General features: G+C 47.3%; 1 protein-coding gene across 1 annotated transcript; it reads left to right on the forward strand.

Moving 5' to 3' along the window:
* Nucleotides 1-16,461: 16,461 nt before the first annotated feature.
* On the forward strand, nt 16,462-91,908 carry LOC144129637 (uncharacterized). Its single transcript, XM_077663754.1, has 9 exons — nt 16,462-16,590; nt 36,085-36,459; nt 46,163-46,459; nt 48,824-49,192; nt 57,381-57,628; nt 66,555-66,883; nt 76,361-76,575; nt 88,449-88,643; nt 91,483-91,908. The coding sequence occupies exons 2-9, from the start codon at nt 36,091-36,093 to the stop codon at nt 91,732-91,734; spliced, it is 2,274 nt and encodes a 757-aa protein (XP_077519880.1). The 5' UTR covers nt 16,462-16,590; nt 36,085-36,090; the 3' UTR covers nt 91,735-91,908.
* The last annotated feature ends 52,271 nt before the right edge of the window (nt 91,909-144,179 follow it).

A 144,179-nucleotide genomic window follows, 5' to 3' on the forward strand; every position in this document is an offset into this window, starting at 1 on the left:
AGGTGTGTCGTGCTCCTGCCCGATGCACGCGCTGCGGCGGGCCGCACGAGCCTGGTACCTGCGCGAGCAAGCCCCGCTGCATTAACTGCGGGGGGCGGCACGCAGCCATTGACCCAGCGTGCCCGCACTGGCAGCGAGAGCGACACGTGGCCACTTTCATGGCCACATCCATGGCCCCGATGTCCAGGCTGGTTGTCCGAGCCGTCGTCCAGGCTGAGACAGCGGCCCCAGCCCAGCAACATCAGCAGACGCCGCGCGCTCTTTCTTATGCGCAGGTCGTCAGGGGAACACCCCAGCAGCAGCAGCAGCAGACACAGAAGCAACGGCAGCGCCGGCAGCGGCAGCGGCGATCCGGTTGCCCGGCGTCCCGTACAGCGCGGCCCGAGCCTGCGGCCGCTTCTCACGGCCAGCCCCCTGACGCACGGGACGCGGAGATCGCGCGCCTAAAGCTGGCGTTGCGCGCCCTCAGCGCACTTTTCCCGGAGGGCACCGATGGACACCGGGCTTGCTTAGAAGCTGCGGGTGCTCCCGCACAGATAAGCCAGCATGATGGCTAGCCGCCGGACTCCCTCCCGCATACCAACCATCCTGCAGTGGAACGTGCGCTCGCTTGCGGCGCGGTACGCCGAAATGCGAGTTCGCATCGCACAGGATTCGCCGGAAGTTATCGCGCTGCAGGAGACGTACGTACGTTCACATGACGGGGAGCCCCAGATGCGGCTACCTGGCTACATTGGCTACCATTCAGCCACCACGTGCGAGGAACCCACCTGTGCTGCAGTGCCCTGTTGTGTCACATCTCATCGCCCCGGGAAATCAAGGTGCGCGATATACGTGCGGCAGGACGTCCAGCACACCCTCGTCGGCTCGGCGGCGGCAACATCTGACGCCCAGGAGTGCGTGGTGGTGACAGTGCGCGTCGGTGGTGTTGACACGTCGGTGGCCAGTGTTTATGTGCGTCCAGCTGTCGCGTGGAACGCGCTGTGTTTTCGTGCTGTGTCTTCGTGCTGTGCCCCGCGCCAAATCATCTGTGGTGATTTTAACGCCCACCATAGTGCGTGGGGCAGTGCGCGCCACTCCGAGCGTGGAGACGACCTGCACGACGCAACAACGCAGCTGGGACTCACCCCCTTGAACACCGGCGAGCCCACCTTTCGACGACGCGGAACAACCGGCTCCTGCATCGACGTTGCCTTCGCATCCAGAGGCATCGAGGCGACATGGCGCCGATCACCATCTCTCTGGGGCTCGGATCATTACTCCATCCTAATTGAACCCACTGCGATGGAGGCGCGCCCCAAACGTGCCTACTCCATTACCGATTGGAGTGCGTTCAGGCGGGCGGTCGACGAGGCGGCGGCCACTAGCGCAGATTTCTTTTCAAGTCTTGTCCGAAGCGCTCTCGCAGCCACCCAACGAGCAGAGGTAAGGGCAGGGCAGCCCACACCTGATATGAAGCTGCTCAATCTGCGCGAGAAGAGAGATCGCGCAGAGCGACGGGCGCGACGGACAGACAGAGCCGCCGACTGGACTGTCTACAACCGCTTGGACGCAGCAGCGCGCCGCCACGCCAACAAGCTATACCGCCGGCAGTGGGCTTCACTATGCCAACGGATGGAGGAAGATGTCAGCTCGCGGAGGCTGTTTGACACCCTGCGGCGCATCACCGAACCACAGGAAAACCGTCAACCGCTGGCCGCCCTCGCAATCTCCAGCGGGCTCAGCTTTGTAGAATTGGCAGAGCGGTTTGCCGATCGGTTCGCGCCGCCCAGCCCCGCAAACGCCGCTATCATACCTGCTCCTGAGAGCCCCAGAAGCGACGCCAGTCCCTCGCCTGTCGCCTCGGAAGGTCCATGTGATGCGCCGTTCACCGCGGCGGAATTGAACAATGCGCTGCAGCGCTGCCGCCGCCGCTCGGCGCCCGGACCGGACGGGGTGACATACCAAATGCTGCGAAACCTGGATGCGCAGCAGCGACAGATCCTCCTGCAGCAGATCAACCTGGTGTGGGAACGCGGGGAGCTACCGGAGGATTGGCGAACCGCGGTCGTTTGTCCCATCCGAAAGGCAGGGCGCCCACCTACGGAGCTGAGCGGATACCGGCCACTGGCATAAACATCGGCGGCAGGTAAGCTCATGGAGCATATGGCGTTGCAGCGTCTGAACGAGCGGGCTGCGGAGGCTGATTTGTTGAGACGAGCGGCAGACGGGTTTCCGTGGGATGCGGTGCACGGCTGATTCAATATCGGACGTTGTTACAGCGCTGGAGCATGCCAGGGCAGCAGGCCAGGTCGCGCTGCTGCTGCTACTGGACGTCTCGGGCGCTTTTGACAACGTTCACCGCGCACCAATTCTCGCGGTGCTTGAGGGGGCCGGTGTGAGCGGGCGCCTTTTGCGATACGTTCATGGCTTCCTGAGTGGCCGCACCATGCGCGTACGAGTAGGGGGTAAGCTCTCCAAGCCTCGCCCGGTCGACATGGGCGTGCCGCAGGGCTCTGTCCTATCACCATTTCTGTTTAATGTGGCCATGTCGGTGGTGCCGGCCTCCCTCCCCACGAGCGGGCGACACCATGTGTACATGTCCATATATGCAGACGACATAGCTCTGTGGTGCCGGGGACCACCGGGCGAGGCGTTCCGCGTGCGGGGGTGCCTTCAGGGAGCTCTGACCGCAATCGATGCCAGATTGCGCGGCCTTGGTCTGTCGCTGAGCGCGGACAAATCGGTGCCCATGGCCTGCGTTTCGCGCTCGCGCGCGCACCTTGCGCCACTGTCACTGGACGGGACTACGATTCCTTGGCGTAAATCGGTGCGGTACCTTGGCCTGGACATCGACTGGCGCCTTTCCTTCCGCCCCGCGGCGACCAAGGCCTGTCTGCAGATGAAGAGGATCACCGCCGTCGTGCACAAGCTCACCGCTCGAGGCCAGGGAATCTCCCAGCAAGCCGCGCTGCGTCTATACAATGCCGCAGCTTTGGGGGCGGTGCTCTATGCGCTGCTCTCGTCACGGTGCGCAAGCCGTGCTGGAAGAAGCTCGAGCTTCAGCACCGCAAGTCCCTGCGCGTGTGCCTAGGCCTGCCAAAAACTCGCAGTGCGCCGCAACGTTGGCCGAGGCAGGAGCGTGGCCCCTTGAGCTCCAAGCAGCGCGCAGGGCACTGAATCACATCGACCGGCTTCACCGCGCACCGGACGGCGGCTCGCTGCTGCAGCGTATGCGCTCGCACCCGCGCTCACGAATGGGCGCGGCGCTGCTCGAGTATGAGCAATTGACCCAAGGCCCACCCCCCTACGGCTCCTGCGCGCCCTGGCCTGCTGCCTCGGAGGTACAGCGAGAGATCGTCGGCATCGCTGGAAAGCGGAGCACACCCCTCTGCGCTGTGCAGCAGCTGGCCAGAGCCGTCATACACGAGGAGCTCCAGGACCATCTCCTCGTGTACACCGACGGCTCAGTGGCCCGCGACAGCTGCTCCCTTGCTGCGGCGGCCACCATCCCCGCCCTGCGACTGCACAGCCAGCAACACGAAAACTTCCTGGGCTCCTCCACCACGGCGGAGTTGATGGGGATCAGGCTCGGGCTGGACCTGCTGCTCACCCTCGGCCCTCCGCCGCCCAGGAGTGCTCTGCTGTGCGACTCCCGCGCCGCCCTCAGCCGCCTGCAATCTAACGGCCGCGGTACCCCACTAGTGCGGGAAATTCGCTCGCGCTTCGAGCGCCTCGCGCAGAGAGGTTGTGCCGTGCGTGCAAAGTGGGTGCCCGGTCACTGCGGCATCGCCGGCAACGAAGAAGCTGACGACCTCGCGACCGCTGCACACCAACTACCTGCCAGTGATCTGCCCCTTGCGCTGGAGGACGTGCGTGCGGCCATTCACGACCATCTCCGAAAGCAGCACCCCGACCCACGCATCGCGGGAGGTGAGCGCATCGACAGTGTCACCGGCTGTCGCGCACTTACAGGGTCACAACGTGCAATAATCCTCCGCGCGCGCATTGGCTGCGTGTGGCCCGGGGAACGACGGGTGCGTCACGGAATCGCGACGAGTGATGTGTGTGACGGATGCGGTGCAGTGGAAACACTAGAACATCTGCTCCTTCGCTGCTCCGCGTTCGCCGATGCTCGTCGCGATATGCTCGCGGCCTATAGGGCGCAGGGCATACTACCAGACTGCATCAAGACGCTATTGTGGCCGCAGGGCAGTGCGCGCACTCGTGAGCGAACATTGGTGAGCCTCTGTGCATTCCTCGAACACACGGGCTTGACGTCCCGTCTGTTCTCCGTCAGGTAGCTACACGCAGTGACCGAACGCTCCGCGAGTTCTACCTTGAACGATTAATAACTGGCCGCCCCACTCCAGTTGTAACCTACACAGTGCTGTGCGCGTGTGGTTTAATTCCTCTAAAATGAACTAATCACGCGCACAACCTGGACACATTTCTTATTGTGTAAATAGTTTGTACATATTACTTCTCCCCCTGTCCTCTATTCCTCTCCCCTCACCTCTTTCATTTCATTTCTCCATTCTGCCTGCTGTCCTTTATTTCCGCTGCCCCAGCTCAGGTGCTTCAGTATCGATGGCAGATGCCGGGGCTAGCAAAAAATCTTTTCCTTCCTTTTTACTATTATTTTTAATAAAACCACTACCACCACCACCATAGCACAGCACACGGGCGGCTTTGTGTTTCGCCTGCTACGAAACGCGGCTGTCGCGGTAGGTTCCGTAGCTGGGGTAATCCGGATAAGTATCCCAGCGCCCTAAGCACTCAGCCACCGCGGTAGGGTCCCGTTAAAGATCCGCAGGTGGTCGAAATTATTCCGGAGCCCTTCACAATGCCCCTATTTCTTCTTTTCTTTTCTCAGTCCCTCCTTTAGTGCTTTTCTTACGGTGCGGTTCAGGTGTCAGCACAGATGTGACAGATACTGCGGCATTTCCTTTGTCCCAACCCAATACAGGCCCGAGCAATTTCTTTTCCATTCTTCTTTCAGTCGAAACTCAGAACTATTTCTATTACGAGAATAGAGGGATCAGCACTGACGACGCCCTCAGTAGCCACTACTGCATACTCAGCAGTATCATTTATACTCAACCCTACATCGCCCCCTTGCACAAGCCAAACTTCCCGACTGGAATGTTTTCTGGCAGACCCTCCAAGTAACTTCTCTCTTGCGGCAAGTCTGCTCCACTTGGGCGCACCGACTCATGGATACACTCCGTCCGCACGAAAAGCATATGCAGCTTACAAAGCGTGCATCGGACGTGGATGCAACTCTCTGATGCACCTCATGGAAGCTCGCCGTAGCCTCAAAACACAATGGCGGAGGGAGAAACACAATCGTATATTACGCGCGCGCATCTGTGACGTACCCAGCAAGCTGCAGAGTATTCTGCCCAGCTCGCTGAGAAATAACAGGGCAGATAGATGCAACAGCGCAGCAAGACAGATGTCGAGCCGCAACACTTCAGGCCTCCTTAGGAGTCTCATAGACCCCACTCAAACACGCTCGGAAACCTGGAAACACCTTACTCTCAGCATACACAATGTTCAAGTAACACAGAGCAGCTAGTGAACATCTACCGCTCAGAATACCTCAATCAGGATCAAAACACGCGCGGGCAGTAGTATTATTAGTATTGTTAGAGATGGAGGGGCCCTTGGGTAGGCTGACTAATTCAGCACCGCAGGTCCTGGCTCCGAAGGACGTTGTCGGACTCCGATATGAAGGAAAATGTACAGTGGGTTTATTTCAAATTTTACAAGAGTAAGGAACAGAATGAAGGATGATTGTCACTGCACTCACTGTCGAGATGTATACCATTCTTCGTCACTAAATTCCCTAGGTTGAGGACGCCCTCGCCAGGGTGGGAGTGGCTGAAACTTTCATTCACGCGCACAAACTGACACCACCGCACATAGGCACACCCCCCCTCACATGCCGAGCCTGGGACAGAGGAGGAGGCCGTCGGGTTAAAGTAGACTGCGGCAGGCGATGTTATCTGTCCAGCCGAATGTTTCCACGCGCTGCTGGCATCTGTTCTTCCTTAGATGTCAGCCGACGCGCCAGGCTAGATCGCAAAGTCGAGTCCAGAAGCCGGAAGAGGTCGTTTTGTCTTTTGAGATGCCTGCGAAGATTTCGGACGATGACCGCTAGCCCGCCGGTGCTTTCGACACGCTGTCTTCCACCGGAAACGAGGCTTCTTTGTTACCCCAACATAGTCACGACCATTGGGGAAGATAACTGCCGCTCGTTCGCTGTGGCGGAGTCTTTCAGGCCTCCGCTCTCTCGGTTCCCATAATCCAACCGGTCGACGCTTCCAAATTTTAACCAGCTGACACCCGACTCCACTCTCAGTAGTCCTTGGTGGGAAACGTGCGAGCGATTACCATTGCTTTGCTCGGAGCCATCCCGAAGAAGCATAGGTGCTGGCTACCAGCATGCTAGTCTTGCTTTCCACGTTGCTAATCCAGATAGCCTGTCGCCGTACGTATCAGTATACAGCCAGCGATAATTATTAACTGGATCAGCTTTTCCTGCTTCACGACCTGTGCGCGGATTGTGCCAAAATGCGGAGGGGGACGGCACCCGGGAGGAAAGGATGTGAGTGCGCTAGTCACTTGGGGGCTGGTGGTGGTGGTAGTCGTTTTATTAAAATAATAGTAAAAAGGAAGGAAAAGATTTTTGCTAGCCCCGGCATCTGCCATCGGTACTGAAGCACCTGAGCAGCGGCAGCGGAAATAAAGGACAGCGGGCAGAATGAAGAAATGAAATGGAAGAGGTGAGGGGACAGGAAGCGAGGATAGGGGTAGAAGTAATATGTACAAACTATATACACCATAAGAAATGTGTCCAGGTTGGGGCTGAACACGTATAAGAGGCTGACCACCCTCATCCGTCGACTCACAAACACTGCACACCGGACCATCCGCCTATTACGGCGCATTGGCAGTCGCCACCACGGCATGCGAGAACACTTGTTCTAAGGCGCTTCATCTATTAAGGCGATAGGGATTCGAAGTGATCGCATATGCACATTCAAATGCATGCTTTCTCTGAATTTTGTATGAAAGTAATGCAACCATTCGTCTTGCAGCATACCTAGTGGTGTCGGTTTAAGTAATTGGGCCGTGAGAGAGATTATTAGGGGATTTAATGGGGCAGGGGGCACCCAGGTGCGTGCCCAGGTCTTGGTCTTAATAATAAAGGGGTTTTTTTCTGTCTCATGCATATTCACTCGGAGAAAATAACTTTAATGAACGCAAAAATATGGCGCGTACAATCAATCCAGAAATAATAATGGTTTCACATTCCCACACGTAAAGAGTGTTAAATGCGTCTCAAAATCAGTTTGCTTTCTCCTTGCATATAACTCGAAAGTCGCAAAGAATTTGATGGCTTTACTGTTAACGGAGGAATGGCACTAAAAAAAAACTATGGTCTAAACGGTGTGTTTGCTGAACACTAATGTATACCTAGTCACGAAAGTGCAAGAAAACGTTTTTTGAACGAAGTGTTGAAGAATCCTTTGAAATTTCGCTTGGGGCCAATATTGCTGGCCGATGCACACATTTCTGTTATTCACAAATCCCGGAATGTTTGTCCGCGAAGACGCATCATTGCACATACTGGCACCAAAGTAGTCGATCGGCGCCACACTCGGCTGTCATGGTGCTAGATAGCGCCTCTCACCCTTCTGCTCCCACCTCCAGCAAAACATATGCTCATTTGTTACGACCGCGGCAGCCTTGTTTCGATTGAGGCGAAACGTAATAGGCGCCTGCTTGCTGTGTGATGTGAGGGCCCGTTAAAAAATTGGCGGTGGTTTAGCTCTAGTTAACCCTGGTTGAAAGCGAAAAGCTGGAGCTCCCTGGCTACGTTTGTGCTTGAGCGACCGGCTGTCTCCACGGCGGGCGTCGCATCGAACACACCTAGTGTTAAGCGAGGTAGCGATTGTGGCTCAGCTTGAGCCAGTGGGCAGGCCCGTGCTTTTTCCTTTTCACTCTTCATATCAGCAACAGCAGCCCATCGGCAACGCAGCCGCCGCGATCGGGTTCGAACACGACCGCGGCGGCTGCGTTTTTATGGAGGAAAAACGCGAAGGCGCCCGTGTGCTGTGCGATGTCAGTGCACGTTAAAGATCCCCAGGTGGTCGAAATTATTCCGGAGCCTTCCTCTACGGCACCTATTCTTCCTTTCTTCTTTCACTCCCTCCTTTATCTCTTCCCTTACGGCACGGTTCAGGTGTCCAACGATATTTGAGACAGATACTGCGCCATTTCCTTTCCCCCCCAAAAAAACCAATTATATATAACGCACCAAAGTGCGCCTGCGTTTTATGCGGAACCCACTTAGATCACCTGCGGATGCGATTGAAAAATGAAAACCCGTTTTTGAGGAAAGTAAATGGCGCAGTATCTCTCTCTCACATATCGACGCACACCGGAACCGCAGCACCGTAAGAGAAAGGATAAAGGAGGGACTGAGAGAAGAAAGCAAGAGGCGCCGTATTGAAGGGCTCGTGGAAGAGCCAGGGAGCCGAGCGAAGCGGACGCGCTTCACATTGGCTTTGTGAATTTCGTGCTTTATTCTACCAATTACCCTTCATAGGTCCCGAAATTACTACTTCAGTCTTTCGTGAACACCTAAAAGACCTTTTGCGAGGACTTTTTCGCCCGTGAGTAGGCTGTATTTTGCACAAGCAGCTTATGAAGTCTTGGGAGGCGGAGTCGCCGCACTAAGCCTAATTACCCTTGGCGGCGCACGGAGGAGCGGCGTTCTACGTCAACGCATCATATGGCCGACGCCGCTGCCTTGCCATCCAGCCACGGCGGGTCGTGCTCACTGCCTACGGTACCGGAGGGAGTCCACGAACTTGCCGACATGAAAACTCAGGACTCCACTCCCGGAATTTCTAACACTCATGCACCGGAGGAGGGCCTACCGCACGGGACGCCGCAGGAGGACCCGTACTCCAACTCAATTTCCAACTGGACGACACTAGACAAGACTGATACCTACCCGAAGGCCACGCCATGGTTCAGGATGATCGACGCACGAAAAAAATGATTCGAAGCTATAACGGATGCAGAAGCAAACAAACATGCCGAAAGATCACGACCCGCTCGCTCCGTCATATTGCCGAGGCTGCCGCATGATGATTGCAAGATCGTGATACATCTACGCGGAGGGGTGACGCTGCATAACAACTCCGGTAGGTCACTACTTGCGGCTTTGCAATTCAAGCTCAGCCGTCAATTAACACACGATGCCCGGGTCACAGTCAAGCCGGATCAAAATATCGCTATTCTGAGCACCCCGGATCCGGACCTCACTGAAAAGATATGCAGCATCCAGGCAATCAATCTAGGAGGAAAGGAATATTCAATGAATGTTTATGCATCATCACCAGACCACTCATGTAAAGGCATCATTACCGGCGCCTTACCGATATCAACGGAAGAGGAATTGATGAACTGCACGGAAACATATCCCAAACAAATAAGCATCATTAAAGCAAGGCCTTTCGGCACAAAGGAGGCATGTCTATATACCTTTGAAGGCAAAACAGTACCACGGTTTGTCTACCTCAGCGGCATAGAAGTATTCACCGCTATACGGCGCCGGGGCCCGATGGCATAACATAGAAGGCACTGCTCAATCTGGACGATGTCTCGCTTCAGGAACTCACGGAGCTCTTTAATGACCACTGGCACGCTGGGACGCTCCCGTCCGCCTGGACCCATGCCAGCATGCGATTTATACACAAACCGGGAAAACGCCTCACCCTTAAAAATTTGCGCCCCATCTCCTGAACGAGCTGTGTCCGCAAGGTCTTCGAGCATGTTATTCTCAACCGCCTGCAACCGTTCCTAGAAAAAACAGGCTTCCTCTCCCACGTTCAATTTGGCTTCTGTCCAAACATCTCGGCGCAAGACATACTTCTCGCCCTGAAAGAGTCTCTCTTTTACACCAAGCGCCGTAAAGCCGTTACGCAAGCCATACTGGCCTTGGATATTCATAATGCTTTCGACACTATAAGCCACGACCATACCCAGACGACATTAGCCACCACCGGCTGTGGCACCCGCATATGGCAATATGTTCGGGCCTTCTTTCAGGGACGCACGGCAAAACTCTCTCTTGGGGATGTCGCCTCCCAAACTTTCCCCCTGCCTAACCGGGGAACCCCACAAGGGGCGGTCCTATCACCTTTACTTTTTAACATTGCCTTAGCGCCACTGGCAAAGGCCCGCTGCTATCCCAGGGCTCCAGACGGCCATACACGCAGATGATATAACCCTCTGGACAACGGGAGGATCCATTGGAACAACCCAGGATATCCTGCAATCTGCCATAGGCATCACCACCACCCAATTAGCAAACACAGGCCTCCGTTGCTCTCCAAATAAATCGGAGCTCTTGCAGCGGACACCCCTACCCAGTGACCCCCATTGAACTGCACATGTATGAGAATCCAGTGCTCATTGTGTCTCAGGTGAAGATTCTCGGCCTTCTCATTAACAACACACTCGATGCTACCCCCACCCTTCAGCTCTTTCAAAGACAGACCAAACAGGTGGCTGCACTAATCAAGCGGGTGGTAGCACGAAATCATGGGCTGTCTGAACGCGACCCTCAATATGACAAATGCATTAATCATCAGCCGCATTACATACCACCTCCCATACCACATACTCACTCAGCGCCACACACAACAGGCAGACATCTTAATACGCACGGCTGTCACCTCCGCCCTACGTCTTCCGCGGACGGTTAGCACGAAACGCCTCCAGGCCACTGGTACCCATAATACCGTGATGGAATTAATAGAGGCTCAACGCACCAACCAATTAGCCGGCCTGAGTCGCACGGAAACAGGACAATGCCTACTGCGACAGCTCCGTCTCAATACATCCATTCCAACCACAGCAAGTCCAACGCCTTAAAGGATATCTGCTCATGCAGGATCACATATATCAGAAGCCCCTGCCACGCAATATGAGCGCTAGCCTCCATCATTGTAGGAGGCAGGCTCGAGCGAGCTATTACACTAAACCATACAGCAACCGCTCCGATATCCTTTATGTCGACGTGGCAGAAAATTCTAAAGTAGGATTCTTCACGGCAGTCGCAGCCTATGAAGACGGCACTATGGGGGCCGCCGCCACTATCCGAACTAATTCGCCTGCAGAGGCAGAAGGAGCCTCCATTGCACTTGCGCTGGCCCACTCCACCATTGACAAAAAAATAACCGAAATTTGCAGATTCCCAGGCCGCATACCGCCCCTACCTAAAGGGCGTGGTGACGCCGGCCACGCACCGTATTCTTGCCACATCCACCTCTCTCGACCGAACGGTCACTTTGTCGTGGATTCCTGGGCATGCCTCGATCCCCTGTAATGAGGGCGTTCATGCGCTGGCCCGAGAACTCTCCTCCCGGACCCCGGACGATTAGGCACCCAACCCTACTCAAAGGCCCCATCGGTGCTTTATACATATCATCAAATCACCGCATTCTACAAACTCAGCCGCATGACATTAACACCACCCCAAAGTATCTTGTCGCCCTTATCCAGCACCACATGGCGACAAATATACGGGCTGCTTTATTTCTCCCTACCGTCTCTCATGCTTTCACCCCACCTTTCCTCCTCATTGTAACACCTGTGGCGTGCCCAGATCCACACTTTTTCATTACCTTTGGGAATGTCCTTTCCCATAGGCAGTAACCCGCATCCCTAATCCCACTTATTCTCCCTGGGAGGCTGCTTTACGGACCACTCCGCCCGCCGGCCAGAAATGGCTTGTGGATTGGGTCTTATGTGAGGCCCAAACCCGTGGACTCCTGGACCTGTAGGGAACCACCCTGGAAGATTTTTTTCTTTCCTTTTTTTTCTAATAAAAGTTGTTTCCATCCATCCAAGGGCTCCTGAATAATTTCGACCACCTGGGAAACTTTAACCTTCAGTGACATCGCACAGGACGCGGGTGCTTTACGATTTCTCCTCCAGGGAAATGCGGCCACCGCGGTCGTGTTCCGAACTGGGAATAATAATAATAATTGGATTTTGGGGGAAAGGAAACAGTGCAGTATCTGAACCGCGCCGTAAGGGAAGGGATAAAGGAGGCATTGAAAGAAGAAAGTAAGAAAGAGATGGCGTAGTGGAGGGCTCCGGAGGAATTTTGACCACCTAGAGATCTTCAACACGCACTGACATCGCACAGCGCTCGGCCGCATTAGCCTTTTGCCTCCACAAAATCGCAGCCTCCTCGGCGCGGTTCGAGCCCGGGAACTCCGGATCAGTAGTAGACCGCCCTAACCACTCAGCCACCGCGGCGGGTAACCCGGGAACCACAGAAGGCGCCTTCCCGCTCTGCTCACTCAAGGTGTGTTAGGTCACGGGGGGAGTAGGGGGCACACCTGGGATGCCTCCTTTCCTCCTCTCCGCAATGTTGTGACGGAGAGCACATCTGTAGCTCTCCACGGCAGGCCTCACATCGATCACACCTTTCCGCTGAACTCATCACAGTGCACCGGTGTTTTACGAACTGAAAATCGTATTTTAGGGGATGGGAGGAAGATTGTGACGCAGTATCTGTCTCGCATATCGGCAGACACCTAAACCGACCCTTAAAAGAAGAAATAAAGGAGAGGGTGAAAGAAGAAAGGATAAACGAAGTGCCATAGTGGAGGGCTCCGGTATGATTTCGACCACATGGGAATCTTTAACCTGTACTGACATAGCACAGCACACGGGCGCCTTTGCGTTTCGCCTCCTACGAAACGCGGCCGCCGCGGTAGGGTTCGTAGCGGGGGTAACCGGATCAGTATCCCAGCGCCCTAACCACTCAGCCACCGCAGTGGGGTCACGTTAAATATCCGCACGTGGTCAAAATTGTATTGTGCTTATGCAATCTTCCAACATGAAAATGGATTGTATTTATTTTTTATGTTAGCTTCATTTCATGCAGTGGCTTTGCACATCTATTTTCTGTATAATGTTTGTCCTGAAAACTTAGCACTTTATTGATAATTATGTTTAAAGAACTGTATGCCTTGTACACCGGGGCTTGAACATCGTAAAGTGAACTATTTTTCTCTTTTATTCGAGCTCCTGCCGGTTTGATGAAAATAAACCAAATCAAATCAAAAACAGAGGAAAAAAAGGTAGAAAAAAAGACAACAGGATGCCAACTACCAGTGTGGCGATCTATAGCGAAATGAACTAACCACTACGGTATGCTTGCTTTCTTTATGACAAGATATATGTTACAGTGATGGAATGTTCTATTTAGATGAACTATATACAAACCATGAAGAAAGCAGTGGCATATCACCACGATGCTACATGCAACACAGGAAAGCGATCCATCACTGTGAGTGAGTGCCACTCCGGTTGGAACCAAGTCTAGGCATGCGCTTCCTTTAGATGTAGAAGTATTTTACTGAAATGGTCTTTAGCTGAAACATCAGATTTTCTGTCGATCCAATTTGCGTGTTTCCCTGAGGCTTTGTAGTGAAATTAAAGAGAACATATCTAAGGGTTCAACAAAAAAGAAAATGCAGTGGATGTTGCAATACCTTTCTTGCACGATATCCTAATAAGAGTATGTACATTTGCAACGCATGAAACAATGGTCAATCGTTTCAAGAGTATCGCAAAGCAGCGGTTTAGCATAGATACAAAAATGACTTTTTTCGAAGACCATGTTTCAAGCGGCACTGTTTTTGTCTGTAGCTTATAGAAAAATGTCTGTACTCGCCGAGAGGGGTATTTCACGCTTTATTTTCTGTATGTCATGCCCTATGAAACCAAAATACCCGAAGCAATACGTGGACAAAGGGAAGAGCATACAAATTATATCTCTATACAGCCGTCGCATCGACACAGAAAACAAACTCCGACGAGATATGAAGAAGTATGAAACTATCAGCCAAATACACCTCATGCATCAAACCCACAAACACGGGTGTTGAGAAACATCAGTAGACGCAGTGACGTGCGGCAAAACACGAACTAATTTGGCTTGCAAGAATGCAAGCTCTATTGTGTGTGTAGTGCCATGCAGTAACATGGAATGCGAAACTATTTTCCGGACGTACAGGTGAACTACACGAAGGCCATCGGTGCTTACCGGCTGCAAAATGTTCTCACGCCTGATACCAGGTGTTACAGGAAAGATTTTAAGTACTTTTCAAAATTGGCTTTTTGGGGTAAAATACTGCTTTTTAAGCTTATTATTGTCAGTGTTGGCGGACACCAGAAAACCGGTGAGTCGTTTTAATTAGTAAGCCGGTTAACTATTGTTTAATAATTAACTTACTAACTTTATACCTATTACAGTTCAGTACCAAGTTTTGACAAGAGATCTGTAGCCGGCCGTTAGCAATAGCCATTACAGTAATCAGAATTTAGAAAACGCGATTACACATGGAGCTGTGGCTAGACAAAATCTGACTTTCCTGACTAGTTACGTGCTTTGAAAGGGTTGCTTTGCCTGCGTGTTTTCGAAAGCGTATCTATTCTGGCACGATGTAGCCAAATTTTGTCGAGCGACAGCATCGTGGATAATCGCGCTTTCGGAATTTTAGAAACTGATATGGGTATTACTAATCACGGCTGCAAATCACTGATGTCAACAAGGTTCCTAGCTTTAATAGTTAAAAGTTAATTATGAGAATTTAGTTGACCAGCTTACTACCTAATAATAATCACAAACTTTCCGATCTTCGCCAACACTGATACTACTGTGCCGGAAACGCCATATTTTTAGCCGAAAAAGCACATTTTTGAAAATTACGTAACGTCTTCTTTCTAACATCTGCTATACAAAACACGAATCCCACAGAAAAGTTGCAAAAACTCTGCCAAAACACTGGATATAAGGTCTTGTGCAATTAACATTATTTCCTACATAACAGATTTTAGTTGCGTGAAACAGATGACATGCGGTTGACTTGCCGAAAACCGAGACACCATGAGGAACAAAAGGCTAAGCGTAGCTCCACAGATTTGGCCCGCGGTCTGTGCAGTAATGTGCATTATGCTTATAGGTACTCAAAGCTACTGCAAGGTATTTGGTGGCCTACGTCTCCATAGCATCTCAGTAAGAGGAATCTCAAATCCTTGCACATCCAAACTACCCCGAAGAACATCACCCGCACCAAAGAAAACCTGCCCTCAGTATATGCCCTTGGACTGCGTTCTGCAACTCAAAGAAAAAAAAAAAGTCGCCTGCGACCACCTCCCCAGAGCGCGAGAACGTGACTCACAGCCTTAACCCTCCTCCCCTCCCCACACTTTTCGCGTCATAGCTTTCGTTCTTTTCACTCCCTCCTCCCCTCCATACTTAACGCTAGCCACTGCCCTCAGTCACCCCTGATGAAGCAGCCGAGCCGGCTTCGAAAGGTTGGGATTCAAATTAAAAAATTTTTTTTTTGGAGATGTGCAGTTTATTATGAGTCCTAGTGCTGTGGCAGTCATATATTGTACCCATATCTTTTATTATACCCGTGATTCTTCTTGCTCCTAATCTATATATTGCATAAGTTGGCCGGCGGTTCTCTGCTGATCTTATTACCCACAGACAAGGACGTAGTGCTTATTCGCAATGAAATAAAAAGGGCAATGCCGTAGTATATAATTGCCTCTAGTAGAAAAATCACCAGGAACGGATGCAAGCAAGCAAGGGTCGAAGCGGAGCAACGGCAATGCATTAATTTTTGCTGCACAAACATGTCGTAACGAAGATGAACAAAAGTAAACCCGCCGCCGAGATGCAAGCCCAAAAAAGCCTCACGCTGCATGCTTGGAATATCTGCATATGACGTGAAAAGTGGGATCTAAAAATAACAGATGGTAAAAATATAAGCTTCATCGCGGGGTTCATAAGTTTGCGCTCACAACTGTAGGTCAAAATATTTTAATGCCACCATGACCGAATCCTTTACTCTGTCAAATGAAGAAAAATGGTTTTCAGACGCTGTACGCGCAAAGCATCGTCGTTGTCGAGCGGAGCAATGTTGCTATTTATTTGCACGTACTTTTGCGCACTGTTTGCATGTACTTTAGCACACTATTTTCACACTCTTTGCAAAATAATCATGGAGACAGAATTGTACCAGTACGGTCGTCACTCAGAGGTTGTCCATATATCAGCTATGTGCAAAAGCGCCACCGATGTCGGTTATCGATTATTACATCCCAGTAAATGTTTTTTGTGCGATGTTCAGTACTGATATAAGTTTCGATTGCACAGATCTGCGCGGACGCTATCACCACGTAACTGTAACCGTGTCCGTACGTATCAGCAGAAATATGCAATTCTTGAGTGGCTGCTACAGCAGAATAAAAGTACATACATATCATTCTGGGTTCTAGCGTTACCCTACCTACTAGATAGCAGTATCCATTTCAATCGCCACACGGATTAAATTTCATTTTATGCTCGCTGGGGACGTGCTTCATTTTCCGCAAGGCTGCGGGGCCGACGCTTCTATTCTCGCACTAAAGAACAATGTGCCACCGCAACTAGCCGACAAGTGCAGCTGATGCTGTGATTTTGACGCTTCGCCTGGATGTTTTCCGCCCTAAACGGTAAGCCAAAACGCTGCTGTACTTAGAGAGCCATTATGCTGGTTCTTCTCTGGTTCTTGTGTGCCTTATTTTGAAACACAACAGCCGTGCGGTGCGTTGGTTTAAGGTTACGGTTTTGGTGGTTTTACGTTTCAAAGCGACTTGAAATATTAGGGATGCCTTAATGAAGGGCTATGGTTAATCTCGACTACCGGTTGTTCTTTAATGTGGGCTTGCATAGCACGGTACACGGGTCTCTAGCATTGCAGTTCAAAAGAAATGCGACCGGCGCGGCCGAGACCGAGCCCGCTTCTTTCGGATCACCAGCCGAGCACCACAACCACTGAGCTACCCGGCGGCTAGAACCGCGGTGCCTGTTCGCACCCCGACTGCCATTGTGGTTTGCGCAGTCTGTTCTAAACGTTCTGGTCCATGCAAATTCTACGCTTGAAGGCAGTCTTTTCAAGGCTCGTTCTATGATATTGTGCACAAGATAAATCTAAATACATTTTTATTCATGGCGTACTGAAAAAAAAAGTTTGCGGCTAAAAAAATATTATTTTCGTCAACTCTGGTGGTCGAAAGAAATGTGCAGGTGCTGTCAGAAGTAAATAAAAGGCACGACAACGTGGCAAGCCGTGTCGCAGGACTTTGTAACGCCGGCTTGTACCATCGCGATCAAAAGAAACGCGAATAGCGGTAAGTGGGGCTTTCCGCGCAACCAGCGCCGTCTACGATCAGCCCGCTTAGTCCGATTATCCGTGTCAAACTCCGATATGCCTTGGTGTCGCTAGGCAAATTGGCGCTTTCAGTCGGCGCCGCCGTAGCGCTAGAATCTTCTTCCGGCCGGCTCTCTCCCCGCGTGCGTGTTCTGTCAGGCACAACCACAGGATGATAAGCTTTACTTGTCATTAACCCCGGCAAGCTTTCATGCTGTGACGATGATTTGTGCTTAAGAGAACTGAAGTGTCAATGTCTTGCAGAGCATCGCAGATTTATTGGTTTAAGAAAGATATGAAGAGCAATTCAAGCGAGCGCTGAAGCCCGCACAAACTTTGAACTTATGAGAAGTGAGAACTATTCGACAAAAACACATTTTGCATTAATTAATATTTGGTAAAGATTCCTTCGGCAAAATGACCGATTCCATGCGCCTTAACATAGAGGCGAACACTTCTGAGGCTAGCTCAGTGCAGCGAAACCTGTCCCACTCACCGTGAAGAGCAGCCGAAAGGGAGTCCTTGTTCATTTTATGGAGCTGCAGTCGTGAAAAGCGTTATTTCGTAAATCCCCAGACATTTTCAATTGGATTTATGTCTGCGCCTTTTGCTGGCCACGAAAGTTTACAGACGCCAATTATCCCTAGCAAGTCTTCCACGGAACGTGAAGTAGGGATAGGAGAAAGGTTGTACTTATAATAAAATAGCCTATCATTGAATGGTCATCCAAAGGATAGAGCTGGGCGACCTTCTCGATTTCATTAAAGTATTATGCTGCTGTGAATCGTTCATACAGCCGTTTAAAGGGATCCAAGCCACCGGCTGTGATGGCTCCCCACACATTCACGGAGCAGCGCCCGCTGAGGCTTGGTCGCTTGAAGCAGGTGGGGTCAAGGCTGCATAAAGCAAAGGAAAAAGTTAAGAGCCAGTTTACGAACTTCGAATTCGTTTATTGCGCTTAGTCCAATTGCCGATGCACCTAAACACTTTTCTTGAATATTTTAGCTAACTTGTAACCTGGCACTAAAACAGGTAACGCGCTGTTACTGCAGCATGGCTTTTATTGGTTCGCTTAGAATGCACCTCGAGCCGCTAATTCATGGCATGCAGCAGCCGAAAAATTGTCAAGCTAACAAGAGAACACGTTTCTGACTTTAAAACGCTGAAGTGATATATTATATCCCGCAAACACATGGTAGTCGCACTCTCATGTAACAGTCGTCGCCTAGCTATTTTAGTTAAAATTTGATACTACTCTCACCACTACTGTGCGTTGTCAGTGCACGCTAAAGAATCCCAGGTGGTCGAAATTTCCGGAGCCCTTCACTACGGCGTCTCTCATAGCCTGAGTCGCTTTGGGACGTTACACCCCCATAAACCCACTACTATGACCACAGAAGAACTAACCAGACGGATTCAGGATCACATCTTTATAAAGACCATCGCAAGTAAAGAACATTCTGGTTCAAAGTCTTATCGATGGTTTTATTGACGCCACACTTTTAGTATGGCGTGTCTCTTCGTGGTAAAAGTACTCTCATCTGTGAACACCACCTGGTCTCATCCTCCACAGTCCAGCCCTTATGCGATTGTGCGAATTCTAGATGGTGGCTTGATGGTGATCCAGAATCAAAGGCTTCCTTGCGGCTTTCCTGCTTTGAATGCCCATTTCGTGCAGGGGCTGTCAAACCACTTGAACATCGACGTTTATCCCGAGGTTGTTATTGATGTGCTCGGCTGATAAAAAAGGGTTGTCTAAGGCGGCTACAGTTATCAGCAGGTCTTCCACGATCATGGAATGTGGCCACGAACCGCGAGGAAGGCCCGAGAGTCTATAGCTTCAGTTGTCTGAGCATTCAAAACTCAGTTGGCTGTCGATAGTGGTCTTCCGGTAATCTCCGCAATTATTCTATGGTGAATTGCTCTGGGAAATTAAGGGAATTTGTTGGACACTCGTGGCATAACTTTCTTTTCAAACTGAAGAGGCTCAGGCCAGTGGCTTAGCTACAGCGCCATAGAATAGAATGAGCTTGTGCAGCATAACTTCCAATGATGTTTTTTTATTTTTTGAAGTTATTAGTTTTTTGATGCGAACCTAGAAACCAGCAACGATCGGGTGCGTGCTTCCCCCTTCAGTTCTCTTACGTGTTAATCGTCGTGCCGCTGACAAGCATGGCGCATTTTACTTGCCGGCCATAAGGGCAAAGAAAAGTTATCGCCTGCTATTCAAGTCCGATACTCGGAACACACCCGCGGTGCGACAGCGCCGGCCGGCACAAGATTCTATCGCTACGGCGGGGCCGACTAAAAGCGCCATTTACCTAGCTACAGCAAAGCATATCGGAGTTGGACACGGATCCTCGGACTAGCGGGCCGACGCTAGGCTGCGCTGGTTGTGCGGCAGTCTACGCTTTCCGCTGTTGGCGTTTCTTTTTATCGCGATAGTACGAGTGATTAGCTCGCTTTGCCAGGAAGGGGCACAGGCTTGAACAGATCGTTATTTTGCGCGTCCGGTGATCACTCACGGCGCCTCGGACGGGTGCTTGGTGATTTCTAAACTGAAATTCGCGGGATTTATTTCGCTCTGGCTGGGATGAGTTTGAAGTGCGGTTCACGCTGTTTGAAGCGCGTTAGTAGCTGGCGTGTGTAGCATCCAGCAATGAGCACAGGCTCGATTGTTTAGTTTAACATTGATACTGTCATTAGCGGCGTATCGTGACGCGTTGTTTTATTATTAATGTGGAATCTTTATCTGCTCCGCGAGGAGCGAAACTCTCACCGGAAGTTTTCCGCAGTTCGTGACACCAAAAGTTTCCCACACAACTATTCGCCAAAGGTTGCCCACACATCAAGTCACGAAAGATTGCCCACACAACAAGTCACTCAAGGTTGCCCACACAAGTCACTCAAGGTTGCTCACACAACAACTCACCAAATGTTGCTCACACAAGTCACCAGAATTTGCCCACCCAACAAGTCTCCAGAGGTTGCCCACACAACAAGTCACCAGAGGTTGCCCACACAGCAAGTCACCAGAGGTTGCCCACACAACAAGTCACCAGAGGTTGCCCACACAACAAGTCACCAGAGGCTGCCCACACAACAAGTCACCAGAGGCTGCCCACACAACAAGTCACCAGAGGCTGCCCACACAACAAGTCACCAAAGGTTGCCCACACAACAAGTCACCAAAGGTTGCCCACACAACAAGTCACCAAAGGTTGCCCACACAACAAGTCACCAAAGGTTGCCCACACAACAAGTCACCAAAGGTTGCCCACACAACCAGTCACCAAAGGTTGGCCACACAACCAGTCACCAAAGGTTGGCCACACAACCAGTCACCAAAGGTTGGCCACACAACCAGTCACCAAAGGTTGGCCACACAACCAGTCACCAAAGGTTGGCCACACAACCAGTCACCAAAGGTTGGCCACACAACCAGTCACCAAAGGTTGGCCACACAACCAGTCACCAAAGGTTGGCCACACAACCAGTCACCAAAGGTTGGCCACACAACCAGTCACCAAAGGTTGGCTACAACACCAGTACGGAAAAGTTGGATACACAACTAGCCAGGAAAGGTTGGCCACACAATTAGTAAGTAAATGTTGGCCACACAACTAGCCAGGAAAGGTTGGCCACACAACTAGTAAGTAAATGTTGGCCACACAACTAGTAAGTAAATGTTGGCCACACAACTAGCCAGGAAAGGTTGGCCACACAACTAGTAAGTAAATGTTGGCCACACGATTAGTCAGCAAAGGTTGGCCACACGACTAGTCAGCAAAGGTTGGCCACACAACTAGTCAGCAAAGGTTGGCCACACAACTAGTCAGCAAAGGTTACCCACACAATTAGTCAGCAAAGGTTACCCACACAATTAGCAAATGTTGGCCACACAATTAGTCAGCAACGGTTACCCACACAATTAGTCAGCAAAGGTTACCCACGCAATTAGCAAATGTTGGCCACACAATTAGTCAGCAACGGTTACCCACACAATTAGTCAGCAAAGGTTACCCACGCAATTAGTCAGCAAAGGTTACCCACGCAATTACTCAGCAATGTTTACCCACACAACTAGTCAGCAAACGTTGTTCACACATACTGTCACCACCACCGCTGTGGCTCTGTGGTTATGGCGCTCGGCTGCTGACAAGAAAGACGCGAGTTCGATCCCGGCCGCGGCAGCCGAATTTTAATGGGGCTGAAATTCTGGAAGCCCGTGTACTGTGCGATGTCAGTGCACATTAAAGAACTTCAGGTGGTTGAAATTTCCGGAACCGTTCTCTACGGCGTCCCTCATAGCCTGGTCGTTTTCGGACGTTGCACCCACATAATCCATAATCCGTCTTGTCACCGGAATTTGTCCTCTGTTATGCCCCCTCAACATGTCCACCCAAAGTGATATCATGTCACGAGACCTCATAACCAGTTAAACTGTGTCAATATCCGCGCGGAACAGGATAACGTTCGTGTAGTATGCCATAACGTGACTGAAACATTTTGGCACGCGCAACGCCCAAAAGGTTACCTTAGACAATTCGGACCAAACTTTATTTCTAGCACTTATTCAGCGTGCACGACACGATGGTGGCTTCCAAGTTTAGCCCCAGTCGTTTCCGAAACTTTTGTCCGGGTGAGCCCCGAATTTTTATCTCGGGCGACTTTTACCAAAATCGATATCTAACCTTAATTGGGTGTGCTCTCCCGATGGCGACCTCCAAATTTGTCCCCGGTCATTGCTAAAATCTAGCCCGTGTCCCAAACCCCCATCATTTGAACTTGACCGATTTAGACCAAAGTCGATGTCCAAAACATGTGACATCATATTAGTCACGTGGCAAGGGGTACAGTTACTTCATGTACGGATGACATGCAAAAAAGCGAGATGTCATTAGAGTCACAAAACTGTAGTTAACAGGGAGTCAGGATTAAAAGAAAAAATAACTAACATGTATTCGTATTCCTCCACGTGAGCAGACATAAGCGCTAAGGAACGGAATCGTTAATTCGGTGGTGACAAAAATGGCGTGAGAACCTGCTTTGAGCGTGTTAACGCTTGCATATTGCGCAGACCGTTTTGTTCGTGATATTATTTGTTTCTTGAGATTGCTCGCCATTGTCAAATTTTTCCCAGAACACCTACCAAGAAGAAATTATTTTTGAGAAACTATAAGGCCCTGTTGGTATTGGCGTTGCCATTTTGCAATCAAAATGGCACTACGCCCCATAAGTCTTGAATTCCAGAGCACGGAAATGACAGTCCGGCTTTATTTTATCTAGTGTCGCTTCTTTTTACTGTAATTGTCCATAAATGCGATATTTTACTTCAATGTACCCTCTACCCTCCATTTCATACAAATGTCTTTTGTCTCTCTGCAACAACACTGTTGCTTCTGTGAGGCTCTGAAAACAGCCAGCTAGCCTGAAAGGAGTAACAACCGAACGTTGTCAAGTCGTAAAACGGCCTGGGCATTACATAACATTTAGAGCACTGAATGCGCGTCCTCATGTTCTTTTTGTCCCAATCGAATGAAGGATGCCATTCTTGATCGCGGAGTCTGCCCGAGAAGCCAAAATGAAGAATTTTCACTTCAGCATAAGAACTAAAACAGCACCCCGAGACAGGCTGCTTATATCAGCATCAAGAGTAAAGTATGCAAAGAAGACAGGCCGTCCTGGCGTGTGCTCACTGCCGAAGGCCGCACGCGCCGGCTGCCGACCCCTTTTAAACGCATCGCTTCTACGGCCAAAAAACTCTCTGGTGTTGCAATTTAAAAGCCACAAGCACGCTTTCGAATGGCCGAGAGTGAACGCTGGACAGAGGAGATAAGGGTCTGCTGATAGCACGTGGGCCCTACTGGCGACCGAGCTAATCGACTACGCGAGCCAGCTTTAGAAAACGCTGACGCTGTTGCCCGTTGTCGCAACTTCCATTTACTCCTCTCAGCAACTGTACGAATAAATTTAGTCTTCCATTTCTTTAGTAATATCTGGTTAGCGTCGACTGTTTGCTAGATGAGCGCTCTGTGCCGATGCGAATCGGTCAACTTGCCGATGGTTGCCGAATGGGCACAATGCGCAGGCCAGGCCGCCCAACGTTTGCTAGCCTTTTCCTAAAGGTACGCTCTGCCAACAGATTTTCTTACTGTTATCGCACTTTTGGGCATACCTGCCGCCAAAATCGCGATATTATTGGTACCATTTATAAGTAATTAGAAGTATTTGATATTAATTTTTATTTTTGCTTTTATCTCCTCGTCATCTAAAACTAGAGCCAGGCCATGTACCGTAAACATCTCAAAACAAAGTCGAAGGGTATTAACGTAGTTAAATTCTGTAGACGTGCGAAAGCAGGTGTTTAGCCTGGTTGAATCATGGTTGTGCTTTGCCTTGCTGGGTCTTCGGTAGGTCTGGCGACGATATTAGTTCGATAGTAGTGTTGTTGACGAGGACGACGTCGTGCAATGCGCAGCGCGAATGTGTTCAGTTCAACATGAAGTGTTACCGGCTGCGGTAATAGCATAGTGCTCTCGTGCACTGGCCATGGAGGCTGACCTCTTAGCGCCGGCGCAGTTTTGAAGCCCACTCGCGGCAATATTTATTTTATTTACTTTATTTAGGCGCGCAAGATCAATTCAAGTTCAGGCTTCACCGGTGAAACAGCGTTTGCGCCTTTGGTCGTTAAGTAGAGCTTACGCTCTCAAGAATATCTAGCACAGCGAGATTCGCTACCACGTTACGCTGGTACGAAAATTGAGCTCCTCCTACTGAGTGGTAGCATTGCGCAAGAGTGCGCCTCTCACGGCCATATACGCATGCTTAGCTGGCGCTCCAAGGAACCACTTTTTCGTAGTGGATCGCAGAGTGAGCTATGCCTTTTAAGTCTCTTTAAAATAAAAAAACCAAACTTCTGATAACAAGATCCTCGGAAGACAGTGAACAATCGCCTCGCAGTCAACGTCACGCGTCTTGCACTTAACACGCCAAGCAGCGTAATAAGCGAAGCAAAGAAACGGAGCTAAGCGCCAACTTAAATACCTTATTATTAGCTGACGGTTGCCCCGCCTTATGCTTCGTGTGCGTGCGCCATCTAACAGTTTTGCTATTCGCTCCATCGTAGGCCGCTGATCCAGCGAACGGTCGATACTCGTGTGACACCATCAAATTCGAAATGTAATTCTATAATACTTCTTAGATTACTATTGAAACTGCCATGTTGACACGGTGTACAAACCTCATCGCTGCAAAAAATGACTGCTAACTCTAATGCTTGCATTTTTCTCTGAGACCTTGTGGGCAGTTAAGCGGTGGCCGAGCATAATAATAATATCAGAACATATTAAATATGCGCAATGGTGGTCGAAATTTTGTCCAGAAAAGGCTGTGTACTTTCTCTATTCGTTACGTATAAGCAGGACCGTTGCCTAGACATTCTCCTGAATGCTATTAATTTGCTTACACGCCGAGCTGGCTCAGACTTTTGCGTTGTGCAGCTGAACATAAGGTGACGCTACTTAGGTGGAGGCGAAATACATGAACACCCGTGTGCTGTGTGATTGCACCTCGCGTTAAAGAACGGAGGCGGTTTATTTTGTTCACAACCGCCCCTAGGGGTCTCTTATAGTTCAATTACGTTTCTGGGCGTTAAAGCCACAATTATTATTTTGCTAATATTTGTTTAAAGGATCCATTTGATCTGTGCCCATTCAGATAATAAATAGTAAGCAACCTAAAGTTTAGAAAAATGTTCATGAATGATTGTTATTTATTTTGGAATAGACCATCCGAAAAGTATTACTGAAATTTATATAACTCCGTCCAAGGGAGTGTTTTCATCAAAAGCCTTTTAACTGTTCCTATGAACGACTATACTTATTTCTATTGCTTTACTTTTAAAGCGCTTTTTGCAGCATAAACAAGAGGGCTTACAGAGCAGCTTGCTTGCGCAGTGCCTCTATTAAAGCTGTTGTGTGTAGTAAATCCTCGACATTGTCTCATCTGTTGAAGCACCCATATTGGTCGCCTGTACATTCGATGCATTTCGTTACCTCAACTAATGGCAGAAATACAATTCATTAAAAACTCTATCTTGAAAAGTCAGCCCCATCATTAGGCTGACTGCAAGCAAAATTAGCGTTCATTCGGTTCGGTTTGCTTGGTACTCGGGTCATGCAAAACATCCATTCAAATGGTATCGTATCAGATCGCAGACGCTGGCAGTGACGTAAGCGAAGAGGGTTCCGATGCGGCTGGTTTTTACCTTGGAACAAGGGCGAATTATAGCGATGAAAAATAGCCTTATTAGCGATGCTGCAGACGGCAGTGTTCCCGTACTGATTAGTGTAGTCGATGTCGTCCGCTATATATATGCATATTAAAGTTCTGAATAACAACTCCTTTATATATAGGAACTAGGAACTTTACTACCCGTGCCTTCTATGTCGTCCTTGTGCGCTGTCGCGGAGTACGCTGTTTTGTGTACATTTAAGGTCCTTATTTGTCATGAGTAGACACTTGAAGAGTAAACTAGTTATACCACGTCACAAATTTTGTACACCGGTCAAGACAGCCCTTTACAAGACACACGAACAGGTACAGGGAACAGCAAATGACGCCTGCGCGTTGTGCTAAAAGAAAATATTCATTCAAAAATAAACAAGGCCTGGTGTCTGTATTTATTTTGTCCCGCTCCAAATTAGTTGTTCGGCAGATACCTCAATTCTAGATCTTGCTTTTTTCCATTATTGGTGCGTACTTCTACAGGATTATTTTCCCAAATGAATGTTATGTTATCAATCCGTCTGGAGTCCATGTAGACCTAAGGTTATAGCGCATTACAGCTTTAATCCGTTTGACCCTATTATTTCTCCCTTTTTTAGCAGCCCAATATCCACATTCAGTGCTTCTCCGGCTGCAGCTTTTTTCCTCCTCAGTCAGAGAGTCATTATGCAAACTCTACCCAAAATCAACCAAAAGTGTTTTCGCTATTCACTAATACATGTCTTATTCTGCTGTCTAGTATTCGCAAGTATAAGAATGAGTGCTTCTGGCCTTATCCGTGGCTCCTAGCTAGGGTTTACGAAGACTTTCTGAGAAAAGGAAGAAACTGTTGCACCTTTTACAACACTGATCCGCTTATTGATAGAGGCGAAGTATAAAGACTTGGTTGCTCTGAAATTGACGACTAAATTAATAAATGATGGTGGACACAAATTATCTCAAACAGCTAACAGCTTTGATGCTCAATGTCGACGCGCAGCTTGAATGCTTAACGGTGGGTGATCTTTGACCTCTGCATTATTTCTGTTGAGGAGCAGGTGTTATTTTACAGCTGGAGTCGATTCACTACTAAATATAGCCGCTCGGCGGCTGTTCGGTACGCAACTTGTGCGCGACGCTGTTCGCTTCTGAAGAAACTGACGTTCCGCACTGGCCGTCTCGGGGTGCTGTCGCATCTTCTCAGAGCATCTGTTTTTGCGTTTCTCTGCCATCTACACGTGAGCCACCGGCACGAACTGCTTCGTGAAACTGATGGAGGTTGCGGGCTCGACGACCCATCTCCAGGACCCCTCGAGACAGCTGTTCATTGAGTCCCGGCCAGCTTCGGCTTGTCTGCGCGCCCGTTTACTGCACCAGCCGCCGCCTCCTGGGACTCCTCCAAGAGTTTGGTCTCCTCCACAAAGAGTCACCCACTCATCCGCCTGGTGAAAATACCATCATGGCGCAGGCTAGCGCGTCAACCTTGACGCTCCAGCAACCCCGTCTGCCGGCCAGCTTCCACGGCGCTATTTTTGAAGGCGCTGAAGACTGGCTTGACCAGTTTGATTTGGTCGCCGATTTCAACCAATGGAGCGCTGCGCAGAAGTTTCGGAACGTTTATTTCACACTCGAAGATGGAGCCAAGACTTGCTTCGAGAACAGGGAGGACGATATCCAAAGCTGGGATACCTTTCGCCAGTAGGTCCCGAACACGTTTACTAGCACGGTTCGCCGGGATCGTGCACAGCACTTCCTGCACAGTCGCGTACAGAAACCTATTGAGAGCGTTGCTATGTTCGCTGAGGACGTGATCCGCTTTTGTTGGTGCGCTAACCCAGATATGTCGGAAGCCACGAAGCTCCGCCACCTGATGCAAGGTGTGAAAGACCAACTGTTCAATGGTTTGGTTCAAAATCTCCAGCAGACTGTAGCCTACTTCAGAAAAGAAGCGACCGCCTTTGAGCAGGCTTTGCAGCAGCGCTGCCATCGAAATGACTCCTTGTGAGGTGAGACTTGCCGCAGTGCGGCCGCATTGAGCGTGTCCAGCGACAATTCGTCGTTGCGTGAGCTCATACGCGCTGTTGTCTGTGGCTGAAACTGATCATCGCATCGCTTGATGCTACAGCTGCGGCTCTTACCGAAGTTTTGCGCGACGAGATCCGCCAAGCATTATCAGCGCCTCCTCCAGTCATGCCGGAGCCACGCCCCATTAGCTACGCCGCGGCTCACCGTTCCGAGTTGCCGCCTGTGCAACGTTTGTCATACCACTCGCCGCCGCCGACCGCTCCGTCGCCGTCATTCTAGCAGCGGCCCCAGCGAGGGCCTGCATTGTGTCCGCCGGCTCGGAAGGCGGCTTTCTAGCGCACCTCTTGGCCAGCAGCCGCGCTGGTGCTATTGCGGGGAAGCCGGCCACCTCTATCGCCATTGCCCTTACCGCGAAATCGGCCTCCGAGGTTTTCCACGTGACGCTCACTGGCCCCGTTTCGGTGAGCGACCCCACGAAATGAAGGAATACCTTGCTGCCTGTGACACTAACTCTACCCGCTGACCACGATCTCCATCTCCCGCACGCATCACATCGGCCAGCCGCCAGGCTTTCGCAGATGGGCTGCGGGTCCAGTCTCCAATCCCACGCCGGGGAAACCAAAAGCGGCGCACTCGAAGGGGGGTGGGGGGGGGGGCAAGGTTGCTGAGAGCAGATATTCCAAAGACCCCGAATCCCACCGGAAGGCGATGCGGAGATCCCGATGCCGAGATCCCGATGCCGCCGTAGCCTGATTCTGTGATACCGAATTTCCCTGACATTGATGCAGTTGTTAGCGCCGACCTGCGCATTCACGTTGACGGTAACTCAGTGACGGCTTTAGTTCATCGAGGCGCGGACTTTTCAATAATAACCAAAAACTTCGCGGATAGCCTCAGCAAGGTGAAAACAGAATGGGATGGACCGCAAATTCTTACTGCCGGCGGTCACCTCATGACACCAGTCGGAGGGTGCACTGCTCGAGTTACCATTTCCAACTCTACTTTTGTTGTCCTGCCGCACTGCTGCAAAGACCTTATCTTTGGAATGCACCTCTTGCCTGAGCATGGTGCCATCATAAATCTTCCTGGCCGTCTGGTAACATTTTCGACACCTGGAACAGCTTCACCCGACACCAAACCACGCAGAGCAGCCCTGCGCATCATCGACACGGATGTGACCATGCTTCCACTATCCCTTGTTACCGTCATTTGTGGTGACCAATGCAGTGCTGACGGCGTAGCAGAACAGAACACTGCGCTTGTGCTTTCTCGCGGGATCTGCGTCGCAAGAGGTATTGTAACGCCACGCAACGGCCTGGCAGATGTCTTTCCAACAAATTTCGGAACCGAACGGCAACACATCGCCAAGGGCACCGCGGTCAGATACTTCGAGAAATCGCCGAAACTCACGACTGTCTTGCCCTCCAGAGTGAAATATCCACCTGTCGCACAACACAGTTGTTCCTTGACGTGAACCCAGGCTTACCATCAATCGAGAAGGAAAGACTAGTTGGCCTTCTGCATCAGTTCCAAGACCATTTCTCGTCTACGTCAGCAGTTAAACAGACGCCTCTCGCTAAGCACCACATTATAACGGACGACAGTACCCGACCGGTTCGAGAAAACCCATACCGTGTCTCAATGCGGAAGCGTGAAGCAATAGCCCAGCAAGTCCAAGAAATGCTGCAGGATGGTGTTATCCAGCTATCGGGTAGCCCCTGGGCTTCGCCTGTGGTTTTGGCTAAGAAGAAAGATGGCAGTCTGCGATTTTGCGTTCCATACCGGAACCTTAACCAGGTTACAAAGAAAGATGACTACCCGTTACCACGCTTTCACAACTATCTTGACCGGCTGCGGCTCGTGCTCAACTTTTCTTCGCTGGACTTAAAAAGTGGTTGCTGGCAAATCAATGTTGAGGATCGGGATCGCGAGAAGACACCGTTCGTGACGACGGATGGCCTTTATGAGTGGAAGGACCTTCCTTTCACTTTGTCTTCAGCTCCTGCAACATTTGAGAGAATGATGGATGCTGTTTTGTCTGGTCTGAAATGACAAACGTGCTTTGTGTACCTTGACGACGTTGTATTTTCGCCGACGTTCGAAAAACACCTCCAACACCTCTTGACCATGCTGTAGGCTATACGAACTGCCGGCCTGACGTTGAAGCTCGAGAAATGCCACTTTGGTTATGAGGAGCTCCTTTTCCTGGGCCATGTCGGCAGCCATCGTGGAGTCCGGCCGCATCCTACTAAACAGTTACCGTTGCCAACTTCCCACTCCTTCGCACAAGAAAACAGTCCGTCGTTGTTTGGGCTTTTGCGCGTATTTCTGGCAGTTCATTGCCAACTTGGGATTCCCGACTTGCTGCACCATTGACGCATCTTACAAGAGAGGATGTCCTGTTCGCGTGGACCGAACAGCAGCAGCAGCAGCAGGCATTTGATGAATTATGGCGCGGCTTGCAAACCACGCCTGTCCTTGTTCATTTCGATTCTCGTGCCGAGACTCTTGTCCACAGAGATGACAGCAACGTGGGCCTCGGCGCTGTACTCGTCCAGGCGCAGGAGGGCGCCGAGCGTATGATAGCATACGCCAGCCAAACTCGGTCTCGTGCTGAATCTGATTATTCTACGACATTACCTATACGGCCGACATTTTCAAGTCGTAAGCGACTGCTCCCTTTACTTGGTTACGAACTTATGGGATCCCTCTGGCCGCCTTATGCTTTAGACCTTACGTCTTCATGAGTTCCTCACGACCGTCGTGAACAAATCAGGGCGCCAGCATAACGATGCCGTCTGCTTGTCCTGATCTCCAGTCGAGGTTGCGTGCGACGGCAACGAACCGAACTTTCCTCTCATCGCAGCCGTGGACGCAGCGACAATTTCCAGTCAGCAACTTGAGGATCCGCCGCTGAAACGTATCGACATCCTGAAAACTCGAGCCAAGGAGGTTCCCCACCCTTTCGCGAGAACGCAGTCCTTTTGTATGCGCAAGAACGTGCTGTACCAAGCCAACTTTTCTCCAACCGGAGCGACTACCTCCTCGTAGTTCCAGCGAATCTCTGGGAAGAAGTCTGGCAGGCGTGTCATGACAAGCCTACCGCCGGTCACCTCGGCTACGCTCGCACTCTGGCTCGGACACAAAAGAGCTATTACTGGCCTAAGCTTGTGGCGACAGTGCGACATTATGTGGGCACGTGCCGCAATTGTCAACGACGAAAGAGACCCCCTGTCAAGCCAGCTGGACTTTTACATCCTGTACAAGTGCCCAGAGTCCCGTTTGAGCAAGTTGGCAGGCACCATCTCGACCCTTTTCCAACTTATTTTTGGGGAACCGGTGGATATTCGTCGCCCCTGATTACCTCACACGCTACGCTGAAACCAAAACCCTCCAGCGCAGCACAGCAGCCGAGGCTGCGAATTTTTTTGTGAACACATCGTGTTAAGGCGTGGTGCCCCCGCACTTATTATCACGGATAGAGGCACCGCTTTCACTATCAAACTCTTGGAATCCCTCATGTGGCTGAGTGGCACTACTCAGGAAAACAACCGCCTACCATCCCAATACAAATGGCCTGACCGAGCGCCTTAACAAAACTCTCATCGACATGCTGTCCATGTATATTGACGTTGAGCATCCCCTGCCATATATTACTATCCCGAATAACTCGTCTCAACAAGAAATCACGCGGAGGACGCCCTTCTGTCTGTTGTACGGCCGCGAAGTGTCGAAAATGTTGGAAGCAATGCTGCCCCATAATGGCCGCTTCTCCGACGTTGGCGCCGAGGAATTTACACTTCGCGCGGAAGAAGCTCGACAACTTGCTAGAGTGCGTATCCTGAACAAACAAGGCCGTGACGCCCGAAGTTACAATCGCCGCCACAGACCGATGACGTCCGTCCCGGACGACGAAGTGTGGGTCCGCACCCCCATTCGACGCCGCGGTCTCCCCGAGAAACTGGTGAAGCAGTATTCTGGTCTCTACAGAGTTCTCCGTCAGCTAAACGACGTGACATATGAAGTTCTTCCGGATATGGTTTCCCGGACTACTCGCTGTCTGCAGAGACCAGAGATTGTTCATGTCATGCGGATGAAGCCCTATTTTTTGCGAGACATTTAGTGGCTCAGTGACCCGCGTTACTAAGTTTTGGTTTTTCTTTCTCCCTATTTTCTTGTTAAAGCATCAACCGATGCTCTTTCCGAGAGGGAGGGCAATGCCGCGTCTACACCAATATCCGCTCGTCGACAGTTCGGCACTCAGCTCGTGCGCCACGCTGTTCGCTTCTGAAGAAGAAACTGACGTTCCGCTCTGGCCGTCTCGGTGTGCTGTCGCATCTGCTCAGCGCTTCTTGATGTTGGCGTTTCTCTGCGGTCTAGACGCGAACTACCAGCACCAACTGCTACGTGGAAATATGTTAAACTCCACGGCAATACCGTTAGGGCGAGCTTTACACCGAAAACTTTTTTCTCTCCAGACGGCATGCGGGAAAACCAAGCACAAGCGATTGCATTTGTGCGCTGAAGACTGCAGTGTTAACTTAGGTTCGGATTTTTCGTTGTCTGCTACTCCGAAACCAGAACAGGCGCTTGTATACACTGTTGCGTGAGTCACACCATCGTTGTTTATAAACCTTTTTGTAGCGTTTGCTGGTAGTGGCCCTACTCAAAAAAAGACAGGCGGATTACATTAGGAACAGAAATCTCCGCTTGATCGCTACGCTTCTGCTTCCGTTTCGTTCCAGTCACCATAACACTCCTAACCGTTGTTTCTGCACACACAAACCCGTTATCGATGGCAATACTCTAAGAGCCTCTTCATAACACTTAAAACTTTACCGGCTCCGTAAGCTCAATTCTGCGGTGAACGGAAACTAAAACTTGGATACGTTCATTAACATGCCAGTTTAACCATCGGAATCAGCGTTTACCACAGCCAGTGCCTTGCATGCCTTGAACGCTTAGTTCTATCCTTAATACTCGGGTCATTGTCGGATGTTATTTAGCTCTCGGAAAACATGTTCTATTCAATATGCCAAGGTCAACAAAATACGCAACCTATAGGATGACGTTGAAAACGATTCTAGGCTGCTCGAAATGTAGCCACCTTTGAAATCCAGGTGCCCCGCTTAGACAACTCTAACTGGCCCTGATTTTTATATCTTTTTGGTGGGATTATATGGGGGCCAATGTTGACTCCCTGCCGCGGCCGCCACGGCATCCGGAGTGCACGCCAGTCATTTCATTTTTTGCACAACCTTATTTCTTTAAGGCGTAAGCCGCTCTTGGCTCATGAGTGGCGTGGACGTAAGTTGTGGAGACGGACATAACTTGTGGGGACGAACTGGCAATCATAAGTTGCATCGTAAATAAAATAAAAGGTAAACATTGATTAGGCAACTGCTTAATAGCAAGATATGTATAATGAAATAAAAAGCAAAAAAAAATTTAAAATGCATGTAAACCAAATGATAAAAGAACAACAATAAAAGCAAACGAAAAATAGGATTAAAAAGATAAGAGTCAAAACTAAATTAATAAAAACTAAAGTAACAAAACTAAATAATTTTAAAAAATAATGAAAAAATTATAAAAAACAATTTGAACAAATAAAAAATGAAAGGAGAAGGAGAGGACAGGGAAAGGCTTTCGCATTTCCGGTCTTAAGCACACTTAAATGCAATCCTGTAATTATTTTTATCCTCCTGTGCAGCTTCAGGCAAATTCTAATTATCCTCTGTACTCGCATATCCAAACCGCTTGCACATGCCTCCAATCCATCCAGACGCTATGAAGGAAATGTCAATCGATGTCTGAGTACCTGCATTTTCCAGGGCTAAAACTTGTAGGCGCGTGCGAAGAGCAGTTTTTTCAAAAGTGAACTGATTACAAATACTGTTGATGGTAACCGAATCAATCAGCATAGCGAATATTGATAGAACTGAATCGAATGCGAATACGATATATTTAGCTGTTTCACCTACCTTTGTGATACCCTTGTAAAACGAGGAGTCTTGCGAACCAGCTAGTTTAAGCGGCACTGGTGCGCAACGGCGCTCTAGCATATAAATTTATGAGTTATAGCTTTGATCGAATTACAGCGATCCACTCCTGAATGCGCCGCACTGGACTGCACTCGGAGGTACGAAACACGCAGTCGGTATATTAACTATGTGGCTGTGTTGCTATACGCACATGAAAATTGCCCTTCGCCTCTAAAGACGACAGCCAATAATAAGCGCCACATCTCAGTAAGTGAGGGGCGTCAAAGCTGATCCAACCCAGGGCCTCCGTGCCTTTCAGTCCTGGAAGCCACGTACGAGAACTGACCGCAATGACACTAATGTGGCGTGGTGCGGCGCTCAATACTCGTGACGACGATGGTATGTTCCTCGATGACCGACCGCGGCAGCATGATGTAGAGCGCCGCAGTGGGTTCTGTGCTGGAAACAGTTGTCAAAGAAAATTGACCACGGACTTTTTCAATTTTTATACCTAGGATTTGATGTATTAGAAAACATGAATACGCAATTGATTCCTTTCTATTATTTTTGAACATGCACGCTCTGGTTACTCAAACGAACCGAATAGCAAAATATTCAATACCCGTCTCGAAAATTTCGATTATTCTCATACGCTTCATATTCTTCACACGTATTCACATGCTTCACAGGTATTCATATTACGTTAAAGGAGAAATTGTAATATAAGCTCCAAAGGACGGGCACGCCCTAAAATACGCCCCTGGACACAGCGCTCTCTCTGTGGTCCGGTATCACACAAAACCTAACGGATCGTCCTCCGTTCGAGGAGGGTGATGGGCGAGAGCACTGAAACTTAGTCTTGGCGGGAAGCAATGCCTCTAGAACAGGGGAGTCTGGGTTAAGCTCCACTTCTCGCGTTTCGGCTCTGAGCCTTACGCTCTATGACGCAAATCGAAACCAACTGGTTGTCATGGTAACCGTAGTGGTTGCATAATGGAACAAAATAAAAGGCGGCAGCGTGATGCCCGAGCACCACAACCCGAAACTAAACAATGTCAATCCGGTATATATATCCCTGCCTGGCAGTTGTCAAAGTAGGGCCAATTAGTTCCGACATTCGTGTAAAAGTTGTGGGCGAACCTTTTGTCGCACAATGTTCCGGATGGTATCATGCGACTGAGCATTTTGCGAAAGACGGAAATTTGCCCGAGTCGGTATCGATGATCCATGACAAATGGAGCGCGAAAGCAAGACGACGGACGAAGACAGAACACACGTGGTGTTCTCGTGGTGTGTGTTCTGTCTTCGTCCGTCGTCTTGTTTCCGCTCTGCTTTAGTCATGGATCACCGTTTCGTGCATCACAAAGTTGCTAGTTAAGTTTGAGCCCTGCTCGTGGCAGATATTCGAAACGGCGACCTATGTGCCCCCAATTCCACGCCTTTACGAATCTTCATGTGAATGTTACGGCTAAACCGCTTGTCGCGGAGTGTTCGGGGTTGTGGCATTCGATTTCGAGTTTCCTGCTGCATAAACCTACTAGTTAATATAGTTCACAAGGGTAGAAACTTGGGCGAATCGGTGACGGTGAACATGATATGTGTGTGCAGCGCTAAACGGGACAAGGGAGAAAGAAAGACGCACACAACTCAGGCGCGCTGTTGTATGCCTCTTGCTTTGTACCTTGTCCCGTGTTTTGCTACACTCGCGTAATAGTTAAGTTAGTCTAGTTCGCGGCAGAAATTTGAACCAGCAAACTATGTCAGGTGCGTTATCACTCGATATTCGATCGCTGCCTTAGCGTCGGCTCATTTTTTTTATCCCTCCAGACTCAAAAGGCTCCGCCCTATGTTCAAGTTGACAAAGACTGGGGAGTTGTTGCGCCTGCGCCTGTAGAGCAGTAATGCGTGGGGACAAAATGGCGAGGCTATCGAAGAACACACTTTGAAGCGGACCTCCGGAACAATTCCGCCTATCTGATTTTGCGTACGTCATGTCGAATAGACAAGTGCCCAGCCATGCCTACGTTGTTTGCTGATAATAGCATTACGGAGTAGGAACCTTAAAGCCGAAACACAGTCACGTGGCGAATAACACTCATTGGTAGTTGCTAAGTCAGAGCTTTGTGTACGCTTTCCTTCACATATACGTTTAACAACTAGAGCCGCAGAAAGTCTTCCTGCAGCAGGATTTCAGTCCCGCCGTAAAGAAACTGAGACAAAAAGCTTTTTTCTCTCTATGAAGGCATCAGCTGCAGAGCTCAATCATATTGGAATCAGCCAATTTTTCAGTTTCAAGCCGGTAATTATTCTTATTACTTACTAAAAATTGTTTTTTGAAGGGGTCCAGAATATTCTTCCTCTAAAACTACGCCCTGACTCCGCCGACCCGCAGCATGTTTACGCAAGCTGCTTCCGCTGCTAAGTATTTAAAATGAATTTAATGAGCACCACGGGGTACCCATACGCATTCCTTTTATAGTGCATGGCGACGGTTGCAAGGAACGTCTAATTCCTTGCAGGGCAACATGGAGGTCGATGGTGTTCGCAGCGCTCTGCGCAAGTTTGTGCGCCAGCGTCTGAATGCGAAGCGGCCAAAAGGTTCTGGTTTGCTGGAAATTCGAACACCCTACACACGAGCCAGTCTAAAATTACCTTTGCCATGCACCGACGGTCCGGGAAAGACATGTGAGCTGCTAAGCAACCTCCAGGCGGTCAATGAACTGCTGTATCTCACGGCGGCTGAAGTCGTAGAGATTGCCCCCAGAAAAGTGGCCATTCGATTCTTCGAGGGTTTTCCGCACGAAGGATACACCAGAGATGAAATGCTACTCCAATATGTGTCCCATTTCGTCCACGACATGGTTGGTGCCCATCGCTGCGTCGTATGCGTTGAGGTGAGAGAACAACCAAGTCTGCCACATTTGTTTTAGCCCTTATTATTTTGAGTGCTCGAACAAAGCAATTAGCGATAAAGCTATATCATCATAGGGTGCAGATGTCATAGCTTAAACAGTTTAGTATGGTCTCATTTGTAACTACAATGGCTTCAGAATGTAATAACAGTTTAACTTAAATATTATTCTTTGCGCTCGTTTCCAGTTTAAGGCCCCGAAAAGAGGTGATGTCAGGTGCAAGAAGTCGACATTTATTAGGTTTTTTTAACGAAGTACACTTCCAAATTCACTGAGCAGAAGCGCATTGAAGACGAAATTTGAATCAAAGCAACCACTCTTCAGCAAGGCATAAAATCAAGATAATCCAAGTATCTTTCACCAAATAGTATGGTTGGAAGAGCCAGGGTAGTCATAAGCTGGCTGTCTTATATTGATATAAATCCAGCTTGTCATGCATTTTTAGGCACTCTGTTCGATTTAAGTCGAGTTGGAATAGACGAAAGAAATTATTCGGTTTCTCGAAGATGGGCGGACAATTACTAAGAGACCATTTTGGTGCAAATTTCGGACAGAGGTGACTGTTGGGGGGTCAAGTGGATAGCAAAGAAGAGCCTCCGTGATATCACTCTATTCTATGTGCACTTTGTTTTAGGGGGCGAAGGCTGTGAGGGGAATAATGATTGGCCCGCTATTAAAGTGGTGACCCCGTATTTCAAGTTAAGGAACGAACATTAAACGACTGCACTTCGTGAAGCACACCGTGGTCATCCTGGCAAGCAGCAGGATACGCAACTACATCTTTGGTCTGGACCCCCGAATAAGCACTTGTTCCCTCCAGTTCAGAAACTTAGTCATATTCATGACCGCGACTTTCAAGTTCCGGACAAGGACTCGGAGTATGAGTATGAAATGTCAGCTCGTAGTACGTAGTGATGAGAAAAGGTAAGAAAGTGAAAAAAAAATGGCTAGTAATGCAGCAATAAAGCAACCCTGAAATTATTTCGAGGGGCATATTCTATTGCAATATATGTGTAGAGGTGGTCTTTGTGGGTATTTGAGTCAAAGTTCTTCTTGGAACCTCTAATTTAAAAATCATTTTTAAAAACCAAAAGTTGCCGTAGCTGGCAACCGGTTAGGGCGACGCGCTTCGCCGTGCGTGCTCTAACACAAGGATGTCAGGGGGCAAGCGGGGCGAGTTTAAAGTCTGGACCTTGTGCCCTGTGACGTCATCGGGCTGGGGGACGCGCGGTGAGTTGTGTCGCTCTAACTGGTTGCCAGCTACTGCAAATAGCCATTTTTAAAAACTGATTCTAATTTGTAGGGTCCACGCATAGCTTTCAAATTACACTAGAATACCCACAAAGCGCACCTTTGCAGATATATTGCACTAGAAAATGTATATCAATATCATATCGAAGGCCCTTTAGAGCTGTATTGCTGACAATTTTTCAACTTTCCTAGCTTTCCTCATCAGTGGGGAATAAGAACCAACAGTTTCGACGGTCGACACCACCGTTGTGTTCTCACTTTATAAAGTTATCCTAGAAGCAATTTTTCTCTATAGCTTCAACTTGGCGCATGATAGCCACAGATGCTTATGCGCCACTAAACTCGATACAACACAACACGAGCATGGAGAACAGCCACTACGCATGTCGCCAGAGCCAAGATCGCACGACTGGGGCAAACGGACTCCTGATAAATCACGTGCAAAGCTATGGAAAATGGAACACCGTATTTCGTGAAGAAACATGTTTTGTGCAGTCTTTCTGAGATCATCAGCATAGTTGATGTCGACTGCTTTCCTGCCCATGACTTGACGCGATAAAATACCGCCATATGTTGTTCAAACAAACTTCCCCTGACACTGGCACGTCCTAGCGATGGCCATAGATTAAAGTCATAGATTAAAAAGTGATTGCAGCATTTAGCCCATTGCGGTAGTTCTGGTCACAAGGTAATTACCCGAATTGCGTGCTATGGATGCGCAGACTTTTGTCAAGATTAGTGTACCATTCTCATGTATTAACGCGCATTGATGGGCTTAGTGAATATGGCATTGTGCATTTTTATCGTGAAGACTCAAAGATTTTTCCGCTTCAACCGCAAGATCGTTTGCGGTGAAACTGCACACACAGCTTCCATATTATGGTAACTTTTGTATCGAAGCAAGTTTTGCAACGGTACTTAGTGGACCTGTGCATGATGCGAAAAAATAATCGTCTGCACTGATATCGGCGAACCGAAACCATAAAACGCCGCTTTTTCGCTGAAGGGCGACAGTGGCGCCACCTGTTTTCTGCTGTCACCCTCCAAGCATTCGGACATTCACGAAAGTAGAGGATATGAGCTGAATTGGATAGTCACTCGGCACGAAAAGAGATCAATATTGCCACACTGCTCACATTCTGCGAGCGCCGCCATGCGGCCGAGCTGCATGACTGGGCTCGTGTGGGAGCGAAGAAGAGGACGTTCCCGTTCGAACGCGCGCTGCTGGGTTTCTGGCCTTCGGATTAACCAAAGCCCTTTTTTCGTGCCACCCTACGTTTGTCGGCGACATTTTGGTGGAGGTGCTGGGTGTCGTTCCATGAACACTCACCCCGAGGGCAACTCTGACGCTGATCAGCGACGCTTGGACACAACACCCGTCCACAAAGCGAGCCGCCGCCTGCGAGGCCTACAACCCGAGTTCGGCCAACTGACAGCGCCGGTAAGGGCCATGACATCCACCGCGGCTAGCCTGACAAGTCAGCACTCCGGGAGTGCCCCGTCATTTGTCCTTCACGCACCTCGATCGCCGCCACCGTTCCACGGGGACAGGTTCGAGGACTTCGAAGACTGGTTGGCCAGCTTTGACCGAGTGGCGAGTTTCAATGTGTGGGACGGCGACCGCAAGCTGCGCAACGTCTACTTTGCGCTGCAGGACTCGGCCAAAACGTGGTTTGAGAACCACGAAGCTTCCTTTACCACCTGGGAGGCTTTTCGTCGAGAGCTGCTAGCGACATTTACCAGCAGCGAAAGAAAAGAGAAAGCGGACATGACGCAACTGTTCAACCGGGCCGACCCTGCAATGCCCGAAGCCCAGAAGGTACGACACTTAATGCGTGGCGTAAAAGAGCAGCTGTTTGCCGGACTGGTCCGTGACCCGCCACGAACAGTGTCCGACTTCACCAAGGAGGCAATGGGTATCGAGCGCTCTTTACAGGAACGGGGCGCCCACTACGCACGTCACGCTACTGTAGCAGCCTCTTCCCAGTCCCAGTACACGCCTACGTCGCTGCCCGCCGAGGACCTTCGGGAACTTGTAAGAAGCCTGGTGCGCGAGTAACTGGCGAAACTTCGCTTTGAAGCTCCACAGGTCAGCGTCGCTGCCATTACGGACGTGGTCTGCGAAGAAATCCGACGAGTTGTGCAGCCACCCCCAGCTCCACACCCGGCGCCCTTCGTTATGACGTACAGCGAGGCGCTACGAAGTCCCGGGACAGCGATGCGAGCCTTTTCCCCCATCGCTCCTGTGCAATACCTGCAGGAGCCAATCGCAACAGCACCCTCCGTGCGGCAGGAGTTCAGGCCCCCCGTGAGCAAAGCGCACGTTTGGCGTACGCCAAACAATCGGCCGCTCTGTTACCACTGCGGAGAGCCTGGCCATATCCTACGCCACTGCCCCTACCGCAGGATGGGTTTAAGGGGGTTTTCACCTGACTCACCTCGACCACGCTACGGTGAAAGGCCACGGGATATCGAACAGTACTTGGCTGAAAACGTGCAATCTTCGACCTCGCAGCGACGCCAGTACCGATCGCCATCCCCAAGGCGGTTCTCTTCGCCCGGCCGCCCGTCATCCTCTGGCCAGTTCAGAGGTACGTCCCCACGTCGGGAAAACTGAAGACGGCGTTCTCTGGGGGTAGGACCGCCGCTGCCGCAGACAGTGAACAGCCTCCATCCGACGATTTTATGCGAGGACCCCACCCGCTGACCTTAAAGACGATCCCACCGCCGACCTCACCGACGACCTCAGCGACAACCCCGTCGACGACGGCACCAAAAACCTCGCCGACAAATTGTCAAACAATTGTTTCCGCCGCCGAAATTCTTGTTGCCGCCGATGGCTATGACGTATCTGCACTCGTCGATACCGGAGCCGACTTTTCTGTCATGAGTAGTAACCTAGCCGCAACCCTCAGAAACGTTCTAACACCTTGGCATGGGCCGCAGATACGAACAGCTGGTTGCCATGTGGCAACGCCGGTTGGCGTCTGCACGAGCCGTATAAATATCCGCGGTGCAACTGTCACTGGCTCCTTCGCCGTGCTACGAGAGTGCTCTAAAGAACTGATTCTCGGCATGGACTTCCTTAAAGAGTATGGGGTGGTCATCAACCTGCATGAGCAATTGGTATCGTTTTCGACACAGCGAGCCGTTGATACCGACCCCGAGCCGCACAGAGCACCATTACGCATCTCTGATGACCACACAACGATACCGCCGAGAGCAAGCATGTTTGTCACAGTCCAGTGTGATACCAGCTCCGGTACTCGGGGCATTGCCGAAGCGAATATGTCGCTGCTACTGTCTCGGCAAGTTGGCGTTGCTCGCGCCCTTGTCGACCTTGTTCACGCGCGTACCACGCTCTTAGTGACAAACTTTAGTTGTGAACCCCAACATTTGACGAAAAACACGGTGATTGCTCATTTTGAAGAACTTGGCGAACATGCCGGCCAATGTGCCTTATCAACAACGGCTCCCGAAATAGCCTAACAGGACACTGCAACAGCCATTAGGACCGACGTGAACCTTGACCTTCTGACCAATCAGAAACGCCGCGTGGAAAGCCCTATTGACTTTTTCCGCGACTGTTTTGCATCAACATCCAAGGTTCGCCAGACGCCAATAACTAAGCACAGTATTATCGTCGACAGTGACCAGAGACCGCTATGTCAGCGTCCTTATCGTGTTTCGTCGAAGGAGCGCGATGCTATCCGCCGCCAAGTTGCCGAAATGCTCCACGACGACGTCATACAACCATCGACGAGCCCCTGGGCGTCACCTGTTGTCCTCGTCGCAAAGAAGGACGGCAGCCTACGGTTCTGTGTAGATTATAGCCGCCTCAATAACGTTACCAAAAAAGATGTCTATCCACTGCCGCGCATTGATGACTCATTAGACCGCCTACGCCATGCTACCTACTTTTCGTCACTCGACCTTCGTAGCGGTTATTGGCAAATCGAGGTCGACGAACGTGACCGAGAAAAGACCGCCTTCGTTACTCCTGACGGACTGTACGAATTTAAGGTGCTTCCTTTCGGCTTGTGTTCAGCCCCTGCGACGTTCCAACGTATGATGGACACCGTACTAACTGACCTGAAGTGGTAGTCCTGCCTTGTCTATCTCGACGACGTCGTGATTTTCTCCGACACGTTCGAGGAGCACCTGAAACGTTTGCGTGCCGTCTTCGAAGCAATTCGTTCTGCGGGTCTGTCTCTCAAGCCTGAAAAGTGCCACTTCGCATTTCGGGAGCTCAAGTTTCTTGGCGACATTGTGAGCGCTCAGGGCGTTAGCCCCGACCCAGAAAAGACCGCCGCCGTTGCTGCATTTCCCCAGCCAACAGATAAACGAAGCTTGCGGCGTTTCCTGGGGCTTTGCGCCTATTATCGGAGGTTCGTTCAAAACTTCTCCAAGCTCTCAGAGCCGCTGACTCGCCTGACAAAAGACGCCGAACCCTTTTTCTGGGGCCAAGCTCAGGAAAAAGCTTTCATAGAGCTTAAGGCCCGCCTCCAATCTACGCCTATCCTTGCCCACTTCGACGAGCAGGCCGACACGGAACTGCACACAGATGCCAGCAATGTGGACCTCGGTGCGGTGATTGTGCAGTGGCAAGACGGCGCGGAACTCGTGATCGCATACGCAAGTCGCACTTTGTCCCGTTCCGAAGTGAATTATTCCACAACGGAAAAGGAGTGTCTCGCTGTTGTGTGGGCAATCACAAAATTTCGTCCATACCTGTACGGCCACCCGTTTCGAGTCGTCAGCGATCATCACTCCTTGTGCTGGCTTGCGAACCTCAAAGATCCATCGGGGCGACTTGCACGGTGGAGCCTTCGGTTGCAAGAGTTCGACGTCACCATCGTGTATAAGTCGGGTCGGCAACATAGCGATGCAGACTGTCTCTCCCGAGCTCCTCTTCCGTGCCCACCAGATGAGTCCGACGACGATTCTGCTTTCCTCGGCGCTGTCACCACATCCGACCTTGCCCACCACCAGAGGGCCGACTGTGAACTGCTGCCTCTAATCGAGTACCTCGAAGGAGCCGCTCCGTCTCCGCCCAGACTCTTCTCGCGCGGACTTTTGTCGTTTTGCTTAATAGATGGAGTCCTCTACAAGGAAAACTACGGTCCGACTGACACTGCGTATCTCCTCGTTGTCCCAACCGTGCTTCGTAAGGAAGTTCTCGCTGCATGCCACGACGACCTTTCTTCTGGCCACCTCGGTTTTTCCAGAACATTGGGACGCCTCCGCCACAAGTACTACTGGCCACGGCTTGCTGCGGTCGTCCAACGCTACGTTCGAACCTGCCGTGAGTGTCAACGACGGAAGGTACCACCGACAAAACCGGCCGGCCTTCTGAAGCCAATTGATCCACCGCAAATCCCATTCCAACAAGTCGGCATGGACTTACTGGGCCCATTCCTGGTGTCCTCCATGGGAAACCGGTATATTGTTGTTGCCACGGACTACCTAAGCCGCTATTGTGAAACCAAGGCTCTTCCCCGTGGCACCGCGGCTGAACTTGCACAGTTCTTTGTTCACCACATCGTGCTTCGCCACGGCGTCCCCGTGGTTGTATTAACTGACCGGGGAACCGCGTTTACGTCGGCTCTTACACACGAGGTCCACCGCCTTAGTGGCACCAGTCATAGAAAAACGACTGCTTACCATCCTCAAACGAATGGACTTACTGAGAGACTGAACAAGACCATCACAGATATGATGTCTATGTATGCCGACGCTGACCATCGCAACTGGGACGAAATACTTCCCTACATTACGTTTGCGTACAACACCGCCCTCCAAGAAACGACGCGCTTCACCCCCTTCCGTTTGGTGTATGGCCGAGATGCCCTGACCATGCTTGACGCCATGCTGCTCCCGGATGGAACCCCCTCGTCTGTCCCAGGCGCTGACCAATTCGTTCGCGATGCAGAAGCCGCTCGCCACCTTGATCGACAACGCATTCGCCACCAGCAGACAACTGACGCCCGGCGTTACAACCTCCGCCACAGGGAGGTGATTTACCAACCCGGCGAGCACGTCTGGGTATGGAGCCCTATACGTGTGCGCGGTCGTTCTGAAAAGCTTCTGCGGCGCTACTTCGGTCTCTACGAGGTGCTACGTCAACTCAGCGATGTGAACTATGAAGTGTACCCGCAAGGAGTTGTCCGGTATTCTCGCCCGCCCAAGTCTGAAGTCGTCCCCGTGTCCCGCATGAAACCGTATTACGCCCGTTAGCCCCTCCCGGAGTTCACATTCAGTGCTGCCACCACACGCCATCGCACTTTCGGTGTCTCCACACTCTTTATCCCCCTTGCCGGAGGCATCGAGGCGATGCCTCTTGAAAGGAGGGGGGCAATGCCACACTGCTCACATTCTGCGAGCGCCGCCATGCGGCCGAGCGGCATGACTGGGCTCGTGTGGGAGCGAAGAAGAGGACGTTCCCGTTCGAACGCGCGCTGCTGGGTTTCTGGCCTTCGGATTAACAAAAGCCATTTTTTCGTGCCGCCCTACGTTTGTCGGCGACAATATAATCTTTGAAAGGTAAAGCCCAGTTAAATAAGTTGTTCTGACATTTTTTTCCGCTTGGTTAGCCGAAAATGTTGGAAGCGCTTCAGTTGCAGTAGAGGAAACGGCTGGAACGGCATACTCAGAGGGCCCGCGCTTCTTGCAACGCTCGGGCGCCTTGTCGGGAAGCTTTCCACTGCAGAAAAGAGATGGCGTCACTGCCGCTCTTCAGCGCAAAAACGGCGTTTGCGGGTTTTATTATTTCGGTTCACTGATCGCTATGCAGACGATTACGTTTTCGCTTCATGCATGACTCAATTATATAAATACCATGTAAAACTTGCTACCATACAAAAGTCATCATAATACGCAAACTCCGTGTTCAGTTCCACTGCAAATGAGCCTGCGGTTGAGGCGGGGATATTTTTGAGTCTTCAAAATAAAATTGCACAATACTGTATAATTCGTTCACATCAATATAACCGGGTGCCCAGCTAACATGAGCCAAGGGGTAAGAAAATTTGTAACAGGCAGGCGAGTGAAACCAGTTGCATATCGGTGACAGCCACCTCTCGCACCACAGGCAATTTTTTGTTTTGCAATTTATTAATAGTTTAATAAGGCTAATTATTCAAATTAATAAATATATGACTATACGCAGAAAATTGCATTTGAAGTGCTGTCGTGCACCTTCGAAAACCCCTACTCCATCATTTACGGTAAGGAAATCCTCACGTGCGTCTTTTTTTTCCAGCTCCAAAGAAAACCCGCGAAATACGAAATAAACCACGTGACTACCGCACTTGCGCGCCATGATCGCGCTGCCGTCAAGCATGGTTTGAGCAAACGAAACTGCTGCAGCCTTGATTCGACAGCCACGCATAAGCGGCAGGCCGATAAGTTGGCGGCGGCAACTCGCACCTTCATGTGGGCCACTGGCTGACGCAGAGGAGAAACCATCGCCAACATATTGGCCTATCGCCGCTGCGGCGCCGTCGAGTCAAGGCTGCAGGCGATTTTGTTTACTCAAACCACGCTTGAGAGCAGCACGATCGTTGCGCGCAAGTGCGCTAGTCACGAGATTTATTTTGTGTTTCACGGGCTTTCTTTGGAGCTGAGAAAAAAAGACGCATGTGAGCACTTCCTCCACAGTAAATGGGGAATGGGGGTTCTTGAAGGTGCTCGACAACTCTTCAAATTCAATTTGTTGTATAAAGTCAATATTTATTAATTTAAATAATTAATAATGTCACCAATTTGCAACTGGTTTCCCTCGCCTGCCTTTAATAATCAATTTTTTAACCGTTGGCTCAAGTTAGCTGGGACGCCCGGTATATAATTTTGGAGAGGTCTTAGTGGTTTGTGCATCAGTCACGCATGCCGGTGGTGCGGGGTTCGAGTGCCAGTTCCATCGTGTACCTGTCGATGATGATACAATAGCTGCAACCTTTCCATTGGTCTTGTGCTCGGCTACTTTGGGTTAAATACAAAAAAAATGGGCCACTTACTCTGCCTCGCAGAAAGAAAAATCCTTCTGCCGCTTCCCTCGCTGGCCACAGATGCCCTTGCGATAATAAAATTCATCTTTTGTTGCATTGAAATTTTTAAATGTAGTTAGGTTTCAGTCCTCTAGTAACGGCGGTATTCCAACAGAGCTCGTAAAAAAACGATCAGAAGCTTTTTAGAAGAGATGGTATGGACGCAGCTGTGACCACCGCACTGAATTAATCGAAAAGTTGATTTCAGCGTTTGCGAAGATGTGTGCTATAAGTCAGTGAGGTCTCTGCATGACCTCATTCAAAGTTTTAACATTTTGCATATTTTAACCAACTTTTATTCGTACTTGTCCTATTGCCTGCAACAAACGTTTGCGATACCTTTTTAATATCAGCGAGCTTCCGTTGTATAAGCGTTCAAAATGTTTCAGATTACCTTTTCGCCACGGGGATCCCGAGCCTGCAACGCGGTCCTCTTCAGCAGCCTAGAATGGAATACGTGGTTGACTTGCCTCTGCATTACTAACTGTCGGTTGGGCGTCGATGCCACATCACAAGCCTTCAACGTCATCCAACGCCTCTTGAAGTTGCATCTCCTCGAACTATCACTCTGCCAAGTCGAGTTTGTCTTAGACGAACCAACTTCGCTGCTCGGTTTGACAGTCGGCCTGATGGAAACGACAAAGCTGAACACGCTCAAAATTTTCGGTATCCTTATAAACCCCCAGGTAATATGATTAACACTCACTGCTGTTAATTTTCTGTGCGCTACTTTCTTCTCATTCCCGTCTCATATACACGTGTCATTTATTTAGACGCCATGCAGGTCGAGTGGTCTTGATTGCCGTGATCACGGTTGCCTCCACCGATCTCCTTTAAGTGCAGCGCAAAGGACTTAATTAAATTTCGGACTAGATGACTAGGCGTACTGCGCACGTGATGAAGGTCATAGAAGATTAACTTCATGCGCCGTCGTTTCAGACGCTCATTAGGACACTAAAGCAGTGCCTGAAAGATTCAATTTATCCAGTGCTGATTTTTCGAACATTCTTTGGCATCTCGGGAGCACTTCTTTTGCGTTATGGGCGAACAAAAACCATTTTCTTCCCACTGGCACTACAGATGAATGTGAACTATTAAGTGTTAGTGGTAGTCTAAGTTGATGTGGTTTGTACTTCGTATGAGATGTTGTACAGGGTCGCTTTGCTCACCAGAATTCTGCTCATGAGGATCAGCTTTCATCCTTGAACCCTGAAGTAAAACTGACACTTGTGCATGCACTGGCGACGTATTCAATGAAATCAAGAAATAACTGACAGTAGTCCAGAAGCAAAGAATCTGTCCGGGTTTCTTGAGTACAAAGAGCAGGACAGGAGAGGATTAATATGCGAAGAATATGAAGCAATGACCAGGCACGATGCTTGGCGTAGGCATTTGCTCTTGTTTAATGTTGCTTGCATCGTGTGTATGGCTAGGGGTTTGAGCGGAAGGTGCGTCGTCAGGATCATCTCTTTCGTTAAGATAGTGGTGTCTGCCCAGTTAATCTGCTGTCCCGTGGGGTGTCCGTGCCCCTTGATTGCATTAGAGTCGCGCCTGTTGTTTTCACATCTGTTGTTCATCATTTTTGCGTCTCGAAAATTTTCTTTTCTCTCCGATGAAAGCATAAATACAGTTCATTTAAAGTATCTTATAGAAAACGGCAAGGCGTTCATCAGGTATTTAGTCTGGTATTCTTTACCCAGTTTTGCATCTCAAAGGCTTCGTTACAAGAGCGGACAACACGGCTTAGCATTTGATTTGCGGCATTTCGCACCCCTTCGGACGCTTAGGTAATCTAGTCGATGAAGATTCAGTGCGTCTATATTTCTGTGTCCCAGCGGAGCCCAAGTCTGGCGCAGTGGGGCAAAAAATTCTTCCTCCTTCTCACGCTGCGCACAAGCCTGCCCGGCCGGCGCACTTTACATATTCGAGTAGTATTTGCCACCATCGCTGGTGCTTGGATATCATAATTTTTGTGCAAGATGTTGCTCGCTTTAATCCTTAAATATACACAACTGCTAAAAAGCATTCTCAAAAATTTCTGTTAAAGAGAAAATATTAGTACCAAAATCTCGATGCAGCTTTCGGGAGACTTCGTAATTCCCTCTATTCGACGTATGCTTCCTCTAATTTTAAAAGTTTTTGTAAAAAGCCTTAAAGATGCTAAAGAAAAATATTCAGTGTTTTTCAGCTGCTTTTGTACATTTTTATAGCGAACCATAGCTCGTAGACAGTGGCCCAATACTATAACCGACCTCAGGCCAGTGCAGAAGCTGAATGGTTACGGTGTTCGTCTGCTGACCCGAAAGACGCTGGTTCGATCCCGGCCGAGGTAGTCGAATTTCGATTGAGGCGAAATGCTGGAGGCCCGTGTTCTGTGCGCAGTGCATACTAATGAACCCCAGGTGGCTGAAATTTCGAGAGCGCTTCACTATGACCTCCCTCATAGCCTGAATCACTTCAGGAACACCTCTATGGACCTATAACTTTTCCATGCAGACGATAAACTAAAACATCGGTGCGGTGTAGAATGTCAACGCGCATTAAAGAATCGCAAGTTGTCTTAATAAATATTCAGTCATGCACTGCTGCGTCCAACATAGCCCATTTGTCGCTTCGGGACGTTAAATCCCACAATCAAGAAATCGAATATCAATTTGGTACGGAAAATATCTCAAGCTCACAATATCGAAAACGGTGGGGCTACCTCGCAGCTCAGATTTAATTAATCTTAAATATATTGAATGAGATCGGGAGGCATATTTCGTTCCACGCCAAGTCATTTGCGTGCTTTGAAGCCCTATGCGTATTGTTGCGGGTAGCTTTCTTTCGATGCTCAAGCACATAACCCTTTGACAGGTAGAGCAGTGTTGCCATAACAGAGGGTATAACCTGAAATATGTCGCCAAAAAGTACAAGGGCTTCTGGAATTCACTGCGTAGAACTCGTTTCGCAGGAAGGTTAGCAATGTTGATAGCTTCAGTGCCAAGATGGCACACGATTATCAATAGCGTCAGATAGATCTCGCCTTCACTGCTCTCGCTCTTCTGCAGCAACCTTCAGCGCAGATCTTCTTGGAAAAGGCTTTGGATGCCCTAACACGCATGACCACTCTGAAATCTCTGGTGTTGGACTCCACCTTCTCGTCTTACACACATGGCACAAAATTTCTGCGGATGCTCGCCAACCCTTCGGCTCCAGCCATCGTGACTGTGGTTTGTATACTCTATCCCGAGAACTCTCAAACAGCAGGACTCGTTTTCAACGCGCTGCTGGAAAACCGAACCGTGACGATGCTCCGCCTGGAAGAGTTCACTTTACGCTGGCTGGACGCGATATCGCTGTCAACGCTTCTACAGAACAACAGGACAATCCTGGATATCAACTGCGGCCAGTGCCAATGGGACAAACGCGAACTAGAGGTACGTGATGCTGCTACGTGCACGAGTCTGTGTTTTGCTTGTTCTACGTGCTGTTGTCTGATGCTTTTGTATTGTCAATAGAAATTATTGTCAAGGCCCTAGCTTCTCTGCTATTAATATTAGCAGTTCTAAAGTGCTGCAGCGGTTAAGCTATGCGCCACTGCGCTGTGATAGTGGGTGTTCCCAGCGGTGAGCCTTGTGCAGCACAAGTTGATTTTCCCAAGTAACCAATCAATAATTTATCTGCCATCTGCCACAGTGGGTCGTTTGCTCACTATTTGGTAGGCAGGTTGAGATGGCTGCGCTTGGCAACATAACCTAGGTGGCCCACTTGCATCCTAGGTTGCTCTCTGGGAATCGCATGCCAGAGACATACCCGTTGTATTTCGCTCACAACTCCGACACCGACAACGTCGACACGTGGGTTTTCTGCACAATGGAGCCTTAAAAGCTGTCGCTTTAAAACAAGGTGGGGAATGGTAGACACGAGCATGGAAGGAGACTGGAATTACCGTTGGTTGGCATGTCGTATATCATTGCTTGATTTTTAAATTTTTTTCCGTAATCTTTTCGCGCCGAAACACAAGAGACAAGTAAAAAGTACAAAGTACATAGCTCAACACACTTCACCTTAGTGTACTTGAATTTCTCATGAATTGGGCGTAGGAAAAGAACCAGGCAAAGAGAGAAAGAAGAAAGGCAAGGTCAATCAGAACATCTTCCGATTGGCTATCCTGTACTGGGGGCAAACGATAAGGGAATGTAAAATATGAAAAGGGGAGCGTTAGAGAAAAATAATAGTCGTTCACTCAAGCATATCGCTCTCAGAAAACTGAACAGTGCTTTTCAGGTTACGAGGGCCGCCAAGTTTTGCCGCCGCGGTCGGAAGGACTGTTGCTTTGAAAAATTAATACCATGCCACAGAGGGCAGAAGAGTGTTGCTTTAGTTGCAGTATCATAGGAGAAAGAAGAAAGGAAAGCGTTGACTTGGCTTGAGCCCCCGAAGCGGTGGCCTGTTGGTTAGCGCACCCGCCACGCATGCGGCAGATTTGTTTTTCGATCCGCAGTGCCGCCAGGTACCCACCTGTTATTCAATGGGTACAAGCCTTCCCCTGGCCTTGCGCTCGGCTTTTTCAGGGTTAAATACTTAAAAATTGGGTCTCTGACTCTACATTGAGAAGAAAAATACCTTTTGCCATGGTGCTGTTTGGCCCTAGATGCCCTTGCTCTATAAAAATTTCAATCATATCTTGTGTCCAATCTATTTCACTTGTAAAACTCGCCCGTGTTCCACGCAGCAAGTATGAGCTTCCTCGAAAGCGTGTGAAGTAAGCCCGCTGGGTCAAAGCTTAATATGGAAATAGACACACGAAGTACCTCGTAGTCGTCAGATTGGGCGGCTTCGTCCGCACAGTGGTTTCTGGCGTGGTTTCCGCTGCCGTCGAAAATTACATCGTGAACTCTGGCTTTTTCGGTGCCGTAATTTGCACTGATTTCGATAACCAGCTGCCCATACTAGCTAAGGAAGAGTGCAGATTGCAGGACTTGTAGGGTTTATTTAGAACTTAAGAAAAACGTGCCATTTGTGTCGATCGTCTTATGTTAACTCCAGTTTGGGCATAATGTGGTGCAGAGCCTAACTTTATTATATTGGCACAATACTTTACGCAAAATAGCAGGCATGCTATTTCCGTGTTGACGTTCACAAATATAAAGAAAACAACGTTGTGAAGACAAGCTTGGGTAAAATAAATTGACCGACAATCGGTGGGCCAACAAGACGGAAATGCATAGCATTACACTTTCATTTCTCTTTGCATCACCCCAGAGATTACACAAACTTCTTTACATTCACCTTTATTGCACGCTTTCTTTGCGCCTGACTGCAACACTCGTTTGGACACTTGGTCTTCTTTTCAAAACCTGATCTCTCTATACAACGTGACCTGTATGTGCAGATGGCCTGCACACAACCACGTAAGCATTAGAGCGGCATTTGAAAAGCGATTGTAATTTTGCTATTTACTCTCCTCCTCTTCTATGGTAGCCACCCACCTGGTTTTTCCCTTAGCAAACATCATCAGGTTTCGCAGCCCTCTGGCCGCGTCATGAATTCTTTCGTCTTCGGCAACCACCCCCTGGGTTCTCGAATTTCTGGTCTCTCCCTCTTCTCTATATATTGAGAGGCGACTTTCTGTTTCTCCACTTTGCCGAACGCTAACCCCTGCCAGATGGTTCATGGAGGCTTCAGAGAACAATATACGCCGGACAGTTTTAAAGCGATAGCCTTAAATGCCCCGCTACCCAAAAATAAAACGACTGCTTTGTGAGCGAAAAATGACGAGCATAGCTGACAGGTGATGCCTAGATAGCAACCTACGAGGCAGGTGTAGCATCTAGGTCACTTGAACTTGCGGCGTGATTTAAAGCGCTGCCTACTGGTTATTGAGCAAGTTGCGCACCGCGCTAGGTGGAAATAAAATGAATGATTGGTCACTCAAGAAGACCAACCTGGGTCGCTCAAGACCCACCGCCGGTAGCACCTGCGCCGCAGGGAGTTGACGCTTCGATCAACAGCTGCACCACTGCGCCAGAAGGTGTATGGCGACTCTCGGGGTTGTATGAATGTAAATCAGGTAACGACCTTATGATTCTACGGCCATTAACTCATTGCGTTCTCTCTATTTAGCCTTGAGGCAAAGCTTGTCTTCTCCAATTTTTCTCGACATCGGGGTCTTAATGCTATCGAAAAAAAAGAGCACCCAATTTAATAAGGACTGACGGATGAGTGCCGGATGATGGACGGAACACTGATAGGTGAGCGACGACAAACTGATAGAAAACCACAAAAGACCGCCAAATGTGCGCCAGGAGATGTAATAACTGACGGCCATATGGCAGTTAAGGTGACATGTTGAATAATTATTCAACGATCCTAGAGATTTACATATCTCATATGGTCAGGAGACCTTAATCGTCAAGCAACGAAATGATGGAGGAGGCCTTCGCGAAGCCTTGTCGACAATAGACTATAATCACACTGTTCATGTGATAGATAAATACGCACAACATACCCAACCCCTTTACAGCGTTCATAGTTTACCAGGAAAACTTTGACTAAGTTGGACCGTCAGCAGTCATGTAGGCGTTACAGAATCAGGTGGTATAGGAGATTTGTGCCGAAAGACTGCGACATCTAAAACGACTGCAGAGCCATCGAAGGCCTTTGTAAAGCAGTAGTGAGTTTTCCATAAAGAAGGAGTATAGATATGTTTTTTCTTCGAACCTCGCTTTCTTCAAGCCACTCGTTTATTAGGCGTTAAACTCGTAGCAGACAGCCAGACGATGGACGGCGGAAGACAAACGGACGAATAGAGGAGGTGCACTTTTGTAACACTTAAAAAAAACTGCACAGAAACAAATACACCCAAGCAGGAGGAGGAGCTACGCACTCAGGTACCAAAGCTGTCGCAACAGTAACACTCTAGCTCCAAGCTCACTCTAGACGGCTTGCAGAAAGACATCGCTGTGTGAAGCCTGACCTACAGCTACATAACATGCAACGCGTTCTTAAACAACCTAGTCCAAAATTTTTGGAAAGGCTTTATTACGGTTTATGAGGTTTAACGTCCCTTAGCGACTCAGGCTTTCTGAGACGCCGTAGTGAATTGCTCCGGAAATTTAGACCACCTGGGGTTCTTTAACGTGCACTGACGTCGCCCAGTACACCTTCGCCTTCTTCGAAATACGACCGCAGCGGCAGGGATAGAAGCCGCGTCTTCCGGGCCAGCAACCGAGAGCCATAACCACTCAGCCACTGCGGCGCGCTGAGGGATAGGTGTCGCAGCACACGTTAAGCTACGTCTTAATCCACGTTGTATTCTCGAGAACGCTGGGATTCTCTTGAAAATATCTCGGAGTGCTCCCCGCTTCGCCAGGGTGGCGGGGGGATGTGCTTACAGCTGCGGGTGCCTTAGGGAATGTTGGTGAGAGTTCAATTTCTTTTTTTTTTCCAGCGCGCGCGTTGGAAACTCCTTGTGTTCAATATAGCAGCATTAAAGAAAGATGCTTGGTAGGAAGACACAAACTCGCCAATCGTATTTATCACCTCTTTGCAAGAGGTATCGAAAGGAATGGATTGAGAACAGTCGGGGATAAGAGTTGATAGAGAGTTCCTTAGTTATCTTCTACTCGCTGATGAGACTACCTTGCTAGGGCACTCAGGGGTTAAATTGCAAATCATGATGAATGCCGTAGACCGGCAAATATGAACAGTCGACCTAACAATAATATACAACAGCCAAAAATAATGTTCAACACCTAAAAAATGAACAGCATTTTGCAATTGTTATTGAGCAGCTGGAAGTGGTAAGGGAATATGCCTACATAGGGCAGGCAGTGAACGCAGATCCGGATCACGAGACTGACGTTACTAGAAGAACTAGAATGTGCTCTCAGCACGAAAGTAGTTCACTAAAATTCCTCAAGTGAAAAATTTATAATAGCTGTATCGTATCCGTACTCGGCGATCGGTAGCAACCTTGGAGGAAACGAAAGTGTTGAATTCAAATCGAGTACAACGCAGCTAGCTTTGCCAAGGAAACTGATTTGTGTAACCGTAGCATGCAAGGCGAGGGCAAAGTGGTTGAGATAACAAACATGGATTAATAATATCATTGTCGAAATCAGGATAAAGAAATGGTCCTGGACATGGCGTGTAATGTCAAGGCACGGGAACTGATGGTCATTAAGCGTGAGGATCTATTCTGCAAGAGAGGGCTATCGTAGCAAGGAGCGGCGGAGACTAAACTCGGCGTGTAAAACTGTTTGGGATAGGGTGGCCACAGCTGGAACAGGACATGATTAATTTTAGAGGTATGGGAGAGACCTTATTCCTGAAGTGGTCGTAGTAGTGCTGGTGAGGATGAATTCAACGACCAGTAACGGCGCCTCCTTGTTTGTAGCCCTGTTGTAAGCAGTCATGTTCGGCTTCCTGCGAAAACGATCGTGCAAGCACCGAACGCAAAGCGTGAAAAGGGAAATCGGGCCGCCTCCCAGGGATTTTTCCAATGTAAATTCTTTTTTAGCGGGACACATAAATGGGGCAAAACAGGGGCTAAACAGGCGCATAAACGGGCCTCTCTTGTCCCGCTTATGTGTCGCGCTAAGAGAGAATTTCTCTTGGATGAAACATGAACCAAGTATCCCCCAAGCAAACGCTGCTGACATACCTCTGTGATTCATCCTCTTTGCCTCGAAGGCTTTTCGCTCAATTTTGGCGAATGGCTTGACATTCCAGCAATTTGCTTGCGGCAGACCGTGAATGCAGCTGGCGATCTGCATATTTCATAGAAAACTTGAGTTACTGTTTGAACAAGCAACAGGCCAGGGTCTATGAGCATTCCCGTCAGGTGGTAGTGGAATGGCTGTTTAAAAGCACTGCTATTTCTGCGGTCCCATGCGCTGCCGGTTCAGAAGGGGCACTGATGTTAAGAGGTCAGCGGCCGTGGCGCCAACTTTAGTCGGCAGTAGCATTCGTATAGCGCTTGGCAGCGGTCTATCTTGCCCGAACCACCTGCGTAAAGCGAATGAAACACCGACTGCAATCTGAACTGCGCCCGAAGCTTACAAACAATTTCAGTGAAGTTCCTTAGGAATTCAGATAAAGTGCCGTGCTAGCCCCGGTGGCTTAGTGCCTAGGGCGCTCAGATACTGAGCCGGCCGACCCGAGTTCATTTCCAGCCATGACGGCAGTGTTTCGTTGGATAGGAGACTCAAAAGGCTCTCGTGAGGTTTTAGACGTTAGCGTTCGTCAGAAACGCCTACTGGCCTAAATAAAGCCGCGGTCCTACTCTTCGGCATTTTTAAATGGTCAATTGTTGCTTCGGAACGTAAAACTTAGATTTTGCAATTTTTAGATCGAAATAATAACCCGCCTGTTCACTGACTGAGTGCGCGCCGTGTCGGTGTAACAGACCGCGGAGAGCAGCTGAGCGACAGAACTGAGCGAGAGAAGAAAAGTGAAGAAGGGTACAATAGTGGCGTGAGTGCAGGTAACCGTTGCGTTGACTACCGAGTCCAGACAGCAGAAAAGCACGCGCTGTCATCTGTGCGCCGATGATGTCGTCAGTAAGGTAATCGGCGAGCGCTTAAATTTCGGTCCGGTGGGGCAAAGACGTTCTTTGAATTCTGTAGTGCTCGACGACTGCAGTATAGGTTTGCATGCGCTCGACCATTCGCCGACAGCCGGGTGGCTCTAGGGCTACTCGGATGAAGAGAGCTCGGGCTAACTCCTGTGTCGCCTCATTGCCTGGTGCTGATTCGTGTGCGGGGTCCAGATTATCGTAATTTTACGGTTCAATTCAGAGCTTGCTAAAATTTAGTTTGCCTCTTTCGAGACCCTTCCTTTCCCAAAATCTCAGACTGCTTAGAGAGGCTGTCGCTTGGCGATGCTTCCAAGCTGGGAATTTTCCAAATCCAGTCTGGCTGTTCCTCATGCGAAAAAATGATAGACCTGATGGTAAATGTAGAATCTGCGGAGAAAGGGGTACTTTTGATCATATAATCTCGCAATGTCTTGACTCCCTAGACGTCAAGAAGAAGATAAAATGTAGAGATGCCTAGGAGGTCTAGCTGGAAGCGATTCCCCCGCCCAAGCAACAAGTCATCCGCCTGGCGACGGAAGCCGCGAAGAATCGGTCTAACTTTGCACTTTCTTTAGTCGCGGAGGCCCTGGCCCCCGCCCCTTGAGCCTGCGTGCCAGGGACGTGGAGTGAGGGACCTCCTACATAGGTTTAAAGTAGTGTTCGGTGAGTGCTGTGGCGATGCATGCCAGTTGTGGCCGCCGCTCGCTCACAGGTGGCGCCACCGACCGTTCGGAGGAGGCGACGCTCAGCGGCGTCGGATCGGATCGCTGTGCGCTCTACGCCAGCCGCAACCTAGGTCCGCTTTCGTTCGGCACTGCATGCTCGATATGCGGCCGCCTACGGGCTATATGCCGCATCAGATGCACTTCAAAATCTCGTTACCGAGAAGCGTACCATGGGCTAAAACTTTTTTTTTTGTCTGAGCTCCTGTAGCCATGTATAAAGTCTATTGGCCACGTCAATAAGGCCATTAAATATAGTGCTGCAGTACAGTAAGTGATAAGTTAGAGAGCGAGGCTGCTGTACACGATGTATCCGGAGCAAGTGGTTACAAACCATGCACGATCGTTCTTGTGGACAGGAGAGCGTGGTGCAAGCTCCATGCAAACCGCGGAGCTCTATATATTTGTCTCCGTGGGCACTGCACATACATTCGCCGAGTACAAGTGGTAATAGCTTTGGCGCGCGTTCATGCGTGCTACGATAAGTACAATAAAATACGTGGGAAATGCGCGTCAAGTATGAACGAAGGAGTGAACATTGGCTGTGCCTCTGTCACAACCACAGTGCATCCCTCAAAGGCTCTTTAAAGCGCAATTTCCGATGTTTTCAAATTCGGTGCGCTTATATGGCTGGAAGGAGTAAACCCTCCAGGTAAAACATGTTAAGTCCTACTGGGCTAGCATTTGGAATGGGATCGTTATGTGCGCTAGTTATCGCGACGGCATTTAAGATTCTGCATAGCGCTGAGCGCGAAGTGGGGGGCGCATTGCAGCATTGAACATAGCACGGCAGGGTGTGGTTGACGGCAACGGATATTTTAATTCTTCCTATTCATGACGTCGGACCAACCTTCTCCGCCCGGCGCCAACGCTGTGAAAGGGAGCCCGAAATTTTATCGTCTATTACGACTCAACTTCAAATCCCAGCGCTACAAATCCTCGGCATACTTTGCCCAATGGTTATATAAATTTGAATACTTTAACACCGCAGAATTCACAATGGCATAATTCATATATTTCGAGTTACGCGTGGATGAATCATACGTTTAGTTCAATGCAGGACATAATTCTAGTAGCGGACAAATTAGGCTCAACTACATGGTATATTCTTTGTTTAGCAGACGAACTAACAATTGATCCGGAGCACATGCTACGTTCAACCAGAGAGCTCAAACTGAGCAAATATTTTTTGGCATATATTGGCGAAAGCGTCATCCGAAAATATGCAGGGGCAAAATACGACCTGCCGTGAATAGTTTTTCGTGAATCGACAAGTTTCACGCATAAATCTACTAGTTAAGCAATTTTGAATATTTGCAGCTTGATTTCAGGCAAGTGAGGTGGCATGCCAACCACCTGATCCACGGCCTCGCGGCGACGAAGTCATTGCAACAAATTGCTGTCGACTTGGACTTCAATGAATGGGAGCTGCCACGTCTCTTGTTTGCTGCCAACAGCTGCGCCACACTCTTAGGCCTGCACTTCCCGTTCCTTAGAATCGAAAGCATCCTACTCTGGACCATTAGAAGATATCCTCTGGAAATGATAAGAAAAGTGACCTTCGGCAAGTGAGTCATTTTTCATAGCTCTGGTTTGGTAGTAAATGCTTTCTTTGCTCACAATGAACAGATGCTTTTTTCTTTTCTCGAAGCCTTCTTTTGTAATCGATGTTTCTGTTCTAATGAACGTTTTACAATTTGGTGACCTGAGATTTCCTGCCACAATCATGAAATCTCGGACACACAATGAACCTTCGAATGCGAGTAGAAAGAGCTAAGGCGCTTTAAGAATTAAATTTCACTATACATATCCACCAGCATTCACTGTAAACAACCATTACTCGAAGTTTCAAGCAGCGAGACATTTCACATTGTTAACATGGCGACAGCGGCACCGCTCTCCCGAGCCTCCTCTCCTACGTCACGCTGTTTTGTGCTGCTTTTGGACATACATTTAAGTAGTTCCATTTCGTGTGCAGATATAGAAGTGAAAAATGGGCAGACTGCAGCGTTGTCCACGAGAAGTCGCCAATAGTTGTGGGGCACGGCACGTTGCGCACTCCATACACTGCATGCGTGGAGCATCTCGGGGAGTGAAAGCAGCGGAGTGAAAAGCAGCGGAGTGAAAACTGCTTCTTGAAACGTGCCTCGAGTTTCAATTTTGATGGGCCCAAATTATCCAGAGTTTTGCTATATTAACATTATCAATTACTCCTTCATATAAAGGGCCTTCCTTACGTGGACACTAAATCACGACCAGGTTCAAATTCTGCGGTCAGTATGCTAACCTATACCACATGTGTGGACCTGCCAGTACAATGGACATAATAGCCGTTATAAGGCAGCCAACTAGGGAAGGCTGCGGAGATGGCCCAGTCCAGCTCAGACCTGGAGGCTTAGCGGGCACTGCTCCAAGAGAGCACAGGCAGCGGCGGCGGCCAATGGCGTCCCGGAATGGAGACTGCCACCCAGCACAACGACCATCCCCACTTCCCTTACCCAATTAAGTACCGTGCTGTAATAAATATTTCTGCAACTCCTCCTCGCATGATTCGGAGAAACTTCATGTTAAATCAGTTCAAGTTAATGGGTATTCGGCGTTGCGAATTCGTTACTTCCTGGTCGTGCGCTGCGGCACCTTCTTTAAATGAAGTTCTCAAAAACACACATTTCGAAGGGGGTGCCGTTCGGAACTGAGAAACTTTTATAGCGACGATTTCTCTATATGGAGGTTTGTTGCATCCTGATTTAAATGTATTTTTGTCTACCTAACGCGCATGGGGCCACCGGTGACGGAATTAGTTTTCACTATCATGAACCGATTGTTAAGGTACAGTAGCTTAGGCGTATTTTTTAAACCTTTCTGCTGGCGTTCCACGTTCGGCTTAAGGCCTTGTGTAGGTGTGCCTCCACCGATACCAAGAACAACAACTCCTCGTGCATTTTGCACGGCTGCTACTTGAGTGAGTGGATAAAACATGCTCGGGTGTGTGCATGCTTGAAGTAACGTTTTGTATAACCGCGACGGGGTACTTGTTTGAAGAGGAGTGCTAAGAAAGCCTTTCGATAGAATATACGATTCTCCCATACGTCGCCATTCTTCAGGATCGCCTCACTTCAGCTAAGCCTGAGTGCAGCGCACTCGCCTTCCATAAGTGGACATATTCCTTCTATTGCGAGTCCTTGAAATACAAAATGGAGGACGCTTAAAATTTGCCTGAAAGAGTGGAACTCAACAGCGTGTAGTAGCCCTGCCGGGAAGCCAGTGGAACACCACCACCTGTTCGGCGCAACGCCTTGCCCGTTGGGAAAATCGCTCGAAGTGCCTACGATGCCGCTCAAAACATCGCATCCCCCGCCCGAAAAGATCACAAGCGGACTGCAGAGTCGCTGCTCCCTGAATTTGCCGTTGTGAGCGTTCGTTGTGATTTTAAAGGAATAAAAAGACGTAGTGATTGTTTCACATATCGGTGGACACTTCCACCATGAAGTTTGAAGCAAAAAAGAAAAGACAGACAGGCCGTAATGGCGTCTGCGTCACCGCTGGCATCGCATTCGTTGACCATAACAGCTCACAGGCGCGTACATTACTGGCGCTCTGTCGTTGTGTGTTCCGTGGCAACTTATTGGTTAACACCCGCGCAAAATGTGACACACACAGGTTCGGTCGCCGCTGCCTGGCCGTCCTAAGCCCGAAAAGGTCGCGAAGGATTGCACCCACGCTGCCGTCCGCGGGTCAGAAGCGTCGTTTTTTTACCTGGTTAGGCGTTCGGACTAGTTGACGTCTCTCCCCCAGGTTTCGTCTCTCGGTTCTCCTTATTCAAATCCAGAACCCCGTGCGATGCTAGTGAAATTTAAAGAGCCACAAGTCGCCAAAATAGCCCTATACTACGGCGCCCCTCATAGCCTAAGTCGCTTTAGAACATAGAACTTTATAAGCCTAAATTCAAACGAAACTTGGTCATAATACCACTATCGTAATTCAGCGGAAGCTATTCGCATTTACTTTTATCTATACAACATATATGGCGCGGCTTTGGCACAGCTCATGCAGTCAACTGAAATGCTTTATATAGTAGAACTCAATTGTTATCGAGTCCCCTTTCGAAAGTAGCATACTAATTTCACTTCTACTCATCAGTACAGAAAGTCAATGCACGAAGAAAAAGAACACAACGCATTCACTAGGCCCACTTCATTGCTAGAACAAGCAAGACTCGTGCTGACTGACCACAACAGTGCCACATGTACATAGCGGTTTGTCTAGTTTTTGTTTGACTTTGTTTGGTGAAATGTTTTGGGGCAGAGCCGGGCAATAAGGAAAATACTTTGTAGCGTGTTCTTCGCGTGCTCGCTTCGCAACCTGAAAGACCTGGTTTCGATTCCCCGTATAGTCGTAAGATATTCTACTTGGAGATTCTTGTGTTACAACGCCGACAACGTTGACACAGGATTATATGCGACACGAGCTCCTTAACGCTATTGCAATGAAACAAAAAGATGAATAAAAACTGGGGATTATACCAGTCAGCTTTCAGTCATAAGGCAGGTGGTATAAAAAAAAATGTTGTCCATGGCTGCAACTATCGTCAGCTGACGCAGGAAGTGTTTCAAGGAAGAATTTCACTATTTTTTAAAATTGAGGTCTTTTAAATATAAGCATGGCTTCTCTGGAATAGTGATATCGGTGGTGGCAAACACGAGAAAAAGGTAAATACTAAGAAAAAAAATAGTTAAGTAATTTTTGACATTTGAGGTTCATTTCAGCCCGTAGTAAGTTATAAATTTGTAGCGCACTGTTAGTATCACATATAATCATTTCTGGAATTTCCAAAACCTGATTACCCTCGGTGCTTTGGCTCATCAAAATACGGTTGTCTCCCGTCAAAGAGACGCGCTTATCTATCGCGCGGATGTCATGTTACCTCTTTTTGCAGCAGCGTGGAGTATAACAGCGTCTTTTGGGACAAGATGTCAAAACATTGTTGAGCCACAGTGCAGAGGGCAATCTTAGTTACTAAATTAGAAAAAAATATTGATTCGCGATTGCGAAATCAAGTGAAGAGCGTTACCGGAGTTCTTTTCGCCTACGCTTCGGATTCCAACGTGTACATTGCGAACCGACAATTTTTTTGGTACCACTTGCATCCCTCTGCGAGCACTGGTTCACCTACCACCGCCTTCCCAATGTCGCCCTCGGTTACGGTTTCTAGGAGCAAAGGTCGTCCGTACGAATCCTTCCATACACCAGGCTTTAACTCGACTAACAACTTTGTGCGCTGAACAGTGCTGATTTGTTTACTACCATCTGAACCCTCTGCGTCAAACGGGTGGGCCACAATTTTCTCACCACTGGCGACGCTATGAGGCAGACATCACGGCACTCGCTTAGACAGTAAGCATATAGTGGAACGCCAGCATACGGTGAACCGGCCGCTATGCCGGCTTGATGACTGCGCGCTCGCGGTCACGTGATGGGGTGTCTCATTTCGCTGACCTAAGATTTCCGGCCGCCATCTTGAAATCTCGGACGGACTAAAACCATTCGAATGCGGGTAGTAAGAGTTAACACTCTTAAAATTGATTTCCTCATTAGTAATGGATCTCTAGAATTAACCAGCAGGAGCCAGGCGCCGGACAGTAACTGTAAAAGGTAACTGTCAGAAATTAAATCAGCAGTTTACTAGCTAACCTTATTGCCCCGTTTTGATATGACCCCTAATATTGCTATTGCTATGCCGCCACAGGCATCTTTACATCTGAAAAGGTTTCGTTTTTCCGATTTTAACGTCTGTAAGCTACTCAGGCTATGGGGGACTCCGTAGTGAAGGGCTCCTGAAATTCCACCAAATGGTGTTCTGTAACCTGCACTGGTGTCGCAGAACACACTGGCCTCCAGCATTTCATCTTCATTGAAATGCGACCGCGGCGGCTAGGATCTAAAGCATATTGTAGCGAGAGCTACATGAGACTAACAGTCGAGCATTTTCCGGTGGCCGGGAGAGGCAAGTTCTGCGCATGCATCGTTACCATGGCAACCGGAGAGGAGCCGCAGGTGCGTCGTAGGCATTGCCGTCGCCGCGGCCGCACGCCCGCTCTACCGTCGCAGCCGCACGTGACGTCACGTGGATGAGCAGTTGTGCGCATGCGCCGATAACATACTAATTAGCAACCAGAGACACCCCACAGGTGCGCCGCGCGCTTCGTCGCCGCCTCGCCGCACACCGCTCTATCACTGGAAACGCGCGCTGTATGCGCAGTATTGCGTACAAAAGGCGGAGATGTAATGGTCGGCTGTATCACAATGTTTGACATGGATGCAGAAAGAAGAGTCCAGCTGCTGCTAAAGGCGGTATAGACAAGCGAATAACTCTTCTGATTCTGAGGTTGTCGCCTGCCACTTGGGTACTCAACAAAGAGAATGGGCGTGGGAAGGCGAAGAGAGCAGCGAAGACGCCCGAACAGACAGAGGAACAGCTTGCCAAACGGAGATGCCAGACTGCCTAGCGTAATAGACGGCGCATAGCCGCCGAGAGATGTCAAAGAAGGAAGATGTCAAAGCAAACCAACAGAAGAGTATGTGAAGGCCCGTCGTGTGACTGATCACACCGTTCGAGTTTCAACAATCTCAGGCAGGGAAATGTACGTCTCGCTGCGTATATTCTGGCATAGCCGAGCTAAGCCACTGCCAATTTTTTTGCAGGTTAGTGGCCGGCTGCCGTACTACGCCTGGTATAGCCGCCGCGGTGGCTGAGTGGTTACGGCGCTCGGCTGCTGGCCCAAAAGATGCGGGTTCGATCCCGGCCACGGTGGTCGAATTTCGATGGAGGCGAAATTCTAGAGGCCCGTGTACAGTGCGATGTCAGTGCAGGTTAAAAACCTTAGGTGGTCGAAATTTCCAGAGGCCTTTACTACGCCGTCTCTCATAGCCTGAGTCGCTTTGGCACGTTAAACCCTATAAACCTATAAACCAAACCACTACACCTGGTATATGGCTCTCTGAATAAAACGGCGTCTTCCTGATCACACTTTACTAATTATACTGGCCCAACTTGCCAGTAGGTGACAGAACGCTGTCACGATGTGTGAATTAGAGGCAGGTTGCAGTTAGTTCAGCTCAGTCAGCCGTGAAATCGTTGAGAACAGCTGTGCAGCACAAAGAATCTTTGCTCGGCAACCATTTTATACCTCACGGTATCTTGAGGGTCCTTCCTTTGTGAACGAAGATTTCTCTCACCCTGATACGTATCTTTTTCAATAAACTCTTTATAGGGTAAGCGCCGCTCATGTGGACCATTCGCGTCTCACTGACGCGAGATTATAAAGTATTTTAGCCAATGTTTCGCGGCGAAACGCGAAGGGTTAGACAGGGTAAATTGGGGAGTGTTTTCCCTGAAAAAAGCGAATCGTGTTCACTTGCAAGATCGCTCTTTTTAAACATATATACGAGAGGTATCCCAAGAGATACAAAGTATTGCTACATAACGATACAGATGTATTTGTTTTCTGGAAATTGTGACAGTGACAACGCACTGTTCTCATAATCTGACGCAAGTGTATGCCTCCGCTGAACGGCACTCATTCCGTCTTTGGAAATGTTTATCAGGACTTTGCGGACAGGGGTGTATTTCGCGAGAGATGTAGGTCACATGTGACTATATAGTCCTCCTGCAATAACATGCTTAGAAAATAAACGTCCTCCAACTCACGTCTACCGTAGTCGGTGTGCTAAGACAATTATGTTGTATGGCGAAGGAGTCGCATCATCATGTGGGGAGCTTAGGCGGAGTAAACAGCTGCAAGAAAGAGTACAACAACCGGCCTATTCATTACGGCAGGATACCGTTTGTGAGAGTGTTGTCACGAATAAAATACCATGCACGTCGTGAATTCTATCGATGCTCTAAAAAGCTAGCAAACTTAGTCATTCTCTAAGTGACGGTTAAGAAACCGGAAACGGGCAGAGTGAGTGAGGGAACGAACGATGGTTAATGCCGTCCTGGTCGAAATCAAAAGTAAGAAATGTGCTTTGGCGGGCATGTAATGCGAAGGTGAAGGCAAGTTAACCGCTTGTTCTTAAGGGTTAAGTAGTTGATTCCAAGAGAAGTCTTGCGTAGTAGGGGGGGGGGGGGGGGGCAGAAGGTTAGGTGGGCGGAAGAATTTAGGAAGTTTGCAAGGCATAGAGTGGGCGTCGCTGGCAAAGGACCGTGTTAATTGTAGAGACATAGGCGATGCCTTTGCCCTGCAGTGGGCGAGCTTATTTTCATTTCTTACTGAAATGAAAATAATCTTCAAACTTCAAACCCATGCGACACACGTCCACAACGCTCGGAAGCCAGGGTCGAAGTCCTATTAATAAGGGAGATGAGCGGTTTTATACAGCAGGATCCCCTGTGGGGTCATTAAATAAGCTGCTGAATCCCTGGTTCGGAAAACCAAACGAGACATGCTTGGGAAGCAATGTGAGCAGAAAAAGCTTATGGTTCAACCCGAATTGGTACCGTAACTACACAAGATGGAGAACCTGTCATGCATGTATTCTGCTCCGCAAAAGCTGGCTCAACTTCGCTAGCGCATCACACCGAAGGCATAAAGAACGCATTAAAATGTGTCATACCTTCCAGAGAACTTTGCACTGAGGTCGTTTATTAAATTCTTTTGACTTGCGGAAAACCTGGATAGGGCGGTCGGGGTGTTGCAGTCAGGTCCTTGCAGGAGAACTTCTGCACTCGGTAAAAAATGGAGGAGAAGCGCATTTATCTGAGCATTGTGTAGGCTGGAAAACATGCGAACCGCGTATGCTCGAGAGATTCTGGGTAAAAGTTGTGGTGCGTTGGCGCGAGAAGTGTTGAAAAATTCTCATATTAAATTAGAGTGCTATAAAAACCAGGAACGTTGAGCCAGTTGCCTCTTTGTGAAAAAGCGAGCAGTAGCGTTCCCAAAACTTCATTTGTTTCTAAGGCAATAGCCTTTAACGGCTCATACTCGTGGTGACCGCCCGTCCGTTACATCGCCACCTTGGCCACGTGGCGCCACGCTCGTGCCAGGTGCTCTTCTGCTCTGTCGTGAAATGAGTTCAAGCACGGCAAATTCATATCAATGCAATGAGTCGCAAACGGCTTTCTCCTTCCCACAGTTAAGAGATACGTGTCTCCTACGAATTTTTTTACCATGGTGAGGGACCAGTGAAATGAACGCGAGGAATATGCCTTTGGCACTCTTTAAGCAAGAAATCATGTATCTTCGACAGTTTATTTCAATGCCTGTGGTTTAGGGGGATTTATACCGTACACTTTTTATTTTTGGTGATGTTGCTGATGCAAAAATTAAGCACATATAAGATGGCGCTTGTCCTTCGTCCCTTCTGTGTCGGTCTTGAGCATTAATATTTGTAATAATAATTGGTTTTTTGAGAAAGGAAATGGCGCAGTATTTGTCTCATATATCGTTGGACACCTGAACCGCGCCGTAAGGGAAGGGATAAAGGAGTGGAAGAAGAAAGGAAGAAATAGGTGCGGTAGTGCAGGGCTCCGGCATAATTACAACCGAGCATTCGCTGAGCTCGTTTTTTGGGTAATACAATGAAGTGGAAATTTGATAGAAGCTTCGGTTTATGTCAGCCCCATAAAAGAGTTTGAAAAATCAGGTTTACAAGTGTGCTGTGTCCACGCACTGGCTGCCGCGTTTGCTACTCTTGAAGCGAACTGCTTAGCTTTAGCGAAAACAGCACCACACTTTTGCTCCAAAAAGAAATGAGTTGTAAAACACGCTTTTCAGAACAAAACAGCAGTGAACGCTGCAATGTATTCAGTGCCCTAAACTGTTTGCTGTACAAAGCGGTACTGTTTTCCTCCCATCAATTTCTAAATGTGTCTCCCTCAGCGGGGCAAGCGACGAGTTTTCACCAATGCGCGGCAAAAATTATTTCTAGTATTTCCGGCTTCTCATGAGCATGGTAGCACAGCTGTCTAAATAACTGGATTAATAATTGGTTCTGAATACAAACGCATGGGAGGTAGAGTCACGTAAATTACATGAGAAAATTGCGCACTTATATGCACGTCTCTATTCCTCTTCTCTGCGTGGCTCTCAGAATCCAATCGCTTTTATAACAGCTTCCGTTTGTGATCGGGAAGCAACGACGTTGTAGCGAGCCAGTCAGTGGAGACTGTAGCCATTGTAGCAGTTATTATTACACGTGTTGCGCTAAACAAAAAGAACTGCTATTTTAACCTCTTTATTATTCACTCCGGGCTCTAGGAAGCTGCGAATTTTCATGGTTTCTGGGCACAGCGTTTTAAGCAGGCGGTACAAAACCCACTGATTACTTTGAGTGGTTGCATGGCGCCGTTCCAAAGAAAATTGACCGTCTGGGCCCTCATTACAGAATTTCGAAAGTATTTACTCTCCACTGAGTAATGCTTCAAATGGCGCACTTGAAAAACTGACAGGTGCGAAATTAATTTTTTTTGTGCATGCTCAATTTTTTATTTAGGGCTGGCCCCAAGATGTCCTTCCAAATGGCATGGATCATTCAAAACTGGATTGAGACCAACGGAGAGCACGCTGAACTGCAAAACATTTTCGCCCAGCTGAGCCAGAGGAACCCACTCCACAATATCCGCGAGGACTGGCTGACATCGCTCACTTTGCTTGATATGCCAGGAGACGACCAGAGAAAAGTGGCTAATGCTTTGGCAGCCTATCTGCCTGTGACCCCCCACCTGAGACGCCTGAAAATATCTTCGGAATCGGCCTCACCGGCGGATGAAATCATCAATGGTCTGGCTAAGAACAAGACTATCTTGGAACTCGAAATAATAAGTATGTCGGACACAAGCCTGTCTGAATGGTTTGTAGCTGTGCTCATGAGTTCCGTAATTCGCAGAATGAGACTGCAACCTAAAATAATGTTTAGATGTGGGATGCACTGAACGCATGTAATGCTTTGTCGGACACAAGCCTGCCTGAATGGTTTGTAGCTGTGCTCATGAGTTCCGTAATTCGCAGAATGAGTCTGCAACCTAAAATAATGTTTAGATGTGGGATGCACTGAACGCATGTAATGCTTTGATCATTCTAATGAACTTGAGCTTGCTACCTAGAGCCTCATACATGTATTGTTAGTGCTGGCTAAGTTACCATTTGCACTCTGAGCGCTCGCGGTTGTCGAAGTAATTTGCAGATGTTGACTCCGGGCCTTGTCTAATCTTTAATCTGATGTGAGGTAGAAGTTAAGTGATTGAAGGCACGCATGAAAATGACATTTCATTTCTCAAAAATGATGGAATTGTTTCTTTTGCATGCAGGAGTGCTCGTATTTGACGCTACAGCCCACGCATAGTTTCAAAGCGGAGCATTTAAGGTGTAAACTTGCAAAAACAACCCGCTTTTTTCGTAACTAAATTTACTATGTGGTCCCTTGGAAGATGCCGCCATCACGAGCAAGTGAAGCCACAGGAACTGATCAGACCGCCGCCTAATTTGAGCTTCCAAAGGTCTCCCAAAATATGGCACTTTCACAATTTCGCTGTTGGCTCGCCCCACATCTTGGCCGATGGCTCCCTCCGAAACTTAGCGGCTGGCTCACCCCATAAACTTGGCATTTGGCACACCCCCGGAACTCGGCAGTTGGCTCCCCACCGAAGTGTTGCATGTTGGCTCCCCACCGAAGTGTTGCATGTTGGCACACACACGAAGTGTTGCATGTTGGCACACACACGAAGTGTTGCATGTTGGCCCACCTCCGAAGTGTCGCATGTTGGCTCACCTCCGAAGTGCCGCAAGTTGGCCCACCCCCGATTTGTCGCATGTCGGCCCACTCCCGAAGTGTCGCATGTCGGCCCACTCCCGAAGTGTTGCATGTCGGCACATCCCCGAAGTGTTGCATGTTGGCCTACACCCGAAGTGTCGTTGACACTTCAGGCGTGTCAAAACGCCTGAAGTGTCGACTAGCAGAACTCTGCCTGATCTCATTCACGCCGCATACCTCCATTGTAAAGTCCGCCCATACATACCGAATCCCAGATGATGTTTTAAATGCCAGTGATTTGGAGACGGGATGTTGGCTTCCCGTGGTAAACCCGCTTTTTTCACATGTGGAGAAAAGACACATACCGGGGAGAGATGCGAACGCTCAACGAAATGCATCAACTGCAATGGCGCTCATGGCGCGTACTCAAGGTCATTCTCGGTTTGGAAAACATAAATACAAATTATAGCTTTGTAGACCACAGACAAGTCCTACCTAGAGGTAAAGAAACTTCTCTTTCCACAGAAAGGGATATAATCCGAATTGGTGACGTGGGCACCGCCACCGCCTTCGGTTTCGGTTGGCACACAGGTCGATCCGACGGACCTTGTGTCGATACCCAAGCCCCAACACAGAATCCAGCGGCAGTCCACAGGCTGAAAATTTGGCGAGAAGACCACGTGATTCTCGCCAGAGGCCCTGATGCCCCACCTGCGGCATCCTCGGCGACAGACGCCCAGAAGAGCTCTGCTGATCCTTACCTGTCGCCCCGCCCTACTAAGAAGACAACTGCTGGTTGAACAGACTGCCACTGCAGCAGAGTCTGGTTCAGCGGTGCCAACAGAAAAGAAGAATGCGAAGGCCACGGGCCATTGCGACCGAGAAGCATCCTCCATGTCCACTGCGGAGGATATGGATGTCAGCGATAGCCTGCCGACATCGAAAACTCGCACATCCGCGGCGTCCCCGCGGAAATCCTGCGCCACGAGAGTGGCGATGGATTTAACTCCTGAATTGCCTCCTGAACTGCCTCCAAAGAGCGAATTGCCTGCGCTGTGACATGATGCCCAAGGAACTCGACGGCGTCGACGCCAAAACGCACTTGGCCGGATTGATGAAAAGGCGGTGCTCTTCGAGGCATGAAAAGAGCAGGCGCAGGTTTTCAGCGTGTTCTTCTGACGAGTAACTGGCAACCAGCAGTTCATTGAGATACGCCAACACAAACCGCAGGTCACAAGTGACCTCGTTGATGCAGCGTTTGAATGTGTGAGCAGCGTTTCGCAGACTAAAGGGATTACGGACGTGCTTGAAGAAGACAAACGGTGCTACAATGGCAGTCTTAGCGATGACTGTAGGATCAACCGGCATCTGATGGTAGGCCCGCAGCCGGTCAGTCTTGGAATATATGGTCATGCGATGCCGGTTGGCAGCAAAGTCATGAATTTGAGGGAGAGGATATCGATCCTGGACAGTGCTGGCGTTAAGGGTACGATAGTCGCCGCAAGAGCGCGCCAATCGCCGGTGTAACGTTTCGCACCATATTCAGCGCAGAAGACCAACTGCTGGACGACGGCCGAATGATGCCCAATAGCAGCATATGGACGAATTTGCGGCGAGCAGTGACGACGCGGTCGCCAGCAAGGCGGCGCGGTTGGCTAAACGCTGGTTGGCCTGTAGTGACTATGTGGTGCGTGACTCTTTGACGGACGCTGTGCTCAAGGTTCCTAGCTCGCGTGATGGGAGGAAAAACGGCCAGAATCGCAGCAAAGGCAAACAACGGGAGCTGCAGAGCGGCTTGGAGGATGGGGGCTACCACCGCGATGAGGACGCCGTTCAGACAGTTGAGTCGTGTGGTGCACCAGTCGACGAGGTTGAATGTCGACAGCCAGGCTATAAGTGGCGAGGATGCCGGCTCTGAGGATGGCAAACCGCATGTCGGCGGTAATAAAAATCCATCTGAATTTGCGGCGTAAGCCAACATCGAGAGTGACTGAGCGCTTTGCGAAGGTAGCGATTTGGGAGGTGTGGACCGCCTGCAAAAGTGCTCATTGCACAGCGCGTTGCCAATCAAAGTGGGAGGCAGGCACGACGCTAATCTGTGTGCCGGTGTCCACAAGGAAACGGCATCCCGAGATCTTGTAGGTGACATATAGGAGGCGGCTGGATGTAGAGCCAGTCACCGGCCGCCATCAGCGACTCGCTGGTGGGCTTCCCAACCATAGGCAAGGCTGCCGGCACTGGCGGGCAGCGGCGCCGAACTTGCGGTTGCACCATCAGAACCCGTCACGGGCAGGGCTTGATCGATGTTTGGAACTGGAACGATGGCGCAACCGTTGATTAGAGGAACGCTGGTAGCGACGAGGAATCGACGCTCGCAGTGCGGCATGCTGCTCGCGAGGTGGTGGATTTTAGCCTCGAGGCTTGACTGCCGGTCGACAGAAGTGGACGGCGCGGCGGAAGAAATTGCAACCACAGAACGCGGGCCAGAATATCCGAGACACGGTCAGCCAACTCCGCTAGCTTTTATAAGCTAACATCACCTGCTGCAGCCAGGATGACCTCGAGGTTCTGAGACAGGCGCTGAAGGAACTGCTCTTGGAGTAGAGGGCAGTTGATGTCCTGTGGGCAGTTGCCGAGCAGCTGTCACATGCGATGGAGGAGCTGAGATGATCCACGGTTGGCGAGGTCCTTAATGCTGAGCAACTGCTGCAGGTGGCTGTGCTCCGAGATGGTCTTCCGAGCTAGGACCATATCTTCGAAGTAATCACACGGAGAGGAAGGGTCGGACGTCATTATAAAGTCGTTAAACTCGTCCATCACCTCGGAGGAGAGAGTCGACACGACGTGGATATACTTCGCGCGTTGTGAAGCGATGCACTGAAGATCGAACACAGCCTCCACTTGCGCGAACCATACGGCAGGGTTCCGAGGCCTAAATGACGGCAGCTGAACGCAGATGCTGGTGATGTTCTCCGCAGCCAGTGTATGAGCCGGGACCCCGAGACTGGGCACCGCAACCGTGGTGGCGTTATCCGCGTCCACCACGTTGGGGTTCACCAAACTGTAGAAGGACAGACTTAGTCCCCTTAAAATTAACGGAGCGCGACGCGAATGAAGCAAACAGCCAAGGAACCAGGAATCAACGATCTTTACTCTACTTCGCACGTGGCCCCACGTAGCAAGAGCGAGCGCATGTCACAAGCTGAGGCGGCGCAGCACTGCTGATGGTGATAGTTCCGCTACACTTTGTGTTCATACCACCACTCAATACAATTACCATGCACGAATTAGAACTTCTTAAAAAACTGCCTGAGCCATATGTGATATTTGGAAACTTTAACGAACACTCGCCCTTCCGGGGAAGTGAGCGTACTTATTCCAGGTGACCGCTCATCGAGGATTTTATTGTTTCATATAGCATAAGAAAAGCCACGTAGTGCCCCAGCTCTGCTAAAATGACCTGCCTCGATTTAGTATTTGCATCTCCATCGATTTTTAATGATATTATTTGGAATGTTTTAGACAACCACCGGGGAAGTAACTACATACCTACGATTTTAATGCTAAAATCACCTACATCCATCATCTCTACGAGGGCACGGTGATGAAAAATTCATCTCTCCGATTGGTGCCTTTTCAGAACAAAGGCCACACTAGAAATTGAATACGCCGAAACCCTTAATATAGAAGAAATAAATGAAAAATTTGTGACTTTTCCTACTATTTGCAGCAATACAGGCTATTACACAAATGTCAAATTTATACAAAACACACAGGAAGTTTGATGGTCAAATGAATGCATATTGGCTAAAAAGCAGCAAAGCAAGACTTGGGACAACCTTCCCAAATATCTCACTGCAGAAAACTTGCTCACCTTCAAAAGGGCGAGAGCCTAAGGGCCGTTGTACGATCGTTTCGGAGCGCCTTCCACCTCGTCCGCTTCGCGAGCGGTCCGCCAGTTTTTGGCCGCCAGGCGGACGTGAGGCGGAAAGGTGTTGTACGATGACTTTGGCGCTTGCGAGCGAGGCGGATGGTCCCAGCATGCCGATTGGCGCGCCTGGCATATCCGTCTGTCCAATAGCCTCCTCCGGCTGATGGCAACCTAGCCGGCGCGAGCGCACCGCCAGCATCGCTCCGCGCGCCGAAACGGGCTCCCGCATCCCAAGGGACAGATCGGTATGCGCCCGACTACCTTCTCCCTTCCCTCCTTTCCTGCCCCCCTCTCCAAACCTCGATATCCCTGCACACTGCGCTTCCCCCTCCCCCCTTTTTTACCTACTTCCCGTACGAGCGCCCCCCCCCCCCCATATAATCGCTTTTCGTGGTCACGTGGTACTTTTTTCCGTTCCTCGGCAACCTGCACCTAGGCCTAGTAGGCTGCGCTTCGGCTTCGCCATGGTGTGCGTGTTAAAGTTCCTGCTGTTGTCGGCGGCTCTCGTCAGCAACCAGATGAGTAGCTCTTGTGTAGAGATTTTGCGTGGGTACATGGCCAACACAAACAGGGCGAACTGGCAATTAGTTGCACAATTCGTCGCTGCCGACGCAATCGTCCAGCTGCAGCGTAGGCGTAGACTACGCGGACACTTGTCGCTATGCTGTGAAACTTGCGCACGCACAGGAAAATAACGCGCAGCAGAAATTCAAAACGCTTGCCACAACCACAAACAGCTCGAAATAAACACTTCGTGACACCGCCATTGCACAGGTCTTGGGTCGGTCTGCAGAGCCGCAGCAGGAATTACAAACGCATGCAAAAACCACAAACAGCTCGAAATAAACACTTCGTGACACCGCCACTGCACAGGTCTTGCATCGGTTTGAAGAGGCGTTCTGTCAACTCCGTCAACGTAGATGATTACAGAATTCAACTAGTGGAACTATCGCTCGCCACTGCTGAACGCGGCGAAGTTTGCAGTCGCTCTGAACACTGGTAATATCAAGATGTGGCCAATATAACACGCTTCGCGACATCGCTGCCACTGCCCAGGCCGCGCTCCCCAGTTCAGTCGACGGATGGCCATCTTGCCCCGGCAGAGCAGAACCGAGGCGGAGGGAGGAGGGGCTCGGACGTCACTGACGTCACGGGAAAAGCAGCCAATAGCTGCAATCCGGTCCCCGGCCGGATGCGCTCGTCCGCCAGAAAGTTGAAGTTGACCAACTTTCCATCCGTTCGCCGAACGAGGCGGATCCGCCAGGCCCGCTCGCGAAGCGGACGAGGCGGAAGGCGCTCCGAAACGATCGTACAACGGCCCTAAGCACGATGCATTAGACAAACGCAGAAAGGGCGTCAAGCAACAGTACGTCCTCGATAAACAGCTCAATATCATCAAATAAAATGTGAGAACCGGTGCGGAAATTCACAGGGAATTTTAATCCTTTCACATTTCGAAGTTAACAACACCCGGTGCTCAAACATTAGAAGAGCAGGCCAACGTATTGGGTGAGCATTTTTTCACAGTTTCAAGCTCATCCAACTACACGCACACATTCCAAAAGCATAAAACCATAGTAGAAAAACAAGACTCCCTTCGGAACATGCATACATGAAGACTACAATAAGCTTATTACACTGCAGTAACTAAACTTATTAACATCCGGTAAAAAAGCACCAGGCTTAGACAATATACATATGTCATGCTTTCCCACCTCTCTGAGGCTGCGACAGAGGCTCTCCTAAAATATTTCAATAAAGTATGGATGACTGGCGAAATCCTTCAAGCATGGAAAGAAGCAATCATAGTATCCTTCCTAAAACCTTGCAAACTATCAACTAGTCCCATCAGTTACAGACCAATAACACTCACTTGCTGTATAGCAGTATCATTTGAAAGCATTCTAAGCATCCGGCTAATCCTCATACTTCGATTCCAGCAACTTTCAGACATACACCAATGCGGGTTTAAAATGACAATTTTCACAACCGATTACCTTGCACGCTTTGAGAACAATCCGTGAAGTGCTCATCCGCAACAACGCAGTATCAGGGTCTTCTTCGACCTGCAAAATGCCTACGATACCACTTGCAGGTTCGGTATTCTCCTTGACTTAGCGAATCTATGTATTCTAGGCAGGATGCTGAGCTCTTTGAGCGACTTACTGACCAACCGCACGTTCAGACTCCGCTTATAGGCGCAACCTTCTCCGCCACTTTTACTCAAGAAACTGGTGTTCCCCACAGGTGCATCCTCAGCACGACCTTATTCATCATCAAAATGGACTCCATAGGAAAAGTAGTCCCTAAATCCAGAATATACTCAGCGTACGTAGATGAAGCGCAAATAACATTCACGTCTTCCAGCATACCTACTTGTGAACGACAGATACGAATTACAATAAACAAACTGGCTACTTGCGCAGAAGGAAGCGGATTTAGATTTTCTCCGCAGAAAACAGTAGCGGTTCGGTTCTGTTTGAGAAGAAGCCTACAGGCTGACCCGACACTATTCCTAAACCAATCACCTCTGCCAGTCAAACAAGAGCATAAAGTTTTAGGCGTTACTTTCGATAAGACTCACTTTCTTACCACGTAAACAACTGGAGAAAAAGGCTTCCTATGCCCTCATTGTGCTGAAACTATTGTCAAGAAAACGCTGAGGGTCAGTTAGGGCATGCCTGTTACATATATATTGCTCTCTGGTTCGCTTTAAGTTAGACCACAGGCCCATAGTATATGGCTCAGCAAGGCCATCCTACCTAAAACGACTTGATCCTATTCACAACATTGGGTTTACGGTTATCTTCCGCTGCATACAGAACATCCACAATAGCAAGTCTCTATGTGGAAACTAATGAGCCTGCCTTAGAAGATCGAAGAACTTCACTATCTTGTACATACAACCTCAAAATCCTTTCGCAGCCTAAACATCTCTGATACCCTATTATCACAAAATTTTCATCCCGACTTCTCTTCAAGAGCGAATCTCAGGCGATTAAGTCGTTGCTCTTGTGCTTCGAAGAAAAACGGCAAATTCTGGACATATTGAACTAAATTAAAATTATTGGCCCAATACACGAAGCGCTACCACCGTAGTACTTTCTCCCTGCAGTGTGTGACGTCACACATGCTTTAGAAAAACCTGTACGCCACGCGAGCTTATAATACAAGAATATCTCGCACTGCAAAAAAAATGCTGAATTACATACTGCATTTTATACTGAAGGGTCAAAAACTCGTGCTCATGTTGGAAGCGCAGTAATACAAAGAAAAAATGAAATTGCAGTACGAATGCCCCCAAGCGCTGCAGTTTTCACCGCTGAGTGTTATGCCATTTGTGTTTCGGTACAGAAAATAACTAATCAAAACATCAAAAAGCATCATTTACACCGATTCACTGAGCGTCTTTACTGCATTAAACTGTAAAAATACCATAGAGTAACTGATAGGAAGCATCATACACAATATATTGGTGGTCACGACAACTAAACATTCCATAAAATTGTGATGGGTTCTCAGTCACGTTGTCATTAGAGACAATGAGAGCAGACGTGTGTTGCACGTGCCTGAAACATGGAAATAAAACATGCGAACTTGCTACCTAGAGATTACATGAAGATAGTACGTAGCGAACTATGAGCCAAAAGGCAAGCTTCTTGAAAAAATGAAGGAAACAACAAGCTGCATTCTATAAAGCCCATTTTAGAAGAATGGAAATCATGCCGCCATGTAGAGCGTTTCATCGAATTAATTTTATGTCGTTTATGCACAGGTAACACAAACACCCATAGCTTCTTATTAGCAAAAAAAGACAAACCTGTATGTCAAATCTGTGGTGACGAGCTCACAGATAACCGCGTTTTAATCTCGTGTTCACATCTCGAAGAACTTCCATTCCATTTCACATTTCATTTCGTCCCGCATTGCTTTCAGGCGAACAAGGACTCGTCAATTTTTCTCCTGTTTGTAAGTTGCTAAAGAAAGCCACTGTTTGAACTCTAATAGAATATCATAACATCTATACACTTAATATAAAAGCTCATGTAACCTTGTGTATGACGCATATTAGCCACAGTTGCTTGAGCCATAAAACCCCATACAACCCCATATAACAAACTAGAACAAGCAGGGCAGTGAAGCTATCATTAGATATTTAGGTAGCGTTTTGAGTTTGCAGTTTCTGACCCCAGTGAATGAAACTCCATCTTAAGAGAAATCAGCTTTTTAGATATCAGTGTGAATTTCATGTTAAACATCGTTGGAGTCGCACACTGATTAACATTAATGTTACATTTATTTCATCAATATATGTAAAATGGCAAGTAGGGAAATTTTCACTCCAGAAAAATTCAGGTAGACTGACAACTTAGTACAAGAAACGTGAGTCTGTTACGCGCATTTACAAAAATGTAATTTTCTATTCACTGGAGTACACACTGGATTCTTTCGCCGAGGACTCGGAGCGTGTATTTCAAACTGCCGCTGTCTTTTGTAATTGAATTGATCGCTCCCTCTGGCAGTTTTTTCATTCCTGAAGCTGCGCGAGGTCGATAAATACAAAAACTGGACGACATTCAAACAATATCATGGAACCTATTTTCCATTTTCGTTTCAGATTTCTCTCTGTCTGAAGAATGCGCTGACGTGCTTTGTCGCTGGCTGGCAAGTAGCCGACGTGTGCACAGGGTCGCCTTGAGCCTGAGTGATGATGCGGAAGAAGGTATTTTGGAAACACTGGCCACACTTCTGGACTCTAACTACACGCTTACGTCCATCAAGGTGGCGGAGCGTTTTCTGAACAGTCAAGCAGGGCAGCAAGTGATCAACCTAGTAAGTGGACGACGTTCCTTAAATACGTATCCGCTAGTGCAGATTAGTAACGCTGGCGTTCGAATTCACAGCTTTGTTTCGGCAAATCTCTCATAGTGGTAGACACCATGTTGTCACGTAGTGGTGACTGCAGCCCGGCGAAGAGGAACACAGGTAAAATTATCTTCCAAACATGACTTGCCCCCGCGAAGAACTCGACAGCGGCATAGAAACAACGGTGCTGGGTGCTCGTCGAACAGAATACCAGCCGCTCTCGGCCGTGCTCAATTAACGCTGACAGCAAATTTTCCAGACACGACGCGGAAAGTTACAACAGTAGAAAAGAACGTAGTATCGACTCCGCCTGATTGCGATGAATCGAGATAAACCTGGTCACGTTCCCGGCTTTACTCCTCTCTCATAGAAGCATAGGCCCTATGCTTTATAATAGTAAGGTGAATAGAAACAAACAAAACGGACTGTACACAATAAACACCAAGAGTGGAAACACACCATACTTTAGCGCACATAATAGAGCCTGACACAGACGACAAGGACAACATATGGTCGCACGAGGTGTCGCTGGGATGCTGTCATTTGCTGAAGGATGACTTATTGGTCCAGTTCACCGAGCCGACGAAGTACCTTGTGCGGCCCGAAATAGCCGCGCATAAGATTTTCACCCTATCGGCGGTGTCGAATGGCCATCCAAATCTAAACTAGGCCTCCTGGCTAATATTCCGAGCTGCGTCTTTGTAGCTTGTACCGTCTGGCTTCGTTCCGCTGCTGGCCTTTGATCTGTAGTAGGGCTAGTGTTCGGGGTTCTTCTGCGCGCTGAAGGTAGGCGGCGACTTCGAGGTTTTCTTCTTCAAAAACGTTGGGCAGCATAGCGTCTAGCCTGGCCTCGACCTTACTGCTAGGGACGAGCCTAATAGGAGTCATCTTGGCAGTCTCCTCCGCGATGGTGTTTTAAGCGAAGACGGTGTAAAGCAGGATGACGTCTCAGGTCTCTGTTCGGTGTCGACATACATGGCCAGCATATCAGCGATGGTTTAGCTCAGGCGTTCCGTCAGTCCGTTGATCTGCTGATGGTATGCAGTTTTTTCCCGTGAAAGCATGGCTTGCATCAGTTCCGCCATGAAAACTGTCTCTCTAACCATGATCAGGACAAGGTGTGCGCTTTGTCGCAGCACATTGCACTCCACGACAATTTTGGCTCGTCTGCTGCTCTTCCGTTCTGTAGGGTTTTTGCCTCTGCGTAGCGGAAAAGGAAATCGGTCGCTATGATCCACTTATGTAAAGACGTTGACGTCGGAAAGAGCCAAGCAGGGTCCTGGCAATGTGCTGGAAGTACCTGGAGGCGAGTTCAGTAGGGTTCAGGAATCTTGTTGGTAGGGTGGGAGGGGCTCTTCGCCGCTCACAATCTCAGCAGGTTTCCACATAATGTGCATGCGACATCAGCGGAGAGTCGGGGCCAGTAAGACCTGTCTTGAATACGGCGGGGGGTGCGAGGAAACACGAGATATACAGCTGTCGGCTCGTCATGAGAAACATGTAGAACTTCTTCGCGGAGACTTGCAGCTAAAACATGGTGATAGGCTGTTTTGTTCATTGCGAAGTTCGTCACGAGGACATCATTCCGTACACAGAATGAAGACAATCCTTCCTTGAAACAGGCGCAGGGTGAAGGAACTGTGCCCTTGCCGTACTTGAGCATTGCTGCTGTGCAAAAGAGCTAGAGAAGATGGTCCCACGAAGGCGTCCTCATTGCTGCCCGGCAGCAGCGCACCTACAGGGGCTCATGACTGGCAGTTGGCATCTGTGCTTGCGTGTGAAATTGCAGACGACGGTGACGTCAAACTCCTGCAGTCGTGGACTTTATCGAGTGAGGCGGCTCTAGATAGTGTCCTTCAAACATGCACGGCAGCGCAGTGCGTGCTGATCGCTTACCACCTTGAACAATCGTGCGCACAGTTAGGGAATTTCGACGCTGCGCAGATGATGGCAAGGCACGCCTCAGCTGTCAAATACTTAGCCTCGGCCTTGAACTCGGAGCAGTTACCGCATGCGGTTAATTTCTTCAGCCTGTCGGCTATATGAACGATAACAGCGCATTTGTCCATGGTGCTTGCATCGGTACGAATTTCAGTCGCGGCGTTTTCATTAAAGTGCCCGACGATCGGTGGGGACTGTAACCGACGCTGAAGTTCACTGAAGGATTCCGCTCGTGGTGCTTTCAACTTGAATAGCTTTGTCAGTTGGGCAAGAGGCTCGGCGACGCGCGAGTTCTTCACAAATCATCGCTAATACGCATATTGTGCCAGATATTTGCGCGTAGCTTTCTTATCAGCCGGCAGTGGAAACAGTACGATATCGGCTGTTTTCTGCCTTTCAGGGCGTAGTCCCACCTTGCTAACGATGCCGCCTAGAACAGCTGCTCTTCATAGCAAAGTGAAATTTCTGTTTTCATGTTTAGACCAGGTGACTTGATTGCCTCTAGGACTATTCGAAGTCTTTTGAGGCACTCTTTGAAGGTCGAGGTGAGGACAGCGTCATCTAAATATACCAGACAAATTTTCCACTTCAGGATCCATTACTCGCTGAAACGTCGCTGGGACGGTATAGTCCAAATGGCACCTCCTTGAACTCGAAGAGGTCATCCGGAGTGATGAATGCGGTCTTCTCGCTACCTCTTTCATCGACATTAATTTTCCAGCAGCCGCTCCTGAGGTCCATCGATGACAAACTCATGGCGTTGCAAAGCTGGTCCAGTTAGTCGACTATGCGTGAGCGAGGGTATGGGCTCCTCTGTTATGTTGTTCAAGCGGCGGTAATCGACGCATAATACAAGTGCGTCATTATTCTTTCTCACTAGAAAAACCGGTGCCGCCCACTGGCTCTTCAATGGCTGGATGACGTTGTCGCGAAGCGTTCCTTCCACATGGTCACTAATGGCTTTAAGTTTCGCGGCGATGCACGATACGGGGTTTGGGGCAGAGGTCGAGCGTGCTTTTCGGTTACAATGGCAATCGGTGTTTGTCGTAACTTCTGCGATGACAACAAACACTCTCTGAAGCTTCGAAGCAGATTGCAGATTTTGTGTTTGTTCTAGGGCAGGCTAGGTGCATGTCGAAGAAATGCCTGTTGTCTTCCTTAGGTGGGTCTTCAGGGGATTGATCGGAGAGGGCGAAGGCGTCCCTGTCCCTGTGTAGGATAGTTTGTCGAAGAAAACAATCGCCGTTGCTTTGTCAACGTGCCGATTTTTTCGCTGAGATTCGTCAGCAGTATTTTAGCTTGGCCAATCCGAAAACGTGTAAAACCCGTTGCGATGCCGATTCCTTGCTTCAGAGCAACTCCGTGTTCTCCTCGATGAGAGCTTTCATGTTCTTGGCATCCCTGGTAACTACGGTGACCATTAGGCTCGTTCGGGATGGGACGCTGACTTGTTCATCCAGGACACTCAGACAAAATGCTACTCTCTGGTTGTCACTGAAGGAATGGATTCATTCGTCGAAAGCGCGATGAGCTTGAATCGAAGGACGATGATCGCCTTGATTAAAAAATCCATGCCCAATATTAGGTTGCGGGAACAATGCAGTAACAGTACGAGTTCTCATGTTATCTATATTCCTTGAACCACTCGCGCTGTGCATCGACCCCATGACAGAATCAGGTCTCCTCCCGCGGTGCAAATCTGTGGGCCGTCCCTAGCGGTCGTGACTCCCCTCAGCTGCGAGGAAAATGTTCCTTTCATCACCGAATAACCGGTTCCTGTGTCGAGTATACAGGCTACTTTAGCGCCGTCTGTAACCACTTCCATGTGACATGTTATTGCTCTTGTCTTGCACGTCGCCCTAAGCATCGGGTCATGTCTTCGTCGAGAATGTAAATCGGGCCTAGGGCGTGCCGTCGGGGCTTTTCTGGGTGGCAGCCTCATTGCAAAGTTGGACCGTGTCGAGGTCGAGCTGCTGTTTATACGCGACGTTGGCGTTGTGCGTGCGGCGTCTTCATGCGGCGTGGTCGCTCGAGGATCTTTTTCCATCAGTCGGCAAGCAACCTGACCTCTAGAGGTTCTTTCAGTTTCCGTTGTGGAGGTTAGGGGACCTCCCACGAAGAACCGCTGCGTATCTGCACCCCAGCGATGCAAAGCGTGGTGTGTACGGTGATGGTCAGCGAGAAAGGTGGCTCGACGGCACGTAATCCTCTCGGCGCAGGTACTCGTCGATCCCCCTTGGTCACTGGCGGAGGTAAGGTCATGGGGTATCAAATGATCAATGTTCTGTAGGGACACTGCCGAATATGGCCACGTTCGCCGCAATCGAAGCAGAGCTGGTGACGCTGGTCCGGGGTTTTCCATACTTCTGCTTTTCTACGCTGAGCATGCAGCATACGCAGGCTGGCGGGTGACTGATGTCTTTGGGGAGGGGCCCCGGGCCTCCTGGCGTAGAGTGGCAGGACGGCTTTGGGTGCACACTGCAGCGGCACAGTTCATGGCCTGGGCTTCTGTGGCCTTTAGAGACAGGTATCCTATTGCCTCTTGCACCTCTTCCCGTACAGCGTTCAAGAGAGTCGGTGCTTGCGGCTGTGGGGAGGATGACAGTAGTCGTCGTAGCTTCTAGAGGATTGTCTGAGGGATGATCTCCCGTAGGATGTCATTGGTGGTCGCTGAGGTGTCCGCATGGCTGATGAGGATAGCTTGTGGCGTCCGGTCGTACTTCTGAGCCCGGGTGTCGATGGTCTTTTCGATTGTAGACGCTTCGGGTGTGAACTCATCAATGGTCTTGGGTGGGTGTTGGTCTAATCCGTCGTAGCTTTTTCTTAGCCATGCGTCATGAGCGCACATTCTTCTCATCTGTCACGTGAAGGCCAGCCTGTCGGAACAGACGGCACAATTTTTCGACGCAAGCAAGGAAAAACTCTCATTCAGCAAGTGGCTGCTCGCCTTGAGCAGTAATTCGGCCTTTCCTTTGCGGACAGTGCTTGCGAATGTTCGATGATTTTTTTTCTACTTTACTTCCACGATTGCAGGGAAGCTTCTTGGTTCCCGTACCACGTTTTAGCTGGGCAATCCGGTAGTCTTTCTTGGTCGTCCTACGCGTTGAACTTTGCCGCACGCTGAAACTGGTGCAAATATCTCTGGGCGTCTGCCTGCGGTAGACCGCTGAACACAGGAAAATCTCATGACTGCTGATAAACCAGCAGTGATGATGCAGCGTTGGAAGTCCACAGTACCCAGTCCCTGCACCAGATGTGACGTTGTAGGAACTCCAGTCCAGCAAGCGGGTAGACAGCGAAAATGGCTTCCAAACAAAATTCTATGTGGGCTGACTTTCGCCCACGATGGTCGCAAATATGATGGGCGGTCGTCGAACAGAATGCCCAATGCTCTCAGCCGCGCTAGGTCCAAACTTAATAGCGAACTTTCTAGATATGGCGTGGAACATTGCCATAACAGTCTGGAACAGCATATAATCAGCTCAGCCTGGACGAAATCAATGGCGGTAAGTCTGGTCGCGTCTTGTACCACAACCAAAGCAATATAGCCTTGTGTCGAAATCTTGGAAGAATGAACAAAAAGCACACATATTTGCGACAATATTGTGTGAGAACTGACATAAAAAATAGCCGAAATACTACTTTAGATACGTGTTCTATAATCACACCTAGCATAATTTATTGAGGCTATCGGTTAATGGAAGCTTGAAAGCCACTATTTGAACTTTTGCGCCTAGTACGAAGCTTGAACCGAAGGTTATCAGACGCAATTTTTGCACGTCATTGTGCTACATTCCTGAAACGGAGGGTGCTGACGTTTATTTTTTTTCCATGGTGCCGATTTCACTGGACACAATTTGCGAACGAATCGGGACGCTTGAAGAACCGGTCCTATATATGGGTGGGGGGGTGTTCCATCCCTGTAGAAAGATTGTTGCACTGTTGTAAGAATTGTTTTTCATGTCACATATTTTTGGCTAGGCATTTTATCCATTTCGTAGCCGGATAGCCAAACAGCAGAAGGAGGCAAACACAGGTAGAAGACGAGTGCAGCTGAACCTTCAGACCCATTATGGCTATTTTCTCCCCCGTAACCCAGAATCGGGAAGATCGCTTCGGTTGCTTAGCTTATGCCTTGCGTGACAGAGTTTCTTTGATGTTTTACAGTTTTTAGCAGCACCTATTGTGTGCCCAGGAGCCAGAAAGTGAGCCGAAATTAATACCTCCGGATTCCCAGAAGACGCGAGGTCGTCTCTTTGCCAGCAAGCAGTGTTTTCTCTTCTTGCTGTCTGTATTGAAGAGATTGAGTGGTGTCATTCCAGCTCTGTCGTCTGCTTTTACGCTCAAAACGGTGAGACCAGCTTCGACCAGCAGTCAGTGTCCAGAAGGGCACAACCCGTTGTTTCGTTATCGTTGGGGAAGTTATCAAGCAGCGTTGTCCAAAACAGCGCAGGAAGACGGGTACGCGCGCACACACACGCAGACACACACACACGACATACAGACACGCTTACACGCACGAAGCCGCCGCGGGGGCTCAGTGGTTTGGGCTCAGCAGCCGAGTGCTGGTGACCCGAGAGACACGGGTGCGGTCCCGGCCACGGCGGCCGAATTTGAAAGAAGGAGAAATTATAGAAGCTCGTTTACTCTGCCGTATCAGTGCAGGCTAAAAAGTCCCAGGTGGTCAAAATTCACGGAGCCCTTCACAACGGCGTACCTCATTGCCTGAGCCGCTTTGAGACGTTAACCAAACACTGTGCCTTATTTCAGATATCACTGCTATTATTTTTTTACTGTTACAGCACATCTTCTTTGAGGAGTGCATCACCTGTCTCTTTTGTCGATTTCGGTCCCGGCTATCAGAAGCCGCTTACCACGAGGCTGATCTTGAATGCTCCGCTGGCTAGGTCTGAACCATTTTAAGACACTGCTCGAGGTCATGCATGCGGCGTCATCAACAAGCTGACAACTGAAAATTTTCCAGCATTGAAATTTTTATTTCGACAAAAAAGGATATGATCGTGCATTAAAGAAAACGAGACGCGTTGACTGAAATTTCCGCTTGTGTAATATGGCTATACGACTTAATATTTTATGTCAGATGAAATCTACTTATTTGCCCGGCGTCATTTTGCGTGCAATTATACTCCCATTCTAGCGCTCTTTTAAACATGCGTAAAAAATTATTGATTGTTACTTTCTGTAGCGCCGTAGTGGATGGAAGTTTCAAATAACTTTTAATTTCTCGGACTTAGTTTCTAGCTATCGAGCGATGTATATATCAAAACATAATATAATTGCATAGAAATAGGCATTCCTTTATCTCCTTTTGTGATAGGTTTTGCGTTAAGGATTTAAGTTTGGGGAATTTTCGCTACCCTGATAATTTCACCCTTCGGGAGCATTACAAGTTGACATTAATGAAGGTCATATCGCTGTCTATGACAACGCGTGAAGGCAGCACAACTATTTTGTCGACTGCGCATGGGATCAGCATGAAAGCCACGCAACGCAACATTTAGATCCAGGTCCCACACGGAAGACCCACAAAGACACGCGTTAAGCGCATTTACAATATCTGATGAAGCCCTGAGACCAATCGGAGACTAATATTCAGTTTCAGAGCAAGAACCGCCGACTTTCAATTGACATTTTACTAACACCTTAGTGGGCACGGCAAAAGACTATTCCGTCATGAGCGGATTCTTTACTGCGCTGGTGAAGAAATTAATGACCAACTGGAATGGCCCACAAATTCGAATAAGTCGAACCTAATTATTACTCCGCCGGAGCAATGCACAACACCAGTTGCAGTTAACGAACGCACATATCCCGCTTCGTTCGTACTTAGCATAACTCTTCTCGGGATGTCATCTTTTCCAGGTACTTCCTCACTAAGCGTCAAGCGATATGACTTCCAATCCAAGCACGTAGAGTTTTCGACTGACCACAGGTCTGGAGCATCACGTTGCTCGCACCGTCCTACACGAAGAAGTCAGTCTGCAGCTGCGGCCATCGTCATCCGTGAGAGCAGGAGATGGCGATAACATCGCTCGTCACCGAAGGAACCTTGGAAGTAACCTTGGACCAATGAATGACATTGAAAACCTGATCGCCAATCGCATATTCCAGGGTCAAAGATCTGGCATGGTGATTTTTTTTCATGGACGGAATGATGGATAATGGTACGCTGCCGGTCTCCTAGCTATCCGCAGAATACAAGCCTGACGATGACCGTACTCCTTACCTACGACATAACCTAGCACTATCCAAGAACTGATGGGACCAGACAGGCAGTCTTTTTCTAAACTAGGAGCATTTACCGTAGTTAAATTTCGACAGAGGCCGGCTGCGAGAATCACACAGTCACTCATTAACACACATGGCCTTTCTGCAAAGCACAAACAGTATTTAGCCTATGAGAAGAACAGAATGGGGAGCCAAGTGGAAGACATTCTTCGTGACGTCACCCAGCCTTCGAATGAGTCTTTGGTTGCATCGGTTGCTCTGCTCGTAAAAAAACTGTACAAATGGTCGTCCGTTTTCATTGCACGTATTTATAGATGACCACCTTGATTCTCATTGTAAGAATGAGGTAGATACATTAGCAAAAACAGCTTAGTAAACAAAGGACCAGACAGAACACGACGGCACATCGGGTCCCGTTTTTTCGCGCCCGTTTTTATTGAGATGATGTACGAACTTGCCCAATCCTCCGCGTAAACACAATGGGTTAAATAATGTGTCATATGATTTATTGTGAAGAGAAAGGCAAACAGATTTTTAACGCGAGTTTAGCCACACGCATCTATTTGTGAGATATTAGAAGCTACAAGATATCATTGAGAAACGCCAAAGCGTGAAAGCGTCCAACCATAAAGAGATAATAGAACTGGCAGAAGTATCAGAGTTCATAAATAACCGCAAGGTAGCCTACATAAAGAAGATCAATGTATACAACAGCTGTATCTTACCGGTACTCACCTATGGGGTAGAAAATTCGAGAATAACGAAAAAGGTTCGTCTTAAGTTAAAGGGACTATGTAATGAATAAAAAGTCGCCTGTGAACGTTTTCAATGCTTAGAAATGATGCTAAGAAGCGTGCACACCCAGTATGAGTCTTCTGAACTGAGTCGCCAATTTATTATGAACTTATAAAAATCGTGTTATTTTTAAATTCGCGGGCCGATTGGTGTTCTCGTAGTGATCGATTTTTAAACTAAATTTGCGAAAAAAGACGTCACTATTCCTACGACATCTCCAGGCCACCACACGCTGTCTTTCGCTGGAGCCACGGCAGCCACGACGTCACGGCCACACTTCCGGTAGCCGTGAAAATCGTCTGCTCGTGCCGCCGCGCGACCCTCTCGGGCAAGCGCAAGCCAGGGCATTGCCTTCACGCATATGGTTTCAATTTTGGTCAGTCGCCTCATTCTGTCGAGAGTTCCGGAGCCACTCGCAGTGGCTCGCCGAGTCGCTACTGTCGTCGCTGCATAGGGCTCGATGCCCATCGTGCCCGTAAAGAGCGAGCAGTCGCGCCTCGAGGTCCGGGTCCATTACTGTTAATTACAACAGACGACACGCAAAGAAACCCAACGAGCGCCGCAATCACGCCGCCGACGCTGCTGCTGGGGTGCTAGGAGCGACAACCCGAAGTTGCAAAAGGAGCGTCGGCGGATGACGTATTCATGGGCGGGTCCCAGTTCCAGAGCTGTTTTTTTTATTTTTGTCTGTTGCCCCGCGTGTACGAGTTGAGGGGAGACAGGAGGAGCGTAATATTTAATCGTCTATATCTTCGTTGTTTATTGATGCTAGCTTAAAAATTCTTGCGATGTGGTGACTAGTGATGAAATGCCTATCTTTCGTTGCTTTACGTAATCTCCATTAATTTATTTCATAGTTCCTTTAAGGACAACGAAGCAAGCAATGGAAAGAAAAATTATACCTGTAACGTTAAGGGACTGGAAGCGGGAAGATTGGGTGAGGGAACAAAAGCGGGTTAATGACACCCTAGTCGATATCGTGAGGAAGAAATGGCTTCAGCAGGGCATGTAATGAGAGGGCAAGATAGCCGCTGGCCTTCAAGTATAACAGAGTGATTTAAAGAGAAAGAAAGCGTAGGAGGGGGAGGCAGAAAGTTAGGAGAGCGGATGATATCATGAAATCAGAGGAGATAGGGTTTCGCAGCTGGCAAATGACAGCGTTAATTAGAGAGATATGGGAAAGGGCTTGGCCTTGCAGTGCGCGTAGTCGCTGATGATAATGAGAAGCTGCCGTGCGTGCTTTAGAAGGCTTGCCACTAAATGTCTGTCAGCTTTAAATTGAGCGCGGCTTAAAGTACCGGTATCACTGTAACGATCAACGTCGAGTTTGTTTTTGAGGGAAAGGATTGCCCAATGAACACAAGATTTATTTTAAATCCTCGAGCTATTCACTTGCTGCTCAAGTGCCACGAGCTCCACGTTGCAGCACTATTCCACCAGCTTCCAGATGAATCGCGTAGGTTTAAAGTAGGATTTTAATCTTCACTTATCCTACAAGAAACGTGGCACAGAGCACAGCTTGCTCTGTTATTTCCAAAACTGTGGTCTGGTATTATTTTTCGCAACTGAGATAAATGTTCTTTTTGTTTTTTAAGCTGTTCCTTCGTTTGCGGTCACAAAGCATCAGGAGAATCATTTTATTTTAGCTTTAGAATCGCATATCCTAAAATTCTGCCAGATGTAACTACATTGTTGTAGTTTTTTTCTTTCTTGCCGTTGTTTTAGTGGGGTTGTTCCGGGAGTGCCGTCAGCACGTAAAATCTCATTTCCCGTTCAAAACGGGCATTACTGTCAGGAATGAAGACTCAGGTTTTCTATATATTTGCATGCTTGCAAAATGTACGAAAAGCAACCTGAGGCCTACACACCTACAAACGAAACCAACAGCCTCCAAAACAAAGAAAAGCTTAGGAGTTTTTTATATTTATAATACGCTAGGGACCATTGCCTGCATCATTTAGCACTAATGGCTTCGGCCAACCTGCCGTGGTCTGTGTGTGTGCACGCGCTTGTGTGGACATACCTGGCAGGTTGTGATACCTCCCCAAAGTAGATATGGCAGGTTAACTATACATAACTAAAAATAAGTGACACAGCGCCAGCATAGATAATTTGAATTCCGCTCAACTACGTATATCGACGGTCATTTCCTTATATGTGTTGATAAACCGGGCATCGGTGATGTAATTTAGTTTGAAATAAAATTGATTAGAAAACACAAGAAACTATTCCACATGCCACCAGTGGTATTCGTACTAACGACCTTCAACTTTCGCATCCTGTGCTCTATCAACTGAGCTACGGTGGTTGATATTGAATCTTCAGCCCTCGGGGTTGGTCGTAAAGCCTACAGTAAAGATTTCTGAATTGCGCAGTATTCGTTTCAACGGGAAGTAAAAGAAAACTCAACGTGTTTCAAGAAAGTGATTTACGTTCATAAGTAATCGACGAGGTGAAGGAACGTCGTGTGGCACCTCGCAAACACGAACCTATAATAAGGGAGTAATTACTCATTGATATCCACCCGAGCGCAGCCATACGGCTACTTTTGTAGCCGTACAGCTCGCTCGGGAGGATGTCAATCAGTAATTACACCCTTATTACAAATCTACTCCACCTTGGGGGATTCCCCAAAAATATTTCACCAAGCACGAACTAAGGACAAAATGTGATAAGCGATGAACGTTTAGCTCCAACATTCCATCCTCTTTTGTACTTGCTCGGTATTCCGTTTGTTTCAGATCTGAAGCGAGTGCATGCTTTCTAGATGGTTTCATACGAACACGTCACACCGGTGGTGGCAACAGGACCTTGGGCGTTGGCGGCCGCATCTCATAAATCTTCATTCTGTGCAGGTGCGGCGGAACTACGGCCTCTTGCAGTGCGCGGCCCATTTCGCTCTGGGCTACTTGGTGAAACGCAATGCGGGAGCTTTTGAGAAGGTGTCGTGGCACCCGCAGCTCCCCAAAAAACTTGAGCAAATTGGATATCTTTCCGCATATCAAGCAGCGATTCGCATTCAGGAAAGCCAGCGAAGGATTCGCTACTGTGTAAGAGTGCTGCCATTCTGCAGTCCTGTGAGATTTGGTGTCACATGATAGCTTTGATGCAGCAAGTGCTTGAAAATATTATCACTTGCTGTACATCTATCCGAGTGCTCTAATGAGGAATCATGGCAATGCAAGTCTAGTCCCTGTATTTTCTTATAGAAAATAGTGAAATCTACGACAATCATATCCCTACCTAGTGTGGCATCAAACAAAACTCTGCTAAGTTGCAGGATAGGCTGTTTCACCGTGTGGACTTGCAGATATAGAGAGGCAAATCTAAAGCAATCAAATTTTCCATTTTTCATAAAAGCCTCTTCTATACATCGATAACAGCGTGTGTATATCGACAAATAACAAAAGCTTCGCTAACGCGAGCGCGTTATTTTCCGTGTTGCCGAGAATTCGGTCTTGGTGGGAATATTGGAGCAAAGCACTAGTCGACAGCATTACAGAATATTTAGCGCCACTATCTCTCTACTGGGGTCGTTAAAACGCTCGGTGGAAGCATACGCGGGGCTATGATTTGTGTCGTGAATGTTTGGTTTGCAGCCCGCATGGCACATTTACGCGCTGGTGATAACAGTAGACTATGTGACGGCCATGTGTAGTGGAAAATTAGTTTGGATACCGAGGGCTACCAAACAGCAATTTGAGCATTCGATAAAAAGTTGCCTCAACTGCTTCATCGCAAAATAAATCTGGTCTTCTTCATTTTTGCTTTCGCTCCAGTGGCGACGACTTTAATGGTTCTTTCTTTAGCAATGAAAACTGCAAAACAGCCTGATTGGGGCTACGTCAGTCATAGCCTTTCTGGCAGTTCGTACCCGGTGAAAGCTGTTTGACCATGGCAGCGTTGTGGAGAAGAAAATTGTCTTCGAGCACCGAAGCCACTAATCGTTACCTGTTCAAACTAACCAGCGCGCTGCACCCAAGAAGCACTCCGTGCTCGTTATGTGCCATACGCTGTACGCAGGCGAGATAGCCAAAGGAGTTAATCACATTGGCACATTTGCTCAGGCGCGCCGACAGCTGCTGCCTTGCAAAGCCGTTCTGAGACGCAATTTCAATTAACCGCATCGAATGGCGCACAAAAATTTAGCGCTTTATTACAAACTGGTGCATTCATGTCTCAAATGCTACGTCTGCGTCGTTTTCTCCGGGCACAGGCAACGAATTCGTTCTTTATAAAAATAAAGTATCAGTTACATGACCTTTTATAGGATCTTGCTTGGAGACTTACGATTCTTCTGTTATGCCTATTATTTTGCGCTAGACAGTTCGGCTATTGTGGTTAACTCAAGATCGTCAGTTTTTCTTTTTTTGGTTGCGAATATACATAAGCAAACGTTATACTGTGAGTACGAGGCTAAGAACTACAGCGTTTGCAAATCCAGTGCATGCATCGTGGGTGCCCGGTGGTTTACGTCGTTTATCCATGAGGTCTGGCTGGTTCAGAGCTTATTGGGAGGTATAAAACGCAGGATCAGGTAAAATCTTTCCCACTGCTTCATCGTATGACCAAGTACTCGCATTGGACATAGGCGCATTGGACATAGGCGTGAAAGGACAACAGCGGCGAAAAGTATGCTTAAGCAGAGAAGCAGATTACCGTTCCGAAGCAGCAAATTTCTCATTTCGGCGGAGAGCAAAAATTCGATCACCTAAGATATTCAGCAAAGCAATGTACACGCATTGATCCCCGCCGCCGATTCCGGTAGCTGCTCCTTCTCGTGCAGCTCAGTTGCGACGGCAGTGGGCGAGTCGTTGAATTAGAAGCAATCCTGTTCGGCGCGCATGGCTGCCGAGGATGCGAAGGTTACGCCGTGCATGCTCACTGGTGAGCATGTGCCATTGTAAAACACAAAACTTACGGGGCTGTCCAGTCAAAGAGCATAACGATTCACGCTTGCTGCTGACCTGACGCCTGAATTTATTAAAGAGGCTAGGCACGAAGCCGGAATTTCCATCTGCATTTTATCTTTTCAGAAGCAGCTCTTCAGATTTGCCCTAGAGCGTCGGTAGCGACACGCAGCAAAAACGACATAACCCGAAATGGCTAGGCGATTAAAATGACTTAACTGCCCCTACGTTTCAATAGGAGAGACAGTAGTACTACTCATGAGTTGTAATGTATCCGTTTAAAGTGTAGTCGTACTTCAAGTAATTACTTCCTATTCCGTCAATTTAAATCTGTCCGAGAAACAAACAAAACCGGAAGTTTTGTAAAATATCCATAATTCCCGCCACATAGAATCCGCAGAGATCCGCCTGCAACTCGCTAAATAGGCAGGCTATGTTGTCACGTCCTGCGAAAATTAATGGTGTTGTAGACATGTTGCTTCCGTATGGAAGATGATTTACCTTAGAGAGCGAGAGCTCTTCCGATTTAGATATGGATGAGACAGTGACCTTCAATGCCTGACAAAGATAAATCGAGCATAACTGCGCGGTGTTATGGGCCTAGCTATGGTAGTGCGACCGTCTGATCATATGGCTATTACCATTGTGTACCCAACCTTGACCCTTCGCCTCGACCGTTGGCTTTGACTATGAATTTGAGACAGCGGGCACACAAAAATGACCTTAGATGCCCCACAAGGTCAAACCTAACTTAAATGCGTGGTGGTATGGCACAAGCTATGTCAGTACGAGCACGTGATCATGACAATAACCATTAGGTACCTGACCTTCACCCCTGACCCTTGATCTTGACATTTGATTTGAGACAGTGGAGACATGCTTAAGAGAGCTTTCACTCGTACAATCATGTTCAAGCCACGTTGACCACCAGCCAGTTTTGCATATAGATGTGCTATTTTTCATTTTTTGTTAATGACAGTTCTGGAGCCTTGTTGGCATCGTGCACGAGGAACTTGTCTGCAATCCCCCCCAGCCTGGAGCATACACCGAGGGTACTAGAGAGCCGCCTCAGCTGGATTCACTCAGGCCCGAATTGCTGGATCACATCCGCTCTTTCCTCACGATCGGCGACATCTTGGACGACGAAGAATATGAGGAGGATGAAGAGCCCATCGAAATGGATGTCTGCGCAAGCCCTCAACGCATCATATCGAGAAGGAGGAGCGTGTAAAGCACCCTTTAGGGCTGATGTTCACGAGTGGAGCCCTTGGCCAACTCCCTATTGTTTTACCTCTTTGTAAGCAACGGATGAACACCAAGGAAACGCGGCATTTCCTCTTTTACTTGCTGACAGCTTCCTAGCCATGGGCGTTTGGAGCAAAACATCGAGAAGAATAAAGTTCTATCCGTGAATTTTACTCATTGTGAAACTGTTGAGGGGAATAAAGTCACTGGGAGATTACTCTTAGGTCTAGAAGTAAAATCACCACTACTTGGGAATAGACTTTCAGTCGGAACGATACCTGTCCTCTGCCACCGTACGTAGATATCATACGTTTAATCACTGTAACTATATAATAAAATTACGGGAATAAATAGTGGCGGTAAGATGTATTGTGTATAGCCCAGTACTTTCGAGTTTGATAACTCGTGCGAAATTGCCCACATACCCATCATAAATGAAATTGGCTGAGGAGTAAATTGACCAGTTTCCATGGAAACTTCACACTTAACTACACAGGGAAGATGGGCTTTATAACGAAACATTGGGACGAACCCTTCAGCACCGCCTTCAGAATATGATGCCATTCCGTACTCGGTTAATTCCCGTATATGCAGGAGGCCAGTCCCTACTTCACATTCATAAATCCGTGGGAGTCCTTATGCACCTCCTTGCACAGTGGTGCAGCGGTTAAGCGATGCGCCACTGTCCTGTAATGGCAAGTGCTTGGGCCATCCAGATTGGTCTTTCCATGCGACCAATCTTCAATTCCACTCACACGTGCCAAAGTGGCCAGTTTGCTCATTATCCTGTGGATAGGCTGTAAGGACGCTGCAAGTTATTGTGATCTAGCTAGCCCACCTGCCTCCTAGTTTGCTCTCTGGGCATCACCTGCCAGAGTCATGCTAGTGATTTTTGCTCACAACGCCGACGACCACAACGTCGACACCTGATTTTCTAGTCCACGGGGAATTTAACGCTCTCTCGTCGACACATATCAATTGCAGTACATTATCATAATACAGTAATTTTTAACCGCACGTACCAGCTTCCAATCAACAGTTCTTATCAGAAAGAAGAACAAGCCGTACAAGGCCCGCCGTTAGGAGCACGTGCCATCCCAAGCAGTGATATATCGCTTAATCGCTGTAGCACTGCGCCAGGATCTGTAAGAGAGCTGTCAGTGATCTTTCAATTTAAAGTAGAGAATTGCTTTCTGTATTTAAGCATTAAGCTATTTCGGTGTCGCGTCATACCGTTACGGCGCTGCTTCATCATCATCATCATCATCATCATCAGCCTTACTACACCCACTGCAGGGCAAAGGCCTCTCCCATGTCTCGCCAATTAACCCTATCCTTTGCCAGATGCATCCACCTTTTGCCTGCAAATTTCTTAATCTCATCCGCCAACCTAACCTTCTGCCGCCCCCTGCTCCGCTTACTTTCTCTTGGAATACACTCCGCTACCCTTAAGGACCAGCGGCTATCTTGCCTTCGCATTACTTGCCCTGCCCAAGCCCATTTCTTCCTCTTGATTTCGACTAGGATGTCATTAACCCGTGTATGTTCGCTCACCCACTCTGCCCGCTTCCGATCTCTTAACGTTACACCTATCATTTTTCTTTCCATGGCTCGCTGCGTTGTCCTTAACTTAAGCTGAACTCTTTTCGTTAGCCTCCACGTTTCTGCCCCGTAGGTGAGTACCGGTAAGGTTATGCTGTTGTACACTTTTCTCTTGAGGGAAATTGGTAAACTGCCACTCATGATCTGCGAGAATTTGCCATATGCGCTCCACCCCATTCTTATCCTTCTAGCTATCTCCCTCTCATGATCCGGATCAGCTGTCACTACCTGCCCTAAGTACACGTATTCCGTCACAATTTCTAGGCTCTCGCTGCCGATTGTGAACTGCTGTTTCCTTGCTAGGCTGTTGAACATTACCTTGGTTTTCTGCATGTTAATTTTTAGACCCATCGTTCTGCTATACCTGTCTAACTCATTGATCATGATTTTCAGTTCACAACCTGAGTGACTCAGCAAGGCAATGTCATCAGCGAATCGCAGATTATTTAGGTATTCACCATTTATTCTTATTCCCAACTGTTCCCAATTCAGGCCTCGAAATACCTCCTGTAAACATGCGGTGAACAGCATTGGCGAGATCGTGTCTCCTTGCCTGACGCCCTTCCTTATTGGAATTTTATTGCTGACTTTATGGAGGACTATAGTGGCTGTGCAGTTGTTATATATATCTTCCAGTATTTTGACATAAGGCTCTTCTACCCCCTGATTACGCAATGCCTGTATGACTGCTGAGGTTTCCACTGAGTCGAATGCTTTCTCGTAATCAATGAAAGCTGTATACAGAGGTTGATTATATTCTGCGCATTTCTCTATCACCTGATTGATAGTGTGAATATGATCTATTGTGGAATATCCTTTTCGAAAGCCTGCCTGATCATTTGGTTGATTAAAGTCTAACGTGGCCCTCACTCTATTAGCGATTACCTCAGTAAATACTTTGTAGGCAATGAATAGTAAGCTGATCGGCCTGTAAATTTTCAAGTCCTTGGCGTCTCCCTTCTTATGAATTAAGATAATGTCTGCATTCTTCCAAGCTTCTGGTACAGTCGAGGTCATAAGGCATTGCGTATACAGGGTGGCTAGTTTTTCTAGCACGATGTCCCCTCCATCTTTCAGCAGATCTGCTGTTACCTGATTCTTCCCAGCTGCTTTTCCCCTTTTCATTGTTTCTAAGGCTTTCTTTACTTCATCTTTCGTTACTGGCGGGATGACGCATTGCTGTGCACTGCTGTCTTTCTCATTAACGCTCTGATTACATTGGCTACTGTACAGGTCTGTGTAGAACTCTTCGGCTACGTTAACTATCTTATCCATATTGCTAATGACATTGCCCTGCTTGTCTCTTAATGCATACATCTGGCTTTTACCTATGCCTAGTTTCCTCTTCACTGTTTTTAGGCTACCTCCGTTCTTTATAGCATGCTCAATTTTCTCCATATTAAACTTCCTTATGTCGGCTACATTCCGCTTATTTATTAACTTTGATAGCTCCGTTAGTTCTATTCTATCGGTAGGGTTAGATGCCCTCATGTTTTGGCGCTTCTTAATCAGATCTTTCGTCATCTGAGATAGCTTCCCGGTATTCTTTCGAACTGTCCTACCGCCTACTTCTACTGCGCACTCCGTAATTATTGATGTCAGATTATTGTGCATTTAATGAACATCAAGATCATCTTCCTCAGTTAAAGCCGAATATCTGTTTTGCAGCGCTATCCTAAACTCCTGTGCTTTCCCTCTTACGGCTAACTCGTTAATGGTCTTCTTCTTCACTAGCTTCTTCCGATCCCTCTTCAAGGCTAAGCTAATTCTAGACCTTACCATTCTGTGGTCGCTACAACGCACCTTTCCGAGGACGGTCACATCCTGAATGATGCCAGGTTTAGCGCATAGTATGAAATCGATTTCATTTTTAATCTCGCCATTGGGCCTCTTCCAGGTCAACTTCCTGTTTTCTCGTTTGCGGAAGAAGGTATTCATGATCCGTAAATTATTTCTATCCGCGAATTCGACTAATAACTCTCCCCTTCTATTTCTAGAGCCTATCCCATAGTCACCCACCGCGTGGTCGTCAGCCTGCTTCTTGCCCACCTTCGCATTGAAGTCGCCCATCAGTACAGTGTACAGCGATTTTACTTTATTCATTGCCGATTCTACGTCCTCATAGAAACTTTCAACGGTCTGGTCATCATGGCTGGATGTGGGTGCGTAGGCCTGCACCACTTTCAGCTTGTACCTCCTATTCAGCCTAATTACTATAGCTGCTACCCTGTCGGTAATACTGTAGAACTCTACGTTGCCAGCTATATCCTTATTAATGAGGAATCCCACACCAAGTTCTCGTCTATCCTCTAACCCGCGATAGCACAGTATGTGTCCGTCCTTTAGTACTGTATACGCCTCACCTGTCCTCCTAACTTCGCTAAGCCCTATCACATCCCATTTAATTCCCGCTAGTTCCTCAAACAGCACTGCTAGGCTAGCCTTACTAGCTAAAGTTCTAGCGTTAAACGTTGCCAGGTTCAGATTCCAATGGCGGCCTGTCCGGAGCCAGAGATTCTTAGCACCCACCCTCCGCTGCGTCACAGGTCTGACCGCCGCCGTGGTCAGTTGCTCCGCAGCCGCTGGGGACTGAGGGCCGAGGGTTAATTGGTTTGATCATAGAAGGTTGTGGCCAAGTACTACACCAGGGTTGCCAAATCGTGCTCTGGTATGAGAGTGCGTTATCGGTTCTGGTCACCGAGATCAGGCCGCACTCCAGGCCTGGTTATGCAATTCCATCGACACACGGATTTTTTTTTTAAACCCGGTGGAGAATTGCGCGGCACCAGGATTTGAACCCCGGTCTACTTGCACGCGAGGTGGATGTTCTACCTCTACGCCATCGCTGCGAGTGTGCCTACGGCGCTGCTTAAGTGCGCCCTAAAAATTTTGTTTAAAGTTCATGCGCCATGGTGCTCTGGATGTGAAAAAAGGTTTGCAATATGGGAGACGTCATAGAAGGGTAGCTGCGTGAATTCAGAACATAAAACCCAATGCATTATTAGTCTCAAACAAAGTCATTCAGCAAAAGTTTGTCTATTTCGGGAAACACTGATAAATAATCACAGGAATGTCAAACAAATTATGGCAAAAAGACGCATCATCTCCCAACCTATATGTCTACTTCCTCCTCGTGCTTTAATAACCGTGTAGATGTGGCCACGATTTTGAACACTGAATATAACCAAGAGACCGTTAAGAACAATCAATATTCTCCCTCTCCTGCTAAATAGCCACTACTCAAGAAGCAACATTCTTCACGTTCGCTGGATTTCTTTCATCCCGAGCCCAATAGATCCGTCGAATTCAATATTGTGGTCGCATGCATCAGAAAACTCGCTTCACCTTATTTCTGAATAACACTTCTTCATTCTTTCTAGCGAAATTCTTCGTTTGTCTCACGTACTACGTCGCTGGGCACTCGGAACATTGAGCACGGTGACCTTTCAGGCGAGGGTCTCACGCGATAGCAGGCTCAAACTTGTGCATTGTTTTGCCAACCTTCTATTATGAGAGCTTATTTGGCGGTCCTGTCCTTCTTTATTAACCTCATTTGTTTATACCTACAGGTTGCTGGCTGCGCAATGGTTTTTGTGCGTTTCCGTTCAGTGCACCTCACAGTTGTAGCCTCATTCCATGCTGAAGGTGGAAACTCACCTCAACGCGTATGTACAGAAAAGAAAATAGTTGGGATACCTAAACAATTCTTATGATGTGCAAATGCGAGAGCATTACTTTTGGCACTGTGCCACTGAGGTATGTCGCTGAGTTTAGTGTTGCTGCTAGTGTTGCTGTGATTAGTGCCGCTGCATTGTTTATGTGAGTAATGTTGCAGCTTTTGGGGTCATGAGAATGCAAGGCAACAAACCTGCCAAATTACGGTGTGTCAGCTGAGTTTTATTTGAGTTCTTTTAAAAGTAGTGTTTCATCTTCATTCCGTTTAGCTTTCTTTTTTTCTATGACACCACTTTTCAGCACGAGCGGCAGCATGGTATTGACGCGACATTGCTTCGTCGGGTTCGTAGGAAAATTCCACTTCATGCTTTCGGGGGATGTTGTAGTCGTTGTCCGACAGATGACTGAACCGCGTTGCACCTTATTCATTCTCGTCGTCCATTGGCTTCAGCAACGACGCCCGCAGGGAAAAGCTGGCCAACAGTACCATGGCTTTGTACTCAAAGTAGCAGGTTGATGCGTATCTTACTTCATCTACTTTGAGTTCAATGTTCTCGGACGGCAAGTCGATTCCGTTTCCTCGCGAAGTGGTGATTGCATCGATTGGAAAGGCGAGTCTTAAGTTTATAGGGGCACGCACCGTGCCGATGATCGTTGGCTTTGGACGTGCGTTTTTGACTGAAGCCTCCTTTCTCTTCTGTCTTGTTCTGCGTCTACCTAGTGATGGCCACGCCAAATCAGATGGGACAGTCGCATCTCACCCAGTACTTGTGGTGGAGGGGGTGTTAACTTTTGGAGTGGGCCCCAGCCACTCCAATAGTGACATTAGAGCCCCTCAGCTTTGTTCGTTTTCTTGTAATAGTGAGGGGATATTGTATAGCGACCCCAGGAAGGAGCAGGGACACCCCCAAATTTCTTTTCTATAATTGCGGAAGTCAACTTGCTCTTCTCTGAGGGGGTCAGTCAGTTGCACTCGGTAGTGTTAGGAAGAAGGTTTCCCTCCCTTGCCTGGGCGGCATTGACACATCTGGAAGGGTGATGAATTCATTCGCGTGCCTCATTTGTGCCACATGTGCCTGCTACGGCATTCTGGCTACGATGGTTTTCTCCCTCAGCGAGCCAAGTAATGCCCGTTCATTAGAAAAAATGTGTTCTCTTAGACGTCCCGATTGCTACGAGATTATCGTTTGTGCAAGCCATTAACGCTACGTTACCATTTCCGGCACGAGCAATGGGGTCAACGGCCTGCTTTTTTAGAGACGTCTCAACGACTACATACCGCGGTTCTGTTTTATTGTTGTACAGATTTACGATCCTCACAAATTCCAGGAAGTAGTCACCCACATTCATGTGTGCCAAAGTTAATACGTGCTTCCTGCGCAGATACTCATCATTATTATATTTATTGTGCAGTGAGATATGTTGGGCATTTCGTTAAAAAATTTAACACTACTAGTATCGGCGGATTTTACGCAGTCATGCAATATTTGTTACCGGAGCTAGCAACTGGCATATATAATGGTTACTAATTCATTCCTTCTGCAGGACCACTGCACTCCTAATCAAAGGCGCTCAATGCAAAATCAAATGTGCCTATAAGATCGTTGGAATGCGAGCTGCTGTTGCAGAAATAGTGTGAAATAAACTTGCACAATTTTTCTGATGCTTTATTACGTTTATATTCCTCCCTGAACATTATTGACTTCGACATTCCGCACGCATGCACACAAAATTACGGGCTCATGAGAGAAAAAATGCCAATTTGGACGCTGGCTTCATGTCTTGTTTCTAGCTTCTATAGTTTACTGTACAGAAATTTAAGGAATCAAACCTTATTTCAAGAAAACATGAGAAATTACGAGTTCATATGAGCAGAATAACCCTCATGAACTTTAATAGCTAACGTAGTGTTCGAATGTCATGCAGTCATGACGAAACCAGAAAAAGGTCTTCACTTTTGTATAAGTGAATAAATTGGAATAAATTGGAAGGAAATTCGCCCATTCAGAGCACCCCTATTTGCGCAGCCATGACTAACTTGCTCGGCGGCAGGCGCGTCGGCTGCACTGAAACAAATATGGCGAGGCGGCTCCAACGGTTCTGGTACATTTGCAGTTAAAGTGACTGTAAAGGGCAATAAGCTCAGGCACTCCCACTTTGCAACCTGCCTCCTCCGAGTCACCGCCGACGCGTTTCGATGGAAGCGAAGCGCAAAAGACGCCCGTGATGTGAGTGTACGTTAAAGACATTCAGGTGGTCGAAATTATTCCGGAGACCTCCACTAAGACACCTCTTTTGTCATTTCTTCTTTAACTCCCTTTTCTATTCCTTCCCTTACGGCACGGCTCAGGTGTCCACCGAGATCTGTCAGTGGACTTGAGTTGTATGCTACTAATATGTTCTACTATGACTATGTTTTATGTCTATGTTCTGCTGTGACTGAATATGTGCATAGATCGTGACTCTTGGGGTGGACTATGTTCTGCTGTGAGTGAATGTGTGCACATGTGGTGACTGGGGGAGTAGGACATGTACTTTTATAAGTGCCTTTGCGCATAGCGGGGAGATCCGACAGGTTTTAGGTCATTATTAACATATAAATTACGCTACGGTGGAGCAATTGCCGGCAGAATAAGCAAGGCTAATCCGAGATATGTGAGACAGTTACTGCTTCATTTCCTAAAACCCAATTTTCATTTTCCCCGTGTGCTGTGCGATGTCAGTGCACGTTAAAAAACCCCAGATAGTCGAAATTTCCGGAGCCCTTCACTACGGCGTCTCTCATAGCCTGAGTCGCTTCGGGACGTTAAACCCCCATAAACCAAACCAAACCAATTTTCATTTTCATTTTACGGCGCCCTTGGCGTGTGAACTCACAAGAGCTTCCCTCAAGCGTTATTTTATTTACAAAATATATCGTTAGGTTTAGACAAAAAGCAGAAAATATAAAAATGTATATAAAATTAAACATTGTAATCTCTTTTTTAATCAAACATCGCCAAGATGTATTCTTCATTCCAGAAGTGTGCCACTAGGTTTAAGTTGAAAAAAGCGGAATGGTATGAAGGATATAGAAAGTTAGAAGTGGAGTTTTGCTGATGTAGGCGAAAAGATAGCCGGTGTAATTATTGTGCGCTGCCCGCTTCTCATAATCACGTTCGTACTTTCATCGCAGGCCCGCCTTCATGTGGAGCCGTTTTCTAACAGGAGTATTTGAGGGGCACACCCACATCAGGTGTCGCACATCGCAATGTCCGATGCAGTGCCACAGCGTGGGCAGCTGTTTCAACATTCCACGCTTTATCAGCCCTTATCTACACGCCACCCAGTCTATGCTTCCTGACTAAGCCTGGCAACCGTACACATCCAGACGCAATCTTAAATTTAACACGCTTTATTTGATGATTTTGTTTTGCGGGCATGATTTAAAGAATAGAAAGCTTCGTGCAGCATTCATCATCCGCCAATGTGAAGCGGCAACGAGAAATGGATAGTCAGACGAGCGGCCCCCGCTTCGCCCGACAGTAAAAGATTGCCTGACTTATTGCTGCGTTAGGGGGCCCCAAAACGTTGCGGGGCCCCCTAACGGGTTTATGTCGCCTAGTGACCCCTACAAAGAAAGGCCATTTGCTCTAGGCGCATGTGCACTAGCATGGATTCCCCTAATGTTTTCGCTAACATTTTCTATTTATTGGCGCTGATGTGATCATCGATATGAGAAATTACGAGCTGCACTTAGGTTTCTTTAAGTTTGGAAACGCGAAAACTATGTGCGGTACGCCCCATAAGCCATCTGCTAGGTCAGCGCCGTACATTCCGAAACGGGTTAGCTCTGGGTGCGTCATGAAGACGCTATCTATGACTGTACGCCAAGCACGGTGGAAGTTTACTGGAAACGGAGAAAATCTGGCGCTCGCTTGAATGCGAAATGTGTAATTAACATGCCCATTATTACACATGAAAATCTCAATAAATATGTCGAAGATACGTTTTAAGAAGTGTGCATTCAATACACGTGCCTTTATTCAGCTTAAAACGTCGAAGTGTCGTGGGAGAAAAGTAAATTTTAAGAATTAAAGAAGTAAAACACTAAAGTTGCAAAAATGGCGTATTGAGCCAAAAACACTCGTTAATTTTGCTCTCAGGTGGTTCAAGTAAAAATACAAACAATAGCGGGTTACCTAGAGAAGTCTAATTCCTTTCATCTCTGAAACATGTATTGAGGTAATTTTTGTTTAAAGCAAGAAAAGAATTTTGGAATTTGACCTCTCGCGCCGAAGGTTCCGTTGTCTCTTTACGTCTCTTCACCGCAGAGCAGGACACTACTGACACTCTGGTCAGACGAAATGTAGAGTTCTTGCACTGCAGGCAAGCATGGCAACGTTGAGTATTCGAACAGGTATACGTGGGAAAAGATTTTCTTAACGCGCACGAGGCGGCACACACCGAAGTTAACTATAATTTTTGAAATTATACAGCGCGGAAAACGGAGACTTTAGTGTAGAAAACACAGGACAAGCGCTGTCCCTAAAGTCCCCGTTTTCCGCGCTGTATAATTTCAAATATGTATCACCGACTCGCCCGCCTTGCTACCGTATTAGCTTTAGTTGTTCGGTGTGGTTCTGTCACAGTCAGTAATTCTAGTCACCGCCACGACAGACGTAAGCACCAGCATGAACGTGTGAGACGCCGATCTAGAAATGACCAGAACGATCCGACGTTGAAACCATCCGCCACGCAGCAGCACCACGTCGTGGTATCTGACCCTTGTGGCCGTCAGAGGCTCATGCCCGATTGTTTCCGATGTGATGTCTTGGTTTTATTTTACTTAATCAGTGCAATTTCTGCATTAATACTCCATCGACAACTGTAGACGGGCCACTATGCTGGCGAAGCACCTTCATGCGAGTGACGCAGCTACGAGCGAGCGGGCCGCGTTCACCGCCAGAGCGTCTCGCGTTACTCGCCGCAGGTGTGCACTTCGCTCCTTCGCATGCGCTCCGAGACGCGCGCTGTTCGCGATCTTATTCGGATGTAAATAAATGAGTTTTCATACATCTGGCAGACCCGCCGCGGTGGCTCAGTGGTTACAGCGCTCGACTGCTGATCCGGAGTTCCCGGGTTCGAACCCGACCGCGGTGGCTGCGTTTTGGTGGAGGAAAAACGTTAAGGCGGCCGTGTGCTGTGCGATGTCAGTGCACGTTTAAGATCCCCAGGTGGTCAAAATTATTCCGGAGCCCTCCACTACGGCACCCCTTTCTTCTTTCACTCCCTCCTTTATCCCTGCCCTTACGGCGCGGTTCAGGTGTCCAACGATATATGAGACAGATACTGCGCCACTTCCTTTCCTAAAAAAAAACAATTATTATTATTATACGCCTGCCATGCCAGCTGGTCATCCGTCCTCGTGGTCCATAGCAAACAGCACGCCGAGTACCCTTGTTTTGAAGCGAAAAGCTTCACTACGCCAGCTTTTCTAGCCGTCAGCGGGGCTGCAATTTTGACCTTGAATATAGCTGTAGGTCAAACAAGTAAATGACGCGTATCTCACTATCTCGTTTGACTCCTGAAACGCACCTGTAAGGGAAGGAAAATGAAATGAAAATTGATTTTAAGGAAACAAAATGACGCCTGTCTCACATATCTCGGTGGACACCCGAACCACCTCGTAAGCGTAGGAAAATCAAAGTTGGTTTTAAGAAAAAGAAATGAGGCCTGCCTCACATTGCGCCAATTCCTTCCGCAAAAAACATTTTTTTTTAAATTTGGCTTTCAGAAATTATCTGCAGGGTTTGGGCGTCATTTGCAACCGAATTTGGTTCCATATTTCCGCACACAACGAGCAATAATACAGTTCTAAATGTCACCGAAGCTATATTAGATATACAGTGTCTTGTGTGAGCACCTTTATTGTAGTTTTGATGAAAGCAAGACGCTTAACAAATAAAAAAAAATGTGGAAACCGCCAGTTGCTCGACCACAAACGTAGCCAGGGAGATAGCTTTTCGCTTTCGACCAGGGTTAACCAGAGCTAAACTACCAGCAATTTTTTCTTCTCTTCGCAGCCCCACACCAAATCGGGTCTGTTCGAACTTCGATAACAAAAACGATGTTTACTGGATGTCATCCGTCGAATGGGACGCGATATCTTCTTTAGCTCCAGCCCTAAACATTCACGATAGCGAACGACGGCAAACTGAAGTGTTTCTCTGGCAATAAGTGTCGTGCCATGCCAGGTGGCGTGTTCTGCGGGGAAGAGGCGTTGAGAGACTACGCAACTTTCGGCGCAAGAGCTCAAATTCAAAAATTGTTAGCTCACTTTAAACACAAATTACCTCGATAAATTCAGAAATGAAAGGCGTTAAACCATTCTACATAAACTGCTATTGTCTTTATGCTTACTTAAATACCATATTAAAGACCGTATTTGTTACAGAACGCCCTTTGTGCAACTTTACAATTTTTTTTCTTTTGAAGCACGCAGTTTCGTTACCTGTAAGATTTATTATAAATACTAGACATCCAGAGAAACAAAGCGGCTATTTTCGAATTACCGAGAGAAAGTTGATATGTAAAACAAAAAACGACAAAAATGATACATTTTCATACGTTTCTTCGATTTTTTAAAATACTTATACAGCATAAAGGGGCATGCTTCGAATTATATTGGAATCCATGTAAATGTTAATGAAAACAATGGGGAAGTGTTTTCTAAAATGTTGAATTTTTTATTATTACTGAGCAGTGCCTGGTTTCTCGCCTTTTCTAAATATTTGAATGGTCCTCCCGTCGCGAAAGAATTTTTGTCGATTTAAGGTTTTGATTACGCACAGTAGGATAAGTTTTCATAATTTTTTTGAACAAATTGGAGATGTTCGAGCGCAGCGTCTGGGGCGTTTGGCGTGGAATGAGCCAAAGGCTAGAGCGCTGAGCCCTGCGGTGTGCCTTTGCTTCGTAACTCTATCGTGGGAGACTCAAAAGTTTGAAATGTCATGCATTCTTTCTACTCGATAAGAAGTCTTTGATGTAGTTGTACGTTCACTACCCGAGTGCGAGTCCTGCGCGCCCTTCGAGAAAAGCGTCGTATCTGACATTGTCTATGGTCTTGGTGAGGTCTAGGCCCGGGATTACTTTGGCGTCTTTCGATCGCGAACCTATTGCATCATGTTTCAGTCGCAGCATCACGCCCTCCGTGCACAAGTGTGGTCGGAAACCGACCGTCTCGTGCGGCTACAGATTGTTTTGCTTCATGAAGCACGTTAATCTGGCCTGAATTACGTGCTCCATCACCTTCCCTACGCATGAGATTAGGAAAATTGGTCTCAAGTTCTCCAGTTGCGGGGGTTTGGCCACCATAGATATTAGTATTATGCTTGCCGTTTTACATTTATACTGTAACTGGCCGGTTTCCTAAATTTTTCTAATGAATTTTATTGGAAGCCTAATAAATGCATCATCCAGATTCTTTAGTATTCTATTTGTGATCTCTTCAGGGCCCGGGGTTGATTTCATGTTCAGTATAACAATTTCTACCCTCACTGCGGCCTCCGTGCTGGGGGCGTCAAGAGCCTCGTTGGGCGCCACACCGTAGCTCGGTGAGGGGGGAGGAGGGGGGGAGAAGCCTTGGTTATCCTTACCGTATGTCTTTACTAACTTATTCATGAACTGTGCGCCGTCTCCTTCGAACGCGTGTGTGAATTTTGCCAATATTATTTCTGATTGAGTTTTAGAATTTGTCGGGTCCAGCAGACGCCGGCGCATGTTCCACGGTTTGGAGAAATGCATGCCTCCCTCAATTTCGTCGCATCTGGTGCACCAGTTTTGTTCGCACAATTTATTCGCGTAGCTCTCAATTTCTTTGTTATGGTTCGCGATCCGTCTTCTAACGTTCTTGTTCCACTTTAGCTTTTTCTGCCTGCGTTCCATGCTTTGTTTCTCCTCCCATATGCGCAAACGTCGGCTATCCGCTATACCAGGAGCATTGTCCCACACTATCATCTTTGTCGGCTGCCCAACGTGGCATTTGAGTGCCTCCGTTCATTCGTCAATGTTTTCGATCCGTTTTAATTGTGCTGTTGTACTGATTTCTCTAAATTTATCTCATTCCGTCACGGTCAGTTGGCACGGCCTGCGCGACTTAACGCCCTCTTTGATAACCGAGACGATCATGAAATGGCGGCGGCCGAAATGTTGCTCCATGTTTTGCCACTCTAAACCTTTCAAAACAGCTGCGATACGCCACTGCCACACTTTCAGCTGTGCAATGCATGTCGTCGTCCTCATACTTGAATCCGAGCTTAAAAGCACTATTAGCTTCCAACCACGCAAAATCAGTGAAGCCTCTCAGGAGCTCACGAGAGGAAACGAAACACCCATAGCTGCCTCTCTAGGTCACTGGCACCAACTTCGAGCTTTTATCTACGTGGCCGTTGTGTGTGTGTGTGTGTGAGAGAGAAAGATGTGCGCTGCATGCGCTGACAGGAACGCGGCACTCTCTCTGTCCTCTCCCTGTCCTTTCATTCCCGCTAGCCGCAGCTCAGGTGCTTCAGGTTTCTATGACAGATGCCGCGTATGGCACCATTTTGTAGCGATAGCTACACTACGGTACCATTTCGAGCCTTCAGCGTGGCGGTGCCGTGGCCACCGTGGCGGCGCCGTGGCTGGTCACGTTATGCGGAGCAGCTGCCGGCGAAACTGAGGGGGGAGTGAAGAGGGGGAGAGGGAGAAAGAGTGAATCCACCTCTAGGGATGATTTTGAAAAAGCAACGTCCAGCGAAACGGAGCGGCGAAAGACTGGCTTTGAAATGCGACCGCGGACGCGCAACTCCCCGTCTCCCAGGCCTGCGTGCCGTGGGCGTTGAGAAACGTCTTTTCTTGTGGAGATTAACGTTGTTGAATCAATCAACTTAGAGTGTTCCACTCAGCCAACTGTAGCTATCGGGTCACTCCAGGTTTAACCAGAGCTAAACCACAGCCATTTTTCCATTCTATTGTTATTGATGCGAAAGCATTATAATGTCGCGCGAGCAAAAACTGTCAGCAAATTTTGTCCGCATGATTATGTCCACCGGTGGAGATAAATCTGCCAACGTTTCATTGTGTAAGGTAGTGCGTGAGCAGGTCTTGAAATGGCAAAAGCTTCGTTGATGAATTTTTATTAGTTAGTTAAATTTAATAATTAAAAATTACGGTCTATTTGAAACAGGTTTTGTCTGACTTATTCGAAGATAAATGATGCAAATGCGTGAGAAGGCGCAAATGGTATTAAGAACTAAGGAATAAAAATAAGTAAAACTACAAACAAAAATAAAAGCGAAAAATTAAAATAAATAAAACCAAAGAAATAAAAATAAAATAGAAAACAATGAAAATTCAAAATAGATAGAAATAAAAACAGCTAACTTTCAATGAATGAAAAATAGAAAAATTAACAAAAATGTCAAATGAAGGGAGGAGCAGAGGAAAGGTAAAGGCTTTCTCATTTCCGGTCTTAGGAAGACTTATGTGCAATCCTGTAATTATTTATTAAAAATTAGCCATCAACAATAAACCATAGCCTGCTGGCGTTATTTCAGTAAATTGGCAATTACGATGAAAAAGTTTTCATTAACAGGAGACGTGCAATGGGGTTGATCTTTTAAAACGAACGCGAAGAGCTATGGGAGACCAGTCTACTCGGAGATCAATAGCGTGCCTGGGTCATCACAGCGACAACAGATGGCAGTGGTGTCCACTTGCAAAAACCTGCTTTCGCACAGTATTTCCTGCGCAGCAATGATAAAACACCGTCAGTATTTTTCCTTGCCGGAACAGCTAAAGCAAGATAAGAAAGCGATTACTGCAAGGCGTCGAGTTCGTTTCCAGGTCGTACCCGCAGCGCTACGTTAGAATGCGCGGATATTGCGGCTGCGCAAAGAGACGAACCTGCACAAAGGCGCGAAAAAACGGATGGGACGAGGTCCTCTCCCGTTCTTTTCCTCTTGGCGTTGTGCACGGTTGCTTCCGCGTCAGCTTGTTGCATTCGAGTTCGAATCGTCAACCAGCTGGTGTTATAATGTTCACAATGTATGCGTTTCGACTCGAACGCTCTGGTGTGTGCTTAGATGCGTTTGCCATTCCCAGGCACGCGTAGGTGCTCCAAAATAATCTAAATGTAACAAATAGGTACCACGCATCGAACCATGTGACTAATTTATCTTTCGTTTGTGCGTTTTCACAACTTCCTGTTCATTCTTCAACGTGATTATGCGCTGCCTGTAAGCCTGTTTTTTTTTTTAATGCCACTATCGACTTGCAGTGGTCTGCCTATTGCGTGTGCTACTCGGTCTGTTTAGCTTTGCGTAATCTGCTACCCGTACGTATGGGTTAGATCACACGTCTTCAAGCCGATTACACCGGCAGGCAATTTCTGGGGGATGTGAGTACGCGTCAAGGCTGTTCACGTGCAATCGAGTGAGCGAATTGAGGGACGCATTGCAGCCATACCCCAAGAGCGAAACTGCCTGCTCGACCAACTGTGAAACATTGCCAACGTTGCCTTCATCTCTAACTTTTTTTGGGGGGAAGGTAGCCGTAAAGAGAAACCTTTGCTCATAGTTGATGAAGAACTAACGCTAATGAAGAAGCGCTCTGTAGCCTTTTATGCAGCCTCTTTTAAATTAATCGGTTTTGGAGAACCCTAATAAAGCAGAGCTTCTTGTGAAACACAGTTACATCAACAATAACCTTTACATACCAAAAAAATCACCCAAAAACCATTGCAAAACACTTCTAGTCAGGCCTATTTTCGAGATACCCGAGCAATGCGTCCAACATTAGCGGCCGTTATCATAGCGGCAACGCGCCCCTCGCGTGGTTGAACACCATCTTGGAACACTGAGCTCTGGCGCGCACGTCCATCAGACAGCGATCCGGAAGACAGAGAGCAGTTCGGACGCTTTGCTGCTCAGCTGGCTAGGCCTCGCCGCGCCGATGCACGTCTTTGATTTCAGTAACATGTGGCCTCCGGCGCGGCGCCACACCATCAATGAGCCACACGGTGTCAGAGAAGGGGTGCGTTATTCATCTCTGGAATGGAAGAATGCAAACGAAAGAAGAGCAGAAGTTTTATTACATATTTTTTAGGGAAATATGAAAACAATATTATTTAAGCGTATTTTCTCTTCATAGATAGCTTTTCACGTCATCTCTTTACTCCTTATGCTGTTGCAGTCTTTACTCTGTTCTTATTATAGATTCATATATTGCGTAAGCTCGCCTGCGGTTCTCTGCTGATCTCACGACCCATAGACAAGGACAGAGTGCTTATTCGCGGTTGAAAAGGTAGCAATGAAATAAACGGGCAATGCAGCAATATGTAATTGCCTCTAGTAGGAAACTCACCCGGAGGGGATACATAGGGTCGACATGGAGCAAGAGCATTGCGTTTATTTCTGCATCAGAAACATGACGTACCCAAGATAAACACAAGGAAACTCGTCGCCGAGATGCAAGCCCTGGAAAGGCTCACGCGGCTTGCTTGGAATATCTGTGTGTATGACATGAAGAGAGGGCATCTTAAAAATAACGGATGGTAGGAACATTAGCTTCATCGCAGGGCTAATACATTTGCTCTAACATCTGTAGGTCAAAAGCTTTGAAAGCCACCGTGACGCAATTCCTACCTCTATTAAATTAATGGATTGGCTTTCAGAAGCTGCACACATAAAGCACCGTCGTTGTCAAGTAGCGCAATGTTACTAATATTTGCACGGTACTTAACACTATTTGCAAGACATGGGCACAGGATTGTGCCAGGACGGTCGTTGCTCAAGGATTGTGGAAGTATCAGCTATTTGCAAATGTTTCACCAATAGCAGTTATCGATTAATACATCACAGTAATGGTTTCTCATGCGATATTCAGTACTGATATGAGTTTCGAATGTACTGATCTGAGTGGACGCTATCACCACGTAACTGTAACCTTGACCGTTGTTATCACCAGAAAGATGTAATATTTACGGGGCCGCTGTGCAGAATAAAAGTACAAATCACCCTGGGTTCTAACTTAGCAGTGGCCATTTTAGTAGCCGCATGAATCCAAGTTCATTTCATGCTTACTGGGGACGTGCTTCATTTTCCGCGTGGCTGTGGGGCAGACGCTTCTTGCCTCGCACTGAAGAACGCCGTGTCACAGGGACTAGCCGTCAGGCGCAGCTGATGGCGTGATTCCGACCCTTAGCTTGGATGTGCTCTGCCCTAAAAGGTAAGCCAAACCGTCGCAGTACTTAGGGAGACACCGTTGCTGATTGTTGTTCTTTGATATTATGGGTTCCCGATTTTAAAACATAACCGTTGTGCTGTGTGCTGGTGTGGTGAATAGTATTTACTGTCAGGAAAGACTCAGGCTGTGATGGACGCCGTAATGGTAGGCAACACTTAATTTGGACCTCCTGGGGTTCTTTAACGTGCACTGACATCGCATACTACAGGTGCCCACAAGTTTTCGGAACGGCGAAATCACAAAAAAGCCTGAATTTTATCGCTAGGTAAAGGCACAGCCAGGCATTTAGAAGCTTATCGGACTGTTCGCAGAGGGAAGTGCGGAGTTGATCTCTCGGTTCGTGGATGCATGCGGACATTGCTGAGAATTTATGCTTTGTTCTACTTTCTGTGCTACGAAAGCTTGTGTGGGCTCCTGTACATGTCTCTAGCAAATCGCTTCTAAAGAAATTTGACTGCGGCGGCCGGGAGCTAGTCCGCATTATTCGAAGTAGCAGTCGAGCACCACAACCACTGAGCTACCGTGGCGGCTGCATCCGCAGTGCTCGCACGCCCATCACCTGCATGATTTGTGCACAGTCTGTTCTAAACAGTGCGCCCCGTGGAAATGCTACCCCTGTAGAGAGCATCATCTCAAAGTTTCTTTCTCTGAAATTTCTGACGATGTAGATGGAAAGATTTTCGATTCTGTATTACTGAAATCAAAATTCGTTCCAAAATAAAGCAGTCAGTTCCTTCAGCTCAGAGGATGAAAACAACTGTAGAAAGAAATCTTCACTTTCCAATGTTTATCAATATCACGCGAACGTCGACTGTTCGCTATATCAGTGCCATGAGACGGTGAAAATTGGTCTACTCGGAAAGTGTTACCGAATGCGCACAACGCGCAGGCCAGGCCAGCCGTCGTCGCTAGGCTTTTGCTAAAGCTACGCGCAGCCACCACATTCTTCACTCTGCTTGTTCGTCTGTTTGGCATGGCATTCACTGTAATAATATTCATTGTTTCTATACCCCGGTTATCTTAAAGATGAGTCAGACTCCATCCGGTAAACGTCTGAACACAAAATATGTTTAGCTTTGCTATGCACAGTCCGCTAGCATCTTCCACTGCCATGGGGACCGAGCTGATCCTGCTCTGTGGAAGCACTTGCAGTTATGCGCCGCTCAGGCCATTCTACGCATGTTTAGCGGCAGCTCCAGAAACCAGTTCGTGGCAGCGGATGGTGGATCTAGCTATTGAAAGTCCCTAGAACCGAAAAACGGCAAAACTTTGATCGCGAAATTTGCTATAGACACTGATCATAGAGCAATCGCCAGCAGTTAACGCTACGTGTCTTGCCCTGAACATGCCAAGCAATGCAATAGGCGTAGGAAATAATCGTTGCTGCACGTTTCTTAAGGTCCTTCCTAGTAGCCGACTTTTGCCCAGCCCTGTGCTTCGTCTGCATGCCCCAACTAACCCAGTTTTCCTAATCGCTCCGTCGTAGTGCGCTGATCAAGCTACGAACGATGCTCTCGTGATAAAGGAAGCAATCTGGAAGGGTATTATTAATATTGCCAAATTGGAACAATGCAGTGAATGACTTTAATCAATATATTTATCTCTAAAACCTTGTCGGCTTTTTAGCAGTAGCGAAATGCTGGGCTGCGTCCAGTGCCCTCGTGCTGCGAGAACACAGGACGCAGTGCAGCATTCAGCAGCACAAGCTCTGCGCGTGAAAGACAACGACTATCGAACCGGCTACCTCAACCCAGTCCCTAATTTTCAGTGTTTCTTCACAGTCTGAGTACCCTTAGCTATTTTCTGGCTTGTGCATTCGCTGTGCGATGAACTGGGGCTCCCCGATCACCGGGAGAAACACGTCAGGCGATCGTCTGTGCGCTCGGCGCCGTACCCACCCCGACGTGGAACATCTGCCGGATGCACTCCGTGCTTCGGTGGTCACTGCGTCTCCGGCCGCAGACTGCGGGAAGAAAAGCCGCCTGCGAGACCTTGGCCAATAATGCAGACGAGATGGACCAGGCATCCTTCACGATTGTATCCTATAAGAAAAAAAGATCTGCTGGTGTTCTTCAAGTCTTCAGGCCTACCCTGGAAGAAGGAAACTTAGGGAAAGTGAGCCCTAACTTCGTAGCGTCGGCGGTTGTATAATGTCGGCTTAAGAAAAATTCTCAGCCAACAAATTAAGGATCAAAGCCTCATGGTTACAGTTTCAACACTACAAGCTGCCAACCGCCTGCTCGTAGTCACTAAGCTGGATAGAGTAGCTGCGGAGGCCCGCGTACCTTAATCATACATGACTAATTATGGCAAAATTCAAGATGTTCCAATCACGTACTCAAACGAAGATCTACAAGAGTACCTACGTGACCAAGGCGTCATCTCAGCAAGGAGGCTCACCGCTCACGATCCTGAACACGGTGGCAAGATCAGACAGGTATGTCGTAGAGCAGTTGACGTGGGAATCGCCAAGGACTCACTCAACACTGCCTAAAAGGGTAACATTTGGATTCTGCAGTTACTCTGTAACTGAATGTGTTGGAGCGGTAACACAATGCTGAAAATGTCGGAGGCATTGCCATATCTCGAGGCACTGCACAGGGCCTGTTCGCTGCGTAGTCTGTGCTGGCCCCATTCGCAAAAAGAACACACATCCGATCGCAACCAAAGTGCGCGAACTGCAATGGCCCGCACCCTGCTTCATACGAAGGGGGCATTAAAAAGAAATCTGCTGCACTTGCGCGCACTACGGAGCAACTTCACGGGAAACCACCCAATCGAAATGAACCATCACCTAACCCTGAGATGGTTTCCATGAATACGCCAGACCTAGGTTAAGCTTAACCAAGATGCTTCAACGGAACAAGACAAGAGCTGGAAACACACATGCAGCAACATCTAGCAAGAGACTTAGCAAGCCCGCTGGCTCACCGTCCTTCAACGCTGCCTGAGCCGTCGTCACAAGCCCCGACAATCGGCCACTCTCGCTCTCAGCGTAAGGCACCGCAACCCGACAGGACTATCACTGAAAGGCAGCAAAACGAAAGCACTGAACTGAACACACTTGTACTGATTCCGATGCAGTTCGCAGCCATCAAAGTTCTTGTCCTCTCGTCACGAGGTCTCCTAGAAGTAGAAGCTGTACCTTTAATGAAGCCGTTCTTTGCCTCCTACGCTCCGCAGAGGCGCAATACGAGACAGCATTAATAATGGCTTTAGCTGCGACAGCTTCACCGCAGCTGACCATTCACAACATATTTAGCACATGCACCATTTTTCTCTGGAACACTCGTGGTTTATGCTCAAAACTCTGACTTCCGGCAGCTCTTGCGAGCGTACCATTTCCATTTCATTGCCATCTGCGAGTCGCGCATCGATAGACTGCACAGATAATATTTTAACCATTAAAAACAATCAGTTGGCGTCTGAAGATTGCTAAAAGGCTTTCATAAGGATATCGCGGTCTCCTTGGTTGATATGCCGCCCCACAGCGACAATGAATACGTGTGCGCCGTAACGCTAATTGGCAGGTAAGTGTACGCTCTCAGTGGAGTATGATTTGATCCAGCCAAGTCATTCAACGTTTTGAGGTTTGAAAACTTGACAGGAAGGACGCTCTCCCCGCATATCATTTGCGGAGACTGCAATGCGCGCAACTAAATTTTGGAGAAGCTCGCACATGTGCCCAGGAGCCCCTCAATGATGGCAGCATAACCTACCTCCGTTGCCTGACGACTACCAACAGCATCGACGTGACCTTTGTAACAAGTTCATTTGCCCACAACTTTGCCCGGTGCACCGATTTGGAAACACGTGGATGTGACCATTTTCCAGTCCTCATATCTGCTGAGCACGCGCAGACGGCGCCAGAAAAGTTCCTTATAAAATCGACAGACTGGGATGCCTACAAAAAGGCTGCGTGTTGTCTTTGAGAAAAACTTCGTGTGGGAGAGCGATCGAATCGTGCGACGGTGAATAATTCAGGAATCAGCGACGACTCGGAGGCGTATTCTTTAACAAACAGACAAGGAAAACTGTATTAACTTTACGGATACACAAAGAGTGGTCAGACGGAACACCCGGCACAAACGTCTCTTCCTTGCCGTATAAAAGGCCACTGTCTTGCCGAGAGTCCGAGGGGCCCGGCCGCTTTCCGCTGCCCCGGCCGTTCCGCTGCCCAACTCGCCTCCCGGGCGCCGTCGTCGAAACCCGATCCCGGGCCAGACACCGGCGCTCCAAAAACTGAGAGTGTCCCGCACTGCTCCGGTCCCCAATGGCACCCCGTCGCGCACACGTGCGAAGGAAACACACGCACACAAAACTCGAAGGAGGGCACGCGGGCGACGAGAAACACAGGCAGTAGTAAACGATGCCGTTCGTGGAAGACGCACTCTCCCTTCCCCCAAAAAAGACAGAATACACAACACTGCGAGCGGCGGAATTACTGCCGGAACACGGAATCAGGAACAGTTGGCGACAGTGCCTCATTGCCTGAGAGTACCCTAATCGAAAACTAGTACGTTTAAAATATACTTCGGGATATTTATAATGTATTTTAAACATATTTTGTATTCATGAATGCACTAAAAATATGGCGGAAATAGGTTCCTGAAATTTTGTGCTTGGTATTCGAAATATATTCCTAAAATTTTCCAAAAAGACGTCACTTAAAGCATTCTTCGAGCACATATCAAATACGTGAAAAAAATTGAATGCGGTTTTATCATCTTGTCAATATATTAACAGTGTACTTTCGTAAATATGCAATGATGCATTCGAAGTATGCGTCACTTAAAGCATGTTTCGAGCACGTTTCAAATACTGTGAAAAAATATGAATGTGGCTTTAGCATCTTGTTAGTGTTTTAAAAGTGTACTTTCGTAAATATGAAATTAATGGATTCGAAGTATAGGTCGCTTAAAGCCTGTTTCGATCATGTTTCAAGCGCGTGAAAATATATGTATGTGGTTTTAGCATTTTGTCAATGTATTAAATATGCACTTTTGTAAATATGAAATAATTTACTCGAGTATACATCACCTGAAGCATGTTTTGAGCGCGTTTCAAACACGCGTTTCAAAGGTACTTTCGTAAATATTAAATTAATTTGTCTCAAGTATACTTCAATTTAACATACGGGCAGTCCTTTTAAACATATTTGAAGCACACTTTTATCTACCGTAAAACAATTTAGTGCTCGAAATCGCATTTCGATAAATGGCCTTTTTCATGTTGGCAATGTATTGAAAGTGTACTTTCGCAAATACGACAATTATTCGTCTAAAGTACACTTCAATTCTATCGAATAAGCTGTCCGCGTAAACGGATTTTCAGCACACTTCAAGCTGCCGTTGAACACTTAATGCTCGAAATCGCGTTTCTGGAAATTACATGTTGGCAGTGCGTTTAAAGCGTAGTTTGGTAAATAACGAAATTATTTCTTGCGTAGTATACTTCAACTCTGAAAAATGGGTAGCCCGCGTCAGCATATTTGCAGCACACTTCAAGCTCCTGTGGAACAACCTATTGCTCAAAATCACGTTTCCGGGAGCCTTGAAAACTCCCCTTTTACGTCCATTCGATTATGGTAACCTTTAGCAGAAAAGCAATCACCGCTTATTTAATTACGTGTGGACCGCGTGATATCATTATACCGGCAATGACGCCATGCGCGCCTACGGGTCCGAACATGCCAGCGAAAGGGACCGCGTCTGGCAAGGCCGACCGAATCTCATAGACGCCCATGTAATCGTTGATTGTTGATCGTTGATTGTCCGATGCATGCGGATGTTACGACTAACAGCTCGGTTCTAGATAGACCGCAGATTTGAACGCGACCACTCCGACTCTTTTTCGACAATTTGGGGGCCCACTGTGTTTGCGCAAAAAGCACCTTAACGGGCAAGATATTGTGTCCCCTCAGGAGGGGTATATAAGCCAAGCCAAGTAGTAGGCTTGTCGGAGAAGTTCGTGTTTGCTGACATAAATTTCCGACGGCATTTCCTACGTGGGGACATCTCTCACGTTCAGGTCCCGTCACGTTACCCTGCATTGGCATAGACTTCTTGATGACAACCCGTTTTATCTGGGTTTCTGTCTCCTGATGCCTCTAACCAGTTCAGTCATTATGTCTGGTGTTGCCAACATTGATCAGTATTATCTGGTGAATCCGACTAGCGCACCTTTTGTTTAAGCCCAGCCGAAGTGAACATATCTTTAGTGTATTAATTGTATATTTTTAATGTAGTGTAATGTATATAATATAGGTTTTTATTACATTTACTGTATTAATTGTATATTTTAGTACATTTTAATCTATATTGTGTGTTTTTAGCATATATATAATGAATTTAATGTGCAATTTGAGTATATTTCTAATTTCTAATAATATGCTAAGCGAACAGGAAATGCATTTTTGGAGAATTTGTAAGAATGTTCAGAATAGTACTTCTAGCAAACTTAGAAAGCATTCGAATTACAATTTAAGCATAGGAACAAAACTGCGGAATAAATACGAAATTAATAAATGTGTTAATAATTGGATTTTTGGGGGGGGGGGGGGTACAGGAAATGGCGCAGTATCTGTCTCATATAGCGTTGGACACCTGAACCGCGCCGTAAGGAAAGGGATAAACGAGGGAGCGAAAGAAGAAAGGAAGAAGAGGTGCCGTAGTAGTGGGCTCCGGAATAATTTCGACCACCTGGGGAGCTTTAACGCCCCGCCGCGTTGGCTCAGTGGTTAGGGCGCTCGACTACTGATCCGTAGTTCCCGCGCTCGAACCCGGCCGCGGCGGCTGCGTTTTTATGGAGGAAAAACGCTAAGACGCCCGTGTGGTGTGCGATGTCAGTGCACGTTAACAAATGTGTTCGAAATGCATTTTCAGCACAGCCTTTTTTTTCTCTAAGGGAAACTACAAGAATTACAGCTAAAAACGATAGGCAACCTTCAAATGATAAGGTATTTCAAAGGCTGCGCGCTAATCGCAAGCTAGCTGAAAGAGAAGCTTTGTACACCAGAACATTGAAGACCTTTGTGCCTGCCGACGGCCACGACGTCACATTCGGCGCTATCTGGATAAACTCAGTCGGCAAAGGTGGTGTGACCAAAATTCGGTGAACTGCTAGAGGTATGGGTACGCGACTCCAAAAGCTTCACCCCTTCACTGCACTGTCTCTGCGCGAAAAAAAATTCCTGAAATAAGTTTCAGAAGAATACTGCAGACTACACTACTCTGAGCTGAGTCAGGGGCCTCGACACCCTCCGTAGATGGTTAATGGTTAGTCAGGCATCCGCATAGGCGGCAGTGCCAGCGCTGGACCTGGCTTTCAGAATTCAAGAACTATCGGCACCTGTCGCGGAATCACACATACGCACGATTGCTGGTCACGATGAGGTGGCCTTTGACGGTGGCCTAAGACACGCCTGGAATATTAAAATTCATCCAGGAAGACTGGTAAGATCCCCACCCAATGGAAGCTAGCGAAAAGTGTTCCTGTTTTGAAACCTTGTTAGCAGCCAACAAGCTACGCATCCTTCCGGCCCATCGCTCTGCTGAGCGGCGTAGGTAAGCTGTACAAGCGGATTGGCTGCACTTTAAAAGAACGACCAATTTTTATGAGCACTTCACATGGCTCGGTACTCTTTCACGTAATAGAGAGGGTCATACCTCAGGAAGCGGTGCTAAGCCCTCTCCTGTCGAATATTACCGTTATACACATAAAAAATATCCTACGAGGAGTGCGCATAACGAATTTTGCAGACGAAATTTGCATTTCGAATGTCACGTTCGCGCTATATTAACCATCAGCGTCTTCGGAGAGCATGACTCCACATCTCGATGAACCTGGCCTCCCGAGGTCTTCGTCTCTCGCCACAAAAAGAGTGTTGCCACAGCTTTTCAAGAAAAAAAAGATGACCTCATATCCGCTCCTCCTAGGCGGACGGTCACTAGGATATGTACGATCAAAGCGATTCCTAGGTGTGGTACAAGACAGTAATCTCTCATGGTCACCTCAGATAAAAAAACTTCGCCAGAGCATCAGTGCAGCATAAAAAGTTTTCATATTTATGACGGGAACACGTTGGGACAGGATCTGCCGTTGAATGGTAATACTTGAAAAAGTCTGAGTTGAAGGAACCTTGCGGTTATGTCTACCAGTGCCTCAAAATTTATCTCCAACAAGCAAGAAGATTCTCGAAGCCGCGCGGAACAGCTGTTTGCGGATGTTCTTTGACCTCCAAAGGGGTTCGTCTGCTTCAGTAACAGTAGCGGAAAGAGGCTGTCTCCCGCTAGATGTGATTGCCGCCCAAGAAACTACGCGCACACACCTCCGCCATGTCATACAAGGGAAGAAGCTCTTCCCTTACAGTGTCCACCTCACTCACTGCAACTCTGGCTTTGGCCAAGCTGTGCCTCTCCTGCCCCTCCCATTATTAATCAGCCACCAAAACTAAATCTGTGTTTTCCCCCGGAACATTCTCGACCCTAAAGGTGAAGTTTATTCTAGGTGTAGATGCAAAGAGCCGCACGCCACAGGCAGCGCTACTGTAAGCTACTCTAGCCTGCTTAGCTGATGAATATACGCACCACACCCAAATATTCACCGGCAGTTAATCTACTCAAAAAACCTCTTACTGTGGCGATTATCTGCCCTCAACAAGCCATGTTCTTTCTTACCGGCTACAGCAGAAGACTTCCTCTACGACAGCTGAGCTTCAAGTCATTAAAAAAGCTGTCTCCTATATCCTGCGCCGATGCCCTGACCGATGGGTTACCTTTACTGACTCCAAAGCATCTGTGCAGATTCTGTCGAGCCTGCTGAAGAACACCAGCCATCAGCCCATTTCTATTGGCATCGGTTGTCTACTTAATTTCGCTATTGTCGCAGGCCACTGGATAAAATTTCAGTGGATACCAGCACACTGTGGAATTGAGGGCAGTGGAAAAGCAGATTAAGTGCCCCGTAAAGGCCATCAACATCGGCTGCGCATTCGATCCTTCCTCACGAAATCTGAGGCTCCCAAATGGCTAAAAGATTTGCTTCTGATAAACGTATCGGCTCTGGAGCTGGTAGACACATGACTACCAATTTCTGTACTCGGTCGACCGACGCCTCAGATCAAGACTCTCACCTTGAATTCCTTGCCATCTGGAAACCCTTTGTCACCGACTGCGCCTGGACGCAGCGTTTACAAATGGCTTCCGATACCGTTTCGGTCAAATGAGCAGCTCGCATTGTGACAACAGCGGCTCGAACGAAACTCTGGAACATATCCTGCTTTAGTGCCCTGCATACGCTGACGAGCGTTCATACTGTGAACAGTGCACGTAAAAGCTTTCCCTAGTGTATATAACAATGGACAGTTTTTAGATCCCTTAGCCTGCCTTAGGCAACAGAGACATGCAATAAACTTTTTGTTTGCGTATTTAAATGATATTGATCACCTTGACAAGCTCGAATCTCATCTTGCATATTGCCCTTATACATTTTTTTCGCAATGAAATTTGATAGCCCATTTATGAGACAATGCTCTTCGTCCTTTTATATGTAACATCACTGCTCGCCGAGCAACCTTAGTACGTATTTATTGGCTGCGTTTTATATTCTCACCTTTCTTTATTTTACTTTTTCTCATTGCTCTCCTTCCACCTTCGTCTCCCAATTCCCTTCCCCGCGCCGGGTAGCATGCCAGGACTTAAATGTCGGCTAAATTTTCTTGCTTTTTTTCATTAATGAGCTTCTCTCTCTCACTCTCTTCGTCTCTCTCTCATTGCGTGTTGTTCGCAATTTTGTTCTTCGAGCATTGCTTGTGTCTTACTTCACTCGGGAAAGCATGATTTCGCTCGTATTTGTTGTTCTAAATTTGCTTGCGAGCAGTGCTGTTACTCAGCAACACAAAAACTTGGAGATCACCACAGACTGCACTGTAGAAGTGCTACCACTCGACTATGCGGGCTTCTTTGATGCTGTAATCTGGTGGTAGGCGTGGTGTCCTTAGATGTATGGATGACGCCACACACCCTCGCTAATTAACCTCATTAAGCAAATAATATATTAACCACCATTTATTATCAGCATTAATTACAGTCATCTTTTCATAGTCGTGATTGTGATAATTAATTAAAGCAAACCGTTATTACCAACATTGATGACCGATGACTAATGACTCAGGATCAATATTGTTTAATCATTCACTTTATTACTCCACCACACCATTCTTCAGTTCATGATGATGTCTTCGCGAGCTGATGACGTTACATCCGGCGACACTATTTGCAGCCATTTCTGGTGCCGACATAGCCTAGTAATGCAAATTTTGCATTAATAATCCACACAGCTCAACTGCAGCCGGGTGCAGCCTGTTTCATGTTCTATGCTGCGGTGAGGAAAAGTGAAGAGCATGGTCCGACGGCCGGAAAGGCTGCCCTCAGAAACGTGTTGAGTGCCAGGCTGAGTGCCACGAGTGACGACAAACCTCGCTCTTGTGCAGATGCTTATCACGCCTGATAAAATTCTAGCGCGGCGTTCGCCTACTACGATGCTGACGGTCACGAAGAAAGGGAGCGCGCATCGACAATTGTGTAGGACAAAGCGCTGTCGAGCAGTAGCGGACCAAGCGAATGGCTATGCGGCGTCTAATCACTATGCATTAAAGTAGTAAAGGCGTATTTGATTTTTGTTGCACCAATATTTCCCATTCTTCTACTCTGATGAAATAGTGGTTGATTTTATCTTGACTTGCAAACTCAACTGCAGAATGTTTTTGCCGTCTAGCATATCTAATAACGTATTCCAGTCGGTTATCCGGTGAAAACTGTATTGCTTCATGAATCAGAAAGGGAGTTTCGAAAGGATATGTTGATTCAATTCCTGAGCGGTGATTGGCTACCGCGACGCTGTGAAATACGTATTTCGTGCTAATTTGTTTAGCCACTAGATAGTCTCAGATAGCAGGTGAGAAAGCACCTTCCGCGGTGGCTCAGTAGATAGGCGCTCGGCTGGTGACCCGAAAGATGCGGGTTCGATCCCGGCCGCGGCGACTGAATTTCTACGAAGGCGAAATTCTAGAGGCCCATGTACTGTGCGATGTCAGTGCACGTTATAGAACCCCAGGTGGTCGAAATCTCTGGAGCCCTTCACTACGGCGTCCCTCATAGCCTGAGTCGCTCTAGGACGTACGTTAAACCCCCATAAACCAAACCAAGCAGGTGAGCAAGTGTTGGACTTAGCAATTGTGACGGAACTGCTTGATAGTGGCATCTAACAGTATTTCGCTATATGGGCAGGGCCCCCTTCAGAATCTTGCTGCCTTGTTCACCCACGCATTTCCATGCGACATTAGTTTTTATTTTTATACTGCGACCGCGAGGGGCCACTTTGTTTTTGGCTGAAAAGCTAGCTGAGCAATATGAGCACGTGCGAGCAGTCATATCAATTTTTATCGTGAACCGCTATCACGGTGAAAGTGTTCAGCGTGTCAGCATGCTGACCCGCTGCAACCAAAAAGGAAGAGTTCATTCCTTGCTATTGTGTGAAGAGAGATAGAAAGACGAACGGAAAGGCATAGAGGTTAACTAGGTCACGCCCGGTATGCTACCCTACACGTGGGAAGAGGAACGGAGGGAGAGATAGAAAGAGGAGCGAGCAAAGGGAGATCACTTTTCCACATGTCCGTTGGCCATTACTTGCAAGATACACAGGGCACACACTGATAGTTCACAACCTTGCACTCAGTCCTGAGTCTTTTAAGAACTTGAAAAGTGCCTTCAAAGTTGTTCTCTGCGATAAATGCTTACTGCAAGGACAAAGAATCTTGGCTTCAGTAAAGGGCCGAGGATCTAAGCGGCGGAGTGTTGCAGAAAGTAGGGCACATTTACTCTGAGACCGAGTGCAGTCACAAAGTGGCTGTTCTATTGTTTCGTCACATCCACAGTTCTCACGCGCAGGAGAGTCTGCATTGCGATGAAGTGGGAGTAGACATTTGTAAACGCCACTCCCGGCCACCGGCGACACAACAGCGTAGCACCGCAGCGAGAGAGGCCGGACGGAGGATTGAGTCGAAGTAAGGGGCCGAGGTGGTGCAGACGGCATGCGAAAGTTCGCACTACAGGCTCGGTATGATGTCGGAAGCAAAGCGCGGCGTCCAGTCTTCTCACCAATCATTAGGCACAGATGACTACACCTGGGCTCGAATGGATTCAGAATTCAGTTCCCTGTGGTCGCTCCTCTCTGATGCGATCTAGAGCAACTCAGAGATCAAATAAAGGAGCAAAAAATTTATTACCCGTCGCGGTAGCCAATCATAACTCTGGATCTGAACTAAATAGCCCTTTGAAACGCGCTTTCCGGTTCATGGAGCAAGAACGATCTTTCTCGATCACCAACTGTAACATATCATTGGGTGCGCTTGATGGCCAACCCATTGTGCAGACGAGTTCTCAAATCAATGTAAGAACAAACTATTCTTTTTTCACTGATGACAAAATTCGAAACTACAGTACAACTAATATCAGCATTTACCAGCCTGAAGTGCAGTGGTTTGACGCCGCGCTGCCATCCGCTCGCTCCGGCACTGCGTAACAGCGCCTCGTCCTGGACACTTTGCGACGCGCGCTTCTCTTCGTCGTGATTGTCGGCAGAACAGTAGTCAAACGCGCCACTAAAATTTGTCAAGCATGATAAGCACACGAGCGAGCGCGAGGGCAATGTTTGTCGACATTCAAGGCACTCTCACAGCAAGACTACAGCGCCAGATAGTAGTGCGGTCATGTGAACCCACTGCCGGTCCTGCCGCCGGAGCCGTGGTTTCTCCCCTCTAGCTCACGACTGTATCTCTTATGCATTGTGCTACTGGCTAGCAATGGTAATGGGTAGCCAACAGGAATGAAGTATTCGAAATCATACTTCCAACAGCAAGTTGCATATTCTGCATTATTTGGTGTAGTCATGCATCTATAGCTGGCAAGATAAGTTAGGTAAGTTCCCATGTGCTGAAGGCAAGCACAGGTCTCGTACAACGAAGCGCTGCACACGCTTCCAGAAAGATATGAAAGTTTTTGTACTTGTGTTCGCGAAATGTAGCGGCGAGCATATCCGATCTTACTGCTATCGCGGAGGCACGATTTACGAAGGTCACGCGCCTGCGCTGAGCCGCCCGAGCAACAATAAAAATGGTTACAGGATTAAGGAAGTATTATAGCCAGTTGCAAATTTGCAAGAGTGCGTAGGAAAAACCAGATCTACAAGAGCACACATATCAAGCAGCATACATAGTCATAACATTAATGCAGTCTTCTGCTGACTTACTTTTAGGGTTTCCTTGCGCCGTCGTACTGGAGATTTTTACGGTGTTACTTCCAGCAGTGGAAGAGAAACCGAAACCTAGTTTTAGCATGATCATCAATTCTCGCAAAGAGGAAAAAAGGTTAAAAAAATGCGTACCTTGCTCAAGTGCGTGGTGCAGCCTTCTGTGCATGAAGAAAATAGGCATGCTCAACTAGACGAAAATAGACAGGCAAGCACTATCATTTGAGTCATATGATCAGTTTTCAGTGCGTGCTAAGGTGGCTTGTTCCTGTGCTGTGCGTTGTCAGCGCTCGTCAGCAAAGCCCTGCTGGTCTAATTTATCCCGATCACTCCACTTTTGCCTCCCTCGAAGTCCCTTCCTCCTCGGGGCCCTAGATTCTAATATTTACAGTTTTACAAATTTCAGCCTTTTCGAACTTTTGTCGTTTTCAAAGTTGTGTACCTTACTACTATAGGGCCTAGCGTGAACGAGCTGTCATATCTTTGTGTGAGCACAAGTTATTTTTATACAGAAACAATTGCATAGCAGCTCGATTGTTACTTAGTAGTGTTACTATATCGGTAAAAAAGAAGTGCGCATGTAAGCAGCTCGTCACTGACATTGTAGAGTTCGAATTTTTCTGTATTAATTTTATGAATTCTCTATGCCCGCTGTGTAACCTCCTTCCTTCATTTATAACTTTGTAATCAGTCTTTCTCCTTTATAAACAGCTACAGGTAGAGCAAGTCTCGCCGTTTCTTGTTCACGTTTCTTTCTCGCTTCATCACCTTGTAGTCTTCTAGCTGGTTTGAAACAACTAGGGTTAATCACTTTAGTAAATAGTATTCCACTACGGGCGACTTGACGCAGTGAAATGCGGAGTAAAATAATGTCGTTTCACTTATAGGCTTAGGCGCCACCGCGTTTGCTGGGTGATGAAGCCGCTCGTCTGCTGACCCGAAACACACGGGTTCAATCCCGGCAGCGTCGTTAGAGGCTCATGTATTGCGCGGTGCAAGTCTACATTAAAGAACCGCAGATATTCAGGTATTATAAACCGCATAAACCAAGCAACCTTATTTGCTTATCCCTGATTGAAATGGCAGCTGTAGGTCCACCAGGGTAATTTGAAGAGCAGGATCTTCAATACGCATGAGGGCGTGGTGTTTAATCATGAGGTTAAATTTTCATTCTATTTTAGCTTACATTAAAACGTCTTAAAGAGTGGGCCCTATATTAGCAACAGAGGATCTGCATGTATATTGTTGAAAAAGCCAAGCTAAGCAACAAAGCAGCCGCAGTATTTGCACACCTCCAACGAACTTCAGCCGCTGTGCGAATTCACGCAAAGGTGTTTTCGCAAAACGCTGGCCGACAGTAAACAGTTAGAACTAAAGTTGCTTTCAACTGCTTTCTTTAATGCTAAGCAGATTGGGTATTTCACTGTAAGGAAGAAAAAAAACATTCAGAGGCCACTTCAGGCTGCTTACGTGCTGTGAAGCATGTAAGCAGCCGTATTTTTTCTTAACTTAACTCTTGTTCGTCAGTGCGGCCTCCCATAATAAGGAAAAAAAGAAGGAAAGCACTTCTCAGTGTCACATCTGAATCATTCATAAGTGGTCTACTGCCCGCAAGTTTTTTTGCGAACAGATATTGTGGCAGGGCGTGTGTCTTCGTTATCGGAACATCGTAGCAGACAACGCTCTCTCTTAGAGCGCGTTCGTGAACTTTCACCGTGTTGCACGCTTATCACAGTTATAATGCGCTGACCAGCAATTTGGTCGACGTTCCCGCTATATTAATAAAAATCAGGATGGTTGTACGTGCTCGCAAATTGGACCGTATCTTCTCCATATTCCTGAATTCTATCTTTTTAATCGAGCGAGTGCTTCCCATCCTCCCCTCGCACCTCGTCCGAACACAAAGTCAATGCTATGAAACACTACGCCTTGACCTCAGTAAACACCTTCCACCGCACAAAAAGCTGGGAACAGCAGATGCTGTATCCTGGTTCGAAACACGAACCGCGTTCCAAAACTATTTTAATACGCAAGAAATTCACCCTACTGAATGCAATGACGCCTACACCAGGTGAGACGCAAGTCCCACACTATTCCACGTTTTGTGCGCCTATGCAGACAAGGCTGCATCTTATAAGAGGGCACTTACATCTTGCGAGAAGCGGGAAGCTCAGCTGACTAGACTTCTTTGGTCAGCTTAAGCTCATCCACCTGGTTCGTGAACAGCTCGAGTCGCTGGTGTTCCAAGATCAGGACCCAACCTATCTGATGGTCAAGCAACTATCACCACCAGTTTCAAAAATAAAATTATTCGTGGTATATACCAGTCTAACTGGCTAAAATACTACGGCGTTCGGCTGCTTTATACAAGGCCGCAGGTTCCATTCCAAGTTCAGCGGCGATATTTCGATGAAGGCGAAATTAATGAGGACCAGCGTAATGTGCCATCACAGCGTGCGTTAAAGAACGTAGGTGGTTTGAATTAGTCGCGAAGCCTTCCTACGGACATTTCATAGCTTAACGTCACTTCTAGACACTAAAACTCAAATTTTACCATCCTTTTCACAATATTAGTTCATGGCCTGGCGTTAGGCTGCGATCATTCAGGGAATAAATAGTAAGCAACTCAAAATGTACAGAAATGTTCACGTATAATATTTTTTATTTCGTGTCGAGCCTGCCTTAAAAAAATTTTAGTGAAATATAAATACTAAAGGAAAGGTTTCGTCTCCCTTGAACGGAAGATTTTTGTGAACCGTCTTCTTAATTGCTTCCGTGGAGGACCATACCTCTAACGCTTTCACTTTAAGCGTGGTTTGCAGCATCAGCGAATAAGCTTAAGCGTAACTTGCTAGTTCAGTGGGTCTATGCAGCTGCTGTATGTAATGAATTGTTGGCTTTCTGTTTTTTTTCAAAGTGCCCATGTTGGACATTCTTCTAATCACACTTCCTTAGCACAACTCATGACGAGTATGCATTCCAAATTACACATATATCGCGGAAAGGCAGCTTGATATATGTGCTAAGTTATACCAACTTTTTCGTTCATTTCAAGATAATCGTTTGATATTCGGGTCATGCAGAATAAATTTAATTGAATACGTTTAGTATTATTTCTGTGACGCATGCAATGACGCAGTGAAAGGCGGTTCACTGGACAGCTGGTCTTGACTTGCCGCAAGGGTGAACTACAACCATGAAAACTAACCTTAGCTGCTGTGCTGCCGACGGACGCACCGTGTTGTGGTGGCGATACGATTTTTTGTTGTCGTCCAATGTACATTTAAAAACAACTTTGCTTTTGTTTTCCTTCTAGCCGTTCTATGCTACTGTACTATTTTATAATTCCAATGTGTAGGTAATTTAAGCGCTTACATAACCTGGAGCAGTCCCTTGCAGCATCAACTTGCAAGACCGTGTCGCCAGCTTTCTAGCCCTATCTAGAAAGCCCAGCGCAGAAAACATTGGCGGGTATTGAGAAAATGAAATAAGGCCGCGTACACATCGTAGTAAATAGAACATACCTTCTGTTTACGTCTTTACACACAGTAATAAAATAACACGTGCTCGAACTGATAAGCGGTGCATCCCGTGAAAAATTCGTGGTGGGGGTGATAAGATTTGTGGGTCTCGCTGTGCTTTCCGCATCAATGTATGATTGGTATATAACTCGGCGCAACTGTTTTCACATAACACTGATATGTTAGCTGTCCGGTTGGCTACCATGTAGGTCTGGGGTCATGGCGGATCATGGAATTAATCCATATGATCTCAATATTGCCGCCTTGTTTAGGAACCTGATATTCACATTCAACGCGTCTTCTGCCGCCGCAATTCAGTTCCTCGGTAGAATGGTTATTACTTCTGCTATATCCGAAATCCGCAAAAGGTTCGTTCTGTATACACAACCCCTTGTGCTTGAGTCGGGTATCTGGTATAAAACATTTAAAAACGCTTCTGGACTAACCTAAGGCACCTATCTCGGTATTGAGGACATTTTCCAATAAGGGGGAAAATTGTTGAATGTTTTACAACACTGACGCATGTGTTAATAGAGGAGGAGTATAAACATGTTGCCGCTCAGAGATTGACAACTATGGTAGTGAACGGCCATGGGTGCTAATTATCTAAAACCGCGAAAAGCGTCGGTGCTCAGTGTTCAGACGTAGCTTGAATGCTTAAAGGCGGGTGATTTTATGTCTTTGCACGAATTCCCCTTAATAACAGGTACCATTTTAGAACCCCACAGTTTATCTGCTAAATACATCAAATACTACACCTAAGTCCTCGCTAACACGAGAGATTTATTTTCCCATATTTCTTTCCTGCAGACGACATAAAAAACTGAATACATGATTTCGTTATAATGATGGCCTGTAGGATGAGTTGGTGCATGACTGAAAGAACTGCGGCGCAACGACGAGAACACACGAAAGGAAAGGGCACCACATGAGCACAGTAACAACTGTTTATTGGAAGAAAAGGGAGATATTGATAACCTTCAATCACCATGTGATAACGCTCTGTAGCTCTCAACCCCGCCTGTTAAAAAGTAATCTGCAAATGACAAGCTTAAACACAAATCCTAGAAGGCTTATTCTACGTTGCACTTAATGCGGTAGCTTATACAAAATGGTTCGAAAAAATGAACCAAACAAATCTTGGCAATAGTAGTGTCAGTAAATCGCAGCAAAAGCAGCGTCATGCATTCGAAGCAAAAGCAGTCCATACCTTAAACGTAAAAACAAAACCAAGACAAATTAAAATAACAAAAACAAAATAAAACCCACCCCAAAAACACCACCCAGGTTTGGGCGTCGGACGCCAGGTAAGGAAGAGAGATTTCTTGGCGGTACAGGTCTTGATAAAAATGCACCGAGATAGCAAATTTCATTACTTCGAAGAGGTACAGAGCTATCACTAATGCTCGTGCTCCCAATTCTCTCTTCCTTACCTGGCGTCTTCCTTACCTGGGTAGAAGAAGCCTTGGATTTGTGCTTAATCATGTCATTTGCAGATTACGTGTAAACTAGTGGAGATGAGAGCCACATAGCGTTGTCACATGGTGAGTGAGGGTTGTAATTGTGTACATTTCCTTCAAAAAAAAAGTTTGTAGTGTGCGCATGTCACCACAAAAACATCACCCAGGTTTGGGCGTCGGACGCCAGGTAAGTAAGAGAGATTTCTTGGCGGTACAGGTCTTGAAAAAAAATGCACCGAGATAGCAAATTTCATTACTTCGAAGAGGTACAGAGCTATCACTAATGCTTGTGCTCCCAATTCTCTCTTCCTTACCTGGCGTCTTCCTTACCTGGGTAGAAGAAGCCTTTGATCGATGGTCTTAAAGTACGCCCAATCAAACATGTAATTGATATTATTGCTCCCATCCTCATCCACATTTTTAATATGTGTTTAGAATCAGCAACTTTCCCAGCGAGAATGCAGTGCGCAAAAGTTACTGTTCTGTACAAAAAAGGAGATTGTAATGAGCTGGGAAATTACAGGCCGGTATCTATTTTACCGATCTTTTCAAAGCTGTTTGAAGAAGTCTTGTATTCGAGGATGGCAAATTTTATTGAAAAACATAATCTGTTAACACCACACCAGTTTGGTTTCCGTAAAAACAAATCAGTTGAATTAGCGTTGCTAGAGCAGAAAGAATATATATTAACGGCGTTTGAAAACAAAGCAATAGTTGTTGGCATTTTTGTGGACTGTTCTAAAGCCTTAGATTTAGTTAACCATAACATTTTGCTGGAAAAATAGAATGTTGATGGAATACGATGACAGGCACTAGCTCTTCTGAAATCCTACCTATCCAATAGAACTCAAGTTGTGAAAATAGGTGCCTTTACATCGAAAGCTAAAGCTGTTAGTTGTGGAGTGTCGCAGGGAAGTATTTTAGGACCTTTACTTGTTAATCTCTATCTGAATGATATCGTCACTATTAACCCTACAGCAAAATTTATTATTATGCAGATGACACTAGTATTTTTTTTTTTTTGCTGGGAATGATATTAATCTTCTTGTTGAACAATGTAACAGTGCAATGAAGTCCTTAGAGGAATGGTCGAGAGTAAATGCAATGAAGGTAAATGAAAGCAAAACAAAAGCGATTATATTCAGGCCCAAAAACAAGCACATACCTCAGCATCAAGATATAATAATAAACTCACGATGCATCGCTTTAGTCGAGAATTTCAAATGTCTGGGTGTCTTCTTTTCCGCAAATATGTCCTGGGATAATCACGTCAAGCATGTTCTAAGCAAAATAAGTCAAATAACTGGTGTAATAGGTCGTTCAAGGTATATGCTTCCCACACGCATCAAACGTTTGCTTTATCATTCGCTCTTTCAGTCACACTTGAACAATTGTCAATTAGTATAGGGAAACACAACATCCACTAATATAGAACACATCCACCTGTTACAGAAAAAGTATCTCCGACACACATATAATGCTTCTTATACTGCTTCCACCTCAACTTTTTTTAGCAACTCTGGTGTAATTCCAGCTCACAATCTCTATAGATATCGCTTAAGCCATGTATATAAACAAGAAATCCACAGGAATATCAACAATATACGTAACCTATCCCAATTACAAGACATAACTCCAAGTTACCTTACAAGACACTTCGAGGATTGGTCAGTACCAATGTCACGTTCAAGTTACGGGAAACAGTGCCTTAAGTACACAATACCAACGCTTTTGAATTATTATAATTCTGCCCGTTTTGACCTCTTCACGGCAACCTACAAGGACCTCCGGCAGATGTATTTGGTTTCTATGTAATGTTATCTAGCCTTGCTGTTGCTTTCGTTTGGATTTGTAGAAGTGAGTTCCGCTGTTGTTTTCTGTTCTTTTTGTTTTCTGTTGTTTTCGTTTACGCGTACTAAGTCTGTATCATATTAAATATGTATGTATATGTTTGCATATCAAGAATATGTTGCGTGTTGCCGCCACTCTGCCAAAATAAGGGACTGTGGACCCGTCAAGCTGTCCAAGGACAGCTTTTTTTCTACAATCCCCCCATCTGTATTTGATGGCAAAATAAAGATTTCATTTCATTTCATTTGTGCTTAATCATGTCATTTGCAGATTACATGTTAACTGGTGGAGATGAGAGCCACATAGCGTTGTCACATGGTGAGTGAGGGTTGTAATTGTGTACATTTTCTTCCAAAAAAAAAGTTTGTAGTGTGTGCATGTGGTGTCCTTTCCTTTCTTGTGTTGTCACTGCACCGCAGTTCCCTCAGACAAGAGCTCGTATTTGTGATTGAAGGCAGTAGTGTTTCTTTAATTTAGCTTTTTCATTTCCCTGCTGCTTCTGCGAAAACTTTCATTGGCAAGGCGAACAAACGCGTGCATGAGCCGTTTAATGCGTCACACCGTTTAGTGCGTCACTAATACGACTTTTTTTGAGGTGGCAGCGGATAAGGACACTTCCCGAAAAACGGCCGGCGGAGTTGATTAGAATAAAAAAAGCGTCTGCATCGCTACGCCCTCTTATCTGTTCCATTGCTTCCACCGTGACACTCTCATAATCATCGTTTCTGACACAAAAACTCACTCAATACTCTTACTCCAGAGCACCTCTTCATAGCTCTTGAATCCTTACCGGCGCAATAACAGCAAAACAGCAGCCGACTGATGCTTCAACATGGGCTCGTTCATAATTATCGGCGCTGCTTTCGTCCAGTTCAAGCCATAACGAACTCGGCAAAAATCTGTTCTAGAGTAGGCATCTGTTTTGGAAGAAGCCAGTGCCATGTATGCCTTGAGCGCGTATTTTTTATTTTAATCCTTGAGTGATCATCAGAGGTTGTTTAGACTTCCAAAAACATAATCGATTCAATATGTTCCTGTAAACAAAATACGGAACATACGCCGAAGCTCAAGGCATTCTGCTTCAGGCGTAGCTATCTTTTGCAAACACGGTGCCCCGCTTAGGCATATCTAAGGGGCGACGATTCAGGCTGACACATAGATATGATGCCAAAGTGATTATTGGTCCCCTGCCGCGGCTGCAACGGCATCCAGTTGTTGTTGTTGCCTTGGTGACATGTCAAGCCAATGATTGTGCCTTGGCTGAAATTTCAGAGTAATTTAAAAGAAAAGGAAGAAACAAAATATCGGGAGAGAATATCTTAGAATTAAAGATTTAAATATATGAAAATACAAAAATGGTATTTTGAATGCGAAAATTTTGGAAACAATTAGCAAGGGAATTGGCGGGTAGCTGCTATAGAATTGTGAAGGTATTCGCAAACTTGATGCAATGCAAAACCCCTGGCGCTCGCGCCGAAAGAGGAGGAGGGAACCGACAAAGTGGGACCCAACTTCGTAATAGGAATTTCTAGGTGTGCTCTTCTCTGAAGTGCAAACCTCCGGCACGAGGGTAGGAAGTGCTCCAATGTCTCGACTTGAACTCAAGCCGCACAAAGGTTTGTGGGACTGAACCCGCATCTAAGTAAGTAAAGATTTAAACGGGGAATCCAGCACTGCATGAGAGTCATCGCTACCTTACACTGCCGGGATATACACGCACGAGCCTTCCATGCGTACATGAGATGTTGGTAGTCAACAGTAGAGAGTAAGGGATCGTTGCTCGTGGCGGTTATAAACTGAAAACGCCGAAATCGAGTCATGCCAAAAAGAACAAGATTAGGGACGCTACAGGCAACTGTTGTTTTAGAGATGATTTTGCCAAAAAGTCTGCTACTTCATTTTGTAAAATACCGCAGTGGCCTGGTATCCAAACGAAGCGAATCTCTTTCACCCATCCAGGAATAAAACAATTTAGCGAGCCTCTCAAAAAAGCGTTCCGTGTGAACTCCAGCGCCAACAAAATAGAGAGAAAATCTGAGAGGAATATCACCTGAGAAACAGTTGTCGAAATTTTCAAAGCGGCCAGCCCAAGAGCCATAAACTGTGCTAGAAATATGGTTGTGTAATCCGGGCCTTCAGATCGGCCCCATACGCATCTGTAGCAATCACAGAATGTTGAGGGTAATGGGCAAGGTGATCAAAGAGGAGTCCAGTTTATGTCTTTGCAGGCAGATGCTTCGCATTAGGTGGGAAAATATAATCAAAAGTAATATTTACAAGGAAGATCCACACCAATGTTGAATAAAAGGTTCTGAGTAAATACAACTTCAGGGAGGCGGAACCATGGCCAATGAGGAGTGAGAAAGAGGGCTGGCAGCGAGACGAAAATAGGTGTAGCGCACCAGGAGCCGACTCAAATGCCTGCAGAAAACTCCTCACAGTTAAAAGGTTAAAAACGGCAGTTTAGTTCGGGAATACGAGCCTCCAAGTACACAACTGCGGTGGACAGTGATTGAGGCAGACCTACGCAGAGACGCAGCGGGCGCCTTTCTATCAGCAACGGAAGAAGCTTATATTTATAGGAGCCAAAAAAAAGTATCCAGCCAAACTCCAAAATGGGTCTGACATAAGCTTTGTAGAGATGAACAAGCGTGTCCCGGCGCATGCTAAATTTCCTATTACTTATTCGTAGTAGCCTACGTAATGCACGCTCACCTTTCTCAATGATAGTCTTGATGTGGGGCCGCCAATCGGTATTGGCATCACAAATGACGCCTAGATACCTCAACGATCTTTCCTCAACTAATATTTCGCCTTATATGTAGAGAGCACCACCGTGCTGGTTAAATGCATGGCTGAGGAGTTCACATTCCATTCAATAAAACGATACAAAGCCTTCCTATTTTTAGGTTGGACAAATATGGGCTCAAATTTTTATTGTAGTCATCCTTTGCCTTTGCTATGGTTCATTTAAACGAGGCCGAGAAAAATTTGTAGTTGACCCAATTTGCCGGGCTCTGATTATGCCGAAGGGTCGTCCACGCTGCTTTCCTGCGACGGAAAGCTGTCTCACACGCTTCATTCCACCATTAAGATGGCGATTTATTGCAAACAGCAGAACTCACAGTGAACTGGGAGCTCTCCGTAGCCTTCAAAATTGAAGAAAACACTCGCTGAGCCCTGTCGGTCCTACATGAACAAGGATCAGATGTAAGAGAGGCGCGCAAAGATGGTTGGTAGGCTGCAAGATTAACTAATTTTCGGGCAGAACCATGATCTCGGAGGGAGCTCACCAATATGTTGAAAATAATTGGTAGGTGGTCACTAGATATGCCACAGTCAATTGTGGACCATGCCTCTTTACATATTCCTCTTGCTGCCAAGAACAAATCGAGAACTGAGGGCGAGTGTCTGCGGATGAAGGTTATGGCCCGAGAATTTCAACACCGCACATCAATTGCTGACATTCATGCCCATAAATTATATCCATGTGAATCAGTATAGGAACCCCCGACGACGTGATGTGAGCTGAAGTCGTCAGCAATAATTACCCTGCTAGAGTTTGCAAGTAAGCTGTCTAGGTGGTCTGTTCTGTATACTCCACTGGGAAAATAGACGTTTGTGACTGTGACAGTAGAGCAGTGCGGTAAAGAGAGATCTATAGCTAGAAGCTCGCAATCAGAATGCATTACTTTTTTGGTTAATAATGCCCGGTGGCACAATTTTGACGAAGTCAGGGTCACCAACCCGCTTCCCCTACCATTTATTCTTATTGTCCTCTCGTGCTCCCGCAGTCTCTCGTTGACGCACTTTCCCGTTTGTCCGATATATACGCAACCACAGGTTAACGGACTTCGATACACGACGTGTGCGGCGCATTGGACGTAATGATTATCGTGCTTCTTTTCACATGACTCTCGCTTCTTATACAGGACAGTACAAATACTAGAAACCTTACTGGGGGCGGTAAAAAGAACCCCTACGTCATATCTGTGGCCTATCTTCTTCAAGTTGTGGGAAATTCTATGGATATATGGTATGACCTTCATGCTCTGTCTAGGGATTGGGGGGCTTGAAGTCTTCTTGTTGCCTTCTGTTACCGTCTGTAGAAGACTGACTGTGACACTGCTGATGACGTCAGTGGGGTACCCTGCTTTCTCGAGACGGGCAATTTGGTTTCCAAAACTGTCTTCCATAAAGTGCGGGCAGCTTTTGTTGAGCGCTGCTTGAAGAAGTGTTCCTACAATCCACGTTTTATCAATTTAGAATGGGCGCTTTCATAAGTAAGCAGACTTCTTCTCGTACGTGGGTTGTACTTGTAACACAGATTGCAATCAGGTTGACCGAAGTTTATCTGCAGATAAAAAACAATGAAAGCCGCCGCCGCCTACCAGCGCTTACTGTGGATCATGGATGCAAGCCCATCCTTACCAATACCACGATTATGGCCCATGCTAAGACTAAAATTCGGAGAGAAATAATTGAGGCTTTTCATATTGCTAACACTGGTGACGAATGCATTAGTACTGCTTCAGTTGTTCTGCTCGACAAAGACATAACATTCTTAGATGGACATGTGTATATTCCATGTCTTCTAGGTTGCTTTATGTCGGTGAAACTTGGTGCTGTCATCTCTGTGGCTTATTATTTTTAGTGTATCACACTCGCTTTATTGACACTGCTTTTGCAACGAGGATAGCTTAGCCGTTGACAGGTATCAATTTCATGTTTGACTGCTTTTGTTATGGCATTTTTGACACTGCTTTGCTAAGATATGTCATATTCCTCGCGTTCATTGTTTTCCTCATGAATCTTCAGTTTCTCTTTTTTGGTTTTATGTTTTGCTTGTCATGTTTGGAGTATCATATCAGTTAGACAGAATGATATCTGGTTGTACCCTTGGCGGCGGCATGTTGGTATGAACGGCGCACGTGGCGTATCTTTTTTTTGGTTTTGTAATCTTTCTGTTGGCCAACACTGGTATATATTCAAGTTGCCTGCTCTTAATGAACTAGTTGGAAGTAGCGCTCTGTTCTTGTCGTATGTGTTACTTTGTTGTGTCCTGTGTTCTTTGCGCAAGTACATTCTTTGTTAGAAATGAACCAACTCGCCCAGACAACAGTGTTAAAGCAACATGCTGTAGAGCGTCTCAGCGGGTCCTGAATTCGATGCAATACTTGATGGAAATTGCAGGTGCTCTTTTCGAAGTTTATACCCACGACAACAAGAGTATTGAAAAGAGTGGAAACGTATTGGCCAAGTTTTGAATAATTTTGAATAAGCATTATGTGATTGATCCAACGAACAAAATTGTAGTGCTAAATTCGCTTCTCAAAAATTTCGACTATCCAAACTTGCATGACAGTTTTTATTTTCGTGACATGTACAATGTAAAAAATTGGACCATTTATGGAGTAGCCTACTGAAAACGGACCCGCGCTGAAAGACGCTTCTTGATGCAATACTCACTGTCTTCGCGCATCCCAAACTTCGAATGGGGTGAAGGGCAAGTGGGCTGAAACATTGTCATTGCAGAATACAGCGCCATAGGACTGTAAAGGATGCAAAACCACAATGATGCCTGGGAATCTTTTTTTTTAATCCGTCAAGACTCGAGTGGGCCCGGCCTATGTTCCAGTTGACCAAGACAATGCGGAGTGTTGTTGGGCCTGCGCTGGGAGATCAGGAACGCGGCAGGAAAAAAAGGCGGAAAAAAGAAAAGAAAACGAACCTCCACAGCAGTTGCATATAAAATTTTCAGTTTGTGCATGTCGTGCTAAAGAGGCTTGATTGCGTATACCCAGTCAACCCTCTGATCTTTGTTGATCATGGTATAACGGAGCAGGAAGCTTAAAGCGGAAGCACATTCACGTTAAGAACAATACGCATCGCTATTTGCTACGCAAGCGTCTTGTGGGTGCTTTCCTTCACCTATATTTACCGATTATATTCATAGGTCTTATTGAAGTAAGATGCTGGCCCCGCCGCAAACGAACTGAGATAAAAATAGCATTTATCTGTCCAGATCATGATATCGGCTGCAGACGTCGACTATACAGGAACCTGCCAATTTTTGAATGTATGTCCAGTAGCCATTCTCATTTATTACTGCAGATTATTTTTGTCGAAGCTACCAAGAGCATTCCTCCTATAAATTCACGACCACATTGCGCATAGCTGCAGTATGTTCATGCAAGCAGCTTCGGAACCAAAGTATCTAAAAAAGAACTTCGCGACTACCAGGGTGTAGTCGTAGACATGTATGTAGACAGCATGGCAATGTTTCTAAGGAGCGTCTGATTCCTTGCAGGGCAACATGGAGGCCTTTGGAATTCGTAGCGCTGTGCGAGAGTTTTATCGCCAACGTCTGAACACGAAGCCGGCAGAAGATTCTGGTTTCCTGGAAATTCGAACACCCTACAGTCGAGCGAGTGTAAAATTACCCCCGCTTTGCACCGACGGTCCAGGAAGGATGTGTGACCTGCTAAAGAACCTCCCAGCGGTCAATGAACTGCTGTATCTCACGGCGGCTGAAGTGGTAGAGACTGCCCCTGAAAAAGTGGCCATTCGATTCTTCGAAGGCCTTGAGCATGAAGGATTTACCTCGGATGCAATGCTACTCGAATATGCGGCCCAGTTCCTCCACACCCTCGTTGCTGCTCATCGCTGTGTGGAATGCGTTGAGGTGAGAAAAATCATCCACGTCCGCACATTTTCAACCTCCATAATTTTGATTGTTAGAAAAAAGCGATTAGCGATAAGACAATTGTCGCATGGTGATTAAGTACTATTAAAGCGGTAGCTTTAAAGGCCCCGTTAAGCTCAAAATCCGGCGTCAGCGTTGTTGGTGTTGTGAACGGTAAGTAGAGTGGTGTCGGATGGCCCAGTCAACGTATGCCGAAGAAAAACGCTCGGTGGGCAACCTAAGTCCCGTTACCTTGTGGGGTCATCACAAGCTACTTATCGGATTGTAAGGAAACTAAATACTCTGGCAGGGGGCAGTACAACACCTACCGGTGGCAGTACCTGCCATCACAGGGCAATGGTGCGTCCCTTAACCGCTTCACCATTCCGCACGGAGTGTTTTACGACTCGAAGGAAAATAAGAATGTAAAGTTGGAAAGGACCGATATCGGATACATGTGCGCTATGTTCTTACCGCTATCACCTCTTATCCTTAAGCCGGAGCATAAGTGTCCCCTACAATGTTTTAAGCAGTTTATTACGGTCTTAATTCCACCTATAAATGCTTCAAAGAATTTCCAATTTAAGCTAGCTATTACTCTGCGCATTCGTTTCGAGTGTAAGACCGAAGGAGCGTTGATATTTGGTTCAAGAAGCCATGTCATTCATTAGGTTTTAATCAATTACAGATCAACGAAAATCTTAATCAAAGGAATCCCAAGAGAAACAGGAAGCAAAGAAAACACTCTTAAACAAGCCACCATTTCAAGATAGTCCCACTATAGTTCACCCCTGAGCCAGTTTGGAGGAGCCAGGTTCGTCGTGGGCTGACTGTCATTTCTTGGCTATACGTCCAGCTTGTGATGTGTTTTCTAGCACCTTGTGCGAGGATTAAAGAAAGAAGTTATGGCAGAAATAATTTTTTCGTCTTCCCGACGGTGGCTGCACGTGTACTAAATGGCCAGTTTGATGGCTTTCTCCGCTCAGAAGTCAATGTTAGGGTATAAGTGACTGGAAAAAGTTAAGCCTACATGGCAATTACTCAGCTCGCTTATCCGCACTTTGTGCTAGTGGATGAAGTCTCTGAAGGAAATATGATGGGTGCGGTATAAATGTAGTGAACCTGTGCTTTAACGTTAATCCTAAAATTACTGCGCTCCTGCAGACAGCTCGTCCAAAAAGAAAACAGTAGGAAACGTAACCGCATCCTTGGTCTGGCCGCCTCCCCCCCCCCCCCCCCCCCCCCACTCTGAGTCAGTACTTTGTTCCCTCCTGTTCACGTTTATAGACGGCTCCTTTCCCATTCCGGGTAAGGACTCCAAGAAGAAGAGTAGGAAGGATGAAAATCAGGCTGAGCGTAGGTTCAGTTCAGTTGATATTTCTTTTAAACATTTCACAGACAAGAACCTGTGAGAGCAGCTCGACCAGTTCAGGGCGCCGGCGACAGGTTGCAGTCAGAGCAGTACTGAAATTTCTAAGTGCTTGGTGCTACTCACAAAATGCCCTTTTTATTTCAAAATATGAGATTAGGCAAAGTCAGTAAATGTACGAGTGCAATATACAAAAATTGCCGTTTCTATTTCAACAATAATACAGCGAAATCTAAAATTGGTCACATAAATGTCACAAAACGCATATTTCAGGTTTATTGCATACGGTACGATAGCACGAAAAAACGGCTCAATTGGTCGCCCAAGAAACACTGAGCAACAAACTTTACGTGCGGTTCCAAAATGATTAAGATGGGAACGATTTGGTTATTTAGTTATATCGGTAGTGCAAAGGTTAATGGCAGCAAAAGGTAAGGATGCAGAAAGTCTTTCGGTGGCGTGGCATCATACATGCTTCAGAAGGAAGTGTTATCCGGATGTTGGAACGTAGTGTTGGCCCCAATAGGTTTAATAAATAACGCTGGTATATTTCATTAGCAACGTCCAAATGCTAAAGTAGACCGTAACTATAAAGAAAATTGGTGTTGATAATTTGATGGTGAATAAATATTTTTGTTGAAGAACACAGGTACGGTATATTGTTTACCCAGATAATGGCCTTTTTTGCCAGATGCAGAAGAGTTATTACGTTTTTTTTTTGTAGTCGTCCTCCACACTTGCGTGCAGTGGTTAGGCTGCGAGAGAAATAAGGCTTCATAAACTTGTAGCCTAAGAGAGATCGGAAAGAAATGCCGGGTCCGGAAAAGGGCGCCTCCAGCAGAGGGCAGTTTACTCGGCATCTGTTCAGCATGACTATCCCATGTCATCTTATATAAGAAAGTGACATCTAGTATTTTTCTCTTTCAGAATTCTTATTTGTCGAGGGGTAATTTTAACTCGTGGGAAAGAGTCAGACGTTTCCTCTTAGGTGGAAATGAAATTCCTTTCGTATTTCGTTTAATTTTAAACTGTATTGCTGTGACCATTTCAATGGTTTTCAAAACGCATTATTAGCCCTTATAAACGAATCAACTTCAATAGGCGAGTAAAGAACCAACTTGAGTCATTCGCATAGATTACTATTATGGTATTATAAATTATGCGCATAAAAGTTTTACATTCACATTAAAAAGAACCGCCACGAGAAGGCTGCCCTTTGGGACACAAGAATAAATCTGTGGGGAAGTGAAACGGTAGCCATTGCTTTCAAATGATTGGAATCCGGTGGTTCCAAAATAATTTAATGTATTAAGAGGAGTTGCGTAACGCATAAATCAAGGGCATTATCAAAATCTTAAGAACTCCAAGCGTGAGTTTAATAGCCATATTTTTTCTAGTCATGATTTCTTTTTAGAATAGAAGGGCTGCTTCCGTAGGCGTACCCTATCGGAAAGCATGCTGACATTCTGATGTAATATTGTGCTTGGAAAAGAACAATCCAGTCGGGTCAGCATAATATTCGCAAGACCTTTAGAAAAGAGCTGAATCACATATATAGGTCTCTAGTTGCTTACGTCTTTCCTGTTTCCTACGTTTATACATAACATCTGTTTTTCCACGATTGAGGCTTTTCGGAAAACTGTCGGAAGCAAGCGAGAGGTTGAAAATGTGCACTAGATATGGATGTATAGCATCGAGGACATGAATTATAGGTCTGTTCTGAATGCCGTCAATATCGGCACAAAAATGTGCGGTACATTTCTGAATCTTCTATGGGTTTCAAAAAAATTTATATCAGGCCAATTGTATTGTATGGAGCACGAAGCATCACTTAGCAGCGCGTCTTTAACTGTTCTGGCAAGAACGAGTGAGCTCTAGCATTCAGGTAATGCAGATCCGGCAAGTGTTCTTCATCAACGACTAGTTTGAGCATATCGGTGCGAATGGGGCATATTCCAAGCACGTCATTGATCATTTGCCGTGTTCTCTCTGATCCACACGTAGACACGTTAGCGAACACCGTTGGCAATACTGTACTTTAGTTTCCTCAATTTGGCCGTGATCCTATTGCGAAGGTTTTTGAGGGCAAGCAGTGTTGACGCGTTCTTCTTCATTAAAAAGACGCCATACAGCTTAATATTTTGAGGAAGTCCCTCTGTGTTCAGGTTTTCTACTCACGCCTTTTAAGCATGAGGCTTATTTTTGCAAAACAAGACTTCTAAAGTTTCAAATATAGTAACAGTAGTTTTGCCTGGGTCTAATGCCGTGCCTTTATTGACAACTGCAATCCAGTCGTCGTTGTTGGTCTTACTACGAAATAAGTGCAGGCTGAATTCATTTATGTTGTTATATGTGAGTACACACAGACATGGTCTTGCTCGGCGAGTGAAGTATGAATACGCGGTAGAAGTTCTTGGATTTATACACGCACGAGACAAAGTTACATTTCGAGAACAAGGTGTTATTTTGTTCAATACTCCTTTGGAAATATCAGTTTGAGGAACCAGACTGACGCTAAAACCACTGCCTTTAGTAAATCCAGCTTAGTACCATCAATAGAAGAAAAATCAAAAACAAGGTCGACAAATACCTACAACTTTACAAGTATTAGCGGTAGGGCGCGATTTATTTTTGTAATACATAAATCAGCCACCATGATTGCTCACTGGTTGTGGCGCTCGGCTGCTGACCCTCAAGACGTGGGTTAGATCCCGGCGGCGGCGGTCGCATTTCGATGGAAGCAAAATGCTAGAGGCCCGTACACTGTACAAGGTCGGTGCACGTAAAAGAACCCTAGCTGGTCGAAATTGTCTAAAGCTCTCCACTACGGTGTCCTTCATTGCCCGAGACATCTTGGGACGTTATAAACAAAACAAACAACAAGCTTCATATTTTGGGCTTACGGCAATAAATTCTGGCCACTTATCTCAAAAGATTGTCTCGGAAGCACGAACGAATACACCACCACTATGCTAGACAAATGAATGTGCTGAAAAAAGCCTATAGCCGTCCGGACTAGGCGCAATAACAGGTGATGGGAACGACGTTGCGGTTATTTTACTACTGACTACTTCACTATTACTACTAGTCACTACGTGTTCGTGGTTGGGTTTATGTTGGAGCATTTCAGGCCTTATGAATTCCTGATAATTCAAATTGAATGTCACGGCAAATGAAAGGTCATATTTCTTTGAGAAACACTGTTTACGCAATCATATTGAGGCTATCGACAGAGTTCATATCGAGTGCCGTACTAGCCTCAACGTGACGTGCCATTTCATGTCCAAACAAACTTCCAATGAAACTGCTGCTTTTTAGCAGTGTCCTTAAACAAATATTACTTTAAAGGTGGGAATAAATGCATATTTACAAGAAGAAGATAAGCACTGACATCAGTACTGCATTTAGCATGACCCGGGAATTAAGGTAAGTATAGAGAAGCAGTTGTCAGACGTTCTTTCTCGGCCTTTTCAAGAACGCCGCACCTCAGCTTGCGGCTTTTAAACGGCACATTATTGTTCCTAGTACTTGTACCCGATCTTGGGCCGCGATGAGGCCTCAATATCAGCAGAAGATATAGCCTCCACAACAACATCGCCCACTTTCAACATCGCTCACACGATCAACTCTTTATCTTCTTGCTCGTTTTCGTTCAGCCCTTTAATCTCCAGGTTGCACCGTCGTGAGTGCTGCTCGCACTGGAAAAGTCTGCCCTCAAGTGCTCTTATCCACTTTTCACAACCAGTGCATCTATTGCAAAGTTACGATTCCGTTTTTATTTTCTTGAATTCCTGTGAAAATAGCGCTAAGCTGCGTCATGATCGTTTGAATTCTTTGTTTATTTGATGACTCCTTAACCCTAGAAATTTCAGGGCGACGCTCACAGCTTGCGATACGAATTTGTCTGTCGGTCTTTTTCACGTTCTTAGTCATGATGGTGTTCTGACGGAGGCAGAACAGACATTACCGACAGGTTACAAAATGTAAAACTTGTTTGAGCAGAAGTAGCAACAACACGCTTTTATAGAGGATACAGTGCACAAACGTAGGAAGGAAAATAACGTAAACAAGTTGAATAGAAAGAATTAGGCATCCGAAGTGATGGCTGTCGCGGCTGCCAAGAAGGTTTCCGGGGTTTGTTGCAGGCATATGAAGCGTGCTCAGGATGACGTCATGTAGATCCAGGGATCTGGTTGACTTGTAGGAAGAGTTGGATGCGGTGGACGCTTCATCAGGATCCCGTAAGCCGGAAAGATAGTTGTGGACGTTAGCGCAGGTATGCATTATACAGGGATCACAGAAGTCAAGGCCTGCGCATGTAGAAGAGCAAGGATTAGGCATTGGAAGTAAGCGCCGCCTTTGTTGCCAAGACCGTACCGCAAACTCAATGCCAGTTCTTCAGCTGGAATTGTGCGGCAATTTCGCAACAGGCCACAAAAAATTCGCAACAAATAATTCGAAGCAGAGGAGACAGATTGGCGGGTTGTCTTTAATGTTCCAACTGACGAGGACAGGGAGATTCGTGTGCGCTGCTTTTAGAAGGACCACATTGAGATTGATAAATGTGCACTTAGTCTACTTTAGAGGTGTGTGATAGGTAATAAAAATTAAAGGTCCTTTTGAAGGGTACGCCGCGGCTGCTTAAAGGTTGATCACCATATATGCAGAATTAATTTATATCTACTTGACATTCATTACCCTTGGTAGTTCTCCTGCCACTTCTGGCACAGTAGTGCAGGGGCTAACTGAAGCGTCAGTGCCCTGGGATAGCAGGTGCTGTCTCCGGTGGGACTACTCGATTCATGGCTCTTCCAGAGCAACCTCACGCGAACAATTATTATTTAACCGCCATCTACCGCGGTGCCCAGTTTTGTAACAATTCGCTGTACAGAGTGTGATAACCACACTTGGTTACGGGACCTGGGTGGCCCACTTGCCTACTGGGTCGCTTCTCTGGGAATTTTTAATGCCTTTTTTTTCTCACGTTAAATGACGCCGACCCCGACGAATTCGATATTTTCTACAACGCGAGCCTTTTAACGCTATCGCCTTAAAACGGGTTTCCAATAACAAAGGACGCTTGTGAAATCTGGAGCAAAATAGCAATTGGCGTATTTCACCCAATGCGCTATTTCCCGTCACATGGTATTCCAGACATATGCGCTGTTAAAGCAGCGGCTTTGGTCAAGCGGAGTCAACTATTCCCGCGTAGTAAATCGCAAGCATAGATCTTGTGCCAATTATTTTTTTTACATCAGTGCACGAAATTTTGAACAGGTTAACTCGTTTTAGCATTGAGCTTGCATGCGTGAGGTGCGGGGTTCGATTGCCAGTTCCGCCCGGTATCCGTATGTGATGCAATCGGTGCAAGCTTTCCACTGAGATTGCACGCGGCTCTTCTGGGTTAATTACATGAAACATCATCCTCTGAGCGTGCATGCTTGCTCATAGGCTGCGTCGTAGCTTATTCGCTCCTTGGCCACAGATGACTTTGCGCCAATAAATTTCACCGTATTTCATTGCATCGCACTTCTGTTGAGTTATTTGGTTTCAGCCTTACCGCAGAATCTCCTAAAGGCTTCGAGTAATGGCCACGTTATTAAAACACTGCTCGTAAAAACCGAACAGAAGATTTTGCCGAATATTGTTTTGTTAACGCTGCTGCGGCCAATGCTTCGAGTGGATATAAAATTGGGTTGCTTTCTGTGTCCCCCATTACAGGTGCTCAAATTCAGCCACGCCTCTATGTGACCTCGTCCAAACTTTCAGCAATTATAGGAAGCTTGATGTCACCCAATTTTATTTTCACCTAACTTGTAGCCTGCATGTACCCTCTGTGATACTTCTGCCAGCTGCTCTTGTATGACCATTCGAAATATTGCAGATTGTCCCCTCGCCGCGCGGATACCGAGGCTGCGAGGCGCTCCTCTTCTACAGCCTTGAAGCCAATATGTGGTTGACCTGCCTTCGCCTAACTAAGTGTTCATTGGACGTCGATGCCACATCACAAGCCGTCACCGTCATCAATGGCCTCTTGAAGTTGAAACTCCTCGAACTATCGCTGCGGGAAGTCGATTTTGAATTGGACAAACCTACAACGTTGCTTGGTTTGACAGGCGGCCTGTTGGAAGCGAAAAAGCTCAAGCACCTGACGATTGTCAGAATCAATATCTACCCTCAGGTAATGTCCGTGACGTTCCTCTCGGTCCCATCTCCTTTACACTGCCATACAAACAAGGGCCATACAGGACAACTGATCTTGGCAGGCGTGTTCGCGCTTGCGTCCGACGATGTCGTTTCGGTGAAGCATCAATAAATCTATAAAATTGCTTACTAGATGACTTGGGCTACTGTGTACGTGATAAAGGCAATAAATATAAATAACTTCATGCACAGCCGTTTCACATGCTCAATAGGACAGTAAAGCAATGCGTGAATGGTTTCGTTTCTCCAGCTCTAATCTCGCGAACATTGTTGGACCTTCCGAGAGCGTTGTTTTTGCGTTACAGGCGATGAAAGCTCATTTTCGTTCCCACAGTCACGAATACCGCATGAACACTAACGACTATTGGAGGCAGTGCGAGTAGTGTACGTGATTTGTGCCCTGTGTGGGATGTTATACAGGGTCGCAGTGCTTTAGAGCAGCTTTCTGCTCAAGTGACTCTGCTTTCATTCTTTAACGCTGAAGTAAAACTA

This window comes from Amblyomma americanum, chromosome 4, assembly GCF_052857255.1.
Source record: "Amblyomma americanum isolate KBUSLIRL-KWMA chromosome 4, ASM5285725v1, whole genome shotgun sequence".
Lineage (NCBI taxonomy): Eukaryota > Metazoa > Arthropoda > Arachnida > Ixodida > Ixodidae > Amblyomma > Amblyomma americanum.

Coding starts and splice junctions, on each gene's coding strand:
- LOC144129637 (XM_077663754.1), top strand. CDS start 36,091: ATGGAGGTCGATGGTGTTCGCAGCGCTCTGCGCAAGTTTGTGCGCCAG. Junction 46,460..48,823: donor GTATCCTTATAAACCCCCAG/GTAATATGATTA, acceptor GCTCTTCTGCAG/CAACCTTCAGCGCAGATCTT. Junction 76,576..88,448: donor GGCAGCAAGTGATCAACCTA/GTAAGTGGACGA, acceptor CATTCTGTGCAG/GTGCGGCGGAACTACGGCCT.